General features: G+C 47.3%; 2 protein-coding genes across 5 annotated transcripts; one reads left to right on the plus strand and one right to left on the minus strand.

The window, feature by feature from the left end:
• Positions 1 to 18630: 18630 nt before the first annotated feature.
• Positions 18631 to 77699, minus strand: LOC140402374 (striatin-3-like). Its single transcript, XM_072490113.1, has 18 exons — positions 77417 to 77699; positions 65394 to 65497; positions 64280 to 64353; positions 58090 to 58171; positions 53746 to 53925; positions 47874 to 48033; positions 45995 to 46136; positions 44890 to 44994; positions 43655 to 43776; positions 42494 to 42669; positions 41210 to 41257; positions 40548 to 40669; positions 39501 to 39668; positions 34213 to 34353; positions 32674 to 32772; positions 30997 to 31083; positions 27412 to 27618; positions 18631 to 26392 (listed from the first exon to the last, which is right to left on the minus strand). Exons 1-17 carry the CDS (start codon positions 77660 to 77662, stop codon positions 27449 to 27451), a joined length of 2226 nt encoding a protein of 741 aa, XP_072346214.1. The 5' UTR covers positions 77663 to 77699; the 3' UTR covers positions 18631 to 26392; positions 27412 to 27448.
• fkrp (fukutin related protein) lies at positions 77181 to 112348 on the plus strand. 4 transcript variants are annotated; one of them, XM_072490114.1, is made up of 4 exons: positions 77181 to 77251; positions 89973 to 90106; positions 105584 to 105765; positions 109555 to 112348. In XM_072490114.1, the coding sequence occupies exon 4, from the start codon at positions 109733 to 109735 to the stop codon at positions 111236 to 111238; it is 1506 nt and encodes a 501-aa protein (XP_072346215.1). In that variant the 5' UTR covers positions 77181 to 77251; positions 89973 to 90106; positions 105584 to 105765; positions 109555 to 109732; the 3' UTR covers positions 111239 to 112348. The 4 variants fall into 4 exon arrangements, with proteins under 4 accessions (XP_072346215.1, XP_072346217.1, XP_072346216.1 ...); XM_072490116.1 differs by lacking the exon at positions 105584 to 105765; XM_072490115.1 differs by lacking the exon at positions 89973 to 90106 and having other exon boundaries at positions 77212 to 77251.
• The last annotated feature ends 15678 nt before the right edge of the window (positions 112349 to 128026 follow it).

Below are 128026 nucleotides of genomic sequence, written 5' to 3' on the forward strand. Positions count from 1 at the left end.
ACTGTGAAAGGGCACATCCTCCTCAACAACACAACTGAAAGCACTTAGTGCCTGGGTCTCACATGCAAAGTGATACAAGATGCAAATTCATTTAACTACGAAGAGGAGGAGGGTTGCAGGCAAGGCAGGAAACACAATTCGTGCTTCAGCGCTTCCCCCAGGTAAACGAAATGAGCTGGCGGCTGTTTCAGATTCGATCCCGGGTCTGCGCCGAGGTAGCTGGTCGCAGCTGTGGCAACAGTTTAGGGTGTTGCAATTGCCGTCGACGTTCCGGGGTTAGGAAGGAGGGGGGCAGGCTGGGTGTCGGGGGGGGTTTAGAAACCGGCCAGTGTGCCTGAGCACCATACAGATGCCCCTGCTAGAAAGCGAGCCGCAAGAACATGTGAATGAATGCCGTGGTGGGAGCGGGAGAGGGGCCAGGGGTAACACAAACAGCCATTTTAGAAAAGTCGGCCAACGCTCAGTCTAAGCTCAGATGTGAAGCACGGTGTGTGTAGATGACTGAGACCCTTCGAAAATCAATGCTTTGAAGAGAGGAGAAAACTAGGCAGAGTGATAAAGACAGTACGAGACAGAGAGAGAGAGAGAGAGAGTGAACCAAATGCCCAAGGGAGTTGTACCCTTTTAGTTCTTATTGGGGTGGGGAGGGGGAGTTCAATATTGGGGCGGAGGGGAGGGGGGGTGGGCGGCATGGTAGCACAGTGGTTAGCACTGTTGCTTCGCAGCACCAGGGTCCCAGGTTCGATTCCCGGCTTGGGCCACCGTCTGTGTGGAGTCTGCACGTTCTCCCCGTGTCTGGGTGGGTTTCCTCCGGGTGCTCCGGTTTCCTCCCACAAGTCCCGAAAGACGTGCTTGTTGGGTGAATTGGACATTCTGAATTCTCCCTCAGTGTACCCGAAACAGGCGCCGGAGTGTGGCGACGAGAGGATTTTCACAGCAACTTCATTGCGGTGTTAATGTAAGCTTATTCGGGACACTAATAAAGATTATTATTATATAGCAGCCTTGGAGAGATTTTCTGTACTGGGGAATTCAAAGCGCCCCGGTTTATGGTAGTATGGTTTCTCACAGAAGCTGAAACTTCAATTCTGTTTTTCGATCCACAGATGCTGCCTGACCTGCTGGGTTTTCCAGCATCACCTGTTTTTGTTGAACATTTCCAGCCTCTGGATTGTTTTATTTTTGTTCTGGGAGTGAAGGGAGTTGACGTGAAGGCAGCCAAGATCTAACCAAACGGTGGGATAAGCTCAGGGGGTGGACAGCTGCACCTGTTCCTTTCACTGCGTCACCGCTGTGTACAAACGCTGTTAGAAACTCTCAGTGCGAACCCGCGATCAGGACTTGACTGATACCTCACTCAAAAAACTACCGGCTAACACAGAGTTAAAATCAGGCCCCACGGATCTGTTAACCCTGTTCCTCTCTCCCCAGTTACTCCCAGGCCTGCTGGACCTTTCAAGCATTTTCCGTTTCGGTCCCGCGTGTCTCGGTCGACTTCAAAGACGCAGAACAAAAAAATTTAAAAGTGGGTCATTATAAATCAGTTAAAAAGACATTTCGATGCCTTTCTGTGGCTACAAGGAATTGAGAGACGCCCAGAGAAGAGAGGAATGTTCCATCATTTGGAAAACGCAAGGCATACCAGTGACCCTGCTCAATAGGTCCTGGTGTGTTGGGTGCTCTGGATCCGTGGAACACATACAGACCACCAACACTTAAAATAGTGCAACACTATTTTATTAAGTTAGAAACTGTTGAACATACTTTCACTGTGGGTTAACACGATGTTAGATTAAACTAAAGACCTATGCCTGTCCGAACCAGTCTATGCACTCAGCACATGGTGAGGATCTGTGCTGCAGGCTGTAAGCTCTGTCCTTGTAGGAGGCTGCATCCCAGAGCGGGAACTCTGATGCCCCCTGTCTTTATAGTGAGTGTGCTCTAACTGGTGATTGGCTGCGGTGTTGTGTGTGTTGATTGGTCTTGCTGTGTGTCCATTAGTGTGTGTGTCTGCACCATGATATACTGGTGTATATCATGACAGGTCCAACAGGCTGGGGACCCTACATTCCGCAGGGAAAGTCAGATAAAAGGATTTGAGGCACAGAATAGCCACAATCTAACTGAAATAGGGGCAGTACAGTTGGACTGGATTTGTTTATTATCACGTGTATCGAGATACAGTGAAAAGTATTTTTCTGCGAGCAGCTCAAACAGATCATTAAGTGCATGAAAATAAAATTAAATAAAAGGAAATACATAATAGGGCAACACAAGGTGCACAATGTAACTACATAGACACCGGCATCGGGTGAAGCATACAGGGGTGTAGAATTAATCAAGTCAGTCCATAAGCGGGTCGTTTAGGAGTCTGGTAACAGTGGGGAAGAAGCTGTTTTTGAGTCTGTTCGTGCGTGTTCTCACACTTTTGTATCTCCTGCCCGATGGACGAAGTTGGAAGAGTGAGTAAGCCGGGTGGGAGGGGCCTTTGATGATGCTGCCCGCTTTCCCCAGGGAGCGGGAGGTGTAGATGGAGTCAATGGATGGGAGGCAGGTTCGTGAGATGGACTGGGCTGTGTTCACGAGTCTCTGAAGTTTCTTGCGGTCCTGGGCCGAGCAGTTGCCATACCAGGCTGTGATGCAGCCCGATAGGATGCTTTCTATGGTGCATCTGTAAAAGTTGGTAAGAGTTAATGTGGACATGCCGAATTTCCTTAGTTTCCTGAGGAAGTATAGGCGCTGATGTGCTTTTCTGGTGGTAGCGTCGACATGGGTGGACCAGGTCAGATTTTTGCTGATGTGCACACATAGGAATTTGAAGCTGTCAACCATCTCCACCTCGGCCCTGTTGATGCTGACAGGGGTGTACAGTACTTTGCTTCCTGAAGTCAATGACCAGCTCTTTAGTTTTGCTCTTATGTTTTGCTGACATTGAGTTTTGGATAAACTCCCACTTGCAAGATAACAAGACGACCTGGGAAGGGAGAGGGGTGGCGGTGGCTTGGTGATATTGTCACTGCACTAATAATCCTGAGACCCCGGTCCAACTCCCACCATGGCAGAATTACAAGTTCAATGAAGCATGGGAGCACAGTGGTTAGCACAGTTGCTTCACAGCTCCAGGGTCCCAGGTTCGATTCCCGGTTTGGGTCACTGTCTGGGTGGAGTCTGCACGTTCTCCCTGTGTCTGCGTGTGTTTCCTCCGGGTGCTCCGGTTTCCTCCGACAGTCCGAAGATGTGCAGGTTAGGTGGATTGGCCATGATAAATTGCCCTTACTGTCCAAGAAGGTTGAGTGGGGTTACTGGGTTACGGGGAGAGTGTGTGGGCTTGGGTAGAGTTCTCTTTCCAAGGGCCGGTGCAGACTTGCTGGGCCGAATGGCCTCCTTCTGCACTGTAAATTCTATGATTCTATGACCAACCACTCTCGTAAGAACCCAACCTTTAGGGAAGGAAATCTGCCATCCATGTCTGGTCTGGCCTACATGTGACTCCAGATCTACTTTAATGTCACCCTTAAAATGCCTCTCTGAGGGCAGCACGGTGGCGCAGTGGGTTAGCCCTGCTGCCTCATGGCACCGAGGTCCCAGGTTCGATCCCGGCTCTGGGTCACTGTCCGTGTGGAGTTTGCACATTCTCCCCGTGTCTGCGTGGGTTTCGCCCCCACAACCCAAAAGATGTACAGGGTAGGTGGATTGGCCACGCTAAATTGCCCCTTAATTGGAAAAAAAATGAATTGGGGTACTCTAAATTTAAAATGAAATGCCTCTCTGAAATGGCCCAGTAGGCCACTCAATTCAAGGGCAATTACGGATGGACAGCAAATGACATCCACATCCCAGGAATTAATTTAAAAATTATTGGAATATATAGTTGTGTCTGGAGATTTGAAACTTTACACACGTGTGACTTATTGTCCCACAGTGTAATACCAGGGTTTATTTTTTTAATAAAATGATGTTGAATAAGCTTTCTCACACGAATACCACCCACTCCTCCACTGGAGACAAGACTGTCATCCCAATCTGGCACAGGACCAGTTGCCAGAGATAAATGCCAATGTTCCAACATGAGGCCCCGCCCGATCCTTCACAATGAATTGTAACTAAAACCCGAGATTCATTATCAAATTGAATCAACAGCTTGTGCGTTCCTGCAGTGGTTTTGCTGAGGACGTTCATGAATGTGTGGCAACCATTCCCGAAAGACCAGTCTGGTCGCTTTCAAACGCAAGCTAAGGTCACAACACTGAATATTAAAATCACAAAGCGCACAGCAGGTCTGTCAGGTCCGTTCAGCGTCAGCTGCTGTGTCGATTATTTTTTCTAATAAACATTTTATTGAGGTATTTTTGGTATAACAAGAACAACAAAATAAACAACATACATGAAACCATAAACATAGTGCAAAAGCCATTTACCTCTCGTACAGGTCCCACCCTTATTGACCCCCTACTCCAATCTAAACTACTCCCTCCCCCCCCCCCCCCCCAATGTCTGCTGACGATTAATTTTCCGCGAAGAAGTCGACGAACGGTTGCCACCTCCGGCCGAACCCTAACAGTGACCCTCTCAAGGCGAACTTGATTTTCTCCAAACAGAGAAAGCTAGCCATGTCCGATAGCCAGATCTCCGACTTCGGGGGCTTTGAGTCCCTCCGTGCTAATAGTATCTGTCTCCGGGCTACCAGGGAAGCAAAGGCCAGAACGTCTGCCTCTTTCTCCTCCTGGATTCCCGGGTCTTCCGACACCCCGAAAATCGCCAACTCTGGACTCAGCGCCACCCTCGTTTTTAACACCGTGGACATGACGTCTGCAAACCCCTGCCAGAATCCCCTAAGCTTTGGACATGTCCAGAACATGTGGACATGGTTCACCGGTCCACCCGCACATTGTGCGCACCTGCCTTCCACCCCAAAGAATCTGCTCATCCGGGCCACTGTCATGTGAGCCCAGTGATGGACCTTAAATTGTATCAGGCTGAGCCTGGCACATGTTGCGGACGGGTTGATTCTACTCAACGCGTCCGCCCACAGACCATCCTCTATCTCACCTCTCAGCTCCTCCTCCCACTTGCTCCTCGGTCTGCGTCTCCTCCAACCCCATAAGCTCCTTATAAATGTCCGAGATGCTCCCTTCTCCTACCCACCCTCTGGAAACTACCCTGTCTTGAATCCCCCTTAGCGGTAGGAGTGGGAAGGTTGACACCTGTTTACGTAGGAAGTCCCACACCTGCAGATACCTGAATTTGTTTCCCCTCGCCAACCCAAACTTCTCCTCCAACGCCCACATACTCGGAAAGCTCCCCTCTATAAACATATCCCCCATCCTCTCAATCCCTGCTCTCCGCCATATCCGGAACCCCCCGTCCATACTTCCCGAGGCAAACCGGTGATTATTACAGATTGGGGACCAGGCCGATGCTCCCTCTGCTCCCACATGTCTCCTCCATTGCCCCCAGACTCTCAGGGCCGCCACCACCACGGGGCCGGTGGAATACCGTGCCGGCGGGAACGACAGAGGCGCAGTTACCAATGTCCCCAAGCTGGTGCCCTTACAAGAAGCCGCCTCCATACGCACCCATGCCGACCTCTCCCCCACCTCCCACTTCCTGATCATGGCTATATTAGCTGCCCCGTAATAGTTGCTAAAATTTGGCAGCACCAGCCCGCCCTCTCCCTGACTCCGCTCAAGCATTACCTTCCTTACTCGCGGGGTCTTGCCCGCCCAGACGAAGCCCGTGATCACTCTGTTGACCCGCTTAAAAAACGAACCGCGGAATAAAGATGGGGAGATACTGAAATACAAATAGGAATCTCGGGAATCTTCACCGTTTGCACCCTCCCAGCCAGAGACAACAGAAGTGCGTCCCATCTCCGAAAATCATCCTTCATTTGGTCCACCAGCTGGGCCAGATTCAATTTATGCAGCCGGTCCCATTCCCGTGCCACTTGGATGCCTAAGTACCTAAAGCTTCCCTCTACTAACCTAAACGGCAGCTCTCCCAGTCGCCTCTCCTGTCACCTCGCCTGGACCACAAACATCTCACTCTTTCCCATATTAAGCTTATACCCCGAAAACCGGCCAAATTCCCCTAGAATCCGCATGATTTCTTCCATCCCCTCTATTGGTTCCGAAACGTACAGAAGCAGGTCATCCGCATAGAGCGAAACCCTGTGCCCCCCCCCCCCCCCGGACCAGTCCTCTCCAGCCCCTCAAGGCTCTCAGAGCAATTGCCAACGACTCTAAAGCCAGCGCAAACAGTGGGGAGAGGGGGCATCCCTGTCTCGTACTCCAGTGCAGTCTAAAATAGCTGCTGTGTCGATTTAATAGAGTAGACTGATCCAGGCACCCATGTAGCATCACATTATAAGAAATTCTGTATTTCAGGGTGGCACGGTGGTTAGCACTGCTGCCTCACGGCGACAAGGACCCGGGTTCGATCCCAGCCCCGGGTCACCGTCCATGTGGAGTTTGCACGTTATCCCTGTGTCTGCATGAGTCTCACCCCCATGACCCAAAAAAATGTGCAGGGTAGGTGGATTAGCCGCGCTAAATTGCCCTTTAATTGGAAAATAAAGAACTCTAAAGTTATTTTTTTAAAAAAAATTCTGTATTTCAAATGTCCGAATATAATTGTGGCTGGTCTCACACCCTGGGTTCAGCCAGGAACACTCGATGGAAAGGTATTGTTTCTGACACTTGAAAGGTAAATACAGGTCATAATAATAATAATCTTTATTTATGTCTCAAGTAGGCTTACAACAATGAAATTACTGCGAAAATTCCCTCTTGCGGGTGAGTCCATAAAATTTACAGTGCAGAAGGAGGCCATTCGGCCCATCAAGCCTGCACCTTGGAAAGAACACCCTACTTACGACCACGCCTCCAGCCTAACCCAGTAACCCCCACCTAACCTTTTTGGACACTAAGAGCAATTTAGCACGCCCAATCCACCCTAACATCTTTGGACCGTGGGAGGAAACCAGAGCACCCGGAGGAAACCCACGCAGACACGGGGAGTACGTGCAGACTCCGCACACACAGTGACCCAAGCCGGGAATCGAACCTGGGACCCTGGAGCAGTGAAGCCACTGTGCTAACCACTGTGTTCTCGTGCTGCCCACTGGAGGACTCCGAAGAAGAGTTATACGGCCTCAAAACGCTAACTCTGTTTCTCTCGCCACAGATGCCGTCAGACCCGCTGAGGTTTTCCAGCATTTTCTGTTTTTGTTCCGGAAGGACGCAGTTTTATAATTCGGTATCGCCCCTTTAGGGCGGAGAATTCTTTCTCTCATAAGGGTTGTGTGATTTTGGAACTCTTTCCCTCAGCTGGCGGGGGAGGGTGGGGTGATTGAATAATTTAAAGGCGGAGGCAGGTAAAGATTCTTGTACGGCAAGGGGATCAAAGTTTGTCAGGCGTGGGTGGCAATGTAGAACTCGAAACAAACTAGTTCAGCCACGATCTTGGCAAATGGCGGTGAATGGGCATTGGGCCGAATGTTCTATTTCTGCTGCTCTTTCGCTTATTCATAAATTGTAGAATTTCAACAGGAACGTTGGTATCAAGAGCAGTCAGACATGCCACACCCGATTGAAAGGTTACGTGATAATGACAAATATTGAATGTCCTTAATTGCTACATTCTCTCCGGGTTAAAACCCAACTCTTTAACAAAGCTTTTAGTCATCTTTCCGAACTTCAGACGTGCCTCAGTTGCCAAAATTTAAAGCGTAGTTAAGTACCGTCTTCATTCATTAAAAAAAATCCAATTAGTCTTTTTGTCTTTGCAAACTTAACTTACAATAAATTTGATTAGTGGTTTAGCCTGAATTACAATCTCCCACCATGGTATTTTCAGCTTGGTTCATAAAAATCAAGGGCATGTACAGTATCAATTGTATCCTGTAGTAGTACTGCAGTCTCACGGCGCCGAGGTCCCAGGTTCAATCCTGGCTCTGGGTCACTGTCCGTGTGGAGTTTGCACATTCTCCCCGTGTTTGCGTGGGTTTCGCCCCCACAACCCAAAGATGTGCAGGGTAGGTGGATTGAACACGCTAAATTGCCCCTTAATTGGAAAAAATGAATTGGGTACTCTAAATTTATAAATAAAACATTTTTTAAAAATAAAAAATTGTATCCTGTACTATTTCAAGTGCAGATTTCAATGCCTGTGGCATACTAGTTGTTATTTTACACACAAGATCAAGTTTTGGATCCAAGGAACTACACATATGTGGCTCAGTCTTGCCTCAAAATCAAAAGATTGTGGGTTGAAGTCCCACTCCAGAGATTTGAATACAAAAATCTATGCTGACACTCCCTGATTTCCTATGTTTCATAAAACCGTACGACATAGGAGCAGAATTAGGCCACTCGGCCCATCGGGTCTGCTCCGCCATGACTGATATTTTTCTCATCCCCATTCGCCTGCCTTCTCCCCAGAACCCCTTATTGATCAGGAAGCTATCTATCTCTGTCTTAAAGACACTCAGTGATTTGGCCTCCATAGCTTTCTGCGGCAAAGAGTTCCACAGATTCACCACCCTCTGGCTGAAGAAATTCTTCCCCATCTCTGTTTTAAAGGATCGTCCCTTTAGTCTGAGGCTGTGCCCTCTGCTTCTAATTTTTCCTACAAGTGGAAACATCCTCTCCACGTTCACACTATCCAGGCCTCGCAGTATCCTGTAAGGTTCAATAACATCCCCCCTCATCCTTCTAAACTCCAATGAGTACAGACCCAGAGTCCTCAACCGTTCCTCATATGACAAGCTCTTCACTCCAGGGATCATTCTTGCAAACCTCCTATCCAAGGCCAGCACATCCTTCCTTAGATACGGGGCCCAAAACTGCTCGTAATACTCCAAATGGGGTCTGACCAGAGCCCTACAGCCTCAGAAGTACATCCCTTTCCAACAGTGATTATACTTCAAAATCAACGTACTTAATCAGCTGTAAAAGTGCTTGGGCTGTCATAATATGAATGCAAATATTTTATTGTACAAGGCAGCTGAACCCAATTTAAAAGTCGGTGCAGTCAGAGGTGTTCAAAGACAGCTCAGTTAAAATTGTCCCAATTTCTACTGTGTCAGAGGACACATCTCACCTCCACCTCTCCCGTCTCTGCCAACAGTTACTCAACATGTGCGTATTTAAACAATCCAGGGATTTCTTGAAGCAACCAGGAAGCTTTCACAGAAAGGCATGCTTGAAATGGCAGCGCTGGGCTGTAGGGTGTTGATCTGTGGTTCTGAGTCTCCCATGGAGCCAATCCCTCAAACTGCAGCAGCGTAGTCAGGAAGAGAAAGGAGTGGAGCTCAAAAAAGTCCCCATATAGCTCGCGTCGCTGGTTGCTTCGAGCAGTAAAGTCCTTGGTTAAACGGTGACGTTGCACTGGGTCATGGTAAGCGGTTGGAGGTGCGGGAACTGGCCTCGGCACCCTTGAGCTAAGGCGAGGGGGGGGAAATCAGCCAGGGTCACAACTCTTTCCCCCAAAATTGTTCCCCGATTTGGGAGATGCAACCCTGGAGAATAGGAATTGCGACAGGCACGAGAGCTAACCCAACAGGCTGAAGTCAAAAATTGTGAGGGAATTCCAAAGGTCTGGGGCAAGGCAGCTGAAGACATGGACGCCATTAATGGAATGGTGGAACGCAGGGGTGCCCTGGGCACCATAACAGAACGACTGCAGCGATGTTGGAAGATAATAGAGGTGCAGGGGCGGATGGACTTCTCTCATACCTCGGACGACAGACTTTTTTTTAAAATTTAGTTATTTTTTTTCCCCAATTAAGGGGCAATTTAGCGTGGCCAATCCACCTACTCCTGCCCATCTTTGGGTTGTGGGGGTGAAACCCACGCAGACACGGGGAGAATGTGCAAACTCCACACGGACAGTGACTTGGGAACGGAATTCTAACCGGGGTCATCGGCGGCGTGAGGCAGCAGTGCTAACCCGGGATCGAACCGGGGTCATCGGCAGCAGTGCTAACCACTGCGCTGCCGTGCCGCGCCCGAAATCACGCAAACGCGGCCAACAAATCAGAACACATATAAAAGTTGACAGGTAATCAGAACACATATAAAAGTTGACAGGTATCTTCGAGTGCATCCTGCAAATGCAGAATAAGGAGAGCGGGAAGACTTAAGACGTGAATGGGTTCCAATGATTCTCATGGCCTTTGGAAGCAGCTGTTGAGCGGGTCAGCCTTCTGTGGCCTATGTCGCCTCTCCCTGTGCTGCCTTACAACAGAGTGCTGGCTCCCTTTCAAACACAACGGGCCCCCCCCCCCCCCCCCCTGATCCTAGTTATTGGCCAGCTCCCACACTTAGAGAGCCCCGATAAAATTCCCTTTCACCTCCTACCCCATGGCCACCACCACTCGCTTTGCATCCCAACGTCTCAACTTCTGCCTTTGAACTCAAGAATGGGTTCATATAATCACAGAATTTACAGTGCTGAAGGCCATTCGGCCCATCTGGTCTTCACCGGCCCCTGGAAAGAGCACCCTACCCAAGCCCACACCTCCACCCTATCCCCGTAACCCCACTTAACCTTTTTTGGACACTAAGGGCAATTTGGCATAGCCAATCCACCTAACCTGCACATCTTTGGACTATGGGAGGAAACCGGAGCACCCGGAGGAAACCCACGCAGACACGGGGAGAACGTGCAGACTCCGCACAGACAGTGCCCCTAGCCGGGAATCGAACCTGGGACCCTGGAGCTGTGAAGCAACTGTGCTAACCACTATGCTACCGTGCTGCCCTAATTATTGAAAAACAAATCATGGAGTTGCCCTGACAGGAGCCAATCCAAGGTCAGCAAGCACAAGGATGAGGGGGTAAACGGGACTCGGTGCGAGTTAGGGTATAGGCAGTAGGGTTTCGGGGCAGGCAGGTAGCTCAAATTTACTGAGACAGGCCAAGGGACCATTGGGATAGCCCTGGGTGAGATCGTAGAGCTGGTCAAATGGTCACAACTTGCACAAGGCATTGCAAAGCTACACTGGTGTGAGCCAGCAACTGCAGAAGAAAACCCAGCAATAAAAGGACATTTATCAAGCAGGAGTCTTTGCGACTCTACGATAGAACACTGCACCCTCTTCTGGCCAGAGATGGTACACTCTTCTGGTAAAGTTTAAGTTAGAGGTTGTGTCCAAATTACTGGGAGATGTGGCTGGCAGAGCCCCAGTATTATTTATAAATGTTTTTAAAATTATTTTGTGGGATGTGGGTGTCTCACTGGCTAGGTACAGGTGTGTTGCCCAATCCCTAACTGCCCTTGAGAAGATGGTGGCGAGTCACCTTCTTGATCCTGTTATGGGCGAGGCGTTTTCAGAACCCCAAAATGTATTATGGAGTTCAACCAACCTCCTCCTTTAATGTATTGTAGCGTTTCCGAGCACATGGCTTGTTCTCCAGGTGTGGGATTACAATTATGGACACATGGGTTTTTAAACACAAAACAATGTTTATTCCATGAACTCAACTTAACCTTTTAAATAAACATTGGATCTCTTAAGACCCCTTACTTCAAAGATAACCCCGAAAATAATACAACACTAAATAATCCTTCAGTTATTCCTTTCAATATCCCAGAGACTTAACACCTTTAAACACATCAGGTTAAAGGCTTTACTTTTGAGTTTAAATCACCCAAATGATCCAGAGATAGTCTTTCATGGCAGAGATCACAGCAGATCCAGCTCACTGCAAAGCCAGACACACCCAAGCTCTTTCAAACTGAAACTCAAAACTGCAAATGGCTGATCTAAAGCCCGGCTCCACCCACACTCTGACATCACTGCATTTCTTAAAGGTACATTGCTTAAACATCCATTTCTTAAAGGCACTCTCACACGACAATCCACTGCAGGTACACCCACATCGCTGCCGAGAAGGGAATTCCAGGATTTTGATCCCACGAAGACAGTGAATAAGAGACTCAGTTCCAATTCAGGAGGGAGTGTGGCTTGAAGGGATGTGGACCTTGATACCACATGGAATGGTTATGTTTAGGCTGACTGATCTTGTGTTCTGTGAATTCTAATTAATGTAATTTTATATTCAAGTCATGCCGACGGAATGCCACGCTCCCGACGGAATGTCACGCTCCTGACGGAATGCCATGCTCCTGACAGAGGGATAGAAGAGAGCACAGCCATGTGTTCTGTCGCTTTTGGATCTGGCCTGTGCCAGCCCAACTGTAGCAGGAACAGCCAGCCAAGTTCAGGACCAATGATCGCTACCTGATGGATGAGCAGAGACAGAGCCAATTTCTTCAAACCAGCCAAGTGAAATCCAGATAAAGGCCATATCCATTTGCGCAGTGCTGGTCGCCCTGAAGTCATGTATAGGTTATTGGAGCTGATAGGTGTAGTTTAACTCGTAGCAGATATTGTGTTTGCATGTCGAGGTAACTCTTGTGTATGTAAATAAGCCATCTTTTGAACTAATTAACCGGTTGTGTGGTCATTTGATCGATATAAGGGAAGGCTTGTCGTTCACCAACATTATCATTAATATTAGCAATAGTATTGGCGACGCTGTTGGGATTGAAAACGAGCAACAGCATGTGGATGGGGTGCGAGCAGACTGCCGGTTGGTGGGGATATTCAATCACTCCACATTCCTGCATCTCATCCAACATCCCTTCATATCCTTGGTGAACAAAACACTACCAGTTTGGGGTTTTAAAAAATGTTTTTAATTGGGTTTTTGAATAAAGTATATTTACCATTATGTACACAAAATAGAATATATATACACACATAGAAGAAAAGGGAACACACACAAAAAACAAAATAGAAAAAGTTAGAATAAAATAACTGGCAGGGTATTGTGCTAGCTCAACAGCAGCAGCTCTACAATTGGCAGTATTGTTTTTAGCACATAAGTAGGCATCTGTTTGTGTGTGGGGGGGGGGTGGTACATATACATTTGGGCGCCGGGGCAACAAATGCAGAACAATTACAGAGGGCAATGTGCGAATGGATCCGGTGTTGTCGCTTGCTTCCCCCGGACGGTTTCGCTGCCGTTGTCGTCTCGCGATCACCTCCGCTTCAGCCGTTCGTCCCGTCTTTTCCTTGTTCTCTGCTCCTGTAGATGCAAAGTTTGTTATTGTTTCCCATGCCCTCCTTCCGGCTGTCATTCCCCTGCCTCCCCTCCCACCTTACTGGTTCCACCTCTATTGTTCCCCGTCTCCTCCCTCTTCCACCCCCTCCCCTTCTCCTGTGGTTCGCCTCTTTTCTCTTAGGTTTAGCTGCTATTCCCCCACCCCCCCACCGGTCTATCCCTCCCTCCTCCGCCTCAGCTACTTTCTCCTGCTTCTTGGCTACTCTTCTGCGTGTTCGTTGGCCACAAACAGGTCCCGGAACAATTGGGTGAATGGCTCCCACGTTCTGTGGAAGCCGTCACCTGACCCTCGGATGGCGAATTTGATTTTCTCCATTTGTAGAGATTCTGAGAGGTCAGACAGCCAGTCCGCAGCTTTGGGAGGTGCTGCTGACCGCCAGCCGAACAGGATTCTACGGCGGGCGATCAGGGAGGCAAAGGCAAGGGCGTCCGCCCTCCTCCCCAGGAATATACCTGACTGGTCTGATGCCCGAAAGTGGCGGTCTTCGGGGCATGTCTCCACCCACATGCCCACCATTTTGGACATTGCCTCGAAGAAGGCTGTCCAGTATCCCGCAAGTCTGGGACGGCTTTTAACAATAGAGACCTTTGTGTGCGAGAATGTTTCTTAATTTCACTCATGAAAGATCTGGTTCTAATTTCTATGGTCTGACCCTCGTCCTGGACAGTCCCAAGCAGCAAGTTCCACGTGGCCCAATGGAACAAATAGTAATAAATAGAAGTGAATCTAAACTTTTTTTTTTGCACTGTTTTAACAAATGGTCGACCAAGCAGCAGATGTGTTAAAATGTAAATGTCAATATGCACCTGTAATCCAGTGGAGCAGGGAAATACTATCAGTTTCATTACTTAAGAATAATCTTTATTGTCACAAGCAGGCTTACATTAACAGTGTAATGAAGTTACTGTGAAAATCCCCTAGTCGCCACACTCCGGCGCCTGTTCGGGTACACAGAGGGAGAATTCAGAATGTCCAATTCACCTAACAAGCACGTCTTTCGGGACTTGTGGGAGGAAACCGGAGCGCCCGGAGGAAACCCACGCAGACACGGGAGAATGTGCAGACTCCGCACAGTGACGCAAGCCGGAAACTGAACCTGGGACCCAGGCGCTGTTAAGCCATAGTGCTAACCACTGTGCTACCATGCTGCCCCGTACATGAAAACAGCTGTAAAATGTAAGTGTCCGGGCTCTTTTGTGTGCTTATTAAAATTACTAAAAGTCACATGGGCCACAAACAGGAGAGAGTGCACAATGATGTAATTGGTTATATTATTCACCGGCAACTCAGGCTCAGGTCTCACTGTGGGAAGTTGTGGGACCAAATTGAATGCTTGTGGGCTTACATCAGTATCAACTTCATAGAATTTATTTACAGTGCAGAGGGAGGCCATTCGGCCCATCGAGTCTGCACTGGCCCTTGGAAAGAGCACCCTACTTAAGCCCACGCCTCCACCCTATCCCCATAACCCCACCTAACCTTTTGGAAGCTAGGGGCAATCTATCTATCATGGCCAATCCACGCAACCTGCATATCTTTGGACTGCAGGAGGAAACCGGAGCACCCGGAGGAAACCCACGCAGACACGGGGAGAAAGTGCGAACTCCACACAGACAGTCACGCCAGGCTGGAATTGAACCTGGGACTCTGGAGCTATAAGGCAGCAGTGCTAACCGCTGTGCCACCCTTCATCAAATACAACTGATTTCCTAACGTCCTTTAGGTCAGGAACTGACTCCCCTGTGCAGCCTGATTAACATCTGACACCAATTTCACATTACCTGGTTTATAATCATTTATACACTGCATTTCTTATTAGCGAATTGTAAATCCTAAAATGTAGAAGAACGAGGATTAATTTAAAACGAAGCATAACACTCTTAAAGGGGTCACGCTGGAAGGATGTTTCCCCTGGCTGGCGAGTCTAGAACCGGGAGGATAACAGTCTTAGAATTAAAGGTTGGCTATGCTGAGATGAGAACCCTCTTCAAAGAATTGCAAATCTTTGGAATTCTCCACCCAGAGGGTTGTGGATGTTCAGCCGTTGCGTACATTTACGGCAGGGGTAGATGTGGATATTAAAGATTTTGAATAGTAAGGGAATTAAAGGATGTTGGATAGTGGTGCGGGAATGTGGGGCTGAAATGGATCAGCCATGATCTCACTGATTGGCCAGGCAGGCTCCAAAATCAAACGGCCCACTCCCGCTCCTATTTCTTACCTCAGGAAAAAGTTAGCAGCGCACTGTTATCTCAGGATACCTAGGAACGGGTAATAAATATGGCCCTGTTGGTCTCACATTTTCGAAGAGCAAAAACCAGAAAAATTTGCATTAACGTCAGGTTGCTAATATTAGCTTATAAAGGTGTGGGGGATGCAGGGGGAAAGAGGGCAGTGGTTAGAAAATGAAATAAACAACACGGAGAGAACGTATAGAACGGAATGCTGAGAGGGGTCTGATTCGATCAGCACTCGAAAGAAAATTGAGCGTGTGATTCAAAACATAATTGATAGATCTGCAAGAGGCATCCTAGGTACTTCACTCAAATTACTATTGGTCACGAGAGGTAGGGCGGCACGGTAGCACAGTGGTTAGCATAGTTGCTTCACAGCGGCAGGGTCCCAGGTTAGATTCCCGGCTTCAATATTGTCCGTGCGGAGTCTGCACGTTCTCTCCGTGTCTGCGTGGGTTTCCTCCGGGTGCTCCGGTTTCCTCCCATAAGTCCCGGAAAACGTGCTGTTAGGTGAATTGGACGTTTTGAATTCTCCCTCCGTGTGCCCGAGCAGGCGCCAGAATGGGGTGACTAGGGGATTTTCACAGTAACTTCATTGCAGTGTTAAGGTAAACCTACTTGTGACAATAATAAAGATTAATACAAATTATTAAATGTCTTACAGCTGGCTCAGTACTCAATATGTACACCCACAGCAATTTGGTGGGGAAGAAAAAAAACCTCATTTAGATCAGCAAGTCGAGTCTTGTCTGATATGTCAAAATAAAGACAACCAGGAAACGGTGTTCAGATTATTTACAGCAGTGCAGTTTGCTTTTTTTTTTATACCCATGGCAGCTTTGATCGTGAGCCACTGAAACATGATGCAGTTTGCCTCGTCAATTCTAAATAGTAGCTTGTCCTATGAACACTCTCTGCATAAATGCACAATAAAACTTGCACCTTTAATGTGGTAAAATCCAAGGCATTTCACAGGAGGGTTTTAAAATAAAATTTGATTGGGTCACAGAAGGTACTATAGGGCGGCACGTGGCACTGTGGTTAGCACTGCAGCCTACGGTCCGGAGGACCCGGGTTCGAATCCCGGCCCTGGGTCACTGCCCGTGTGGAGTTTGCACATCCTCCCTGTGTCTGCGTGGGTTTCACCCCCACAACCCAAAGATGTGCGGGTTAGGTGGATTGGCCGCGCTAAATTGCCCCCTTAATTGGAAAATAATATAATTGGGTACTCCAAATTTAAAAATAACTCAGAAGATAGTATAACAGGCAATCAAAACCTTGGGCAGAGGTAGGTTTTAAAAAGCTTCTTAATAGGAGAGGCAGAAAGGTTTTGGGATGGGTTACAGAGCTTAAGAGCATTTATGGCTGAAATCACTGCTGCCAACTGGGGGAGCGATGGAAATCAGGAAGCGCGTGAGGTCAGAATTGGAGAAGGGCAGACTGGGAAGGACTGTAGAGTTGGAGGTGGATTGGGAACGAATCGGTGATGCCACAGCGGAATTTGAAAGCAACAAAGGGCATTTTAAAAGTGTGGCATTGCCAGATGGGGGTGAGGCCTACTTATTTTCCGTGAGGACCATGCAGTGGGTTGAACATACATGGTGCGAGCTAGGAGGCAGGCAACAAGAGTTGTGAATGAGCTCGTGTTTCCGGAGGCTGCAAAGTGGAAAGCATTCAGGCCGGCAGGTAACAAAGGCATGGATGATTGTTTCAGTGGCAGATGAACTTGCAAACTTCTCAACCGATAAATTACTTTGAAGTCGTCACTGACGTAATGTAGGCACCGTGGCAGTCATTCTGCATACCGCGAGGTCCCCCAAATAGCAGCAAGGGCAGCACAAGTGGATAGCACTGTGGCTTCACAGCGCCATGGTCCCAGGTTCGATTCCCCGCTGGGTCACTGTCTGTGCAGAGTCTGCACGTTCTCCCCGTGTCTGCGTGGGTTTCCTCCGGTTTCCTCCCACAGTCCAATGATGTGCAGGTTAGGTGGATTGGCCGTGCTAAATTGCCCTCAGTGGTTAGGAGGGGTTATGGGGATAGGGTGGAAGTGAGGGCTTAAGTGGGTTGGTGCAGACCCGATGGGCCGAATGGCCTCCTTCTGCACTGTATGTTCTATGTCTCGCAATGAGATAAAAGAATCAGTTCATTTTTGTTCTTCTGGTTTAAGAGCGGGGAGGTTATGAGGGAACTGTATAAAACATTGGTTGAGCCACAGAGTATTGTGCGCAGTCCTGGAATCAACATTATAGGAGGGATGTGATAGCACTGGAAAGGGTGCAGAGGAGATCTATCAGCATGTCGCCTGGGCTGGAGAGTTTTAGTTATGAAGAGAGGTTGATGGACAGGGGTTGTTTTCCTTGAAGCAGAGGAGACTGAGTGGGGGCGGGGGAGACATGATTTGAGATGTATAAAATTACGAAGGGCATAGACAGACAGGAAGAAAGAAGCTTTTCCCCTTGGCAGAGGGATCAATGACCTGGGGTTATAGATTTAAGGGGTAAGAAGTTTAGAGGGAATGTGGTCGGAGTCTGGAACTCGCTACCTAAAAGGGTGGTGGAGGCAGAGCCCTCATAACATTTAAGAAGTGTTTAGATGCGCACTTGCAATGTCAAGGCAGACAAGGCTATGGGCCAAGTGCTGAAAAATGGGATTAGAATGTTAGGCGTATGTTTCTGACCAGCGCAGACACGACGGGCCATCCCTGTGCTGTAGACCTCTATGATTCTCGTGAGATCTTTTACAACCATCTGAACAAGTGGATCAGGCAGCTGGGTCCTTGTTTCACATCTCATCTGAAGGACTGCAAAGCAGCCTCCCCCTGACTGCACTATATATCAGGGTCGACGAGGCACTCAAATACAAGTTCCGCCGTGCTGCATTGCACCATTGTTGAAAGAATCCTGTTTCAGGATACCCTGCCAATTCTCTAATCACCCACTATTTCAAATATAGACAAATCTATCTATTATTAAAATCTTGTGTATGCATGTCCTTCCCGTTATGATTTTTGGTCACAGTTTTACGGCAACATTTAACAATGAGCCTAGATAAATATTTAGAACAGGTCACCTGTATGTAAACAGTTACCTGCAATTGTGTAGTTGCAGGGTCAGGCCAATAAATTGCTGTTCAGCACCACTGTTCAACTCGGTCACAATCATGTTTATGAAAGTTACATTGATCGACCAACAAAGGGCAACGGCAAGCCTACTTCGAGTGTTCGGGTCAAGTAGGAATGCAGTTGCGTTACTATGACAGACTCTATAGAAAACAAACACTTTATTTTCAGACATTTGCACGTACAGAACGTCACTGATTAATTAAGACAAAAGTAAAATAAATAGACATGGAAACAAGTGCCATAAAAAAAGAGTTACAGTAGTCTTTGATAAATACACAACTATTTGAGATAGTGAGATGTACAAAATATCACATATTTAAAATTTTACACAATATACAATTTGTTTGCAATAAATTCATAGGAGGGGCTGGGGGGGGGGGGGGGGGGGAAGATTTTAAAGATAAGGGATTGTGAGTTTAACCCCGTCCCACTGAGAACTTGCAAATGAGACCCCAGTCACGCACTTTCCAAAGTCTTGCATTGATTTATTTTTAAGAACTGCATATGTAACCAGACATTTTTCAGAATTAGTTCGCTCATTGTCGGCAGTGATGTAGATAGGGCTCAGGCGCTATTGTATCTTTTGGGAAGAAGCGGGGAGGGAGGCGGAATCATTTGGTGGGAAGGGGTTAAGAAGCCTACTGGCTTCCAAAGTGTGACCCAGGAAACTATTCCTGCAACAACAACAACAAAAAAAAAAAAAAATCATGGAACAACCAACCTGTAACCATTGGAGGAAAGGAGAATTAAACCTTTCTCCCAATTTTAAGTGGGAATCTCTCACTTTTTGTTTGAGAAGCGGGAAGGGTTTTCTAGCTTTACCTACCCAAATAATGATATCCTATCTTGGTCAAAGCAAGACATTATCCTAAGGCCAGGACATCAATTTAGGAAGGAAGGTAACATGTGGAGAAATATGACAGTTGTCCCCTTGTATGATTTCCCATTAGACAGTTAAACATTGGCAAAGAATTGGACTGATCTACTACCTGCCTCTTTCAATGGGAGCCACAATAAAAATTACTCCAAGTTACTTGCATCAACAAGATTTTGGACAGCAGCAAATTAGAAGGCACATATCCGATACCAACCTCTGGACAAAGTTCCACATTCATGCTGACCACCATCTACTTCATAAGGGAACATTGGCCAAAATCACAACACATTCAGGAGGCCAGCAGGGCTCATTAGATGTACCAGGATCCTTAGTACCGACTTATTACCAAGAAATACAGCAGGAAAGCCGTTTTGAGATTTGTTTATGCTGCAAGCAGCTGACTGCAGCCAAGTGCTCCACTATTGACTGCGCACCTGACTGTAAGAAAACAGGACATGCAGTAAACCAACCATGCACTGATGATCCACAAAAATGTGGTCAGTGATCAGCTGGCTGGCTGAAACAGTTGAGTGTTTCACAGGAGGCAATCTAGGGTGGGGGGGCAGACTAGCACGCCTCTTGTGGTCGCCTGCACATTCAGGTCGAAATAGGATATTGAATGTTTTTAAAAAAGGAGGGGAAGGGCAAATGGAGAGGCGGAGGAGAATCGCACTTACAGCAACAACAACAAAAATTGTACGGTAAAAGAGCCTTTCGAAAACAGGGGCACTCCAGAGTGTGCACGTTCAGATTCACACACACTAGTCTTGTGTCTCGGGTCTCCTTTTTCCAAAATGTAACCTTTCTGAACTTGAGAACTCATCACTCGTGAAGGTGCGTCCAGTGGGCAGCACAGTGGGTTAGCCCTGCTGCCCCACGGCGCTGAGGTACCGGGTTCGATCCCGGCTCTGGGTCACTGTCCGTGTGGAGTTTGCACATTCTCCCCGTGCTTGCGTGGGTTTCGCCCCCACAACCCAAAGATGCGCAGGATAGGTGAATTGGCCACGCTAAATTGCCCCTTGATTGGGAAAAAATTAATTGGGTACTCTAAATTAAAAGAAAAAAATCAAGGTGCGTCATGAAGAAAGTTAATGATTTCTGCCTTTATGTTAGTTTGGGGGGGGGTGGGGGGGAAGAGAAATTCGGAGGACTACGAATAGTTACCAATTGATTCCCCTTGTTCCTTTTTCAATGATTTATGATGACCACCCTCTGTTTCATTATCACACCCGGGGTCCACCTGAACTGACACCAAGGAGGAAACGGGTGCAAGACATCAAAGAAGGAAACATAAACAATCAGGAGTAAAAATATTAAATATGAAACCATAAACTTGTATTTAAGTGGCCAATGTTTCATGCCTACTATAAAATCCCAACGCGTTCTTGAACGTCCTGCTTGCAAGCAAAAGAAATTAGTCACCAAAGATTCTGGAGTCAAATGTCTCTGGTTATTGACAAAGTTAACCTAATTCTACAAAACCCAACTGATAGTGCCAAACTCGCACGTGATTTTTTTTTTTGAACATTAAAAGTAACCCTTTTGCAGTGTGACCCTCACAAATACAGATTTGTATGAAGGCCACACTCTCAAGATTGCTCCAGGTAGCATTCTGTTCTCTGCAGACTTGAGCTGGCCTGCCAGCTTCATAGAATTTAGTCATAGAATTTACAGTGCAGAAGGAGGCCATTCGGCCCATCGAGTCTGCACCGGCTCTTGGAAAGAGCACCCTACCCAAGGTCAACACCTCCACCCTACCCCCATAACCCAGTAACTCCACCCAACACTAAGGGCAATTTTGGACACTAAGGGCAATTTTATCATGGCCAATCCACCTAACCTGCACATCTTTGGACTGTGGGAGGAAACTGGAGCACCCGGAGGAAACCCACGCAGACACGAGGAGAATGTGCAGACTCCGCACAGACAGTGACCCAAGCCAGAATCGAACCTGGGACCCTGGAGCTGTGAAGCAATTGTGCTATCCACAATGCTTGCGTGCTATTTATTAAACAATCATGTTTGCACAAACTGCTGGGGAGGGTACGTTCAGGAATCTTGTCGACAGGGATTCAACAGGTAGAAGATTCGCACAGGAACGGGACTCGAGACAGAAGACCTCTGACTGGGAAACGCACCTATACAGCCGGGATGCCCAACGAGGTTTAGACAATGCAGCCTCATTTCTCCCTTGCTGGTTTGGATTTGTGGGTCTGGAGGCTTGGGAAAAGGTTGCTTCCAGCGCCAAACCCGAAATCAGAATATCAAGCTGCCAGTAGCAGCAGCTTCAGACCGGTGGGAAAAAGGATTTAAACTTTCTCTTTGGCCCCCAAGTTTCCAACAGATACACCTACCCATGGAGACAAAAACGTTGGGGCAGTCGCACTGAACAGAATGTAGTTCTGCATTCCATAGAACAGTTATGGTTCCTTTTTACAATATAAAGGAATTGAAAATATATATCATGCCATTCGGCCCATCGAGTCTGCACCAACCCTCCGATACAGCACCCTACCTAGGCCCACTCCCCTGCATATATATCTATATAAAATCATTGTCAAAGCCTTTGCTGGAACTGTATTTGTTATGGAGGTTTTGCTTCCTAAATTGCTACACAGCTCGGTTATATTTGTAGTAAATGTTAGTCCTGGAACGAACAGTGGTCAACGTCACCTCGAGGCATTTTGTTCACATTTATGTAAGAATTTAAACATTTTGCTCAGCTCACAATATAATAAAAATACTTTAATTCTTCACAGCTCTAGAATACTCCCTTGAAGGATATACATATGTGACTGTCGTAAGCCATTCTGTATCTCCAAGTGATCTGCAGGCAAGGAGAGAGGTGCACAAAACAGCAAGAGTAATACCACCAAATTCACCTGGAAACCACACAAATGCTCTCTCCAACACAAGTCGATAGTCTCCGATTTCCCCCATCTCTCTCTCTCAGATGGAGAGATCCTGAGAGGATTGGACTCAAAAGGCATTCCTGATCTGTATGGCTCATCACATCAAGCAAGTGTGTTTTCCCACTGAAGCACACGAGGGTGAAAATATCCTTCAATTTTACAAGCTATTGCTAAGCTAGCAGAAAAAAAACCTTTCAGAAGCAAAATATACCTTGTCCAAGGTTGTCGATTTAGCGGGAAAAGGAGTAAGCACTGGTGAGCTTAATAGCTATCAGTCGCAGTTTTGTCCAATTTCCTTTCCCCTGCCTAGCGCCGAGACCATCGGCAGCATTCCAACTCCCGGCCCAACTGAGAACTGTCCAACACTCTGCTTCCTGGGGATTGGAATGAGGACATGCCTGGTCTGCACAGCACAGCTACTCACGGAGATGTTGATGGAACACAAAGAATTATTTAAAAATAACTGCTGGATGTGAACCTACCAACAATACTGTCGAAAGCAAGGAGCATTTAAAGTATCTATGACAGGATGCCTCTTGGTGCTACTGTCCCCTGTGTATTTACACTCCATACTGTATTCACTTTTAAACATTATTGGCTAGTTTTATTTAGAAAACACTTGACTTTTGTATTGACTAATTAAATGGATTACCATTCTGTAATTTGAATGTATGGTGCAGAATTAAGAGTTTACTGTAACATCGGTCTCCTGGTGAATAATCTGTACGTGATCAAAAATGCATGAAGATGGGATTCCTTTGCCAATGTTTATCCAGTGCAGTTCAAAGAAAAAATATATTAACTTCCCTTTTTCTTCCTCTTCTGAAGGCGACGCGCTCACGTTGAGGTACGAATTCCACTAGCAGCTGTCCAGCACTTCACCCGGGGGCAAGTCTGGATGGTGAGTGTTGGCAGGTTGTTGCACTGTGGGAAAAGCATTAGGATTAACACCAAACCGGACTTGACCCAGGCACCCTTCAGCCCAAGTTCCAACAAGGTCACCCAACAGTGATCAGGAGCAGCATATTGTGCTGGTGTATCCCGTCCTTAGCTCAAGGTCAGAGACCCGCTGTCCTGTCTTAGCTGAGGATAACTAACTCAGCGCAGAACACAGCCGATATGGGAGATCCTTCTAGGTTCACAACAGGGCGGACACAAGGAACGGGCTCCGAGAGAAGGTGGTCAATCAACACCCTTAAAAGGGAGCAGAGATGATTCTCTGTTGGGTAGGAGCAGGTGAGCAATATAGAGCTGGTAACACAGCTTAATTTCCTCCCACCCACCTAATGGAAGTGAACTTAGTGCTCCTTCACTAGGAAATCAGCAGGTGATGGATGGGATTTGTGGGGGGTGGTGCAGGCAGGTGATTCCCAAGGTGAAATAATGATATAATTCCTAGATACGGCAAGCTTGATAGCCCAAGAATTTTTTTCTTACTCTCAAAGTTCTTGTGTGTGGTGCAGCACCATATCACGCAGTGAATTTGCCAACCAGGTTAGCCAGGAAGGCACTTGTCCCTGTTATAATTTTAAATACTTCACTTTAAACCAGCACGTTTAAGCAAAAGAGGCAAACCGATCAATCCAAGGGCACAGCAGAGATATACTGACAGGGATAACGGCTTACTGCATTTCACCTGCATTATGGGAGAATGTCAGAAATAGATTTTCGATTTCTCTGGCGTTGATACTCACGAGACCATCGCAGCATCCCTCCCGCTACGCACATTACTCAATGTATTAGTGAATATCAGGATGGGTACACTGGCACAGGATGAGCTCTCCGGGATGAGCACCCCCTCCACACACCAGATTTCTCCCCAAATACTGTTCCCTTCAATAATTATTGTAGCTCTGGCAATACTTTCACCCTAGAACGAAAAGCAGAAGGGGGAGAATTTCTACAGGATGCTGCTGACCATCCACCATAATTTTGGCTAGACCTCCCAGTGAAGCGTCACTTATAACCTTACTCTAGAGGTTCCGTTGAGCATCACAGGTATGGCAGATTGGGAGAATGCCGCTGAAAATTGCAGGCGATTGGTGTTTTGATAACGCTAGTCTCTAGACAGGTGTGGAATGTTCTGGAATCCCTGCACTTGTGCTCTAATTTTATTTATATATAGCATTTATAGATGGACAGCATTTCAAAGGATGTGATGGGAAAGGAAAGGGCCCTTTGTCTTTCTGAAAAGGTTGGGCCTATGCTCCCAGGATCCAGAGTACCACTGCCTTCACTTGTCCAATCTTCTCCCCCCTTTGCTCGAGGAAGGCTGTGGGACCAGCTCGCCACCGAGCACAACCCCGACCTCGTCCAGTGTCCACATGCACACACCTTCCAAAGAGGGGCCAGTAGACAAGAGAGGCTTAAACCGCGGCTGATATTCCCACACTCTAATCTTGAGGCCAACAGTGACAGCTAACTTAGAACTGATTGAACTTGGGACCTTCTAGCTTCACCTGGCTCAGTTGGAGGCCACGATCGAGCCAATAACAAGGGTCACTTGCAGTCATACAATATGAATTGTACTTTAGCCTCCTACATGATAAAAGGTGTATTTTTCATCCCCAGTGCTAGGATTTACACACTGGGGTGACCAGTCGAGCATTTGAACATGAATATAAGTCGATCCTGCAGTATTAAGCTTAAGGATAGGATAGCCTGCAGTGACCGCCACAGCAAGTCCCAAGACAGATTCCAAAAAAAATCATAAATTGATGAAATCTCCCCTTTTACCTCGTCTTTTCAAGCTACTAAAATAACTCCATATTGCCCTTTCCAAGAAGATGTCCCGTCTCCCTAGATAAGGATCAGATGATCGCTGAAGGAATATTTTGTACAAACAAAGCTCCCAAACTGGCTACCATCTGTTGTGGTAACCAGCATAATTCCGATAAAGGGAAATATGTGACACTCTCATTCCCAGTTCCCAGCAGCGATTACAACCTGGGCCATGTGGACCAGAAAGATCCCAGGTTTGATTCCTCAAAATGCCTAACCAACACAAAGCAGTAATCAACCTGCCAACGAAACCGTGAACTCTACAAAAGTCGGGGCGAGAGAGAGGAGAGTGTGTCATGGTCAAACTGTACGGTGCTGTTGTCAGATCAAGGCAAACGATTAAGTGAGGAGCAATGAGGCTGTTCCCTCATGTCAATGGTCTGAGCATTGAGGTGACACTGGAGAAACGTGGGCTTTTCCATCTCGAAAGGGAGGCAGCAAGATAGATAATCCCCAGAAGATAATAACCTCCAGAAGATAATAACCCCCAGAAGATAATAACCTCCAGAAGATAATAACCCCCAGAAGATAATGAACGGTGCGGAAAATGGTTAATCGGGAAAACCACTTTAAATTAAATTGTCCAGAATGGGAGACAGGGGTGTTTGTGTAATAATCCAATGGGGTAGATTTCATAAGAGTACATTCAACACCGTCGGGCGAAGTGATCCTCAGATTATATGGGGAGAGGTGGTGGCAGGCCACCCCGAACTAAACGTTACTACATTCGTATTCTTTCAAGCCCAAGTTGGGGAACCTTGGTCCGCTTGTGCGTGTGCCCCTTCTCCCCACCCATTGCTGTATTATTGGGGGAGGAAGAGGACTAAAAGAAGGGTTATGAACTCTGATCCCTGTTATATGTGCCTGCTGCTGTATTCTATGTTAATGCTAAACTGGGACAAGATGGATAACTAGCCAGGGCAAGAAAACATAACCACGTCGATAGCAGGCTGTATTAAAAGAAGTAGTCCAATCATTGGACTCGCTCTTGCACTTTTATACGGCTTGACCTGCACCTCTGCTATTTCTCCGACTTATTTCACACAGCTCACGATCGGGTAACTATACAAAATTTACCAAATCATTCCTTTTAAAAGTTTAAAACATATACACAATGTGTAGAAAGTTTGGTGAACGCAAGCCCCTGAAAAGGTTTACACGCAAACCCGGAGCTTCGCTACGAAAGGTGTGGAAGGGAAGCACAACCCAGGGCTGCGAGTCCAGGGTTCTGAACTTCATGGTTGGCTGGCAAAGTCATCTTCATTCACTGATTCAAAGGCAACCATTCTGGGAGGAACGTGGGATCAACCCTTATAGATGAGCAGATACCAGTCTGTGAAACGAAGAGAAAAAGGGAATGAAACGCAAATTAAGGGGAAAGATTAACCAGACAGATATTTTCATTTAAACCTCTAAACGCAAGTGGTATTTTTGCAGGGGCACACATAAGAACACATTTATCTTTGCATTCGACCACCAGGTGGCAGAAGTGAGCTTTTCAAACAACTTTGGTTACAGGTTTTTTAAAAAACCTACAATTTCCCTGCTTCTTGCATCAGCATTTGTAATGCTTGGACATGGCCTCTGGATCTTCCTAGGAGCTTCGCTAGTTAAACCATGTAATTAAATACGATGAACACACATTCCATCTTTCGCTTATCAACAATCTAAAAGCCCTGCACTACTTGCCAAATGAAAAAAGTCACAGAATCATAGAATTTACAGTGCAGGAGGGCATTTGGCAAGAGCGTTTTTTTGGGACACTAAGGGTAATTGAGCATGGACAATCCACCTAACCTGCACACCTTTGGACTGTGGGAGGAAACCGGAGCACCCGGAGGAAACCCACGCAGACACGGGGAGAACGTGCAGACTCCGCACAGACAGTGACCCAAGCCGGGAATCGAACCTGGGACCCTGGAGTTGTGAAGCAACAGTGTTAACCATTGTACTACCGTGCCGCCCAAGGGGAGAGCGTGCAAACTCCACACAGACAGTCACCCGAGGCCAGAATCGAACCCGGGTTCCTGGTGCTGAGAAACAGCAGTGTTAACCACCATGCCACACTTTTACACAAATTCTCTATACCATTGGACCCAAACAATAATCCCTCAAAATGCTTTTTTGATGTGCACAACGTATTTATTTCAATGTGCAGTACATTTAATTTTTTTTGGGGGGGTATTGAAAAGGGACAGTTTGCAAGCGCCCTACACGGTACCTTCATGATTGCTGTGTGTTCATGGCAGTTGGCAGCCTGGAGGGATGATCGCGCCTGACCTCCCTCCTCCACCATAGTAGACAGAACATTAAAAATTGCTTCCATGTTACATTTGCACTGCTGAAGCTCACCTGCTCAGAGGAATGAGAGCGGGAAGGTGATGCTGTGTCATACAAACACCTTAGCGAGGGCATCTGCTCCTGCACTGGCAATGTAGGCTTTGGTCGGGTGAAAGGTGACATCATGGATAGCCTCATCATACTTCTTCCGGTGCGCTGTGATTTCCTGAACGCAGGTCTTGTTGTCCAGGTTCCAGAGTCGGATGGAGCAGTCATGACCTGTTCAATTAGGTACACCCAGGAATTTAAAATTTGCACAATTTGCACAGGAAACCAAAAGAAAGATTGTGCGCTTTTATACAAACGTCATTCCCGCAGGACATCCCAAATTGCTTCATAGCCAATGAGGCGCAGTCACTGTTGCTATGCAGGCAATTACGAAAGTCAATGCTCACACAGCACCATTCTGCAAACAGCAATGGGATAAATGACCAGTTAAGCTACCTCCCGGTGCATAAGAAATGGGAGCAGTAACCCATTCAGTAAAATCGTGGCAGGTTTGCTACCCCTGTTCCACTTCATCTGTGGAATTCCCTGCCCAGTGAAGCAGTTGAGGCTACCTCGTTGAATGTTTTTAAGGCAAAGATAGATAGATTTTTGAACAGTAAAGGAATTAAGGGTTTATGGCGAGCGGGCGGGTAAGCGGAGCTGAGTCCACAAAAACATCAGCCATGATCTTATTGGATGCGGAGCAGGCTCGAGGGGCCAGATGGCCTACTCTGGCTCCTGGTTCTTATGTTCTTTCCCACCCTAACCCTACAAACATTTCTCAATCTCAGTCTTAAATCTATTCAACAACTCAGCATCCAGAACTTTCAGCAACAGAGAATTCCAAAGATTCACAACCCTTTGAATGAAGACATTTCTCGTCTTCTCAATCCCAAATGGCCGATACCTTGAACGGAAACTATAACCCTTCTTTGTAGACTCTCTAGCACTGATTGCCTGACTCTAAAGCACGGGTACAAGTCCACATAGATCAAGCTGATACAGAGTCTTCACTGAATATTACTATGACTCTGTTGCGCCCTTCACAAGACTATTTTAATAAGTTTTCCCACCCTTCAATTCAGATCATGTAACAGAAAACACAGGCAGGAAGCTTGCCCATTAATTGTACAAAACAGGTTGGACATTAAAGCCTGTTATGGGCCAGGGTTTAGAGAACCTCAAATTGTATCATGGAGTTCACCTGACCCACAACTTTTAATAGATTGTGGTTATGGGGTGCACACGGCCCTACCTTACAGGTGTAGTCCAACAGAGTACATTTAAATTAAAACAGTGATTATTTATGAAACCAGTTAACACTTTATAAACCCACAATAAACATCCTAACAACTATCAACACCAATAAATCCCCCAAAGAATACAGTACTCTACAAGTAACTCTTAATCTTTCCTTGCAACATCCATAAGACAAAAAAACTACTTTTTGATTATAGATTATAGAATTTACAGTGCAGAAGGAGGCCATTCGGCCCATCGAGTCTGCACCGGTTCTTGGAAAGAGCACCCTACCCAAGGTCCACACCTCCACCCTATCCCCATAACCCAGTAGCCCCACCCAACCCGGAGGGCAATTTTGGACACTAAGGGCAATTTATCATGGCCAATCCACCTAACCTGCACATCTTTGGACAGAAAGACATCGGGTTTAACTTCTCTACAGAAACAGGTATTATTGTTAAATCACAAAGCATCAGAAGACAGTCTTTAGATTGCAGAGAGAGTGACTAGTACACCTTCTTGCTGTGACTGCAGCTTTCCAGCTCTCAAAACTAAACTAAAACACACCCTGTAGCAAACAGTCCAAAGCAGACAGACACCCCAGCTCCACCCACTCTCTGACATCACTGCAGCCATTTCTTAAAGGTACATCCACTACAGCTATTTTATAAACACCCATTTCTTAAAGGTACTCTCACATGACAAGCCCCTTGTCCCATATTTTCAAAAGAAGTTGGGATGCTTCAGCTTTGCACCTCTCCCAGATTCCTCTTTCACTTCCATTCTATTAATAGAATTGGAGAAGATTCAGCAGCAACAATCAGCAAGGTACCAGTCTGTGCCATAGTAATTTGAAATGCCAATGCACCACGTTTCTTCAATTCTATCCTGGTTTATTTTTCCTGATCCACTCTTCAAGGCTCACTCTTGCCGAGGCACAGCCCAACAATTCTCAGCGGTCATTCTTCATGGCTGGAGTCTGGACAATGAATGCAGGGGATCACAGAGAAGCCAGATCCTATCTTTGTGCTGCAGCCTTGTATTTTCTAACACAGTTGTTCAATAGGGATCAGGAGAAGGAATACTGTCTTCTCCTCTCCATCCCAGAGAGATGGGCCCCACCGCAGTGCTGCAGCTGTGACTAAAGCTAGTCAATTCAATGCGGATTGGGGACAGAGCGTGTGATCTCTCTGGGTTCACCGCTAACCACTGGGGGGAGCTCTGAGCTGCTTCTCCCTTTCAGGACTTCTGGTCCCTATTCAGTGCTTGCTCCCCCTTAGATACATAATAATAATAATCGCTTATTGTCACGAGTAGGCTTCAATGAAGTTACTGTGAAAGGCCCCTAGTCGCCAAATTCCGGCGCCTGTTTGGGGAGGCTGGTACGGGAATTGAACCCATGCTGCGGGCCTTGTTCTGCTTTACAAGCAAATGTTTAGCCCACTGTGCTAAACCAGCCCTAGATACGTAATTAGAAGATATGAGCAGGAGGCCTTTTGGCCCTTCAAGCCCGCCCCGCCATTTATCACGATCATGGCTGATCATCCAACTCAATAGCCTAATCCTGCTTTCTCCCCATAGCCTTTGATCCCATTCGCTCCAAGGGATATATCCAGCCGCCTCGTGAATATATTCAAAGTTGTGCATCAACTACTTCCTGTGGCTATGAATCCCACAGGCTCACCACTCTTCTACCAAGATGGAATGAGATGCAGGGAAGCATTGTCATTCTGCCATCGTGTGCTGCATCACCAGCGGTTTTCTTCCATCGATTTCCAATGTAACCAGGTAGTGAGTGCAGGTAAACAGCCATCACTAATGAAGCAAAAACTAGTGTAGGTCTAGCTGTCTCAGATAGCCAGCCATATATCCTACCAAAAGTGCGACCTGAAGAAATAATAGGATGGTGATGCCCAAGAATAGCGTGTGCATACAAAACAAATTTGGCTATTAATTCTCTGCAGCCTGTCTTTAGGCACCAGATGCCATTTTAGATGTCCCTCTATCTCAAACCAATGTCTCCAATTCAGCACCTTCCTGCTTAATTTGGCAGAGTGAATAACTCAAAGCAGCATCAGTCTCCACTTTTCTTGTACACCAAGTCTCATTGTTGGACCATGCTGTATGTATACTGGATGTTGGCATTTCCTTACATTACAACAGGAACACACTTCAAAAGAAATATAATTTATTGGGATGCCCTGAAAGAAGTCATCATGGAAGATGGTTTATAAATTAAGGTTTTTGTTCCTAAAAGTTTCTTTTTTCCCCCCTAAAGCTGTGGAATATAACACAACTAACAATCGTCAGGCAATAACAGTTATTCATGATTTTTTTTAAAAAGGAGCTCCTTTAAGTGGTACTTACTTCCTGACATTAGGAAAATACCATTTGGATCTACAGCAAGAGAGGTGACTGCGTCCAGGTGAGCAACCATTGAATGTATCATTTTTCCTAAAAGAAATGGATTAAAGAACATCACAGGAAAATATCACAACCATCCAGCTGATTAGTATTCACGTCCTTCATCTTCTGTCCACCCCATCTATTCTCCGTGTCCACTTAGATCATAGAATCCCCACAACGCAGGAGGCCATTCAGCCCATCGAGTCAGCACTGCCCCGGGAAAGCATCCTACCCATGTCCACTCCCTCGTCCTATCCCTGTAACCCCATAACCTAACCTGCACACCCCTGGACACTAAAGGGCAATTGAGCATGTCCAATCCACCTAACACGCACATCTTTTGGACTTTGGGAAGAAACCGGAGCACCCGGAGGAAACCCACGTAGATACGGGGAGAACGTACAAACTCCACACAGACAGTCATCCGAGGCTGGAATTGAACCCGGGCCCATGGCGTTGTGAGGCAGCAGTGCTGACCACTGTGCCACTTTGTTCATTTGATTTGTCTTCTTCCTTTCCCAACTCTCAAAGGCATTGACCTATATATAGTTTGAATGGATGTCTAGTTTCACAGACATCACCTGATACTTCTCCCAATGTTTAAAAATTGGGCCAAAGTAAACTTGCAGCTCATGAAGCGAACCTGGCAAAATGTAAATAATGCAATTCTTGGGTGGTATGGTGGCACAGTGGTTAACACTGCTGCCTCGCAGCTCCAGGGACCCGGGTTCAATCCTGGCCTCAGGTGACTGTGTGGCGTTTGCATGTTCTCGCTGTGACTGTGGGTTTCCTCCAGGTGCTCCAGTTTCCTCCCAAAGGTCTGCAGGTTAGGGGAATGGGCCATGCTAAATTTGTGTCCAAAGATATGCAGGTTAGATGGGGATAGTGCGGGAGAGTGGACTGAGATAGGGTGCTCTTGGTCGGGTCAGTATAGGCTCAATAGGCTAAAAGGCCTCCTTCTGCACTGTAGGGATTTTCTTTTATTTTAAAGAACCCAATTGTCTTTTTTCTAAATACAGGGCAATTTAGCGTGCCCAATCCACCTGCCCTGCACATCCTTGGGTTGTGGGGGTGAAACCCACGCAGACATGGGGAGAATGTGCAAACTCCACACGGACAGTGACCTGGGGCCGGGATAGAACCCGGGTCCTTGGCGCTGTGAGGCCACTGTAGAGATTCTGTGGATTTTCATCAAAATCATGCTAGGGCAAGGGATGGGTATCCACAAAAAGAATAAACTCCTCGATCCAGATACTCAAACTCTTGAGCCATTCAAGAGATAGTTGAATACTGAGAAGGAAGGGGAGCTGTAGGACGGTTGTACTGGAGGATGAGCTAAAAGCTCCGTTTGGTCACTTTACACTGGTGAATATCACACACAATACCCTGCTACATTTGGCCCTTGACTAGACCAGTCAATAGAAATGTCACAGCCTATGTTCAAATATATGGTTTTTAAGCATTGTTCATTCCCCCATGTCCTGCTAAGTCACCCCACTCTGAACGCTTCCCATCTCAATCACCGTATCTGATCATAGGTTGCAAATTGCATTGTTCTGAACAATTTACTAAGCTCTGGCCTTAGTCACCACATCTAAAACCTCCTAAGAAACCAACGGATGAAAGTTTTCCTTTTACCTGTCTTGTTGTCGAAGAACCGAATACACCTGTCGTCATGTGCGGTGATGGTGACGGGCAGCTTGGGGTGGCTGACAACCCGATTGATCTGATTAGCAACTAAAAGAGACAGAAAAGAGACAGAAAAGGAGAGAGGAGGGAAGAGAAGAGAGAAGAGAAAAGAAGAGAAGAGAGAGAGAGAGAGAAATAATTAAATTACTCTAACCAGATTTTCAAAATTACTCCTTCACTAAATTAACTGGGATCAAGCAAAGACAGTGGTAAAATCCAATTCTACGATTCAAAGTTTAATATAGTTTGGGGGAAATGTCCACTTTCTTTCATTACAGCACACCAACAGGCCATTCAGCACGATTGGTCCATGCTGGCCTTTATGTTTCTCACAAGTGTCCTTCCCTTTTTCATCTTAACACCATCAGTGACTCTTTCTGTTCCTTTCTCTCTCAGGCGTCCGTTTTGTTTCTGTTTAAATACTTCCACCACTCCCTGTGGTAGCAAGTTCCACATTCTAAGCATTCTTAGTAATTCTCCTGAGTTTCCTACAGATCTATCTTTATACTAATAGCCTGCGGTTCTTGGGCGGGATCTTCTGCACCCCTCCACCGCGGCATGTTTTGCGGGAGCTGGCATAAAGGCCAGCGGTAGGATCTTCCGTCCCCACCGCTGTCAACTGGGTCTCCCATTGTCCGCACCCTCCACCGCTGGGGAATTTGTGGCGGGGGGTTGCTGCCGGTGGGACCAGGAGATCCTGCTGGCGAGAATGGCTGGAAAATTGCACCCCTCGCCTCCTCCACCAAGTGGAAACATCTTTCCCACATCGAGCATAACAAGACCTTTCATAATCTTGAAGGCCCATCAGGTCACCCTTCCGTCTTCTCATTTCCAGGGAAATTAGCCCCAACCGGATCAACAATCCCTAATAGGTATAACCTCTTAGTTTGGTAAATTGCTAGTAAATCTCTTTTTTCCCCACCTTCGCCATTTTGCTTCTATGTTTGTTTTATACCAAGCTCCTCCGATTACTTCAAAACATCGGGCATTTCCTCTGTAATTAAGTCACAGCAATATGCGACTCCAAAAGACACAGGGCGGGTTCCTCCGTCCCGCCGCACCACCCTTAGCCGGCTGGTCAATGGGGTTTCCCATTGTGGGGCAGCCCCACGCCGTCGGGAAACCCCCGGGGTTGCTGGCAAAACAGAGAATGCCGATGGCGGAGAATTCAGCCCACAATTTCTGGAAATGTTATTTATTTTCAGTGCATGGCTAATTTACAAAGCTTGCATGTCCCTCTGGTGTGGGTGAAGAAATCACATTCAATAGCGAGACAAAGGAGGTCCAAAGAAGGCCACCCTTGCTACATACGGCCTTATCGACTAGCTGTCGTGGCACCATTACATCCCACTCGTAAACATGCCAGCAAAATGGAAGCAGAGTGCTGTAAAGTTCGGAAACGCATGCAAAAACGAGCAAATAACTGCAAGAGATAGGGGTGGTTATGGGCCAACAGCTCCTCTCCGTTCACCCCGTCTGTCGACTTACCAGTGTCAGATGTTTTAGAATCCAGGGTCATTACTGGCTGCAACGTCTGCAGATCGTATATGACCACATCGCCGCCAGTGAAGGAAGCTACCGCATGAGCAGGATCGCTTGCAAAGGCAACAGAGGTAGGAATTCCATTTTCTGGAGAAGAGAATACAATCTGCACTTAGAAACCAACTAAAGTAAACTAACTCCATCAGTGTCTCTCACTATTTCTTTCTCCCTTGGGCATCTTATTTTGCTTACGCTTAAATACTTCAACCACTCCCTGTGGTAGCAAGCTCCACATTCTAAGCATTCTTACAGTAATTCTCCTGAATTTCCTCCAGATCTATTGGTGACTATCTTATACTTATGGCCTGTAGCTCTTTGGCAGGGTTTTCTGCATCCCCGAGGCAAAAAGTTAATAGTTAAGTTATACCTGTTACTGCATTGCACTTCCACCTTGCAGACTTGAAGGCACTACGGCAGATTATTGATATCCATTTTGATAACTAGCAGTATATTGGGCTGAGGTTTACAGAGGTAACTCAGAGGGCACCCCAGCCCTCTCACGTAAAATATAGTGCGATGACAATCTAACGTCATCCCACCAGCCCTCAAACTCAGAAACCCACCCACCTTCACAAAAGTCAATTCACAAGACATTCAGCTTGTTTAAAAAGCCAAAAGACGGCCCAATCCATTTTAAGGGAGGCAGACAGGATAAACTTTGGGGGCGAGTTGAGTTATACCTGGTGTGCAGGGGCCGAAAGAGGGCGCATGAAAAGGCCTCCAAGACAGGGTCCGCGGCTGCACGTGGCAGCAGAGTCTGCAGCTGAAGGGGCCGGTATTTGGTTGTTAGCAGTGTGTGACCAGCTGACAAAACAATTGAGAGAGTAAGAAGGCAGCGTATCCTGTTAAACTGGGGACCGGGAGTGACTTCCAGCTCATGGCTTAAACACCCTTTTCCTGCCAGTCACCCTGCCCTAGACCATCGATACGTCACAAGGTTCCACATACCGTTGTAATTAACCGGCATACGCGCCAGCCGGCCGCTAAGTGGCTGGTGGATGCTTGATTGACGACATGATGTAACCATGAGGAGACGAAGCACTTCCCTTTCTAAATCCTTAATCCCGCTGTTAAGCATAAATTTGGCCTTTATTGTTTAACAGCTAAATAGAAGCTCCCCTGAGTGCATCAGCCAGCCTTATTGTCAGAGTTAGCTAATCTGAGCTAAACCGTAGAATTGCCTCAGTTGGCCCATATATTAAAACAGAAAGGTGGCTGCTCTTGAACACTATCCAGTGACTATCCAGTGAGGGTTTCCGTTTTCTGGACCACTGGGAGCTCTTCCGGGGCAGGTGTGACCTGTATAAGATGGACGGGTTGCATCTAAACCGGAGAGGCATAAATATCCTGGCCGCGAGGTTTGCTAGTGTCACACGGGAGGGTTTAAACTAGTATGGCAGGGGGGTGGGTACGGGAGCAATAGGTCAGAAGGTGAGAGCATTGAGGGAGAACTAGGGAATAGGGACAGTGTGGCTCTGAGGCAGAGCAGACGGGGAAAAGTTGCTGAACACAGCGGGTCTGGTGGCCTGAAGTGCATATGTTTTAATGCAAGGAGCATTACGGGTAAGGCAGATGAACTTAAGAGCTTGGATTACTACTTGGAACTATGATGTTATTGCCATTACAGAGACCTGGTTGAGGGAAGGGCAGGATTGGCAGCTAAACGTTCCAGGATTTAGATGTTTCAGGCGGGATAGAGGGGGATGTAAAAGGGGAGGCGGAGTTGCGCTACTTGTTCGGGAGAATATCACAGCTATACTGCGAGAGGACACCTCAGAGGGCAGTGAGGCTATATGGGTAGAGATCAGGAATAAGAAGGGTGCAGTCACAATGTTGGGGGTATACTACAGGCCTCCCAACAGCCAGCGGGAGATAGAGGAGCAGATAGGTAGACAGATTTTGGAAAAGAGTAAAAACAACAGGGTTGTGGTGATGGGAGACTTCAACTTCCCCAATATTGACTGGGACTCACTTAGTGCCAGGGGCTTAGACGGGGCGGAGTTTGTAAGGAGCATCCAGGAGGGCTTCTTAAAACAATATGTAAACAGTCCAACTAGGGAAGGGGCAGTACTGGACCTGGTATTGGGGAATGAGCCCGGCCAGGTGGTAGATGTTTCAGTAGGGGAGCATTTCGGTAACAGTGACCACAATTCAGTAAGTTTTAAAGTACTGGTGGACAAGGATAAGAGTGGTCCGAGGATGAATGTGCTAAATTGGGGGAAGGCTAATTATGACAATATTAGGCGGGAACTGAAGAACATAGATTGGGGGCGGATGTTTGAGGGCAAATCAACATCTGACATGTGGGAGGCTTTCAAGTGTCAGTTGAAAGGAATACAGGACAGGCATGTTCCTGTGAGGAAGAAAGATAAATACGGCAATTTTCGGGAACCTTGGATGACGAGTGATATTGTAGGCCTCGTCAAAAAGAAAAAGGAGGCATTTGTCAGGGCTAAAAGGCTGGGAACAGACGAAGCCTGTGTGGCATATAAGGAAAGTAGGAAGGAACTTAAGCAAGGAGTCAGGAGGGCTAGAAGGGGTCATGAAAAGTCATTGGCAAATAGGGTTAAGGAAAATCCCAAGGCTTTTTACACGTACATAAAAAGCAAGAGGGTAGCCAGGGAAAGGGTTGGCCCACTGAAGGATAGGCAAGGGAATCTATGTGTGGAGCCAGAGGAAATGGGTGAGGTACTAAATGAATACTTTGCATCAGTATTCACCAAAGAGAAGGAATTGGTAGATGTTGAGTCTGGAGAAGGGGGTGTAGATAGCCTGGGTCACATTGTGATCCAAAAAGACGAGGTGTTGGGTGTCTTAAAAAATATTAAGGTAGATAAGTCCCCAGGGCCTGATGGGATCTACCCCAGAATACTGAAGGAGGCTGGAGAGGAAATTGCTGAGGCCTTGACAGAAATCTTTGGATCCTCGCTGTCTTCAGGGGATGTCCCGGAGGACTGGAGAATAGCCAATGTTGTTCCTCTGTTTAAGAAGGGTAGCAAGGATAATCCCGGGAACTACAGGCCGGTGAGCCTTACTTCAGTGGTAGGGAAATTACTGGAGAGAATTCTTCGAGACAGGATCTACTCCCATTTGGAAGCAAATGGACGTATTAGTGAGAGGCAGCACGGTTTTGTGAAGGGGAGGTCGTGTCTCACTAACTTGATAGAGTTTTTCGAGGAGGTCACTAAGATGATTGATGCAGGTAGGGCAGTAGATGTTGTCTATATGGACTTCAGTAAGGCCTTTGACAAGGTCCCTCATGGTAGACTAGTACAAAAGGTGAAGTCACACGGGATCAGGGGTGAACTGGCAAGGTGGATACAGAACTGGCTAGGCCATAGAAGGCAGAGGGTGGCAATGGAGGGATGCTTTTCTAATTGGAGGGCTGTGACCAGTGGTGTTCCACAGGGATCAGTGCTGGGACCTTTGCTCTTTGTAGTATATATAAATGATTTGGAGGAAAATGTAACTGGTCTGATTAGTAAGTTTGCAGACGACACAAAGGTTGGTGGAATTGCGGATAGCGATGAGGACTGTCTGAGGATACAGCAGGATTTAGATTGTCTGGAGACTTGGGCGGAGAGATGGCAGATGGAGTTTAATCCGGACAAATGTGAGGTAATGCATTTTGGAAGGGCTAATGCAGGTAGGGAATATACAGTGAATGGTAGAACCCTCAAGAGTATTGAAAGTCAAAGAGATCTAGGAGTACAGGTCCACAGGTCATGGAAAGGGGCAACACAGGTGGAGAAGGTAGTCAAGAAGGCATACGGCATGCTTGCCTTCATTGGCCGGGGCATTGAGTATAAGAATTGGCAAGTCATGTTGCAGCTGTATAGAACCTTAGTTAGGCCACACTTGGAGTATAGTGTTCAATTCTGGTCGCCACACTACCAGAAGGATGTGGAGGCTTTAGAGAGGGTGCAGAAGAGATTTACCAGAATGTTGCCTGGTATGGAGGGCATAAGCTATGAGGAGCGATTGAATAAACTCGGTTTGTTCTCTCTGGAACGAAGGAGGTTGAGGGGCGACCTGATAGAGGTATACAAAATTATGAGGGGCATAGACAGAGTGGATAGTCAGAGGCTTTTCCCCAGGGTAGAGGGGTCAATTACTAGGGGGCATAGGTTTAAGGTGAGAGGGGCAAGGTTTAGAGTAGATGTACGAGGCAAGTTTTTTACGCAGAGGGTAGTGGGTGCCTGGAATTCACTACCGGAGGAGGTAGTGGAAGCAGGGACGATAGGGACATTTAAGGGGCATCTTGACAAATATATGAATAGGATGGGAATAGAAGGATACGGACCCAGGAAGTGTAGAAGATTGTAGTTTAGTCGGGCAGTATGGTCGGCACGGGCTTGGAGGGCCGAAGGGCCTGTTCCTGTGCTGTACATTTCTTTGTTCTTTGTTGTTCTTTGACTGGAAAGTACACGTGTGTGCATGTGCCCATATCCGCATTGCCTTCGATATACTGGTGTTAAAAAGCCTGCAATTCTTTGTTTACTGTTCACAGGTGAAACAATTGGCTATTTTTGCTAAAGTCCCAGAAATGGCAGACTCAAAGGGACCAAGGTCCTAGTAGACAGTGTAGGGTAAAGGACTGTGGAGGGTAGAAGCCTGGAAATTACTCTATGGGATGAGGGTGACTTTGGCTAGGAAAGCGCTCGTTATCCTTCCCTAATTGCCTTGAGAAGGTGATGGGCGAGTCACCTTCTTAAACCGTTGCAGTCCACGTGTTGCAGGTACACCCACAGTGCTGCTAGGGAGGGAGTTACAGGATTTTGACCTGGCGACAGTGAAGGAACGGTGTTACAGTTCCAAGTCAACTGCGTAACTTGAGGTGGAGGTGCTCGCATGCATCTGCTGCCCTTGCCCTTCTCGGTGGGAGAGATCACAGTATTGAGAGGTGAAGTTGAAGGAGCCTTGGTGAGTTGCCGCAGCGTACACTGTGCATCAGCAGTGGAAGGAGTGAATGTTCAATGCCCATTTTAAGCACTATCTTGACATTTTATTTCCTCCCTGCTTGCTCTAGACCTGCTAATACATCTTTCACTAATACACCTCTTGACAGTCCTGCCTCTCTCCCTTTCTAGCGGATGGTCCACGACATCCCCAACAGAAGGTGTCTCCTTATTTCGACCTTCCATACCCCCCAGAAAAGGATAGGCTCACAACTCTACTCCCCTTCCTAATCATCCCTGGAGCACCATATGTTTTCCTGCAATGCCTCTACTCACCCTTATCTTTGTTGTATGTACCAACGCAGGCAGGATTTGCAGCCGCATCCCACAACCTAACAGTTCCATCTGCTGAACATGAAATCAGGCGGCTCTTTGGGATACTAAATGCAAGCCCCCAGACCGTATCCGTGTGGCCATTTAGTGTTCTGGACAGAATACTCTCATCTGTAAGAATAATAAATGGTTGATCTCTAATCACGATATAGTTTAGTCAGGACAGCAAATGCAGATTTAGCTGAAATTTTTTAAAAAGCAAAAGGAGGTCTTGCAGCACAAAGCCCTCGCCTCTGAGCCGGAAGCTCCGGGTTCAAGACCCCACTCCAGGACTTGATGGCCAAGGAAGGTGTGTTCATAACATGGCCAAACAGGTTGACTATCAATTTGCAAACTGTTCCAAAGCACACCAATGGCAGGCAGCGAGAGCGGGAGAGATTCCTCGTCAGCCCTGCGATGGAAAGAAATCGGGAGACTCTACCATCACTATCCATAGTTCTAGCCTACAACGTGCACATGAAAGTGTTTGATGCCACAGCAACTTGAGACTCCTTGGGGGGGCCAGGTGGTTCAGGTAGCTGCAACAACCAGTGTGGATCAAATTGGTGGCAACAGCACGCAACGAGATTCCCATTCCAGCCCTGGTGGATTTAAGAACTGTCTCCTTACCCTAAGCAAGGTGGAGATTGTGACACCGTGGGTCAGACCCGCGTCTGGGCAGAGAATTCAGGAAGGAAGGAAAAAGTGAAAGGAGTCAAATACGTTAAATGTTCAGGGAAACCAAAATCCATGGAAGCACAATCAAGACTGTGCAAGAACTTAGCCCCCAAGAACAAAAGTTAGCACACTTAAGAGAGAAGGATAAAAAGGGAAAACAGACAGAAGAAACTAACTAAATAAATAACTGAAATCAAATGAATGTTGATATTCATAAATTATTCAAACATCACTCCATTACTGATGAAATTAATTGCTATCTGCCAACCATTGTACAGGAAACCAGGAGATCTTATCTATATACTATTGTAATAAACCCTACTTAGCACATACCGTAAGTGTCGTACGGGTCAGTGTTCAAACTTGGAATATTCCAACAGCAAATTGTGCCATCAAGCCCTCCACTGAAGCATTGATCCCCGTTAGAACTAACCGCTAACGATAACACTGGGTCTCTGTAACACCAGGAGACGTAGAGATTTAAAAAAAGAGCCATGTACAGTAAAAATGATTCGACAATCAAGTATTAACAGATCTCTATAACATTAGCAATTCAGCAAAGTTCAGTAATCGTCCTCTGTCCTCAAAGTGCTGACCCATGCTGGAGTACAGCCACATGGGCACAAGCAACTCTCTAATACAGGGACTCTACTACAACATCTCGGAGCACAGTGGCCAACCTTTGCACCATTTCAGCTGTCCTGGAGAGATCAACAGCGCAGAATCTGGATCAAATCTGGGTGCTACGCGGCACGGTAGCACAGTGGTTAGCACTGTTGCTTCACAGCACCAGGGTCCCAGGTTCGATTCCCGGCTCGGTCACTGTCTGTACGGAGTCAAAACACTGCTCCTCGTGATGTGAAGCCAGTAGTTTCCACTAAAAATATCCAATATTGCGAATTTATCTAAGTAACAGCATCTACATTGGAGAATTTAGAATTAATAGCTTATTTTCACCTCCTCTAATATTGATGGGGTAACTTTCGTATACTCACACATGTCCCCTGAACGTATAAATTGGTTCCACATCCAATGCAGTACTCCTAGAATGAAATAAAATTAAACACTTGTAATGGATACTTTTCCCTCCAGTAACATCCCACCTTGATTTATTTTCTGAAACAAAGTTTTTTGTCCATTTAACATTTCTAGCCACTTTCTCTGCAATGTGAATGTTTCATTTTCCAGTCTCCAACAGCTAAAGTTTATAAGACGGTGGTGGGGGGGGGCGCACCAGGGAGAACCACTTTCTGCCTGAAACCCAGAAGGTTTGCAGGCCGGTTACAATGAGTTGTTTCAGATCCATGCGTCAGTTACTAGTGATTCTAGTACCAGCCTCGCATAGTACAATAGTAGCTTCAAAGACTGATCGTAAAATAAGAACAAACATAATGGAACTACCTCTCAGCTCGTTTAGTATCTCGACGGTAGTTAATTAGTGTTAGTAGTTTATTAATTCTAGTTATCTTTATCACGCAGTTGTTTCATAATAAATTATTTAAACTAGATGTTCTGTAGTTCATCATTCACTTCGGCCAGTCTACAGAACATGACAGGCTGTAATTCTCTGGCTGTTGGGATTCTCTTTTCCTGCTGGCAGCGCACCCCCGCCCACAGGTTTCCCAGCGGCGATGGGTGGCTTTAATGGGAAATCCCATTGACAAGCGGCGGGAAGAGAGAATCCCGCCGCCGAGATACACACGGCTGGGGGACGGGAGAATCCAGCACATGCTCTCCCACCAGTATTTAACTGCCCCTTGAACGGTTCTGGAATTTGATTGGTGAGGAATGCTTGTACTGGGAAATGGAGAACTTTCCAACTGGTCCACGCAGCACCAGCGATGTGCAAATTCAAATTAGATGCAGAGGAAAAATTAATTCTGCTCTGCCCCAATAATAACTTGCACCCTCAAAAAAAGATTATCCACTACAATAAGAATGATTTCATACCAGCTACCATCTCTGAGCGAGATCATCATTTTAATGCAATTAAGGGGCATTTTGTGTAGTGGACCAAGGCTTGGTGCTGAAACTGGCCACACTCGTTTCAAACAGGGCCACTGCAGTGAGCATGGCTTTCGTCCCATCTGGGTGGATTTGGAACTTGGCCCCAAAGATGCAAGGCCAGTGTGTAATCCACTGAAAAGGCCATCCCAACAGGATTGTATACAGATCAGCACTATCATGAAACAGTTCATCCACATGATTCAGCCTGCTTTCAGTTTCAACAAATTTTACTTCTGAACAAAATCTTTCGTTACACACATAGGAAACTTTACTTTTTGGCAGGAACTGTTTTCTGCAGGTTCCACAGCTTCAGAGTGCGATCTTCTGAAGCAGTCATGAGCACAGGCTCCACCGGGTGAAAAGCCAATGCACGGATCCCATCAAAATGACTCCGTAAGGTATACTTGGCATTCCAAGTCTTCCTGAAGACATCCTTACCATCAGACATCTGCAACAAGGAAGGCATATTTCTGATGAAGGATCATCTATCCACAGATGCTACCTGACCCGCCGAGTAATCCAGCATTTTCGATTTTCATTTAAGACAAATTGCGAGACAGATATGTATCCAAATCCCTCTCATCAATAGTTGCAGCATTTCCAGCTGCTGAACAACTCTCAGTGGGCTAAGCGGAGCATTGTTTTTCTTTAATGTCCCCCCCCCCCCCCCCCCAATTAAGATGCAATGTAGCATGGCCAATCCACCTACGCTGCACATCTTTGGGTAGCGGAGGTGAGACCCACGCAGTCACAGGGAGAATGTGCAAACTCCACACGGGGTAAGCAGAGCATCGTAAAGCAGGTAACATTTAGCTTCCACTGCAAAACAGCATTAGATTCCCGAGGTTGCAAATGTTTTAGAAAATATGTTATAACCCGATCGGAGACCACGGGGTCTGCAACCTCAGAGTTCCTGTGGCCTCACCAGAGTATGATCTCTCGAGATGAGGGGGCGGAGCCACCCCTTAAGTCAGGGATATAGATTCCACGGTCCAAGAGCCAGCGCCTTCAGAAGAGGGAAGATAAATATATCTCTTTAAAAGTAGTACAGAAGTGCTTTACCTCTGGTTTAATGCAGTTAATGCTTCAAAGATCAAGAGTCGTACAAGATGCAAACTTAACCATGCAATTCTTTTTCATGAAATGGAAATTCAGGCTCACAGGTTTTGCTAAATTAGGTTAAGAATTTTAGTTTCTGGGCGCAGCGGTTAGCACTGCTGGCTCACGACACTGATGACCTGGCCCCAGGCCACTGTCCATGTGGAGTTTGCACATTCCCCCCGTGTCTGCGTGGGTCTCACCCCCACAACCCAAAGAGATGTGCAGGGTAGGTGGATTGGCCACGCTAAATTGCCCCTTAATTGGAAAACAATAATTGGGAGCACTGAATTTATATATTTTTAAAATTATTTTAGTTTCTGGAAAGTACTCACATCGTTGTCGTTAGTGACAGTCAGGTCTGCCAGCTCACCCAGGCTCATTTCTCCATCTCCAGCGTTTTCCGCCCCCAGAATGAACGGCTTATTAGCATGCGGGGGAAATGCAAGGGGGACGGCTGCAACGGAAACATAGGAGTAGCAGGACATTAAAAAGAGATCAGCTATCAGCATGCCACAAACGGGTTACCTAGGACACAAGTTATTGCTACTCTTCCCACACCATAACATGCTGTCTGGGGCGCACAATTCCTCAGAGGTGAATGAGTAACGGAGGCCGATTGATGGGAGGTAGTTTGAAACAGCACCACAGCAACACTACAGTGTTGGTACCAAATATGTAAATTCAGTGGTGTGACAATTCAGCAGCCCCTTTGAGCACTTCTGCTCTACAGGTGAGGGTGGTAGGGTTGCTCCCTGGGTTCGCCGGAGGATGCCTGCGGAGCAGTAACGGAAACATGTCCAATTTTATCCTAAGTAACCAGCCGCACATTTTCAGACGTTAATTAGCAATCTAGCTAACTCAGCGGAGCAAACCTATTTGTTCAGGCTGGACCAGCATTTGTTGCCCATCACTAATTGCCCTTGAACTGGCTAGGGCATTTCAGAATCACCCACATTGCTGTACCAGATAAGGATGGCAGACTTCATTCCCTAACGAACATTAGGGGGGATTTTGTTTTACAAATGATGGTCATCATTAGACCTGTAATTCCAGAATTTTATTTAATTCAAATTTCACCATCTGCTGAGGTGGGATTCGGACCAGGGTCTCCAGAGCATGGCCCTGGGTCACTGGATTATGAGCACAGTGACGATGTCACTTTGCCACCGCCTCCCCATAGTGAATTAGGAACTCGCTGCCTGGATGCTTCACAACTGCATGTGTGTACCGTAGATCTTTACTGCTCTTTAAATGCATATTGATTAAGCTACAATAACAGATACTTCAGTAAGAGTGTCAGCCTGCATCAACTCCCTGGAGGATCCTTCCCACGACAGCAGAGGCAGAGAAAATTATGAATGATTTCACCTAACAAAAAAAAGCCTTCAACCACCACGTTCACGATATTAAAATAAAACTGCACAGGAAACAGGAGAGTGATCACAAGTTTTCATCTCAGGATTTGGCTAACAGTTATGAACTGCTGTGACAACATCTTATCCGATGTACTTCGGTTACTTGTGGGGATTCTGCATGAGTTTTTTAGCAGACGAGGAGAAGCTGGTACCTTCGCTTGACTTGGGTTGACCGATCATCCCGGAAGGAATGGAAGGCAAGCCGTCGATGTCTGTAAAATTAGTCAACACATCTTGAAGCTTAGAGCGGTGGTTTCCTATGAATGCAATCATGAATAAAACATTGTACAATCAGGAGGAACTGTCAGACACATTATTGTAGACAGCTAGACAATCTCCACGAACACAGCAAGTCAAATTTGGCCTTTTGGTCACGGTGGCGGAGATCAGATAATGCAGCACAGACATTTGGGTCTGAACCGTAAACCTTCTGGCTTGTGTGGTTTAGTTCCACATCAATGAGTGAATTCACTGACCGCGTTACTTTTTAAAAAAAATTCATTCTTGGGATGTGGGTGTCGCTGGCTAGACCATCCCTAATAGTCCTTGAGAAGCTGGTGGTGAGCTGCCTTTTAGAACTGCTGCAGTCCATGTGATGTAGGTCCACATACAGTGCAGTTAGGGAGGGAGTTCCAGGCTTAAGACCCAACAACAGTGAAGCAACGGCAATATACTTCTAAGTCAGGATGGTAAGTGACATCCAGATGATGTCCCCATGCGTCTGCTACCCTTGTCCTTCTAGGTGGTCGTGGCCGTGGGTTTGGGAGGTGCTGTCTAAGGAGGCTTGGGGAGTTCCTAGTGTTGATGGGGCCTCTTTAGCATTTAACTATGTTGAGGCAAAGGGAAATCCCAGAGTAAAGTGTCTCTTTTATTTTGTTCACCATCATTGCTTTCCATTTCCCTTTCACTCTTCCTCCCCCTTTCACTTGCTCAAAGCTTGTTATGTTTCTATGTTCCACCATTCGGGGGAGCCTCCGCCGTTGGCGACCCCATTGACAGCGGTGAGGCTAGAAAATCCCGCTGCTGGACAATAGCAGGCTGTCTCCATCACTGCAAAACACGCCATGCGGGGAGGGGGGAGAAGAGAAATCCCACCTGCTAACTGTCTCTCTCGCTCCACAGATGCTGCCAGACCTGCTGAGTATATCTAACATTATCCGTTTTTGTGTCAGATTTCCAGCATCCACAGTATTGTGCTTTTGTTTTAGTTCTCGTGTTGTGAATTTCAATGCACTCCATTATTCGCCTTATTGTTACCTAGTTCTTTGCCATCCCCCATGCTTCTGGAATCTTCAGGCCTTTCCTCTTCCTCTCCGGTCTCCAGGAAGTGAAATTCACTCAAAGCATCCACCGTCTCGCAGTCCATGGCAGGATCAGCAGCTGTCATCTCTGTGCCTATCTGTAGGAACACACATTTCATAAATTAGGTCAGTATGGAATTCAAACACATTGAACTGGTCAAGGCCACCCACCATTTGCCAAAACGATCACCGGGGGTCAGTGTGCCAAACATATCAGATTTTTAAAAATATATAAATTTAAGAGTACCCAATTCACTTTTGCCAATTAAGGGACAATTTAGCGTGACCAGTCCACCTAGCTTGCACATTTTTGTGTTGTGTTGGGGGGGGGGGGGGGGGGGGGGGGGGGGGGGGCCGGGATCGAACCTGGGACCTCGGATCTTGGGCGTCATTCTCCGACCCCCCCACCGGGTCGGAGAATGGCCGTTGGCCGCCGTGAATCCCGCCCCCGCCGAAGTCTCCGGTACCGGAGATTGGGCGGGGCGGGAATCGGGCCGCGCCAGTTGGCGGGACACCCCGCTCAATTCTCCGGCCCGGATGGGCCGAAGTCCCGCCCAGAAATTGCCTGTCCCGCCGGCATAAACCAAAGCTGGTATTTACCGGCGGGACCAGGCGGCATGGGCGGGCTCCGGGTCCTGGGGGGCGTGGGGCAATCTGACCCCGGGGGGTGCCCCCACGGTGGCCTGGCCCACGATCGGGGCCCACCGATCCGCGGGCGGGCCTGTGCCGTGGGGGCACTCTTTCCCTTCCGCCACGGCCTCCACCATGGCGGAGGCGGAAGAGACTCTCCCCACTGCGCATGCATGGGAAACTGTCGGCTGCCGCTGACGCTCCCGCGCATGCGCCGCGCCAGCTGGCGGGGCACCAAACGCCATTTCCACCAGCTGGCCGGGCAACAAACGCCATTTCCGCCAGCTGGCGGGGCGGAAATCCCTCCGGCGCCGGCCTAGCCCCTCAATGTTGGGGCTCCGCCCCCAAAGATGCGGAGCATTCCGCACCTTTGGGCCGGCACGATGCCCGTCTGATTGGCGCCGTTTTTGGTGCCAGTCGGCGGACATCGCGTCGTTGGGGGAGAATTTCGCCACAGATTTTTAAAAGACTGTGGCTTGTGATGCCAGCCACCAAAATCAAAGTTTTAGTTGCCAGTTAGGAAAGAGATAGTAGCAACAGGTCACCGGACTAGAAAATACTTTGCAGTCCATCCATCCAGTTCCAAAAGTAAATACAGCATCACTTGTACCCTCATATCTATCCAACTCATCCGTGACATTTCTGCTACTATCCACCTGCACGGTCACCCCATACCTTCTTATTTTTTTAATTTCTTTTTCAATATTGCTCATTGCATATCACACTACCATTTTTCAGTCAAAATAGGTCTTGGCTTCTGATTTTCCTCTCCAGGGTTGAAAAGAATTGACTCTCAGCCTCTGCTCTAGTGAGCTAATATTAAACATGGCCAGCGTTTGGAAGCCAGTGAGCAAGAGTTCAGTACAGGAAGGCTGGGCGAAGGAGGACGTTGAATAAAACCCTGGAACATTTAAAGAAAAATAAGTGCCGCTACTTTTAAACCTGCTTGCAGCTTGAAAGGAAAAATCTAACACACGGACACCTGTCAGGACAACTTCTTCATGTAGTAGTCTGAAAAATCAAATAGCGTGGTGACAATTTTCACACACCTCACATCCGGAACATCTTTGCTTTGCAGAGGAGGCTCGCAGGATCTGACTTGAGGATTTAATTCAAAAACTGAGCATATGTGGAACCCCCGTCATTTCTATAGATAGGCAGTCACGAGAACTCGAGGTTAGAAAGGTAAAAGCGTCACCGGTTACCCTTTGTTTCTTGCTGAGTCTCTGTGCGACAGAGAGTTCCGAGGGAACACTGTCCAATTCATCGTCATCCTCGTCGCTATCATCGTCCACATTCTGAAGGAAAGGCATCTTCTCCAGGACTGATTTTCGTAGTCCATCTCGAGCCTCACTGCCTGCATTTCTGTAAGGGAAGAACAAACAAAACAAGGCCGACAAAATGAGCATTTCGAAAGGGAATCATGTCTTATCTTTCACTTTCCAGCCCAGAGATAGAGGCTAATTGGGGGATAAGAATACATAAGGAAGTGAAGGAGTACGCCATGTAGCCCCTTGAGACAGCTCCGCCATTCAATAAGGTCATGGCTGACCGGATTGTGGCCTTAACTCCACGCCTGCCCAACTGCGACTCCCTTATCAATCAAATATCAAACTCAGCCGTGAATATATGCAAACAACGTGACCTCCACTGCTCACAATGGAGAACAAGTCCAAAGACTAATGACTCTTGAGGAGAAATTCTTCCTCGTTTCAGTGGTAAATGGGAGACCGCTTATTTTTATACTGCCTCACGCGCCGAGGACCCGGGTTCGATCACGGCCCCGGGTCACTGTCCGTGTGGAGTTTGCAGATTCCCCTGTGTCTGCGTGGGTCTTACCCCCCAAACCCAAAGATGTGCAGGGTAGGTGAATTGGCCACGCTAAATTGCCCCTCAATTTGAATTTTTTTTAAAAAAAGGATTATAGTTAAGGCACCTAAAATGTGATCCCCCAACACCTGCGGATGGAAACCGTCAGGTCCTGGGGTTCACTCTTTAGTTCCATTAACTTCCTCATCGATGTTTTACTTACGTTAATTTTATTTAGTCCCTGTCCCCGATCCACTATTAATATCCTCGGGACTTCTGGCAAGCTATCCTCCTTTTATAATGTAAAATGGATGCGAGGTTTTGGGGATGGGAAGAGAGAGGGGTGAAGATGAAGGATTTGGTTTTGGAGGGGTGGTTCGCAAGCGTGGATGAGTTGAGGGGGGAGTTTGGGCTTTTGCATGAGGAGGGTTTTCGGTATATGCAGGTGCAGGACTTGGCTGGAAAAGATTGGAGAAGGTGCTGTTGGTGGGTGGGGTCGTCTCGCCGATTTATGGGAGGATTCTGGAGGAGGATAGGCGCCTATGGAAGGGCAAGTGGGGAGAGAAGTTGGGGATGGCGCTGGAGGAGGAACGAGGCTGGGGTTGATATAGTTGAAGGTGGTGCACAGGCCGCATTTGGCAAAGTGTTTGAGGGGGTAGAGGAAACTTGCGAACGGTGTGGAAGGGGCTCAGCTAATCATGTGCACATGTTCTGGTCCTGCCCGAAGTTGGGAGAAATTTTGGCGGTCATTTTTCAGCACCATGCCAGCGATCCTGCACGTGTATTTGGAGCCAGGTCCCCTGGGGGCCATATCGACCTACTGGAGTTGCGAATGTTTTAGCCTTCGCCTTGTTGATCACTCGCAGGCAGGTTCTGTTGGGGTGGAGGTCAGCTTCTCCACCCTGTGCCTCGGTGTGGCTAGGGGATCTAATGGAGTTCTTACATTTTGAAAAGTTGAAATTTGCCCTATGGGGGCCAAATAAGGGTTCCACAAGAGATGGGGTTTGTTTCTTTTGCATTTCGGAGAGCTAATTACTGTCAACTGTTAGGCAGGGGAGGTTGGGTGCAGGGTTTATTGTATTTGGGGGGGTGTAAGTTTTTTTGTTTTGTTTTGCAAAATGTTAAAATGCTAAAAGTTTGATTAAAAATACTTTTCAAATACTGAAACAAATTATTCAACATGTCTGCCATTTCCCCATAATCATTGACAATGGGCAGGATCTACTGGTGGCAATGTGCCCGAAAGGCAGCGTGGCACAATGCAACTGGTAGATGCCAGGAGATCACACTTCTGGGATCTACCCAACATGCCACGCCTCACGAGATCGCGTTAGACTTTGTGATGTGAATCCAGCCCAGTGTAGGTGGGATCACTTTCTGGCAAATCTGCATATTAGAGTGAGGCAGCTAGTCTCACTCTAATATACGTTCCCGAGATCTACCCAAGGCTTGGAATCTAACTCCCTCGTCTTGGGAGACCTCGGACGAGCGCTGTTCAGTACAGGTCTCCACAGACAGGGAGCAGACAGAACGGCACTCGTGCTGGTCTCCCAAAGGATTGGAGTTTCCCAAATGCATGCGCTCTGGGCAGGGTGGTACCATGGCAATGCTGATGCCAGCCTGGCACTTTGGTACTGCCAGCCAGGCAGTGCCAGCCTGGCACTGTCGTGTCAGGGATTTGAGAGTAAATGGACGGCATTTAAAAATGCAACTTCTCAGTGCAGAAAATAGGGCTAAGTGCGGCCTCGTCGGGGAGTTCCTCGCTGAGGCTCCCGATCTACCCGGACGGGCGTTAGATTGCAGGGTATTTCTGAGCGCTCCGAGCGTTGGGAAACACTCGGATAATCTCACGCTACGGGACTCTGTCCCTATTCGGATAGATCGCGCCCAATGTCCCCACTTTCAGTCTTTAGCGGGCCAACATTGCTCCTGACCACCCGCTTTCCCTTTTATGTAAATATAAAAACTTCTTCCTATTGATTTGATGTCCTTTACAAGCTTCCTTTCATAATCCCTTTTAGTAGCTCTTGTAAGCTGCTTTATGAGCGTTTGCTGTTTTTAAAAAATCTTTCCTGTTTGGTAGGATCTGCGCTGTTCTTTTGCATTTTTATCAGTCCTTTCTTTCAGCTTTTTGCTGCCCCTTATCTCTTCAGTTGTCGGTGGCTGTTTGTTCTGTGAAATGGAGCTTTTTTTCCTTAGGGGTATAAACGGGTGCGATATTGTGTTAAATGTTTCTTTAAACATCTCCCCCTGTTCTTCAGTTGTTTTACCCTGTAGCAGATTTTCTCAGTTTACAGTGGACAGTCTCTGCCTCATCTCATTAAAGTCGGCCTTACCTAAATCTAAATTTTTTGTAGCTCATCTGTGTTTTTCACTTTTAAACTTTACATTGAACTCAAACATGTTATGATCACTATTTAATAAATGTTCATGCAGTGAGGTTACTAATTAAATCCGGCTCATTACTCGTTACCAAATCCAATATTGTTTGTCCCCTTGTTGCATCCAGGACATATTGCTGCAGGAAATTACCCCTGACAGGCTCCAGAAATGCCCAACTTTTCTGACAGGTGCTTGACTGCCTCTCCCAATCTATGTTAGAATTAAAATCGCCCAATAATACGACTTTACCTTTGTGACACACTTGCCTAATTTCTGCATTGATGCAATCTATCACTTCCGAGCTGCTACCAGGGGGTCTATACACATTTATTGGTTTTAGATCCTTTACTGATTTCTCAGTTCCACTCACAAGCGTCCCCACTGGATGCTTTCCCCTCATTATATCCTCTCCGACCAATGAACTGATTCTGTTTCAAATCAATAAGGCTACTTTTTCTTTCTCTCTGCACCCGCCCAGCGCCATTTTCCCTATCTGCCCTTTGAGCCTTGGGTGGCAGGTTAGCACTGTTGCTTCACAGCACCAGGGACCCAGGTTCGAATCCCGGCTTGGGTCACTATGCGGAGTCTGCACGTTCTCCCCGTGTCTGCGTGGGTTTCCTCCGGGTGCTCCGGTTTCCTCCCACAAATCCCTAAAAGGCGTGCTGTTAGGTAATTTGGACTTTCTGAATTCTCCCTCCATGTACCCGAACAGGTGCCTGAATGTGGCGACTAGGGGACTTTCACAGTAACTTTGTTGCAGTGTTAATGTAAGCCTACTTATAAAGATTATTAACATGGTAAATTAAATTCCCAGTCCTGATCATCCCACAGCCATGTCTCAGTAATGACTGCTCTATCATAATACCTCATTTGAATTTGTGCCTGTAGCTCATTTAATTTATTCCTTAATTCCAATTCTTACACACCATTCATTTGTAGGTAGAACTCTTATGTGGGACAGGCACTCTAATCTGTCCCTCAGCACTGATGCTTTGTCCCAGATCGGTTCAGGTGGAGCCTGACCCAACGGTACACCTCCTATCTATCTCAATACTAATGCCAGTGCCCCCGAAATGAAAAACCCCTCTTTCCCGCACCACTCCTTTAGCCACGTGTTCGCTTTCCTGATTTTCTTATCTCTATGCCAATTTGCATGTAGCTCAGGTAATAATCCAGAGATTGTAACCCTTGAGGTCCTGTTCTTTAACTTTGTTCCTAACTCCGGATAAGCCCAAACAGGACCTCTTGCCTATGTTGTTGGTCCCAGCATGGACCACAACTGGATCCTCCCCCTCCCGCTCCAAAATTCTTTCAAGTTGGTTCGAGATGTCATTCACCCTGGCACCAGGTGGGCAACACACCATACATGACTCTCGATTCTGTTTACAAAGGATGCTGTCTATACCCCTGATCATCCCACAGGGGTAGATAATAGAATCCCCTAACACTTTCTTTTTGCTCACCCACCCCCTCCATTTGAATGGCCTCCTGCACCATGGTGCGGTAGCCAGTTTTCCCATCCTCCCCATCGATGGGACTCAAACCTGCAGCTTTCCACTGCGCTTGCTGCAGTATCATGGCTTCACCATTCCAAAACAGGTCTACACTTGAACTAGGTTTATTTGGCGTCCAAGCTTAAAATAACTTGATATTAAATTGAATCGAAAGGGAAATTTAATGTAGGGCATCACTCTCGGTTCCAGATCATCTCTGAAGCTCAGCAGCCATCTGATTTACAAACACTGCGGTACAAACAGCTCCAGGGGCTGATTTTTTTCTCCCCCAATTGGTTTCCAATTTTCAGCCCAGCTCATCTGCAGTTCCATCTTCTGGTATCTCATTTAAAAGGCCATTTTTTATACAAGCGAGTGTGTTTGCAGGCAGTTTGATCCTGACCTGACCAGCTGCTCATGCGCGCGCTTTCATCAGCGGTCGCCATAAAATAACCAGGAGTACGAATCGTGGCGGGCTTTCCTCCTCCCAGGCCCACGAGTTCCGAGATGAATTCCAGCATCCCCTCCTGCTTGCTTGGCTGATTCTCAGCACAACCAGGACCTTCAGATTTGTGCAGCACGCCAGACTGTGCTTTTGCCACTCGGCCAACGGAAGAGATTTTATGCCTGGTCTTATAGATTTGTTTTTTCTCTTGCAGACAGCCGTGTTCAAAATATCAGCGGCTGTTAAAAAAAGAAACAATCTGCTTTTGGCACCGTAGCTACCACCTTACAGAACAGACGTGTTAACCATCTGTTTCAAACCACAAGATTCCTTCCCTCTGTACCACATTTCTCCCACTAAATCACAGCGAGACCTTCCCCTATCTCCCAACATGACTACTGGTATCAAACCGAACCTTCCCCAAAAAGGCTGCTAAATGTTCGTCATGGCCCAGTTATTAATTATAACAGCATCAAAACTAGAGGGTTAATCAACCAATGGGAAATTGGTGCCAAAGGTTAATAGATGAAGAACCACTAGCCTTAAAAGGCCCAAGTCCCAGTAGTACTGTTCCTCAAACCTAATTCACAATCAATTTGGGTATTTTTCTTCCATTTTTTAATCACCTCTCCCCGTTTGCTCTTTCCAACACCTTCCTGTGCAAAACACATTCCATGAAGCCTGTTTGCTCTCAAATTCCTGATGCCAGGAGATGCACAAAAGAAGTCTGAGGCGATTGCCAAAAAAGTTTGCTTTCTCCTCTATGCAGCTTCACTAACTATCATGATCAAAGGTGGAAATTGCAACAGTAAGCTAGTGTCCTGTCACAGGCGTATCCAACTTTTTGTCTTTGTGAGGCGAAACCTAGAGATGTTCACAGTACAGAAGGTCTGTAGCTAGGAACTGCAGTATTTGTACGAAGGTTAAGTCTATGATTCGGGTACTTGCCTCTTAATCTGTTCTTCTATCTGTTTTACTAACGGGGAGTCTCCTCCATTTAGGATCTGTCCCAAGCTGTTGGACTCTGCTGCTCCATTGTGCTCTGGGCTTGAATGACCCAACATGGATCGGACCCGCTTTGTCCGCACGTCCAAGATAGTGTCTGTATAACCCACCTCCTGCAAATATCTAAAAGCATAGCACACAAGCAGAATTAGATACACATACTTACAGAAAACATTGCAGCAACTTCATGCAGGGCTTCACGTATCTTAATCCACCTTTTAGAGTAATAAAATTCTTGCACTTCTGTAATATCGTTAAGACAGTTAAAAACATTGCAAGGTACTTCATGGATGAAAAATAGAAACCAGGTATTCTGAGTTAGGAGAAGTTGGCTAAAATGTATGGTTGAAGAGTCAAATTGTGTGACTTCTGAAAGTGAAGGATTTGGGAAAGTTTTGATGGAGATCTCAAAGGGAGGGTTTAGGGTTGGGAGCTCCTCAGGAGGATTGATATAGTTACTTCTGCACGGCCAGAATCAGGCCAAGTGGAATGGGTTGAATGATTGAAGTTATCAATGTTTTGGCAACGATTGCCAGAATTAGGAGTTAACATTTGGCGCATTGGGTAAAAGTCACAACTGTATCTTGTATCTAAAACAGTCACTAAAACACCTTCACTCTGTAGCTCATAATGGACAATGCATCAAACTTCACCAGAAAAATAATCTCCCAAATCCAAAGTGAATTTTGTGTTGGGAATGAAAGTTTCGACCAGAATATGCACATACCTGATTCATATTTTTGTAGTTAACATCATTAACTCCAGTTAATATCTGTCTGTGACAATCTAGGATTTGATGTGATGCATTTCATTGCTCTTGAAAACTACCGCCCATCTGTACCCTTCCTTTCCTCTCCAAAGTAATTGAACATGTCGCCTTTGATGGTGTGGGGGTACCAGCACTGCTGCCCCACGGCGCCCGACGACCCGGGCTCGCCCCCGGCCCGGATCACTGTCTGCGTGGAGTTTGCACGCTCTCCCCATGACTTCATGGGTCTCACCCCCACAACCCAAAAGATGTGCAGGGTAGGTGGATTGGTCACACTAAATTGCTCCTTCATTGGAAGAAAAAAAATTGGGTACTCTAAATTTTAAAAAACATTGAGATGCCAGCTGAAATATTGCTCTTGATCATTGGTTATGTTGGGATCTCTGGTGCCAACCTGGCCAAAATAAAATACTTATTGCAAAAAAACAAAAGAGAATGGCGTCCGCTGCCGCATTTTAAATGAAAATAAATTAGGCTTTGTGAAGTTTTCCAGAAAGAGGAGACAGCAGAGAGCAGGTAACGTCCCTGCTCGCACTTGACGTTAAGCACCCTCCAGGTATGTGCTTTTGCCGGCAATCACTGAGCAGTGTTGCTTCTATTTTCTAGCTGCTGGCAAGCAAGGCAAGTAAACAGTGAAGATGAATAGTTTTCTTAAAATTAAGATGGACGGAAATTCAAATAGGCAGTTTGGACAGGGTCTCACAACAGAATCAGCTGGAGAGAGCTGTTCAGGAGAGTCCAGGGTAGGGACAGAGCAGTGCTAGTGCTTGCTCTGCACACATCTCCAGGGCCTGTGGTTAACAGCCTACAAAGAAGAAACTTAAGTTGGGAACAAAGCTGTATAAAGATGATTTCTTGAGGTATGGTTTGTCAATTGTGCCAATGTAAAGCTCATGGGCAGGATTCTCCGTTGCCCAACGCTGAAAACGTAATCGGTGATCGGGCAGAGAATTGATTCCGACACCGGAATCGGGGCCGGTGGGGTCACAGATGGCGAGTTGGGTTGTACTGCGCAACCGGTGCAGGTTGTCAGCCGTGCGCATGCGCGGCCCGTGTCCTGGCCGTTTTCGGCATGGGAGGCGGGAATGTTGCTAGCCCCTCACTGGTACCGGAATCAAAATTAAAAGACTCCAAATTGAAAGACTACACTGCTGTGGCTGACCTGTAATGCCACATTAAAACAGGCCATGAATCCCATGAGGCTGTCAGCATTCTAGTGTAGCATCTCCCAGGAATATGCAGTGCTGAGTAAAACGAGCATTTTGTTGCTATTGTCCTTCATGACAACCTACATGTGCAAGGTTGGATTTTTTGTTTTCGTAGAGATGAAGACGGCACAAAGGAACTGGCTGAGGTCTGCACCCGATATGCGCATTGTCCTCTCCTCCTTTGCACCTGATTTAAGTGAGAATGTAGCGAGATTGTGAGGACCAAACAGGCTCCCCTGCCACATTAAAGGTAAACAAACATGGCGTTTCTCGTGAGGGTCAGCCGGTGCGGGTTGTGATGGTTGGCCTATTGGTTAAAGTGGGTCACGGGGAAAACTTTTGAAGAGCACTATGCTATGAGACCATTGTATCTTAAAATGTACTTTGTAATCCGTGTTAATCTTAAAATCGGTGTGTATTTGTTAAACTAATGGTGGAGTATTGTATCATAATCCAGTTTTACAATGTTTACTAAATGTTTTTTCGTTGTTAAAACTAACTGGTGGGCACGTGACTCTATTCCTCTACGTTTTAGGGAAAAAACAAAAGCAGATTATTGCAGGCAACTTTTAATATTGTTTCCTTCAAGTTGTGCAATTCGGTACATTGTAAATAGGCTCCATTGCAGATGCATTTAAAAATATATATATTTAGAGTACCCAATTATTTTTTCCCCCCAATTAAGGGGCAATTAAGCGTGGTGAATCCACCTACCCCACTCATCTTTTGGGGTTGTGGGGGTGAGACTCACGCGAACACGGGGAGAATATACAAACTCCACACGGACAGTGACCCGGGTCCTGGAACGAACCCGGGTCCTCAGCCCCGTGAGGCAGCAGTGCTAACCAGTGTGCCACCTTGCTGCCCTTCCATTGCAGATACGTGAATGATATCCATCATGTAGGAATTAGTAGAGAGACTCTGCCGCAAATATTCAATACCAGGAGTTTGCAAGCCTTTTTGTCTATGTGGGTCACTTAACTGCATAGCACGGAGTCTTGCAGGCTCATTCATTTTAAATTCAGGGGCGTCATTCTCCGACCCCCCGCCGGGTCGGAGAATGGCCGTTGGCCGCCGTGAATCCCGCCCCCGCCCCCGCCGAAGTCTCCGCTCCCGGAGATTGGGCGGGGGCGGGAATCCAGCCGCGCCGGTTGGCGGGACCCCCCGCTGGATTCTCCGGCCCGGATGGGCCGAAGTCCCGCCCAGGAATTGCCTGTCCCGCCGACGTAAATCAAACCTGGTATTTACCGGCGGGACCAGGCAGCGTGGGCGGGCTCCGGGGTCCTGGGGGGGGGGGGCGCGGGGCGATCTGACCCCGGGGGGTGCCCCCACGGTGGCCTGGCCCGCGATCGGGGCCCACCGATCCGCGGGCGGGCCTGTGCCGTGGGGGCACTCTTTCCCTTCCGTCTCCGCTACGGCCTCCACCATGGCGGAGGCGGAAGAGACTCTCCCCACTGCGCATGCGCGGGAAACGTTCGGCGGCCGCTGACGCTCCCGCGCATGCGCGGGGAAACTGACAGCGGCCGCTGACGCTCCCGCGCATGCGCCGCATTTCCGCGCCAGCTGGCGGGGCAACAAACGCCATTTCCGCCAGCTGGCGGGGCGGAAATCCCTCCGGCGTCGGCCTAGCCCCTCAATGTTGGGGCTAGGCCGCCAAAGATGCGGAGACTTCCGCACCTTTTTGCCGGCGCGATGCCCGTCTGATTTGCGCCGGCTTTGGCGCCAGTCGGCGGGCATCCCGCCGTTGGGGGAGAATTTCGCCCCAGGTTCCCATTATTTGGCATATATCTCAAACAGATCATGTTGGTCCAGTTTAGGATATATCCACCATTGAGGCAACAACTCTAAGAACAACCATTTCCAAACCTCCAGGCCATGAAATTCATTCAGAATTAACCAGCCAAAGGGGGCGGCACGGTGGCGCAGTGGTTCGCACTGCTACCTCAGCGCTGAGGATCCAGTGTCGATCCCGGCCCTGGGTCACTATCCGTGTGGAGTTTGCACATTCTCCCCGTGTTTGCGTGTGTCTCACCCCCACAACCCAAAGATGCGCAGGGTAAGTGGATTGGTCACGCTACGTTGCCCCTTAATTGGAAAAAAGAATTGGGTACTCTAAATTTATATTTAAAATAAAGAACTAACCAGCCAACAAGGGCCAAGAAAAGAGAGTCAGGTTTTGTGGGCTGGATTGGCAGAGTGGGCAGCACACTTTCAGCCCCACACTGGATATCTTTTGTGTTGAGTTACCCATCAATGGGATTTTCTATCTCCTTACATAGGGAACTGAAGGCAATAGCGATGTGTACTTACTGTCTCAGCAGCTGCCGCCCTTCTTTCCAGGATAATGGACTATTCTGTTCTATGGTTGATGTATCAGGGCCATTATTTATAACTGAAAAGGCAAAATAGAGTTGATTTATAGCTGTACTATCATACACCTCAAAATAGTCTTAGATTACGAATTATGAAATATCAGATTAAATTCTTGTTTAAACCTGTTCAATACATTCTTGGCAAATTAGATTGCTAAACGTATCATTCTATTTTTTTTAATTATATGAATCATATTGCATTTTCCATAACTTAAATAGCTTTAGGACAGAAAGGGGAGTTGAGCACACTGAATGCAGTGGAAGTATGCAAGAGAAAGGACATATAAAATGGTGAAGAGTTGCACATTTTTCCTTTTCAGGTTCCACAGTATCCCAGCACAAGACTGAAAGCAGCAGTATCTCAGGTAGCACTGTTGGGAAATGCCCTATCCTGTGTGGAACTGACCATGCACAGTGGTTAGTATTGTTGTTTCACAGCGGCAGGGTCCCAGGTTCAATTCCTGCTTGGGTCACTGTCTGTGCGGAGTCTGTACATTCTCCCCGTGTCTGCGTGGGTTTCCTCCGGGTGCTCCGGTTTCCTCCCACAAGTCCCGAAAGACGTGCTTGTTAGATGAATTGGGCATTCTGAATTCTACCTCAGTGTACCCGAACAGGCGCCGGAGTGTGGCGACTAGGGGATTTTCACAGTAACTTCATTGCAGTGTTTTTAAAATATAAATTTAGAGTACCCAATTCATTTTTTTCCCAATTAATGGGCAATTTAGCGTGTTCAATCCACCTACTCTGCACATCTTTGGGTTGTGGGGGCGAAACCCACGCAAACACGGGAGAATGTGCAAACTCCACACGGACAGTGACCCAGAGCCGGGATCGAACCTGGGACCTCGGCGCCATGAGACAGAAGGGCTAACCCACTGCGCCACCGTGCTGCCCCCTTCAGTGCCGTGTTAATGTAAGCCGACTTGGAATAATAATAAAGATTATTATGCAAAACCAGGAAGGTTTGGTCGGTGTTGGATTGGTTGATCTAAGCCAGAATAACTATATGCCTGCTGTTTCTGCCATCCTGGGCTAGGGAGCAAGAGGAGATGTCTTCCCATCCTCTGTCTCTTCCAGAGGGCTTGGTTGAGGGGGAAGATCAGGATCATCAGTGAGGGTTTACATAGTGAAATAGCCTCCCACCATTAAAGTAATTCAAGGATGGCCACTTGAACACAGTCCTGGCGGCCAGCTGAGGTTTGTGGAACCATGCTCCAGCCACATCTAAGTGTAAATCAGGGAAGGAAGTCTAAGGAAATCCAGAAATTTAGAAAGAGCCAAAGCAATCTACATTAACAGGCTCGACAACAATCAACATGCAAAAGGACGTTGGAGATTGCTTAATTAAAATGACAGGTTGGCCACTAAGCATGGGGGAAGGGAAGAAACATGAAGAGGCTAAAATAAGGAAGTGAAAATATAATGTAAAGAGTGGGTTTTTGAAGGAAGAAAGGAGTTGCAAAGAGAGAGAAATAGGGCAGGAAGCTTTAGATATTTGTTCAGTAAGTATGTTTGCAAGTCCTGGACATGTTTAAACCTACAAGGAACCAGGAGTGCAGCAACATAAGCTGATGATATTTAATGGAAATAAAAGGATCATGTTACTTCATCATACTAAGACTCCAACCAGTCTTAGTCTAGGTGTTAATAGACATTTTAAAGGAATTACCCAAAGGATCTAAGTGATACTTATTCTGTGACAACAACTATAATGTGTCTTACATTACAAAAGCAGCTATTTTTATTTGTTCTCAAGATGTGAATATAACTAGCCATTTATTGTCCACCCCTAGTTTTCTTCTTGGAGGTCCACCTTTGTGAAATGCTGTAGATATCCTAAAGATGCTCCCACACTGGCATTAAGTAGGGAATTCCAGAATACTGACACAGTGAATACAAAACAATGCTGATACAAATTCCACGTCAGGATGTTTGGGAACTTTGAGGTGATGGTGATTTCACTGCCATTTTTGTCCTTCTCAGTGATAGAAGTCAAGGTGAAGGAGGTTGAAATAACCATAATCAGTTGATGGGGCTGTGCTTCTCAAGTGTTGTGATCACAGGTGACTGGCAAGTAATGTATAATTTCTGTCTTGGAAGTGAGTGGTGACAAGGCTTTGAAAGATCGAGAGACGGACAGTAACCAGCCTCTGCTCTGTTGATATGGCAGCTCCTGTTGAACATCTGGCCAATAGTGAACCCTGAGATAATGATGGTGGGGTCTTCTCAGTGGTGGTGCTGTGAAAGGTTAAACGGCCAGTGACTGGGACTTCTGTTGTTCAAGGTGGTCACTACCTGACACTGATGCTCTATAAATGTGAGGACATCCATTTTGGTAAGAGCAACAGCAAAATGGACTATTATTTAAACGGTAAAAATTGCAGCATGTTGCTGTGCAGAGGGTCCTTGTGCATGAATCACAAAAAGTTGGTTTGCAAGTGCAGCAGGTAATTAAGGCGGCAAATGGAATGTTGTCCTTCATTGCTAGAGGGATGGAGTTTAAAGGCAGGGAGGCTATGTTGCAGCTGTATGGGTGCTGATGAGGCCACACTTGGAGTATTGTACATTTTTGGTCTCAGAACATAGTGCAAAAGGAGCCCATCGAATCTGCACCGACCCACTTAAGCCCTCACTTCCACCCTATCCCCGTAACCCAATAACCCCCCCTAACCTTTTTGGGACACTAAGGGTAATTTAGCATGGCCAATCCACCTAACCTGCATGTCTTTGGACTGTGGTGGAAACCGGGGCACCCGGAGGAAACCCACGCAGATACGGGGAGAACGTGCAGACTCCGCACAGTGACCCAGCGGGGAATTGAACCTGGGACCCTGGCGCTGTGAAGCCACAGTGCTAGCCACTTGTGCTAAGGATGTATTGGCACTGGAGGGTGTGTAGAGGAGATTCACTAGGTTGATTCCGGAGTTGAGAGGATTGGCTTATATGGAGAGACTAAGTAGACTGGGAATATACTCATTGGAATTTCGACAAATATGGGGGGAATTTTATACAAACATACAAAATTATGAAGGGAATAGATAGGATAGAAGCAAGGAGGTTGTTTCCACTGTGAAACTAGAACTAGGCTGCATAGCCTCAAAATAAGGGGGAGCAGATTTAGGACTGAGTTGAGGAGGAACTTCTTCACCCAAAGGGTTGTAGACCGGTGGAATTCCCTGCCCAGTGAAGCAGTTGAGGCTACATCGTTGGGTGATTTTAAGACAAAGATAGATTTTTGAACAGTAAAGGAACAAGCGGTTATGGTGAGTGGGCAGGTAAGTGGAGACGAGTCCACAAAAAGATCAGCCATGATCTTATTGAATGGTGGAGCAGGCCCTAGGGGCCAGATGGCCTACTCCTGCTCCTAGTTCTTATGATTATTGGCACCCACTCCTGGTCAAGCCGTCGGATGGCATGCGCAGGTTTATTATCAGAGGAGTTGTGACCAGGGTTGATACTACGAACACATTAGAAGCTCACTTTTGCAGGCAGCACGGTGACGCAGTGGTTAGCATTGTTGCCCCACGGCGCCGAGGTCCCAGGTTCGATCCCGGCTCTGGGTCACTGTCCGTGTGGAGTTTACACATTCTCCCCGTGTTTGCGTGGGTTTCGCCCCCCACAACCCAAAGATGTGCAAGGTAGGTGGATTGGCCACGCTAAATTGCCTCTTAATTGGAAAAAATAATTGGGCACACTAAATTTATATTTTAAAAAAGCAGCTCACTTTTGTTCGAGCTCCTTGGTGCCATATTCAACTAAATGCTGCCCTGTTGTAGAGGGTAGCTATCTTCTGCCCATGTCGGAGTTAAGGCTCTGGAGCAGAGTGATTCTGATAGAATCCAAACTATGTTAGTGGTGAACAGTTGTCACTTGAATCATGACTAGGAGGCCAATACAGAGGCACAGATATAACCATGGGATGGGGTTATATCTTTGCTATTTTTTGTGGAAATCACATAATTGCAATTTTCCATTATTATACCTATACTGGACCCCCTGTTAAGTTTTATTGAAGTGTTAAATAGCAATTGGATATATCGGTTTGAAAATCTCCAGTACCTTCAGCGGGCAAGCCTAGAACTATGCAAGGAGCAGTTTCAGATTCCAATGTGTTTACTTTATGGTCTGGAAATCCAAGTAGTTACTCCACCCAATTCCTACTTCACACAAAATTGTGTTTGCATTTCACATCAATCACGCCTACGAGAGAATATACAGGTCCAGACTTATCACTATCCTTTCAGCTACTGTGTTAAATGTAACAACACTCTTACTATAATGTGCCACATAGTGCAGATGGGTCTCACATGCAATTCCCAGTCTGATTAAGATGTGGAGAAGCCGGCGTTGGACTGGGGTGAGTACAGCAAGAAGTCTTACATTCACATGAGGAAGGAGCTGCGCCCCGAAAGCTAATGATTCGAAACAAACCTGTTGGACTTTAATCTGGTGTTGTAAGACTTCTTACTGTGCCCAGTCTGATTAAGGTTAACTGATCCCCATCCAGCGAGGTAAATGGAGTTGCTACAATGGGCGCTGGTTAAGGAAGCCTGGTAGAAAAGAGATCAGCCAGCCAAACTGGAAAGTAATGTGAGTGCACAATATGTGGCGATGGGTTTGCAGGCAGCTAAGGTACCCTCCATATCCAAATAATCTACCAACAATTACAGTTACTGCCAGAGAGTGCAAAGATTTAGAGAAAAATGATAAGTGGGAACAAGATTCCTGCTTTTAGTGTACATATAACTCTATGGCATGTGCTTAAACGTGGTACAAATTTAGATCTGCTATCTATTCCTTCCCTATTACAACCCATGATCACTCAGATTTTACTGTGAAACTTTGACATGGTATGTGCATAAAGAGACGGGTATGAAATCTTAGTATAATGACCACCTGAATGGATAAAAGTAACAAACCTATGGACATCCTTCTAGACTTGCCTAACGAGGGCACTTTAAGCTGCATAATACTACAATAAAACAGTATAAATCATGGGTCTGTTGCAAGTGGCCATGGAATCTATTTGGGCTTAAGAATTAAGAGCATTATAGAGATTATTGATTTCTGTATGGTGGTATTCCTATAAGCTATTAGCAACACAATACTAAATAAGCTTAGCAGTGTACAAATGTGATTAGAATTTGAGCAATGATTTATCATGGGTTGACAATTCATAGCGAATAGTGATCAATGTAAATAATAGACCTGGATAAAGTGTTAAATCTAAGCTCATTTAAAGAAACCACTGGATATGGCAATAAAGAGTTGGTCGGGTTTCTCTGGATGGCCAAACTGAGATGAGCCAAATGGTCTTCCTCACCTTCAGCAGCTTGTAAATCCAATCAATTTCTGCATTTACAACATTCGACCCAATTTTACAGAAAATGTAACGGGAGTGAGCACTCTCTCAAAGGGAGTAAAGCTCCCGGTTTCTCTCAAGTGGCCCCTGTTCCCTCAGGGGCCACTCTGAATAATCATTCAAGGGGTGGACTTTAAAAGGGCCTGGGCGGCATGATGGCGCAATGGTTAGCACTGCTGCCTCACAGCCGAGGACCTTTTAAGGGAAAAAAAGATTTAATGTAGGCATTGGTTTCACTATTTAAAAAAAAAGAGCCCTCAAGGCAAGTGCAGCACCAGACTTGAATGTCTGTGGACATTTTTTCTGTTCAAGGTTCTACATAAACGGTCAATGTTGGAACTGAACTGAGCTGGCAGATGTGGTAGGAAAAGATTGATGTGGAGAGTGCGGGAGGGGGGCGCAAAGTTCCATAGGCTGCTTTCCCCTTTTGTGTTCCATAGACTGCTTTCCCCTTTTGTTGGGGGAGAGCAGATTGGTGGTGATCACCACACCTCAGGCGAGGGGCAAAGTTGAGAAGGCGGGACCTTCGTGAATGACCCAAGTCGGTATGAGAACTGAACCCGCGTTGCTGGCCTTGCTCTGCATCGCGAACTAGCTGTCTAGCCAAGTGATCTAAACCGACCCCCAGATGATAAATACTGATATGGGAAAACACCATGTCCAAAACCGCAGACCACTTAACCTACCCATACCGTACACCTGCCACAGTGACTTTTAATTGAAGGTAAGAATCAGTCTCAGGCAACTGTAGAATTTTTCAACATACCCGAATCAGGCGCATCTGTCTTTGAGTCACCTTGAACTGGTTCCGTTCCATACTTCAATTTGTGGTATTTTGTCCTAGAAAAACAGTGAAATGAAGATGTACTAATGTAAAATTAACAAGTGATAGTGATATGAATAGAGCACCTGACTTGGGAAAAAGGAAATGCAAAATACATATAATTGAATTTTGCAGATGTTCATCTTCCTGACATAGCCAGGGGATTGATTTCCACAAATCCCAATGCTTCCAGCAATTAAGCCCATGCTAAATGTAAATGGCATTTTAAAATTTCCTTCCTTTTTCAATAAGTTGCTTTTAGCACATCTCGAGCAAGTTGGTTTTACAAGATTAAAGAGGGACTTTCACCAGCATCAGCAGCCCTTAAGTACCTCTTACTCTTTACATGAGTGACAGCAGGCTTATTACTATGGGAAGCAACACAGCAGAGACCAATCTTATGGCCACTCAACATCACCCCATGCTTTCCTGTAGGGGAAGGGGGTTACGATTAATCAGAAGCAGGAACTCTGGATGACTTTTTTTTAATGTAAACTAAGAAACCTAGGTTTAATACAGGAAAGAAAACAGTTACGAGCACAAGGAGTTTACCATTGCTTGATTAAAACAAGGTCCCTTCCCTCTTCCCCATAGCATATCCACATACATATTCATTGTATGCAAATTCTACCTTACCGAAGAGGACTCATTAGGACTGAGCTTTTGAAATTTCATTTCATAGCCACATTGTATTTTTTTGAAATTCTCGGTACCCCAACGTAGCTTTTAAAAAAATTTTTAAGTGCCCAATTATTTCCGACCCCCCAATTAAGGGGCAATTTAGCATGGCCAATAGACCTAACTTGCACATCTTTGGGTTGTGGGGGTGAGACCCACACAGACATGGGGAGAATGCACAATCTCCACACGGACAGTGACCCGGGGCCGGGATTGAACCCGGGTCCTCGGCGCCGTGAGGCAGCAGTGCTAACCACTGTGCCACCCTTTAACTTAGCTTTTGATGCAAACTTTAATGCAAGACAAATTACGATTTCCCATCTCAGGCAGCCGCACAGTATTGCTGGGGTAGATCCAGAGTTTGGTTTGCAAGGCTTACCTTTCTTGCTTTAAGGCGTATTCCAGCATCTTAATTCTCCGGACCAGATCCTTCTTGAGGTTCTCCTGACCTTTCCTCTCTCCTTGCAGAAAGGCCACACGTGCCTTTAAATAATAAAAAAGCAGATCCTAATCATTAAATCAGTTCAAGGGCTTGCTGCATTTCAATTTCTGCTGTGGAGCAGGTAGACGTTTTGCACCATTTTGAAGAAGAGCAGGGAAGTTATCCCCAGTGTCCTGGCCAACATTTATCACTCTACGTGCAGAAAATTATTCTTTGGTCACTATCACATTGCTGTGTGTGGGGGAGATTGCTGTGAACAATTTGGCTCCCTCATATCCTCCATTACAACAGTGACTTCAAATGTACTTCACTGAATTCAAAGTGAAGAGCTTTGGGATGTCCTGAAGTTGTGAAAGTTGCATCATAAATAAATGCAAGTGTTTTACTTAATCCAGACCAACTGATTCTCTGTGTGGTATGTTGCCAATCCTGGTTGGAGGACACGCTAAAGGAAAAGCAGGGCATAGGGGAGAAGACAAAATGGAAAGGTCAGTGATAGGGTGGAGGTTAGGAGAGGAATACAATTCTGTTTTGTTGACATCAAAGGTAGCGATAGAGCAAGGGCGGCACGGTGGTGCAGTGGTTAGATCTGCTGCCTCACCACGCTGAGGATCCGGGTTTGATCCCGGACCACTGTCCATGTGGAGTTTGCACATTCTCCCCGTGTTTGCCTGGGTCTCACCCCCACAACCCAAAGATGTGCAGGCTAGGTGGCTTGGCCATGCTAAATTGCCCTTAATTGGAAAAAGAATAATTGGGTACTTTAAATGTTTTTAAAAAGGTAGCTACATATCCCAAATGGAAAGTAGAGGGAGAAAATGTGCGATGGTAGATCTGCATAAAGCCCACCAGCGGCTGGTGAGAGGGTCACAGCTCTGAACATGTTTCCCACCTCTTCCTGCAGTAAAAAGAGCGCTTTTCACGATCTCCAAACATTCCAAAGCAATTCATAGACTATGGGCGCGGTTCTCTGCTCCCGCGCCGGTTGGGAGAATCGCCTGCGTCGCCAAATTTTCCCGCGACACCTTCATGGAAGCGGCCAGACCAGCACAATCGCGTTTTGCGCGCCGCGGTCCAGTGAATCGCCCGAGACAGCCAAAATGGCGATTCACCAGCCTGGATGGGCCGAGCGGCCTGCCCAAAACGGCGGGTTCCCCCCAGCGCCGTCCACACCTGGTCGCTACCGGCGGGAACAGCGCGGGAGCACTGGGGGGGCGGCCTGAGGGGGGATCCTGCACCGGGGGGGCCCTCAAATGGGGTCTGGCCCGCGATCGGTGCCCACCGATCGCCGGGCCAGCCTCTCTGAAGGAGGTCCTCCTTTCTTCCGCAGCCCCGCAAGATCCGTCAGACATCTTCTTGTGGGGCGGACTCGGAGAGGACGGTAACCACGCATGCGCGGGTTGGCGTCGGCCAACCGGCGCATGCGCGGGTGACGCCAGTTATGCGGCGCCGGCCGCGTCATGTAGGCGGCGCAAGGCCTGGCGCGCGTAAATGACGCGGCGCCGCTCCTAGCCCATTATCGGGCCCTGAATCGGTCGGGATAGGGGCCGTTTCGTGCCGTCATGACCCTCGACGGCGTTCACGACGGCGCAAACACTCTGCCTCCATTTCGGAGAATCCCGCCCTATGAGTCAGTGTAGTTCCTGTTGTTGCCAAGTTGTGCACAGCAAGCTTACACACACAGCAATAAGACCATGGCTAAATAATCTGTTTTAGTGATGTCGGTTGATGGATAAATATCAGCCAGGACATGCAGGAGAACTCCTCTGCTCTTCATAGAAATAGTACTAAAGGATTTTATGTCAACCTGAAAGGGAAGACATTGCCTCGTTTTAATCTCTCAGCTGAACGATCCCTCGGACATTGCAATATCCCCTCAGGACCACACAGGAGTGCTGATTCACGAAACAGTGACGCAAGGCACTGCTGACAACCAGGAAACTTCTGGCAGCAAGGAGCACAACCTTTGAACAACGGTCTGGCACCAGGGCCATGCAATGCAAAAGGTGGCATCACCAAACTGAGGCCTATGTTGTTCCAGAACATTTTTGTAAAATGTTATCTTTGAAGAAACTTAACACGTCACAAAGTACTTGGCATCCGAATTACCCCAGGAGTAAAAAAAATAATTTTTTGGAGCTATGTCGGTAAACACGGTGGCCATTCTGCGCCAGCACCATAAAAGCAAGGAGGTGAACGATTAGTTGATTTTTTGGTTATGAGATGGTGTTGGCCAGGGAACCGGCAGAACTCCCTGCTCTTCTTCATATATTACTACCTGAATAGGCAGCTTCAACAGTTCACCTGAAGGGGGCAGCACGGTGGCACAGTGGGTTAGCCCTGATGCCTCACGGCGCCGAGGTCCCAGGTTCAACCCCGGCCCTGGGTCACTGTCCGTATGGAGCTTGCACATTCTCCCCGCGTTTGCATGGGTTTCAGCCCCACAACCCAAAAGATGTGCAGGTTAGGTGGATTGGCCACGTTAAATTGCCCCTCAATTGGAAAAAAAAATGAATTGGGTACTCTAAATTTATTTTTAAAAACAAAAAAAAAAAGTTCACCTGAAGGATGAGCTTGTTAAATCATACAGCATACCTAAGGGATTATGATTACTACAGAAATTGTGAACTCGAGTCTTGGGAGTAGGGGTCCAATAATAATGAGACACGAAAGTGCACTTCTTGAGGGACGCAAAAATAACCGGAACCGAACATTAACAGGATTGTTCAAAACTATAGCTAAATAACAGTCCAGCAGCAATTTAATAACAAATGAAGATTATATTATCCCTTTATTCTCACCCCTTCAATAACATTTTACTTGGTGTTATTTTTATTGATGGCTGCCTCCTGTTATTTAGACCCTCAGATGTTGCCCTGGGCAACTCCTGCTGTTCGTCACTGACTGCCTCTTAGACGAGGCATGGATCAATCTCCAAAATTGTCATTAGAATTTCAGTGAAGTGCAACAAGGGATATGCTGAATTATTTCCACTTGAGCTGTGAAAAGTACTGGCAATATAATTAAATGCAAAGATCTTGACCTCCCAAACTTGGCGGCTGCGCAGAACAAGCATTCTGAGTTTCATAACACTGGAGTCAAGTGCTGAGATATTGCGCAGAGTAGGTTTTCACAATATTAACGTACATTAGCGCAAGAGCATCTTTGTCTAAAATGCATTAATAATGCATTAAATGAACCAATGATAACACGGTGCAACAGTAGTTAAAAATATATTATTCAAATAACGTGCACTCTATCTAATCTAAAGCAGTACAGGGTTGGCTAGAATGGTGCCATTCCACTGGTGCAATTTATAGCGACCAATTTCCCACAAAACGAAATCATTGCTCAGTTTAGTTATTTTCTCTCTCGTCTCCTGAAAACATTAACACTTTCTAGGATATGATTTAATATAGCAGCAGATCTCCAATACCTTTTTATTGTTCTACAATTCACATGGAAATCTAAGCTTTGGCTTAATGGTTGCACACACACCCAAGTGAGTTCCAACCCCAATCTAACGATTTAAGCACATCATTTAGGCCAGCACCCCATTACAATACGCTCAGAAGTACCATTTCTCTTAGTTATTTTGTTAAATTGAGGTCTCTCAGGTGGCTGTTAAAGATCCTATGGCAATTGAGAAGAACAGCAGGGGAGTTTTTCCTGGTATCTTGACCAATATTTATTCCCCAACTACTTCTCCAATCAGAAACAGATTATCTCAACATTTACCTCACTGCTGTTTGTAGGACCTTACTGCACTTCTTTGAATGAAGTGCTGTAGGACATCCTGAAGTAGTGAAAGGGGACATTTAAATACAATTTTGTTAAACAGTTTATGCAAAAGGTTACTTGATTGTACAGAGCCCCATGAGGGAGTCCAAAAAACTCTTAGTGCGTGTTCAAAGGGGCTGGTTTAGCACACTGGGTTAAATCGCTGGCTTTTAAAGCAGACCAAGGCAGGCCAGCAGCACGGTTCGATTCCCGTACTAGCCTCCCCAAAAGGCGCCGGAATGTGGCGACTAAGGGCTTTTCACAGTAACTTCATTGATGACAATAAGCGATTTTAATTTTTTTTCAAACTCTCAGAATTGGTCAGAAATCAGGGCATTTTCTGACCCGGGTTTTCAGGCATTGAAGTCAACTTGCAACCCCACGACCAATCCAGAGCTAAAATCAGCCATCCCAGCACACACTTGAGAATCAGACGTGCAACCTTCTCGGATATCTGGCGTAGCTGTATGCTGTCTTTATCAACTGAGCCAGTGGGACAGCTTCTAAAAGGGTTTATTTTACACTTATTTTCTCTTGGTTCAAAGCTGGCATTAAAGAAGCATGTTACCTATATAGCAAAGCGGTACCTCCATAGCAAATCCCCCCCTCCAGTAACTGTTACTCTAATATAATGGTGCCATTAACAACCATCTGTCATGTAAAGGTGTAAATCTCTGTTGCATATGTCAGGTCCCTTCTCATTTACAAGAATGGACCACTGGCATCCATTATCGTTGGCTACAATCCACAATGTCTGGGATCATTAGTTTAAACCAGTCCGACCTTTGAACAGGAACAATGGCAGACTGTGGGAGTAAAATGTGCAAATGACCAACAAGGCTATTTATTTCAGAGTGATGTTATTTCATATGGTGCTTCTTGAGTGTCCAACAAAGCTGAAGCTTGTATATACATCAGAGGTCAATAAACGCTTTCGATGATGTTACTTGGCTGCTTCTTCAGCCAAGGAATAGGAAGATCTGAACAAGGGGAAAAATATATAAAGTATGATTTAAAAAATAAGCTAACTCCCCTGGTAGCTTATTGGATAAATGAACTGCCTTCATTCCAGCATTGGTAGCAGCTGTCAGATCCTTCATCCTGTTCTTTGGAACTCCGATTCAACTCCCTAGCTGCTTGCTAAAACCTCCTCGCTCCCTTTTCCCAAAAGCGGGTCACTTTCATTATCCCCATTTGTCCTTTCTTCCTCCGGCTCTTCCTCCACTGTAAATTACTGGGGCTGGTTTAGCACAGGGCTAAATCGCTGGCTTTGAAAGCAGACCAAGGCAGGCCAGCAGCACGGTTCAATTCCCATACCAGCCTCCCCGAACAGGCGCCGGAATGTGGCGACTAGGGGCTTTTCACAGTAACTTCATTTGAAGCCTACCTGTGACAATAAACGATTTTCATTTCATTTGATTTCACTTTTGTGACATGTGGCTTCAGATAAGGGCTGCTGTGGAAATGCAGATAATGATGGAAATGAAATGCAAGTTCCAGAATAAAAATTAAAACAAAAGATGCTAGAAGTTCTCCGATGCCTGGGAGTCAACATGGATGGTGCAGTTTATCAGGCACTGGCTGTTTCCCCCCCTCTCGGACCCATGTTTTGGATCCAACCCAGATTGATGAGGTGAAGTGGATGCAAGATCGCTGTACACAAGGCATTTTAATCCAGTTCCTCGTAAAGATGGATCCACAGCGAAAAATATCCTCTTGTGGCAAATTTAACTAGGCCACACAATGGTTAGTGTTGGAAATTTGCATGCAACAGCTCTGCTTCCCAGCAGTGAGTACCTCAACAGTTAAATGAAGGTGTGGTTGAGGAGGGTTACAGAGAGATTTTCTAGTGTTTTATTATTGCCTGTTACTAATATCCCTCACCTTAATGAGAGAGAATAAAACACACGTAAGGAGTAAATGTAAAAGCACACATAGCAATAAATAATTCTGCATGTACAAGTGCACAGCTCCTTTGCAGAACTCAATATTTTTTTTTTTAAATCAGAAAAACACTGTTCAGGTTGCCCATCAGATACTGGAGACCATACATCTCAAGATTGCGTTAAACATAAAATGAGAAAATCATGTTGAGATTTCTCTTTCTTACTGAAGTGAGGGAGGCTCTTTTTAATCAGCTCTTCACACCTCACACACATTTTTTCCTGAGCACCGTGGCAGGAAAACAAATGAGGAATCAAAGCAAAGCCAATGACTAGCTATGGGGCCACAATGCCGATAGCTGGGTTTGTTTTGCTACATTAGTAGGTGGTCTGCTTGGCTGAATGCAATGATGGCACTAACCACAACACACACGGATTTGTATGAGACTGAGTCAATCATGTGTCCCAAAAGTGTTCAGTTGCACCTTTGAGGAGGGAACAGTGGAGGCAAAGATGTCATCCAGGGATTCCACTGCTAATCTCTGTTTGGTGCTTCCAATTGAAAATGTGAATTTAGGGCATGGACAGGCTTGGGATCAATTTCCCCATGGTCAATGCAGACAGCCATTTGAGTGACTCAGGAAGTTGAGGGGAGAAGAAGCAGAGTTGTGAGTGCATGGAATTCCCATAGAACCCTTACAGAGCAGGAGGCCGCCATTCGGCCCATCGAGTCTGCACCGACACTCCAAAAGAGCACTGCACCCAGGCCCGCTCCCCCATCGCATTGATCATGGACAATCCACCTAACCTGCATATCTTTGAACCTTGGGAGGAAACCAGAGCACTCGGAGGAAAACCATGCAGACAGGGGGAGACCATGAAAACTCCACACAATCACCCATGGTCAAAATTGAACCTGGGTCCCTGGCACCGTGAGGCAGCAGTGCTAACCACTTTGCTACCCTGCCGTTCCATTTCGTTAAAACAGTCAACACTCAACTGCAAGGGCAAATAGAAAATTAAATGATCAAGTATGTTTAATACAGGCATCGTTCACATTTGATCACCACACCCATTCTATCTTTTCCCACCAATCGCCCTCTCCACATTCGTCTTTTCTCTTTATGAAGAAGTCAATTCTCCATGCGTAAGCCTAGACAGGGTGTTGACAAGAGTATCCATTGATGAGATGGCTCATATGTGTCTAAACATGCCTTCACCCAACATACTCACAGAGGTGAAGGAGAAGGAATAGTCATCAGAAACAGGAAATCTCGTCAATCTTCTCCTCTGTGACCCAGAAGTACCCAATTGCAGCTACCTTGGCTGAGATCATCTGACTGTGCAGGCCGAAGCCTGAATCTGGCTGCTTCTTGGTTTGCATGTCTGAACACTGGAAGGCAACTCACACACCTTCCCCCACAAGTATCCTTTATTAGTCAATGAAAACCTCTACTTGGCGGAGAAAACACAATTGACATCATGTTTCTTTCTCTGGTTGCCTCGAGTGTTCGGCCTGTTTAGTTTACCTTTCAGTTTGACCAAGGTCATGCCGAATTAAAATTTGAATCTTTGATCACCCACTTCATTAACTTCACCAACTAGTGGTATGCAGGGAATTCCACTGCATTCAGTTTAATTAATTCCACGAGACAGACGGATACAGGAGACAAAGGAGGGAGGGTGTTGTGGAAAGAATATTTAATATCTTTCTCTCTGTCCTTGAGTCGGTTATCATCACAGCTGGAATAGACCATGTCCCTGCAAAGGCCATTTTGAACCTTCCTAACCAGCCCTTGCTCCACCCAAAGTTGAACCATACAAAGCAGGATGTCGGCCAGGTTCAAACCATAGTTGTGCCCAGTTAAGCACCATAGGCTTCAACATCGAAGTGACATTCCTTAACATCGTCACCACACAGTTACAATGAAAAAACAATTACTCCACTGCAGTAACTTTACAGATTGAACTGAATTTAAAAGAAAAGAAAATATATACACCTGAAACCTGCTTGGATAATTCTGTTGATTCTCATCGCACTTAACTGAGCCAAATAAACTAAAAGACTGACCTGTGCCAAGCTAATTGCAGCAGAGAAACTAAAAATGACTTGCTCCCTCTTCCCCAGTCCTACTTTACAACAGTGACTGCAGTATTTTGTTGGCTTCAAGTGCTTTGGGATATCCTGAAGTTATGAAAAGACGTATATAAAGATAAGTCCTTCTTTGCATGATCGACCAGCAAACACTGTCTGAACTCTCAGATAAAGAAAGGCCACTGCTCACTTTAATGAGGGGTGACCATTGTCCATGCAATCATTTCCCAGCAGGTCATATTGTTTTTTTTAAATAATAATAAGGGCAGCATGGTAGCCTTGTGGATAGCACAATTGCTTCACAGCTCCAGGGTCCCAGGTTCGATTCCGGCTTGGGTCACTGTCTGTGCGGAGTCTGCACATCCTCCCAGTGTGTGCGTGGGTTTCCTCCAGGTGCTCCAGTTTCCTCCCACAGTCCAAAGATGTGCAGGTTAGGTGGATTGGCCATGATAAATTGCCCTTAGTGTCCAAAATTGCCCTTAGTGTTGGGTGGGGCTACTGGGTTATGGGGATCGGGTGGAGGTGTTGACCTTGGGTAGGGTGCTCTTTCCAAGAGCCGGTGCAGACTCGATGGGCTGAATGGCCTCCTTCTGCACTGTAAATTCTATGATTAAAAAATTCTATGATAATCTTTATTAGTGTCACAAGTAGGCTTACATTAACACTGCAATGAAGTTACTGCGAAGAGCCCCTAGTCGACACATTCCAGCGCCTGTTCGGGTACACAGAGAGAGAATTCAGAATGTCCAATTCACCTAACAAGCACGGCCTTGGTGATTTGTGGGAGGAAACCGGAGCACCCGGAGGAAACCCACGCAGACACGGGTAGAACGTGCGGACTCCGCACAGACAGTGACCCAAGCCGGAAATCGAACCTGGGATCCTGGCGGTGAAGCCATAGTGCTAACCACTATGCTACCATGCTGCCCATGTTCTTCCATGTGAAGGGGAGAAAATAATTGGCAATGTTTGGAATTTTTAATTAAAAAGCAACTCGAGTGAAATGAATGAACCCGAGTGACACATGATCCCAGAATCTGGACTCCTTGAGCTCGTAGCTGAAAGCCAGGCTGTCATATACCTAAGCTAGGTCTCTCCTTCGAAGGTCAAACTGGTAGCTTTTCACATCAATATTCAAATATCAAGGAAGTAGTCAACAAACCTTCACCATCAACACTCCTTGAATCCACTGATCAGAAACTGAACTACACCAGTCAGATAATGATTTGACCACCACAGGATGAATGGAGGCTTGGTATTCTATGGCAAGTTGCTCGCATCCTGACTTCCAAAAGCATCTCTACCAACTACAAGTCAAGACTGAGATGGGATACTCTCCATTTGTTTGGATGTGTGCAGCTCTAATAATACTGAAGAAACAGGACAGCACACAGACTTGATTAGCATCTCATCCAATAGCTTAAATACCCACTCCGACTACCATTGGTGTAGATTGTAGTGTGTACTGTCCACATGATGTTCTACTAAAGCAACTTGGCAAAGGTTCTCGGCAGTACCTCCCAAACCAGGGACCTCCACCACTTACAAGGACACATGTGGCAAATACATAAAACACTATCGCCTCCAAATCACACACTATTGTGACTTGAGCGTATAATCATCATTCCTTCAATGTCACCAGGTCAAAGTCCAGGAACTCCCTATCCAACAGCATTGTTGCAACACATTTACCATACCGATGCAACAGTTCGGGAACCATCATTTATTTATATAAATTTAGAGTACCCAATTATTTTTTTCCAATTAAGGGGCAATTTAGCCCCTTAATGTGCAAACTCCACACGGACAGTGACCCAGAGCCGTGATCGAACCGGGGCCTCAGCGCCGTGAGGCAGCAGCACTAACTATTGTGCCACCGTGCTGCCTCGGCAACCATCATGACCATCTTCAGGAAAACCAGGAATAGGAAATAAATGCCAGCCTGTCAACAATGTCAATATGCCAACATCGGGATAGATGCAGACCCTGAGCGCCAAGTCCAATTTTTGCAGGAGTTCCAAAAAAAAACAGAGGCTCGGAACATTTGCACCTCTTTCCACGATCCATTCTCAAGATGACGTGGATCTTTATTTGGGATGATTATGGAGTTCCAACAACCACAAGCAACTATTTTGAGATGTAGCACACTGGAGCATTAATGTGGATGGGGATTACGGAGAAATGAAGAGCGGAAATAATCAGAAACAAGACAACCTGGGATAATACCAAATGCTTTCAACTCAATTGTTAGACAGCAATGTAGACAAAGGCTTGACCAGTAGGTCACTGACCTACCATTCCCTCTTCTCCGCCCTTGGAGTACCATAGATAATCCAAACACGTAACCAATTCTCATTTCCTCAGTCAATACATGACCATTTAGTAAACATGCTGTTCTTACTTCAAGCTTGCCATTCAGAAACATTCACTCACTTCTATATGCCTTACTGTATTGGGTACTTTTCCCACATTGACCTCAATTCGAAACAATACTTTCAAGTACATGGTTTTTAGTACTAAATTGAACTGATCTAAAATTCCTAACATACTTATTTGATTTCTATGAAAGTGACTGAAATTGTTCTTTTTTAATTGTAATAGATTGTCCCAAATTTAGGAGTTTGTGTCCCTGTTCAGAACTAGCTCTGGGGCTCTCTAGGAACAAGCATCCCTGTACAGACTAGAGGACGATTAAAGAATGGCTGCAGATCATATTTCAACAACTACAATGCAGCGGGGAACAAAGGACAACCTCAAGTATAAATACCAAGTCAGATTTCGCGGTGGGGAGTCTTCTGTCAAGAAAAATACTCCTGTCGTAACTCGACTAGTCTTATATTTACACATGTTCGGGTCTGACCTTTCATCTACATGTTCGAGGACGCTTTTTTAAAACCAGGTAACAGTAAATTAAAAGGTGCATGACCCTGAGACAACACGAAAGTGGCTTGAAGCTGAACGTAATTTAGCAAATGCAAAATGCCAAGTGAATTTAGCAGCTGACATCTATATTTTTCTCCTGTTTTCTTTTGTTGCACGGCGAGTGCTGGAACCCAATCCACCTTTCCCAGTGAGCTCAGTGAAATAAATGGAGCTCGAGGGATCCTGACAGCTCTCCCCAAATTATACAGATCAATGCAAGGGCCAAATCCTAATGACAGTGCTGCAACTCAGAAACTAAAATCATCGCCATCAGCCTGTTCCATCCAAGTAGGACCCAAACACCTGGGGGGGGGGGGGGGGGGGGGCAGCGATGGAAGACTACCAGCAAGTTTATAGAATCATAGAATTTACAGAGAAGGAGGCCATTCGGCCCAACAACTCTGCACTGGCCCTTGGAAGTAGAATCCCACTGAAGCTGTAAATCACTGCACCTCCTACTAAACCGGGGTAAAAAGATGCACAGGTTCAGGGCGGCACGGCGGCAAACTGGTTAGCACTGCCACCTCAAGGCGCCGAGGACCCAGTTTCGAACCTGGCCCCGGGGGGGGGGGTCACTGTCCACGTGGAGTTGCCACGTTCTCCCCGTGGCTGCGCGTGGGTCTCCCACCACACAACCCTAAAAAAGATGCACAGGGCTAGGTGGATTGGCCACGCTAAATGCCCCCTTAATTGGGGGGGGGGGGGGGGCAGAAAGAATTGGGTATTCTATATTTAGAAGAAAAAAAGGGCACAGGTTCTCAGGAGGAAGCATCGGACATTTGGGGAAAGGCAATTTTTTTGACTTGATCCCGGCTCTGGGTCACCATCCGTGTGGTGGGGTTTGCACATTCTCCCCGTGTGGGTTTCGCTCCCGCAAACCCCCAAAAAGATGCGCAGGGTAGGTGGATTGCCCCTCAATTGGAAAAAAAATGAATTGGGTACTCTAAATTTTTATTTTTATTTTTAAAAAGGTGCTAAAATTCAAATATTCCCGAGCAGGATGATTGTTTTGGTTTTTTTGGGGGGGGGCTCAAGACATGACCACAGACAACCGCCGCCATCTTTAAATCCAAGATGGCGGCCGGCGCTCCGCCGACCCTCCGCGACAATGGAAGGTAAAATCTATTTTTTTTTAAAAGGACCTTGTTTTCTGTCACGGACGAAATTTTCGCGCGGGCTTTTCCACAGATTTCGACGCTAACGAGCGACGGGTGGCTGCGGAGAAAACGGAATGGGGTTCTCTTTTTTTTTTAACCCCTCACACACACACACACACTCACTTGCAGCTCGGCTTTTTCCGCTTCCCAGCGCGCCTTTTCCATCTCGAAGCGCGTCCACTCGTGCTGGATGAAGTGCAAAATGCCGGGCACCGTGTAAGAGTCGGGCTCGCGCGGGTTTTCCGGGGCGGTTTTCTCCAGGCTGGCCGCCAACGGCGGCGGCGGGGTCGCCGCCGGGCAGGGCATGGGGCTGGGGGGACAGGCCGCGCCGCCGGGCGCCGAGGCCATGGCGGCTGGCTGCCCTTCCATCTCGCTGGGCTCGGCTCCGCGCCGCGCGCGCGGCCGCCGCCGCCGCCGCCTCGTCCTGCTGCCAGATAGTGAGCCCGCCGTCCGCCAGATAGGGGCGGCGCATGCGCCCCGGCCCCCAACCGGCGACCGGCAGACTTCCTGCCAAATAGTGCCCGCCACAACATCCTCCCAGCACAACCCCAGTCAGTCAAGAGTCATTCATTGAGAAGAAAGGGTGTGTGTCTGTATGTCTCTTTTTTTAATCATTAAAACTATCTAATTCATTCCCCCCCCCCCCCCCCCCAATTGAGGGGCAGTTTAGCGTACCCTGCTCACCTGTGGGTTGCAAGGGTGATGGGGAGCACGGTGGTTAGCACTGTTGCTTCACAGCGCCAGGGGTCCCGGGTTCGATTCCCCTCTTGGGTCACTGCCTGTGCGGAGTCTGCACGTTCTCCCCGTGTCTGCGTGGGTTTCCTCCCACTAGTCCCGAAAGACGTGCTTGTTGGGTGAATTGGACATTCTGAATTCTCCCTCTGTGTACCCGAACAGGCGCCGGAGTGTGGCGACTAGGGACTTTTCACAGTAACTTCATTGCAGTGTTGGTGCAAGCCTACTTGTGACAATAAAGATTATTATGTGCGGGCAGCACGGTGTCGCAGCGGGTTAGCCCTGCTGCCTCACGGCGCTGAGATCCCGGGTTCGATCCCGGGCCTGGGTCACTGTCCGTGTTGAGTTTGCACATTCTCCCCGTGTTTGTGTGTGTTTCGCCCCCACAACCCAAAAGATGTGCAGGGTAGGCGGATTGGCCACGCTAAATTGCCCCTTATTTGGAAAAAATGAATTAGGTACTCTAAATGTTTTTTAAAATTATTATTATGTGCAAACTTCCGCACCGACATTGACCCAGGGCTGGGATCGAACCCGAGTCCTCGGTGCCTTGAGGCGGCAGTGCTAACCACTGTTTGTGTGTGTGTGCCTTCGACTGAGTGTGTGTGTGCCTTCGACTGATTGCAGGCACCATCTGTACAGACGCGTGACGCTGCCATCTCCTAGTTAATTAACTATTTAAGGGGGAAAGAAACACTGTGGTGTCTTTAGCCTCCGCTGTGGCTCAGTGGGTGGCATTCTCGAGTCTGAAGGTTGTGGGTTCAATCCTGGTTTTGGGCCACTGTCCGTGCGGAGTTTGCACGTTCTCCCTGTGTCCGTGTGGTTCTCTCCCCGCCAACCCAAATGATGTGCAGGGTAGGTGGATTGGTCACTCTTAATTGGTACTCTAAATTTATATTTTTAAAAAACGTAGGTTCGAGATGCGCTCCAAAGATTGAGCGCCAAAAATAGAAAGACTTGGGCTTGCATTTATTTGGTGCTTTTCGCGACTGCCTCAAGCATTTTATAGCCGGCGAAGTACTTTCTGAAGGGCAGTCTCTGTTGCAATGTTGTAATGTAGGAAATGAGGCAGCTAATTTGTGCCCAGCAAGCTGCCACAGCCACCAATGCAAATTTTCTGTTACACTTATGGCTGGGGAAGCAGTTACAGCTCGAAGTCGAGGTTTTAAAAAACATTTAGAGTACCTAATTCATTTTTTTCCAATTAAGGGGCAATTTAGCGTGGCCAATCCGATAATCAGTGTTTGCCATAAAGTAGGGTTGCCAACTCTTCCCACTTGCCTGGGAATCACGCAGGATTGGGAATTGATTTCCTGGGCACTGCTATGAGCAGCCTGGGAGCAAGGTAGACTTTGTGCCCGTGCATTTTTTTTGCTCTCCTCCGGGAAAGATGTCTGGTTCTGAGCACAAAGCCAACAGGAACATTAATAAACTACAAGGGACACGACCTTTCTGCAATAAATACAATACCACTGTCAGCAAGTGTCATGTGATCAGGCACTTTGCAATCAGACATCACAGGATCAGACCTCCCAGTACAGTTGCATAACAACCTTGACCCACAAACAGTCAAAAGTCTCCCACGACTTGTGTTTACCATATTGACAACAGATTGATACAGATTAGCTTAAATAATACAAGTGGCCACTTAACGTCTTCATCACGCGTGTATATATATATTTCAGGAATTGGTTAGCTCAGTTGGCTGGGCGGCTGGTTCGTGATGTGCAGCAAGGCTGGCAGGGCGGGTTAGATTCCCGTACCGGCTGAGGTTATTCACGAAGGCCCCCGCCTTCTCAACCTCCCCCCCTCCCCCCGCCTCGCCTGAGGTATGGTGACCCTCGGGTTACATTGCCACCAAAGGGGAGAGCAGCCTAGGATGGTGGCGACATTTCAGCACAGAATATAGGCCAAGATTTCAATCAAGTCTGCATCACTGCAGCCAGCGAATGGCGCACCAACTCCTGTTTGACGGTGGCTGGGAGACCAGAGATTCGCACCCAATGTCCGTAAATGTTCAACTATAATATAACTTGCAGTTCAATTATAGATAAGAAAATAGAAAACACAAGGGTTGATTTTTGTTGACGTTTGTAATCTTACAATCGTGCCCAGATGTGACCATCGCCAACAAGGCTAGCATTTATTACTTATCCCTTGTTGCCCTTGAGAAGGTGATAAACTCCCTTCTTGAATACAATTTATGGCATTTTAGCCCGGAGGGCTAAAAGACTCCCGTTTATATGGGGGTGGCACGGTGCCGGGGACCCGGGTTCAATTCTAGCCTCAGGTGACTGTGTGGAGTTTGCACGTTCTCCCCGTGTCTGCGTGGATTTCCTCCGGGTGCTCCTCTCTCAGTCCAAAGAGGTGCAGGCTAGGTGGATTGCCCGTGCTGAGTTGCCCCTTAGTGTTCAGGGATGTGCAGGTTAGATGGGGTTGCGGGGATAGGTTGGAGTTAGTGGGCCTAGGTAGGGTGCTCTTTCGGAGGGTCGGTGCAGACCCAACGGGCCGAATGGCCTCCTGCACCGTAGTGATACTATGGATATAGCGTCCTTCTCAAACACAGACATCTCTAAGGTGCAACATAGCCAAAGATATGGAAACAGCAGCCAGGCTGAGCATGCAAGCTCCCACAAACAGTAATGGGATAATGACCAGATCATCTGTTTCAGTGAAATCAAATCAGAAAATGCTGGAAAATCTCAGCAGGTCTGGAGAGAGAGAGAGAGACCGAGTTAATGTGTCTTTGGGACCCATTTTGGACATGTTGGGTTTGAAATGTTAACTCTGTTTCTTTCTCCACAGATGCTGCCAGACCTGCTGAGTTTTTCCAGCGATTTCTCTTTTTATTTCAGATCTCCATCATCTGCAGTATTTTGATTTTATATCTGTTTCGGTGATGTTGGTGTTGAAATAGTGCCTTGGGATTTTGTTTTTAACATCCACCCGAGGGAAGTCGGGGCCTGGGTTTAACGTCTCACCTGAGAGTTGGTTCCTCCAAGTGTAGCCTCCATAGTTCACTGGAGTGTCAGCTTCGATTTTTGCGCTCAAGTCCTGGAGTTAACTTTCTTGCTGTGGGTCTGGTGCCTCATATCGACCTTTCCCAAAAGCCCATAATGAACTAGTTGGGTTTTACTGGCAACTTGCTAGGTTTGTGGTCACCATTATTGATATTAACTATTTTATTCCAGATTTTGTATTCAATTAACTGAATTTAAATTCCCCACTGAACATAGAACATTACAGCGCAGTACAGGCCCTTCGGCCCTCGATGTTGCGCCGACCTGTGAAACCACTTTAAAGCCCATCTACACTATTCCCTTATCGTCCATATGTCTATCCAATGACCCTTTGAATGCCCTTAGTGTTGTCGAGTCCACTACTGTTGCAGGCAGGGCATTCCACGCCCTTACTACTCTCTGAGTAAAGAACCTACCTCTGACATCTGTCCAAATCTATCTCCCCTCAATTTAAAGCTCTGTCCCCTCGTACTAGACATCACCATCCGAGGAAAAAGGCTCTCACTGTCCACCCTATCCAATCCTCTGATCATCTTTTATGCCTCAATTAAGTCACCTCTTAACCTTCTTCTCTTTAACGAAAACAGCCTCCAGTCCCTCAGCCTTCCCTCATAAGATCTTCCCTCCATACCAGGGAACATTCTGGTAAGTCTCCTCTGCACCCTTTCCAATGCTTCCACATCCTTCCTATAATGCTGATGCACAATCAATTACTCTCGAGACAAGGTGAGTGACAACTAATCAGCTTTAATCAGCTAGAACTGTACGCAGCAGCTTCGATACAGAAAGTGAAGGCTGCTGGGACGGCATTGGTTCTTATACCCCACCTCTCAGGGCGGAGCTATGTATGTTAGCCATGGTAGACTCCTAGGTCTAGCCAATGGGCATCCACCTTTCAGGTACTGCAATACCTGGTATTACCACAAATGCGGCGACCAGAATTGCACGCAATACTCCAAATGCGGCCGCACCAGAGTTTTGTACAGCTGCAACATGACCTCATGGCTCCAAAACTCAATCCCTGCTCAATCACTGCTATGGTGGAATTTGAACTCCGGCTGCCTGAATTGTTAGTCCTGGCTTCTGGAACACTAGTCCAGCAGCATAAACACTATGCTGCCATTCCCCTGTAAATATTGACTGAGACACCTATTTTGTCAAATTGTGCTGAGGCCTGCTTTTAACGTCTCATACGAAAGCTAGAACGTCCAATTCTGCAGCTCTCCCCCTCAGGGCTACATTCAATTGAACCCACAACCTTCTGCCCCGAGGCAAAAGTGCTATTCACTGAACCACACCCTTTATTAGATGTAATGGGAACAATTTCACATCCAAAATCATGATCATTAGGAACTGGTTGATGAAAAAGAAAAAAGAGTCTCCTGTCGCAACCCATTGCAAAGTGGACGTGTCAAAGTTGTTCTCTTATATAATTTGCTTGGACAGGAGTGAACTTGGCCAAGGATGAATTAACTCCAAATTGCATTGTTGGTATGTTTGTCCATCACAAAAGCACAGCCAAGATCAGGAATTCACCATAAAAGGAAATTAGTCATTTGGCGTACCAAAGATTGCGAAACGACTCCTGAATATAGTTGCCAACCCTTGGAGGTTTTACAACATGAGCCTGTCTCCATCGATACACCCCCATGCTCCCGGCATTGGTGACCAAGATAGCCATTCTCACAGGACCCTGCCCTTCCATGGCCAATTAGAGAGTGACAATGCTCTTCCTGACGTAATAGGATGATTACAAGGAATATACAGCACAAAAACAGGCCATTCATATGAATTAGGAACAGGGGTAGACCTCTCGGCCCCTCAAGCCTGCTCCCCCATTCAATCAGAACATGGCTGATTTGAATGCAACCTCGATTCCACATTTCCACCTACCAGCTATAACCTTTCACCGCCTAGTTTATCTAGAATGTCTTAAAAATATTCAAAGACTCTGCTTCCACTGTCTTTTGAGGAAGAGAGTTCCAAAGACTCATGATCCTCTGAGAGAAAAATATTCTCCTCGTCTCTGTCTTAACCCCTCATTTATAAATAGTGACCCCGAGTTCTAGATTCTCCCACAAAGAGGAAATATCCTCCCCACATCCACCCTTTGGATCTTAAAGGTTTCAATCAAGTCGTCTCCTACTTTTTTAAAATCCAGCAGATACAAGCCTAACCTGTCCAACCTTTCATAGAACATACAGTGCAGAAGGAGGCCATTCGGCCCATCGAGTCTGCACCGACCCACTTAAGCCCTCACTTCCACCCTATCCCCCTAACCTAAAAATCCCTCCTAACATTTTTGGACACTAAGGGCAATCTGGCGTGGCCAATCCGCCTAACGTGCACGTCTTTGGACTGTGGGAGGAAACCGGAGCACCCGGAGGAAACCCACGCAGACACGGGGAGAACATGCAGACTCTGCATAGACAGTGACCCAGCGGGGAATCGAACCTGGAACCCTGGCGCTGTGAAGCCATAGCGCTAACCACTATGCTACCGTGCTGCCCTTTCCTCATAAGACAGCCCTCACATTCCAGGTATTAGCCTGGCAAACCATCTCTGAACTGCTCACAACACGTTTAAATCTTTCCTTCAATAAGGAGGCGAATACTGTACACAGTGTTCCAGATGTGGTCTCACCAGCACCCTGTACAACTGAAGCATAACCTCTCCAATTTTATATTCACCTCCCCCACCCCCGCAATAAACAATAACATTCTATTAGCTTTCCTAATTACTTTCTGTACCTGCATACAAACTTGCGATTCAAGCACTAGGACACCCAGATTCCTCTGCACCTCAGAGTTTTGCAATCTCGCCATTTAGATAATATGCTTTTTTATTCTTTTTAGCGACCGTACCTTTGGACCCGTCATCCAAGTCATTGACATAAATTGTAGGAAGTTGAGACCCCAGCACTGATTACTGTGGCACACCACTCAATCCATCTTGCCAACCATAAAACGATCCATTCATGCCTACTATCTGTTTCCTTGTAGCCATCCAATCTTCTATTCATGCCATATGTTACCCCCTGCACCATTAGTTTCTATTTTCTACAATGATGTTTGATGTGCCACCTTATCAAATGCCTTCTGGAAACCTAAGTACAGTACATCCACCGGTTCCCCTTTATCTACTGCGCATATTATTTCTTCAAGCAATAAATTGGTTACACATGATTTCCCTCTCACAAAACCAAGTTGACTCTGCCGGATTATGTTGAATTTATCTAAGTGCCTTACTGCAACACCTTTAATAATACCTTGTACCATTTTCCCTGTGACAGATGTTAAACTAACTGCCCTGCATTTCCTATTTTCTGTCTCCCTCCCTTTTTGAATCAAGGAGTTGCATTCGCTATTTTCTAATCTAATGGAACCTTCCCCGAATCTAGAGAATTTTGGAAAATTAAAACCAATGCCTCAACTAACTCACCAGCCACGTCTTGTAAGACCATACGATGAAGCCCATCAGGGCCCGGGGATTTGTCAGGCCGCAGCTCCCAACAATTTGCTATTTCTGGGATATTTCTGGTATCCTCTATAGTGAAGACTGATGAAAAATACTTGTTCAATTCATCTGCCATCTCCTTATTTTCTATTATTAATGCCCCAGACTCACTTCCTTTAGGGCCAAACCTCACTCTGTTGACATTATTCTTTTAAAAATATCTATAAAAACTCTTACTTTCAGTTTTCATCTTTCCTGCTAGCTTTCCCTCCTACTCTAATTTTCCCCTCCTTATTAATGTTGTAGTCATTCTCCTCTGTTTTTTATATTCCATCCAATCTTCTGACCTGCCACTCATTCTTGGGCAATTATATTTTTGTCTTTCAATTTTAATCCTACCTTTTTTTATTGAACCATGGAGAATGGGTCCTCCCATTGGAATCTTTCTTTCTCGTTGGAATGTATTTATAGGGCCCAACTAGATGTTCTTCCCCACGCAAGTCTTCTCCCATTCTATCTGCCTAATCTCAGCTAACATATCTTTATATTCTCACTTCTTGTTGACAAATGTGAGGTTATCCAATTTGGTATGAATAACGGTAAAAGGGATTATTATTTAAATGATAAAATATTAAAACATGCTGCTGTGCAGAGAGACCTGGGTGTGCTAGTGCATGAGTCGCAAAAAGTTGGTTTACAGGTGCAACAGGTGATTAAGAAGGCAAATGGAATTTTGTCCTTCATTGCTAGAGGGATGGAGTTTAAGACTAGGGAGGTTATGCTGCAATTGTATAAGGTGTTAGTGAGGCCACACCTGGAGTATTGTGTTCAGTTTTGGTCTCCTTACTTGAGAAAGGACGTACTGGCACTGGAGGCTGTGCAGAGGAGATTCACTAGGTTAATCCCAGAGCTGAAGGGGTTGGATTACGAGGAGAGGTTGAGTAGACTGGGACTGTACTCGTTGGAATTTAGAAGGATGAGGGAGGATCTTATAGAAACATATAAAATTATGAAGGGAATAGACAGGATAGATGCGGGCAGGTTGTTTCCACTGGCGGGTGAAAGCAGAACTAGAGGGCATAGCCTCAAAATAAGGGGAAGTAGATTTAGGACTGAGTTTAGGAGGAACTTCTTCACCCAAAGGGTTGTGAATCTATGGAATTCCCTGCCCAGTGAAGCAGTAGAGGCTCCTTCATTAAATGTTTTTAAGATAAAGATAGATAGTTTTTTGAAGAGTAAAGGGATTAAGGGTTATGGTGTTCGGGCCGGAAAGTGGAGCTGAGTCCACAAAAGATCAGCCATGATTTCATTGAATGGCGGAGCAGGCTCGAGGGGCCAGGTGGCCTACTCCTGCTCCTAGCCCTTATGTTCTCTCATGTACTCTTCTAATTTCTCATTGAAAGTACCTAAAAGCTACTTGCCTCAATCTCCTAAGATACCGTGTTTCATATTGAAAGCACTCTTGAGTGAAGCAATTTCTCTTTATTTTCCATAATATTTATTAGTAACTATCTTAGATTTATATGGCCACCCCTCCTGGGTTTTGGGTTCTCCCACAATTAGTAAAGAAAAGGTCCCAACCTGGTACCACCCTTAACAGTCAAATAGGTTTTTCCCAACTCCAATACTTTTATAAATGTGTGAATAAACCCAGGAGTGTTCAACAAAATGATTTAAAAAACATAATGCTATTTGTTGCCAATAATGTGATGAGGCTCTATTTATGATATGATGTTGTGTCCCAACAGCGTCGCCAATACTGTGGGTGTTTCTATTTCTCTTACTGAACCACAAGGCTTTCCCGTATAGCGGTCAAATGACCACATAACCAGTTAGTCGGTTCAAGTTCAAAGATGGTTTATATACACACAAGGGTTACTTCGACATGCAAGCACAATATACTACAAGTTAAACTACACCTATCAGCTACAATAGCCTATACTTAACTTCAGGGCGACCGGCACTGTGCAGAATGATAAGGCCTTTATCTTAATCTTACGTGGCTGGTTTGAAGAAGTGGCTCTGTCTCTGCTGGGCTCATCCGTCAGGTAGCGATCCTGAACTTGGCTGTCTGGTCATTATGCTGCAGTTGGGCTGGCACAGGCCGGGTCCAAAAGAGGCTGAACACATGGCTGTGTCTCTTTTTATCCCTCTAGGATTTCACGCTCTTTGGGGCGGTCCTTAATCTTGGATCCAATAATTCGACAGGCTTCGATCACTGCCTTCGATTTTGGCCAATAAAGGGGCGGGTGCCTTGGTAGCTGGGCGGGTCCTTAGCGGTCATTGACCTTGGCGGTTGGGCTTGCTGAGTAAAGGGAGTGGCGCAGATCAGTCTGTGGCTGTATCGGTTTCTTGATTGGAGTCCTATTGTTCTGGGGAAATGGGCCATTAAAATGAAAACGAGTGGGGGTTTCGATCAGGTCTAACTATCTGGGTTGCAAAATCACACAAGCTCTGTATCTGTCTGAGTCCTGGGTTGGCCCCAATTCCCATGGTCCTTTGCAGGTGGCCATCTCAGATGGCTACATATTTTCTCCAGTGTTTTCTCGCAACAGAGTCCTGAAGTTTAATCTTCGATTTCTGGTGGCTCCGGGCCAATCCTGAAGGAAACTCTGCCCCAGCGTGGAACACTCCAGCTTGCTTCTGCAGACTGAGATCATGCTGGCATGTAGGTGTATGAGAGGCCGCACCAGCAGCAACCCAGTCTATCCATTAGCAGCCAGCTATAGTGAACAAGGTATTAATAAAACTATAAATATAAGTTATATTTACATTTAATTGACTACAAATTTGTGAAATTCAAATTGTATATATAGTTTCCGTAAATGACACCAGGTTCCTTGTCCTGGATGCAGTGTAGCCCAGACAATAATAAAATGATATAATTTAATTAATAAATAACCTTTATTGTCACAAGTAGGCTTACATTAACACTGCAATGAAGCTACTGTGAAAAGCCCCTAGTCGCCACATTCCGGCGCCTGTTCAGGTACACCGAGGGAGAATTCTCAGCTGGTACGGGAATTGAACCCGTGCTGCTGGCCTGGTCTGCATCACGAACCAGCTGTCTAGCCCACTGAGCTAATTCCTAGAGGCTTTCAGGTTGCCATGAGAACCTCTGCTTTCAGCTTTTGGGGAGAGGGTTCTACAGCTGGACCTGAAGTGTCTTTATCAGCCACTCGTGTTGTGGTCTCTCCACTTGAGTGACTGGGGCAGGACTCAGCTGCCATGTACAGGCTTGTTAAAACGCAAAGGGCAGGATGGCACGGTGGCGCAGTGATTAGCCTGGGTCACTGTCCGTGTGGAGTTTGCACGTTCTCCCCGATGTGCATTGGCCACCCTAAATTGCCCCTTAGTTGGGGGAAAAAAATTAAATGCAAAGAGCAAGAGGAGACCCTAGCATATGTATTGGGACCTACAGACAATTTGTAGATTAGAGTCATGGGGAGAATGCTGACCACCCAAGCTCAGCTAAGAGTCGAAGTGGAAAAGTGGCCTTTTCTGGGTCTCAGAGTGAATACCCAGAGAGCTGGGCCGCAGCTAAGTGGACGTATCTCATTTGTGCAAGGCGGCCTGAGGGGGGGGGGGGGGGGGGTGGTCTACTTCTTCGGGACTTGGCACCAGGCAGTGTCAGGAGCTGGACCCGTCCCTGTGTGTGCAGGGATGAACTAGTGCTCTACTGGTGGGTCTCTCTGAGCTCTGCCAACCTTTTTTCTCTCACTCACTTCGCAACTCAGTAAATCAGATGCTAAATTATAGAAGCATTTCTCCATGTTCCTCATTTTTGAAAATAAGCAGAAGTTTGAAAATTTGCTGCTGTGTTTCTCGCATTACAACACTTCAGGAGTATGTAAAACGCTTTAGCACTTCCTGAGGTCATGAATGTATGATATAAAACTACAAATGACTCGCAATTTTTATTGCATCTTTCATGATCTCCAGACATCCCAAAGAGCTTCACAGCTAATGAAGTACTTTGGTACTTTGCTGTTGTATTGTAGGAATTACAACAGCCAATATGCACACGGCAAGATCATACAAAGAGCAAGGTGACAAGGCCCAGATCATCAGTTTTCTTGCTTGTGGTAACTGGAAACCACAAAGTAGGTAGTCGGAATACATTGTTTAAAAAGGAACTTCTTTATATTAAAAAAACAACGTTTAACAATAACAGTAATAATATTGAAAACAGGAGCAGTAGAAAAACAAGTTTTGGGGCGGTGCAGTGGTTAGCACTGCTGCCTCACGGCGCCGAGGTCCCGGGTTCGATCCCAGCCCTGGGTGACTGTCCGTGTGGAGTTTGCACATTCTCCCCGTGTCTGCGTGGGTTTCACCCCACAACCCAAAGATGTCCAGGGTAGGCGAATTGGCCACACTAAATTGCCCCTTAATTGGGGAAAAAAAGAATTGGGTACGCTAAATTTATTTTTAAAAATAAATAAAAAGAAGGAACTTCTTCATGTGAAAAGACAACATTTAACAATTATAGAAATAACGGTGAAAACGGGAGCAGTAGTAAAGCAGGACTTGGGGCGGCATGGCGGCGCAGTGATTAGCACTGCTGCCTCACGGCGCCCAGGACCCGGATTCGATTCCGGCCCCGGGTCACTGTCTGGGGGCGTTTTCACATTCTCCCGGTGTCTCCGTGGGTCTCACCCCCACAACCCAAAGATGTGCAGGATAGGTGGATCGGCCACACCAAATTGCCTCTTAATTGGAAAAAAAATTGAATTGGGTACTTTAAGTTTAAAAAAAAGTAAAACAGGTCTTGCTCACAGGTCACCAGACTGAAAAAGACCGCCCAACGCTCATACATGCTCAGAACCTTCAACAGACACCAGCACAACAATTGCATAGGAGAAAGGCTTATAAGAACACTCTGGAACAGTGATGTTATTGAGAAAAAAAAATAATGGCTGGCACCAGGAACTTGTCCGCTGCTCTTCTTCAAAATAGGGTCAAGGGGTCTTTTACGTCTACCTGAGAGAGCAGCCGGAGCCTTGGTTTAATGTCACTTCTAACAGTGCAGCTCCCCCTCAATACTGTGCTGGGACTGACAGCCTAGATTTATGTGCTCCAGTCTCTGAAGTGGGATTTGTACCTGCAATCTTCTGATTTCAGTGGCACAAACGTTACCACAGCTGAGCCACAGCTGACACATTAACGTTGAAATGCAAGTTCTTATTTTTATGATGCCAAAGTATCTCAGTTGTTTTATCTGCCCCTTCAGCTTTCTTACCCTGCCATCAAAAAAATAAATGCCAATGTCTCATCTTTTCCTCACTCCATCCGGGGTAACTTAATAATAGACTGGGGAAGGAATTAGGGCTGGTTTTAATGTTTCTCTGTTGTCCACTTCAAGGACTGCTGACAGTTTAGAGGACTCCCCTACATCTACCTCAGCAGTTTTCTCATTCCGCTGTAATGTAACCTGTTTCCATTTAATAATTCATTTGGTTTACTTTCAGTCAATCCAGTATTTACGACCATTTGGACTTGACCTTTAATAGATAGAAGTCACCAACAAGGCTTCAATTCTGGGACTGATAGTGTGAGGGATGCATCGAGACTAAAGGCGGAAGAAATCATTTCTTAATTTCAGGTAAACCTCTGCCTTCGTTGTTCAATGGTAAGAAAAAAATAAGGTAGATTCACAGCTTTGACCGTTCATCTGCTGGACCAGAAAATTAACAATCCACGGTAGCACAGTGGTTAGCACTGTTGCTCCACAGCTCCAGGGTCCCAGATTCGATTCCCGGCTTGGGTCACTGTCAGTGTGGCGTCTGCACGTTCTCCCCGTGTCTGCGTGGGTTTCCTCCGGGAGCTCTGGTTTCCTCCCACAAGCCCCGAAAGGCGTGCTTGTCAGGTAATTTGGATATTCTGAATTCTCCCTCAGTGTACCCGAACAGGTTCCGGAGTGTGGGGGTGAAACCCACGCGAACAGGTTCCGGAGTGTGGCGACTAGGGGATTTTCACAGTAGCTTCATTGCAGTGTTAATGTAAGCCTACTTGTGACGCTAATAAAGATTCTTATTATTATAGTGTCCCTGAACTAGGGTGGAGAGAATCAGCCTGGTCATCGTGCCTGAACTCATTCTAGACAGTGTATGTTTTTGGACATCAGGTATACTGTATCATGAGTGCCCCTTCCATGGCCAACAAGTCCTAAAGTGGGACTTGAACCCAAAGCTTCTGGCTCAGAGTTAGGGGAACTACCTGTCATAATATACATCTATGTATACAATGGAGTGCAGACAGGCAGTGATTGACACACAGGATGACCAGTAAGCACACAGAACAGAACAGCCAATCACCAGACAGGACACAACCACTATAAAGCCAGAGGGCACCAGTTTTCCCGCTCTCTCGGGACCCAGCCTCTGAGACAGTCAGAGCCCGTGAGCTAGCCAGTGCCTACACCATGTGGTAGCTAAGTTAGTCTGGTCAGGCTAGTGTCAGGTCTCCAGTCAAGTCAGCATAGTGTCAACCAACAGTTGAACATGTATAATAGTTTGGATGTTGAATAAAATCGTGTTACATTTTATCAAGTGTTGGAGGATTGTCTCTCGCTACACTGCATCAAGTGCAGTTCACCTCGACCCAGCCTACCCAACACATCACTACCTACTAAGCCACAAGACCTCTTTGTAGAATGGAAGAGACTTTAAGACCATAAGATAAAGGAACGGAGGTAAACCATTCAGCTCATCAAATCTGCTATGACATTCAATGAGGTCATGACTGATCTAGAGAGAATCATAGACTTCACAGAGCAGGAGGAGGCCATTCGGCCCGTCGAGTCTGCACCGGCCTTTGGAAAGGGCACCCTACTTAAGCCCACGCCTCCACCCAATCCCCGTAACCCAGTAACCCCACCTACCCTGCACATCTTGAGACTGTGGGAGGAAACCGGAGCACCCGGAGGAAATCCACGCAGACACGGGGAGAACGCGCAGACTCCACACAGACAGTGACCCAAGCCAGGAATCGAACCTGGGACCCTGGAGCTGTGAAGCAACAGTGCTAACCATTGTGCTACGGTGCCGTAACATTTTACCAATGACAGATGTTAAGCTAACTGTCCTATAGTTACTTGTTTTTTGTTGCCCTCCCTTTTTGAATAGGGTGTTACATTGGCAGTTTTACAATCCTCTGGGATTTTTCCAGAATTTAAGGATTCTGTGTTAGTATCTATCTAACATTACAACATTGTTATGGGCCGGGGTTTAGAGAACCCCAAAGTGTATCATGGAGTTCACCTGACCCACAACTTTTAATAGATGGTGGTATGGGGAGCACACGGCCCACTCTACAGGTGTGGTACAGCAGAAATGGAAAAGTATTTTTTAAAGCAAAACAATGTTTATTCTATGAACTCAAGTTAACCTTTTTAAAACATACAGTGAACATCTTAGCAACCATTAATTCAAATACAACCCCCAAAGAATACAACACTAAGTAATCCTTAATAACTTCCCAAACAACATCCAGAAGACAAAAGAAACACCTTTTAACAGAAGCATATCAGGTTTACATTCACTACTGAGAACATTTATAATTCTGAATTCGCCAAATGATCCAAGAGATAGTCTTTTCATGGCAGAGAGATCAACAGTACACCTGCTTTGTCTGGCTTCAGCTCCAACACTGAAAACGAAACTAAAACACACCCTGCAGCAAACAGCCTAAAACTAAAGTAAAATTCTGACAGACAGCCCAGCTCCACCCACACTCTGACATCACTGATAAACACCCATTTCTTAAAGGTACATTTCATAAACACCCATTTCTTAAAGGTACTCTCACATGACAACATCCACTATCACTGCACTTCCTTTAATATCCTGGGTTGCAACCCATCAGGTCCAGGTGACTTATCAGACTTTAGCCCCATTTGTTTCCCTAATACTTTTTTTCTCGTGATTGTAGGCTTGTGAAATATTGCTTAACTATCCTAAAGCCTCAGCTTTAGGTACTGGCAACAACAGGACTATACTTGTTGCATCAGGCAATGTCCTTCATAGTTGAATGCCTTGCTATTACTGCTTGGATTCACACATAAAAAGCTGGGACTTGGGGAGGGTTCCAGAGAGCACCTGCTGCAGAGTGGAGACCGGAGGGAGAAAACTGCCACAATAAAGGTCTGGGCCACGCTGGCTTTTGCACAAGTCTGTACTAACTTGCTGTTCCTCTTGACTGAAGAGTCACTGAGAGCAAGCTAAGAACTGATTGTCTTTTCACACTGTTAGTGTCACGATCCCCGGGGCTGGTGCACAATCAGTTCCAGCCCCGCTTGGCCCCGACTCGCAACACAGGTGAAATTAGATTTTATATTAACACCAGTGGCTTTGGGTTGAGTTAAATTGACCTCAGTCACCAGGTTTTTAAAACTTAAACACGAGCAACCTTTTATTATTAACAGTAGTTAGAATTAAATAGGCCAAGGGCGGCACAGTGGTTAGCATTGCAGCCTCACGGCATATAGAATTTACAGTGCAGAAGGAGGCCATTCAGCCCATCAAGTCTGCACCGGCTCTTGGAAAGAGCACCCTACCCAAGCCCACACCTCCACCCTATCCCCATAACCCAGTAACCCCACCCAACACTAAGGGCAATTTTGGACACTAAGGGCAATTTAGCGTGGCCAATCCACCTAACCTGCACATCTTTGGACTGTGGGAGGAAGCCGGAGCACCCGGAGGAAACCCACGCACACACGGGGAGGACGTGCAGACTCCGCACAGACAGTGACCCAAGCCGGGAATCGAACCTGGGACCCTGGAGCTGTGAAGCAATTGTGCTAACCACTATGCTACCGTGCTGCCCAGGACCCGGGTTTTAATCCCGGCCCCGGATCACTGTCCGTGTGGAGTTTGCACATTCTCCCCGTGTCTGCGTGGGTCTCACCCCCAAAACCCAAAGATGTGCAGCGTAGGTGGATTGGCCACGTTAAATTGCCTCTTAAGTGAAAAAAATAATTGGGTACTCTAAATTTATTCAAAAAAATAATAATAATTAAATAGGCCAAAATACAACTGGCTATCCACTCTCTACACACACAGACAAACAACACCGAGGGAAAAGGGTGGTTGAATGATTAAGAAAATATAATAAAGTAAAAGGGGTAAGGAATTTAGATTCAGATGGGTGTCTCCCAGTTAGTTTCTTTCTCGAGGTTGGGCCTTCAGTTGGGTTCTTTCCTTTCCTTCAGTTTGTAACGATCTTCACTGCAGGCTCACAGAGACAGCAGGCAACCGGCAGCAGAGAGAGGGAGAAAACACAGCTCCTCTTCCTTCCAGGGTCTAGGGGCTTCTGGCAAGTTCTCTCCCAAAAAACAAAGCACCTGGCAGGAACCAATTGCTGACTGTTGTCAGGCAGAACACTGGGCGGGATTCTCCGTTGGCCGACGGCAAAATTGCGAAACGCAATTGGTCGGAGAATCGGTTTTGACACCGAAATCGCGGCAGGTGCCGATTTGACGCAAAATCACAATTCCTCATCACCTCGACAGCGGTGGCAATGCGGTCTGGAACGCACGTACAGTAGACACCATTTGCATATCTTTAGTGGGCCCAACCTGGTATTCTCCAGGGCCTCCACGATTCTCCGCCTCCGATGGGCTGAGTTCCCGACAACGCGGTTCACTAGTGCTTTTGAAAATCGGTGTGACGGTGGCCGAGGGAGAGAGAGCGGGTACGGAAAGGTTCCAACATCGCCATAGTTTGCTGACAGTTGTGCCGCTGGCCGGGATGCTTCTGCCAGGGCCGAGGGGGGTGGTCAGGAGTCGACTGTGGGGTCAGGGTGGACGGGCATGGAATACCATTGCCGCAGCCGGCAAGACAGCCATGCAGCTGCGCACACCACTAACAGCCCACTTTGAACTTAGTGCCACGGGTCGTACAGGTGTCCCCCTGGTCCCGGCCGACCCATCAGCTGTATGGGAGCGCTCCAGCACAACCCATGTCATCCTGTTGGCTGGGATGAGTGTGTGTGGGGAGTGTAATGTGTATATGCAGTGGCAGCTTGTCAGCCTTCAGAGTGTCAATGATGGACTTGGCGAATCCGGCCCCGTTTTTCATTGGAATCGATTGTGTTCCACGTGGCACCGGTGCTCGCCCCTCAATAGTAGCGGAATCGGTCCAGCAGTAGCACCAGTTTTTCTGTTGTGAAAGTCCACAAATTCTCCATCGGAGTCAACATTTAAGTGTCAGACACGGAGAATCCTGCCACTGTCCCTGGCCAACCCACCAGTCGCTAGTTAGCCAATCAAGCTGGCTTGCTCCAAAACCGGTTCCCAAGATTTACTCGGTGTCGACCAGCCTGGCTTCTCTTTTCCAAAATACAAAACCTGGGAACACACTGTCCTAGCAAGCACTCTTAGAACATACAGTGCAGAAGCAGGCCATTCGAGACTGCACCGGCCCACTTAAGCCCTCACTTCCACCCTATCCCCGTAACCCAATAACCCCATCTAACCTTTTTTAGTCACTAAGGGCAATTTATCATGGCCTATACACTTTGGAAAGGGCACCCTACTTAAGCCCACGCCTCCACCCTATCCCCGTAACCCAGTAACACCACCTACCCTGCACGTCTTTGGACTGTGGGAGAAAACCGGAGCACTCGGAGGAAACCCACGGGGAGAAGGTGCAGACTCCGCACAGACAGTGACCCAGCGGGGAATCGAACCTGGGACGCTGGCGCAGTGAAGCCACAGTGCTGCCCACTGTGCTACCGTGCTGCCCATTATGCCCTCTTCTGTTTAAAGACACATTCCGATTATGGATCCACAGATCAAAACTAATAAAATAACATTTTTAAATTGGGAACAAAGGAAATAAACAGGAAGGACTTTTATGTTAGTTAATCATGGAACTGGAAGGACAACATACAAACCAACATGGTTAAAACAAACCTGGATAGCAGAAAGAGAATGTTCCCTTCCCACCTGCTCATCATACTTTTTTTTAAAGATAAATTTAGAGTAGCCAATTATTTTCTTTTCCAATTAAGGGGCAATTTAGCATGGCCAATCCACCTACCCTGCACATCTTTGGGTTGTGGGAGGGCTGCATGGTGGCCCTGTGTTAGCCCTGCTGCCTTACGGCGCCGAGGTCCCGGGTTCGATCCCGGCTCTGGGTCACTGTCCGTGTGGAGTTTGCACATTCTCCCTGTGTCTGCGTGGGTTTCACCCCCACAACCCAAAGATGTGCAGGTTAGGTGGATTGGCCACGCTAAATTGCCCCTTAATTGGAAACAAAATAATTGGGTACTCTAAAATTATTGTCCATCTATTTACCCTGCACCATCAAAAGACCATCTTTCAGATGAGCTGTTAATAATAATAATCTTTATTGTCACAAGTAGGCTTACATTAACACTGCAATGAAGTTACTGTGAAAATCACCTATTACCCACACTCCGGCGCCTGTTCGGGTACACAGAGGAAGAATTCAGAATGTCCACTTCACCTAACAAGCACGTCTTTTTTCGGGACTTGTGGGAGGAAACCGGAGCACCCGGAGGAAACCCACGCAGACACGGGGAGAACGTGCAGACTCCGCACAGACAGTGGCCCAAGCCGGGAATCGAACCCGTGACCCTGTGTCATGAAGCAACAGTGTTAACCACTGTGCCAACCACTGTGCCAGCGTGCTGCCCCACATTGATGCTGATCTCAGCTGGCCGTAAAAGAGCCTGTGGCGCAATTCAAAGCGGGGGGGGGGAGGTCTCCCTGTGAACTGGCCAATGTTTAAACCTTCAACCAACATCACTCTTAAAACAAGGAACAGATTATTTCTGTGCTGTGCGCAAATTGCTGCCAAATTTTCCTGCATTACAACAGGATTTTGGAAGGTCCCGAGATCTTAAAGATCGTGTACAACTGCAAGCACTTGCTTTCTTTATTCTTATGGCAGCCAGAAAGGTAGAGACTGTGTCTGATTCTGATATCAAATTAGCTGCCAGGAAATTCCGCTACTCATTCAACTCATTGAAGTCTTGGAAACAGTCAGAGTCAACACCCTATGACTTTGAACTGACTGACTGGAACATATTCTTAGAAGGATAAAGTCCTTTCAGCGACAAAACCTTGCATGCAAAGCACTTGTGTGCTTTTATATATTTTAACACCCAGCTGGTCAGGATAGATGCTTCCACCCCCAGATCATTTTTCCACACTTGAATTTTAATTGGGAAAGAAAGTGTGGGAGGTGTCAATGCTCTCTGCCAGCCTGACCCCTGACCCGACTGGCTGATCGTACAGGCATTCTGCTCTGCTGACCAATGTCTTATTTATTTAGAGCCTGACTCTAAATCCAAGCATAATGGTGACTGTTTTAGCTACAAGTGCAACTGAGAACGTCCTTTACTTAGGCGGTTGGAGCAAAAAGGGGCAAAGTTACACCAGAAACACACTCCCGATTGGGGTGAAAGTGGAGAAACTGATGGGGGTGGGGGGGGGGTCATGAGCAGGTTGGCGTCGCCATCAATGCAAATAAAAAGTGAAAAGACTTGCGCTGATATAGCACATGTTATGACCTCAGGACGCCCCAAAGCACTTTCATAGAATTTACAGTGCAGAAGGAGGCCATTCAGCCCATTGAGTCTGCATTGGCCCTTGGAAAGAGCACCCCACTTAAGCCCACACCTCCACTCTCTCCCTGTAACCCAGTAACCCTACCTAACCTTTTTGGACACTAAGGGCAATTTAGCACTTTCTAGTCACTGAGATACGTATCAGGTGTAGTTACCTGTAAGGTAACAAACATGGCACACAGTTTGTACATAGCGCGATATAACAAACAGCAATCAAAGAAATGACCAGATTACTTGATTCTTTTTTCAGATGTTGGTTAATAATAATAATAATAATAATAATAATATAATAATCGCTTATTGTCACAAGTAGGCTTCAATGAAGTTACTGTGAAAAGCCCCTAGTCGCCACATTCCGGCGCCTGTTCGGGAAGGCCGGTACGGGAATTGAACCCGCGCTGCTGGCATTGCTCTGCATTACAAGCCAACTGTTTAGCCCATTGTGCTAAACCAGCCCCATAAATAAATAGATTAATATTGGTCAGGACACAAGAGCAGATCAGAGGCTGAGAATTGTGCAGAGAGTAGTTCACCACCTGACTTGCCAAAGCCTTTCCATCGCCTACAAGGCACAAGTCTTTAGGGTGGCACGGTGGCACAGTGGTTAGCACTGCTGCCTCACAGCGCCAGGGACCCGGGTTCAATTCCAGCCTTGGTGGCTGTCTGTGTGGAGCTTGCACCTTCTCCCTGTGTCAGCGTGGATTTACCCCAGGTGCTCCAGTTTCCTCCCACAGCCCAAAGATGTGCAGATTAGGTGGATTGGGCTTGCTAAATTGGCCCTCAGAACAAAGAAAATTACAGCACAGGAACAGGCCCTTCGGCCCTCTCAGCCTGCGCCGATCCAGATCCTTTATCTAAACCTGTCTTCTATTTTCCAAGGATCTACTTCCCTCTGTTCCCCGCCCGTTCATATATCTGTCTAGATGCATCTTAAATGATGCTATCGTGCCTGCCTCTACCACCTCCGCTGGCAAGGCGTTCCAGGCACCCACTACCCTCTGCGTAAAAAACTTTCCACGCACATCTCCCTTAAACATTCCCCCTCTCACCTTGAAATCGTGACCCCTTGTAATTGACACCCCCACTCTTGGAAAAAGCTTGTTGCTATCCACCCTGTCCTTACCTCTCATAATTTTGTAGACCTCAATCAGGTCCCCCTCAACCTCCGGCTTTCCAACGAAAACAATCCTAATCTACTCAACCTTTCTTCATAGTTAGCACCCTTCATACCAGGCAACATCCTGGTGAACCTCCTCTGCACCCTCTTTAAAGCATCCACATCCTTCTGGTAATGTGGTGACCAGAACTGCACGCAGTATTCCAAATGTGGCCTAACCAAAGTCCTAAACAACTGTAACATGACCTGCCGACTCTTGTACTCAATTCCCCTTCCGATGAAGGCAAGCATGCTGTATGCCTTCTTGACCACTCTATCGACCTGCGTTGCCACCTTCAGGGTACACTGGACCTGAACTCCCAGATCTCTCTGTACATCAATTTTCCCCAGGACTCTTCCATTGACAGTATAGTCCGCTCTTGAATTAGATCCTCCAAAATGCATCACCTCGCATTTGCCTGGATTGAACTCCATCTGCCATTTCTCTGCCCAACTCTCCAATCTATTTATATTTTGCTGTATTCTCTGACAGTCCTCCTCGCTATCTGCAACTCCACCAATCTTAGTATCATCTGCAAACTTGCTAATCAGACCACCTATACCTTCGTCCAGATCATTTATGTATATCACAAGTGTCCAAAGATGTGCAGGTTAGGTGGGGTTTCGGGGATAGGCTGGGGGAGTGGGCCTAGGAAGGGTGCTGTTTCGGAGAGTCAGTGGTACTCGATGGTCCGAATGGCCTCTTTCTGCGCTGTAGGGATTCTATGGATACTTAGAATCCCTACAGTGCAGACGGAGGCCATTCGGCCAATCGAGTCTGTATCGACCCTCTGAAAGAGCACCCTACCTAGGGTCAGGGCCCAACCGTACCCTAGTAACCCAATCCAACCTTTTGGATACTAAGGGACAAGTTGGCATGGCCAATCCACCTAACCTGCACATCTCTGGACTGTGGGAGGAAACCGGAGCACCTGGAGGAAACCCTGGCAGACACGGGGAGAACGTGCAAATTTCACACAGACAGTCATCCGAGGCCGGAATTGAACCTGGCGCTGTGAGGCAGCAGCGCTAACCACTGTGCCACCGTGCCGACCTTCTATGGAAGTCAGGACTGTGATGGAATACTGTCCACTTGCCTGGATGAATGCAGCTCCATTAACACTCAAGCTCAACACCATTCCAGGATTAAACATTGACTCCCTCCACCACCGACACACAGTGACAACAGTGTGTACCAAGGCTCCTTCAACAGCACCTTCCACATCCATGACCTCTACCATCGAGAAGAACACGGGAAGACTTCCGGGTGCGGCTATGCAGAGATAGGTCGCATATTCGGTAGCTCCCGCTTGGAACGGACTTTTGGGCTCTTTTACAGGGCCCCCACGGCATTTGTTTGCCATTTCCCGGTGTGGGAAGAAGTCTGCAGCATTCCCCTGACAGTGTCCCCCAGGAATGTTATGTCTTTTGGCTACCAGACCCGGCAGAAGCTGTAAAAGATTTGGCTGCAACAGGATAAACATGGCCTCTTCCAGCATGCAGGCGGGGGAAGGGCAAGCTTAAAGCTGCAATCTGACTTGACTCTATCAAAGGTGAATTCTAGCAGCAGAGGGAACAACTGTGAAAAGATCTACCAAGGCCATTGAAGAAGCAGGGACGAGGCTTCCGGTGGCGGCCATGGAGGAGTAGGTCGCGCATTCGGCAGCTCCCGTCTGGAACGGACTCCCAGACCTTTTTCAGGAGTTTCCATAGACTTTTTGGGGCAGACTGGTGAAGCGAACACTGCCAAAAGGATTCCCTCTCGACTTCCGGTTGCGGCTATGCGGAGCTAAGCCGCACGATTCGGCAGCTCACGCTACCACGGACTTTCGGGCTCGTTAGAGGAGCCTCAACGGAACTTTTTAAATTTTTTTTTTATTTGACGCAGCCCATGGGGAAGGGAAGAGAGAGGTCCCCCTCCAACTTCTATGAAACGGACCAGAAGTGTAACGGCCAAAGGAGCGGCACTGGAGCAACGGGAGAAGCGAGGGGAAGAAAACAAAATGGCGGCGGCCAGGGACAAAGGGGAGCTGCAGGAGTTCATCAAGCGCTGCTTCGAGGAGCAGCGCGAGGAGATGCGCAAGGAGATGTTGGCGGCTATGCTTTCGGCAATTGAAGGACTCGGGATCACCCAGAAGGCCCACGAAACTAAGATCCAGGAGGTACAGAAAACAGTCAGTCAGAATGAGGATGAGCTTGTGGGCCTGGCGGTGAGAGTGGAGCAGAACGAGGCGCTACACAAGAGGTGGGCGGGAAGACTCGAAGACCTGGAGAACATGTCGAGGAGAAAGAATCTGCGAATCCTGGGTCTCCCTGAGGGAGTGGAGGGGGCTGATGCCGGGGCATACGCGAGCACGATGCTCGAGGCGATGATGGGCACGAAGGCCCCTTCGAGGCCGCTGGAGTTGGACGGGGCACATCGGGTGCTGGCGAAGAAGCCCCAGGCAAATGAGCCGCCAAGGACGATGGTGGTGAGGTTCCACCGGTTCACGGACAGAGAGTGGGTCCTGAGATGGGCCAAGAAGGAGCGGAGCAGTAAGTGGGACAATGCAGAGATCTGAATATACCCGGACTGGAGCACGGAGGTTGCAAAGCGGAGAGCGGGTTTCAACCGGGCCAAAGCGGCGTTGTACCGGAAAGAAGTGAAATTCGGAATGCTGCAGCCAGCGCGACTGTGGGTCACATACAAGGGCCAACACTATTACTTTGAAACGCCTGAAGAGGCGTGGACCTTTGTACAAGCCGAAAAGTTGGACTCTAACTGAGGGTTTGTGAGGGTGGGGGGGATGTTTTGGGGTTTGATGTGTGATGGTTGTTGTATATAGGGGGTCAATCACGCGCAGGGAATGTTATATGGGCTGGGGGAGAGAGACAAGGAGCTGCGCTAGAGGGGGCGGAGCGGGCTTTGGAAAGGCGGGAAGGGGAACGAAGGAATGCATATGGATTGGGAGACTCCCACGCGGGGGGGTCAATGGGACGGCGGGGGAAGCCGGGGTCAGCAGGCGTCAGCCGACTTACGGGAGTGACATGGGGGAGCAAAAAAGCTAGACAGGGGTCTAGCGGGGGGGGAGAGGAGGGGGGAAAGGGGGGGGGGAAAGGGTTGCTGCTGCACTGGCCGAAAGGGAATGGGACACAGAAGAGGTGGTCGGGACGGGGGTCCCCCCTCTGGGGGACTGGAGGGTGAGGGAGGCGTGGACACGGGACTGGCCCAGAAAAGGAGATGGCTAGTCGGCGGGGCATGGGGGGGGGGGGGGGGGGGTGAGAGCCCCTCCAATCCGGCTGATAACGTGGAATGTGAGGGGCCTGAATGGGCCGGTGAAGAGGGCTTGAGTGTTCGCGCACTTAAAGGGACTGAAGGCGGACGTGGCCATGCTCCAAGAGACACACCTGAAGGTGGCGGACCAGGTCAGGCTAAGAAATGGATGGGTAGGACAGGTATTCCACTCGGGACTGGACGCGAAGAATAGAGGGGTGGCAATATTGGTGGGAAAGCAGGTGTCATTTGAGGCCAAGACTATTGTAGCGGACAATAGAGGGCGATATGTAATGGTGAGCGGTAGGCTGCAAGGGACGTGGGTGGTGTTGGTAAACGTATCAGCCCCGAACTGGGATGATGCAGGATTCATGAAGCGCATGTTGGGGCGCATTCCGGACCTGGAGATAGGAGGCCTGATAATGGGAGGGGACTTCAATACAGTGTTGGATCCAGCACTGGACCGCTCCAAATCAAGGACTGGAAAGAGGCCGGCGGCGGCCAAGGTACTTAGGGGGTTTATGGATCAGATGGGGGGAGTGGACCCATGGCGGTTTGCAAGGCCGCAGGCCAGGGAATTTTCTTTCTTCTCCCATGTACACAAAGCCTACTCCCGGATAGATTTATTTGTTCTGGGTAGGGCGCTCATCCCGAGGGTGGAGGGGACGGAGTATTCGGCTATAGCTGTTTCAGACCATGCCCCGCACTGGGTGGAACTGGAGCTGGGAGAGGAGAGGGACCAACGCCCGTTGTGGCGGCTGGATGTGGGACTGCTGGCGGACGAGGTGGTGTGTGGGAAGGTGAGGGGGTGTATCGAAAGGTACTTGGAGGCCACCGACAACGGGGAGGTGGGGGTGGTATGGGAGGCGTTGAAGGCGGTGATCAGGGGAGAGCTAATTTCCATTAGGGCTCATAGGGAGAAGACAGAGGGTATGGAAAGGGAGAGGTTAGTGGGGGAGATTTTGAGAGTGGACAGGAGATACGCAGAGGCCCCGGAGGAAAGATTACTTGGGGAAAGACGACGGCTCCAGGCGGAGTTTGACCTGTTGACCACAGGGAAGGCGGAGGCACAGTGGAGGAAAGCGCAGGGGGCGACCTACGAGTATGGGGAAAAGGCTAGTCGGATGCTGGCACACCAGCTCCGTAAGAGGATGGCAGCGAGGGAAATAGGGGGAGTCAAAGATGGAAGGGGAGCCACGGTTCGGAGTGCGACGAAAATAAACGAGGTATTCAAGGCCTTTTATGAAGAGCTGTACAGATCCCAGGCCCCAGCGGGGGAAGAGAGGATGAGACGATTCCTAGATCAGCTGAGATTCCCGAGGGTGGAGGAGCAAGAGGTGGCTGGTTTGGGGTCACTAATTGGGTTGGAGGAGTTGAGCAAGGGTTTGGGGAGCATGCAGGCGGGGAAGGCCCTGGGACCGGACGGATTCCCGGTGGAGTCCTACAGGAAGTACGCAGACCTGTTGGCCCCGCTACTGGTGAGGACCTTTAATGAGGCAAGAGAGGAGGGGACCCTGCCCCCGACAATGTCGGAAGCGACAATTTCTTTGATCCTAAAGCGGGACAAGGACCCACTGCAATGTGGATCGTACAGGCCGATCTCGCTCCTCAATGTGGATGCAAAGTTGCTGGCAAAAGTGCTGGCCACGAGGATCGAGGACTGTGTCCCGGGGGTAATCCACGAGGACCAGACGGGATTTGTAAAGGGCAGGCAACTAAACACCAATGTGCGGCGGCTCTTAAACGTGATAATGATGCCATCGGAGGAGGGAGAGGCGGAGATAGTGGCAGCTATGGACGCGGAGAAGGCCTTTGACCGAGTAGAGTGGGAGTACCTCTGGGAGGTGCTGCGTAGGTTTGGGTTCGGGGTAGGGTTTATCAATTGGGTTAAGCTCCTTTACAGAGCCCCGATGGCGAGTGTAGTGACGAACCGGCGGAGGTCGGAGTACTTTCGACTGTACCGAGGGACGAGGCAGGAGTGCCCCCTGTCCCCCCTGTTGTTCGCATTGACGATCGAACCATTGGCCATGTCATTGAGGGAGTCTAATAAATGGAGGGGGGTGGTCCGAGGGGGAGAAGAGCATCGGGTGTCGCTATATGCGGATGACCTGTTGCTGTACGTGGCGGGTCCAATGGAGGGGATGGTGGAGGTCATCAGACTCTAAGGGAGTTTGGGGAGTTTTCGGGCTATAAGCTCAATGTAGGGAAGAGTGAGCTCTTTGTATTACAGGCGGGGGACCAAGAAAGAGGGATAGGGGACCTACCGCTGAGGAGGGCGGAAGGGAGCTTTCGGTATCTGGGGATCCAGATAGCTAGGAGTTGGGGGACCCTACATAAACTGAATCTGACGAGGTTGGTGGAGTAAATGGAGGAGGATTTCAAAAGATGGGACATGTTACCGCTCTGGCTGGCGGGTAGAGTGCAGTCGGTCAAAATGGATGGTCCTTCCGAGGTTTCTGTTTGTGTTTCAGTGCCTTCCCATCGTGATCACTAAGGCCTTTTTTAAGAGAGTAGGCAGGAGTATTATGGGGTTTGTGTGGGCGAAGAAGACCCCGAGAGTAAGGAGAGAGTTCCTGGAACGCAGTAGGGACCGAGGAGGGTTGGCGCTGCCAAACCTGGGGAGCTACTACTGGGCAGCAAATGTGGCGATGATCCGCAAGTGGGTTATGGAGGGAGAGGGGGCGGCATGGAAGAGGATGGAGATGGCGTCCTGTAAAGGAACGAGCCTGGGGGCGTTGGTGACGGCACCGCTGCTGCTCTCGCCGACAAAGTATACCACGAGCCCAGTGGTGGCGACAACGCTAAGGATCTGGGGCCAGTGGAGACGGCACCGGGGTGCAATGGGAGCATCAGTGTGGTCCCCGATCAGGGGTAACCACCTGTTTGTCCCAGGGAAGATGGACGGGGGGTTCCAGAGATGGCATCGGGCAGGGATTGGAAAAATGGGGGAACTGTTCATCGACGGGACGTTTGCGAGCCTAGGGGCGCTGGAGGAGAAGTTCGAGTTACCCCCGGGAAATGCCTTTCGATATATGCAGGTGAGGGCTTTTGTGAGGCGACAGGTGAGGGAATTCCCGTTGCTCCCGGCACAAGAAGTTCAAGATAGGGTGATCTCGGGTGTATGGGTCGGGGAGGGCAAGGTGTCGGAAATACACCAGGAGTTGAAAGAAGAGGGGGAAGCGCTGGTAGAAGAGTTGAAGGGTAAATGGGAGGAGGAGCTGGGGGAGGAGATCGAGGAAGGTCTGTGGGCTGATGCCCTGGGTAGGGTTAATTCCTCCTCCTCGTGTGCCAGGCTCAGCCTGATACAATTTAAGGTGGTCCACAGAGTGCACTTGACGGGGGCGAGGTTGAGTAGGTTCTTTGGGGTAGAGGACAGATGTGGAAGGTGCTCAGGGAGCCCGGCGAACCATGTCCATATGTTTTGGTCATGCCCGGCACTGGAGGGGTTCTGGAGAGGAGTGGCGGGAGCAATATCTCAGGTGGTGAAAGTCCGGGTCAAGCCAAGCTGGGGGCTAGCAATATTTGGAGTAGTGGACGAACCGGGAGTGCAGGAGGCGAAAGAGGCCGGCATTCTGGCCTTTGCGTCCCTAGTAGCCCGGCGAAGGATCTTGCTCATGTGGAAGGAGGCGAAGCCCCCCGGCCTGGAGGCCTGGATAAATGATATGGCTGGGTTCATAAAGTTGGAGAGGATTAAGTTCGCCTTGAGAGGGTCTGCGCAGGGGTCCTACAGGCGGTGGCAACCGTTCCTAGACTATCTCGCGGAGCGTTAGAGGAAAGTCGGTCAGCAGCAGCAGCAACCTTGGGGGGCTGGGGGTGGAGGGGACGTCCTGGGAGGGGGGGGGAGGGGGGACTGCCTGGGAGGGTGGATGAGCAAGAGATAACATGAAGGGTTGGGGAAACTGGCATGTACGGGTGAGGGCCAGTGTACAAAGCTGTGTAAATATATCATTTTGCCATGTACATATCTTGCTCGGCGCAATTTCTCTTTTTTTGTTGTTACGGGGGGGGGTTATTGTTTGTAAGGGAGAAACATTGTGTTAAAAAACTTTAATAAATATATTTTTTTTTAAAAGAGAAGAACAAGGGCAGCAGATGCATGGGAACACTGCCAACTGCAAGTTCCCCTCCAGGCCGCACACCACCTTGACCCGGAATTACCTCACTGTCCCTTGACCATTGCTGGGTCAAAATTCTGGAACTCCCCAACACTGTGGGTGTACCTACACCGCATGGATGCAGTGGCACAAAACAGCAGGTCAGTACCGCCCTCTGGAGGGCAATTAGGGATCGGCAACAAATGCTGCCCGAGCCAGCCATGCTCACATCTTGGGAAAGAATTTAAAAAGATGCCGGGGTAGGCCTTCCCCCTGCTGCCCTTCAAAAGTGTGGTGGTATCTTTAACGTCCCCCTGAGATACCGGACTGGGGTATCAAATTAACATCTTGTCCGAGAGATGATACATCCAACAATGCAGCTGGCACGCCATTAGTAGCGGCTCTGGAGTATCAACCTGGATTTTGAATCAGTCTTGAACCAATGACCTTTTGACTCAGAGAGGGCGTGTGCTCTCAAAGAATCACAAAGAAGCCGACAGTCTTCAGTAACTGGAGTTTTGCTTGGGCACAACACCACATATTGATACAAACGTGACTATCTCAAATGGCTGTGCTGAAAATGGTATTTATCCAGCAATTAAATTATGGCCATTCCCCCAGAGTGCTAATCCAGGTCAGTGCCACTTGTGTCGGGCACTTTTATGCTGGGCTCAGATATTTATCTAAGCTATAAGTTTCTTTTTTTTGAATATATTTAGGGTACCCATTTTTTGTTTCCCAATTAAGGGGCCATTTAGCGTGGCCAATCCACCTATCCACATCTTTTTTAGGTTGTGGGGGTGGGATCCATGCAGACACGGGGAGAATGGTGAGGCGACGGCGTAGTGGTATTGTCGCTGGACTGGTAATCCAGAGACCCAGGGTGATGATCTGGGGACCAGGGTTCAAATCCCACCACGGCAGGTGATGGAATTGAAACTCAATAAAATATCTGGAATTAAAAATCAAACGGTGACCATGAAACCATTGCCGATTGTCGCAAAAGCCCACCTGGTTCACTAATGAGGGAAATCTGCCGTCCTTACCCGGTCTGGCCTACATGTGACTCCAGACCCACAGCAATGTGGTTGACTCTTAACTGCCCCCTCAAGGGCAATTAAGGATGTGCAGTAAATGCTGGCACATCGCCCACGACCCAAGAACAATTTTTTAAAAAATGTGCAAACTCCACGCGGACAGTGACCCAGGGCCGGGTTTGAACCCGGGTCCTGAGCGCCGTGAGGCAACAGTGCTGCCCTTTAGCTACAAGCTTCAATCCTCCAGCAATGCTACATTTCAGTCGCTCCTTCCCCACCCAGCCATCTGTGCAAATAAAATAAATACAATTGATAACGCACAGTGGTTGGGAATACCCAAGTGAAGGCCCTAGTCCCATGGCATTGAGCCACAGCAAGGTTGAAAAGAGGAAAATAGGAGCTTGAGGCCAACCAGAAGGTGAGGATTGCCAAGCTTACAACTTAAAAGTTTATTAAATTGTAAAAGGAAGGGGGCGACTGAGGAGAGCAAGGGCAACACAGAGGTCCTGGGAAAGAAAGAGAGTAAGCAGACACTTTGATGAGTCTGGACTTCAACACAATGTGAAAGCGGTGTAGGAAGAGGAAAACAAAATGAGTAAGGCCAGAAAGATTACATACCGCTTGAAAATGTCTTGGGCGAAAAGGAAGTCAAAAGTCATGGGGATAAGTGGAGTTCATCTAGAAATAGAGCTTGGGTACTGTCCCTCTCTCTTTCATATCTTCCATGCCCTTGCAAACTACCACCCCCCTTGCAAACTACCACTCCATCTCCAACCTTACCTTCCTCTCTAAAGTCCTTTGACCTTCCAAGTCCATGCCCACGTTTCCTGGAACTTCATATTTGAATCCCTCCAATCAAGCATCCATCCTGCCACAGGACTGAAATCGCTCCTATCAAAGCCGTAAGTGACATCCTGTGTGTGTGTGCTTGACAAAGGAGAACCTTCCTTCCCGTAACAGCCTCCCTGAAAAGGCGCCGGAATGTGGCGACCAGGGGCTTTTCACAGTAACTTAATTGAAGCCTACTTGTGACAATAAACGATTTTCATTTTCATTTCTCACCCTTCTCAATGCGCCTGCAGTCTTTGACACGGTTGAGGGTGACACGGTGGCAGAGTGGTTAGCTCTGCTGCCTCACAGCGGCAGGGCCCCGAGTTCGATTCCGACCTCGGGTGACTGTGCGGAGTCTGCACGTTCTCCCCGTGCCTGCGTGTGTTTCCTCCGGGTTCTCCGGTTTCCTCCCACAGTCCAAAGATGTGCAGGTTAGATGGATTGACCATGATCAATGCGCGGGGTTACGGGGATAGGGCGGGGGGAGTGGGCCGAGGTCGAGTCCTGTTTTGGAGGATCAGTGCAGACTTGATGAGCCGAATGGCTTCCTTTTGAACTGTAGGGATTCAATGATCTATGACTACACCACCCTCCAACGCCTCTCCACAATCATCCAGTTGAGTGGGGCTGCAGTTGCCTGATTCCATTCTCACCTATTCAGCCGTAGCCAGAGAATCACCTGCAATGGCTTCTCTTGCTCCCGCACTGGTTCCAATTAAGGGGCAATTTAGCGTGGCCAATCCACCTACCCTGCGCACCTTTGGGTTGTGGGGGTGAAACCCACGCAAACACGGGAGAATGTGCAAACCCCACACGGACAGTGACCCGGGGCCGGGATCAAACCGGTGTCCTCGGTGCCGTGAGGCAGCAGTGCTAACCACTGTGCTACCGTGCCACCCCTAGTATCCTGGAATCTAACCATGACCCCCCCCCCCCCCCACCCCGCCTATTTTTCAGTTACATAATACCCTTCTGAAAACACAGCATGGTTTCCACATGTATGTTAATGTCATCCCGCTGCACTTCACCACAAACCCATTCAACCCCTTTCACTGTTTCAATTGCTTATCTGATACTGGATGAGAATAAATTTCCTCCAACTAAATATTGGGAAGACCAAAGACATTGTCTTCAGTCTCCGCCGCAAACTCCATTCTCCAGCCATAGTGACAACCTGTCTGAGAGCAGACTGTTTGTAACCTTGGTGTAGGTTTGGCCGCAGGATGAACCTCCAACCACATATCCGCACCGTCGCAAAGACCATTGCTTTCCATCCTTACAACATCATCTGACCCTGCCCGTTCCTCAGTCCACCCACTGCTGAAACGCTCATCCACGTATTTGTGATCTGTATTCTTGACTGTTCCAGTGCACTTCTAGCTGGCCTCCCAAGTTCTACCCACTGTAGATTTGAGGTCACCCACAACTCTGCTACCTGTTTCCTAACTCACAGACTGTCCCGTTCACCCATCACCTCTGTGCCTGCCGGTTAAGCAAAGCCTCAATTTTAAAATCACCAACCTTGTTTTCAAATCCCCCTATGGCGTTCGCATCTCTGTAATCTCCTCCAAATCTGCAACCCTACAAGGTGCCTGCGCACTTTAATTCAGGCCTTTGGAACATCCCCGGTTTTAATTGACCCACTCACTATAAGTGGCCGTGCCTTCAGCTGCCTGGGCCTTAAGTTCTGGAATTCCCTCCCTAAACCTCTACCGCTCTTTCCTCCTTTAAGATGCTCCTTCAAACAACTCTTGACCAAGCTTTTGGTCACCTGCCTTAATATCTCCTGATGAGGCTCGGTGTCGGGCTTTGTTTATATAAGGCCCTTTGGGACATTTTGCTACATTAAAGGCACTATATAAATGCAGAGTGTTATTGTTCAGTCACGATATTATTGAACGGTGCAGCAGGTTCGAGGTGCCGTATATAGTCCACCCCTTTTCATACTTCTTACGTTCTCCACAAGGGCACAGTGGCTTGTGCCTTCTGGAATACCCGACTGGGGAGATGCCATTCTGTGGATTTCATCAGCTGATGAGTATTTTGTGCTTTGTGCTTCTTAACGTTTCTTTTTGTTTTTAGATCCATTGAAGACCATGCATTTTCTGGGGAATTCATTGCAATTATTACTTGTCCAACAATCAGGATCCTGACTCGAGTGTTAATTGTTGCGATGTCAAAAGGCAACAAGAGACTAACCAAGAAAAGCTGCTTTTTGTACTAGTTAATTGCCGACACTACTGAACTTGTGAAGAGCACAATGCGGGTTAGTTTTTGCCAGATGCTGCTGACCGGGGCGATAATGATGAATCTAGTCGTACTCTATTACGTGTCCAGAACTCAACAACAAATGCTAAAGCACAGAGACCCGGGGAAGGCGGCCACCAGGAGGTCGGCCATTTCAAGGGCCCCCGGGGTCACCGTGCTGATACGGGAGTTCGAAGACTTTGAGAATTGGGTGGCGGGCGCGGTGAAGTCCTTCCTGAGGGAGAGGCCCGAGCAGCCCATTGTGGTGGTGGCTGACAGACTGCCATATCCGCCATTGGGCCTGCCTGCCCAACCCAACGTCCAGGTGGTAACGCTGAAGGCATCTCCGGATCAGCCGCCCCACGTCTCCCGACCCGAGTTCTACATCCACACCGAATACACCCTCCTGGTGCCCGACGGGGTGCCCTTAGACTCCACCCAGCAGCTGGACCGCCTGCTCCGGGAATTTGAGGCCCACAAGGGAAAGGTACATATGGTGGCGGCTCCCGTCCAAACGGCGGAAGCGTTGCGCTGCCTCCAGCTGCGGGTCAGCCTGAAGGAGTGGAGTGCCGTCTACAGCCTCTCCTCAGCCCGGCTTTGCGATGCCGTGGACGGAGACGCCGTGGTCCTGGTGCGGACCGAAGATTTGTTCAACCTCTCCCAGCCCATGGGAAGGCCGCTCCTGACCTCCCTCTTTGTCCAGTCCTCGCTGCGTGGCTGGAAGGTGAGGGTGGCGGAGAGCGTGGCCTTCTCCTCCTACCACCGCTCGTTGTTCATGTCGGCGCATAACCGCTGGAAGGCCGACATCACCGCCAAAGCCAGGCTGGCCCAGCTCTTCAGAGACTTTGGTCTGAGGCGCGTGGTGCTGGCCAATGGGAAGGAGCAGTGGTACGGCTGCAGCAAGGACACTCCTCGTTGTTTTGGCACAGTGCACGATGACACACCTGAGTACCTGTATGAGGACAGGTGGACCCCGCCCTGCTGTCTCAAAGCGTTACGCCAGACCACCAAGTATGTCATAGGCATCCTGAAGTCCTCAGGCGTCCGCTACTGGCTGGAGGGCGGGACGCTCCTGGGAGCAGTCCGCCATCAGGACATCATCCCCTGGGACTACGACGTGGATCTGGGCATCTACCTGGAGGACGTGGAGAACTGCGAGTTTCTGAGGAGCCTGGACTCGGGCTCGGTGGTGGACGAGAACGGCTACGTGTGGGAAAAGGCCGTGGAAGGCGACTTCTACCGCGTGCAGTACAGCCAAAGCAACCACCTGCACGTTGACCTGTGGCCATTCTACGCCAGAGAAGGAATCATGACCAAAAACACCTGGATGGATCACAGGCAGGACGTGGAGTTCCCGGAGCACTTCCTCAAGCCGCTGGTCCCCATGCAGTTTGCTGGGATGACTGCTCTGGCGCCCAACAATCACAGGCGTTTCCTGGAATTGAAATTTGGAGAGGGAGTGATCGAAAACCCCGAGTACCCAAACCCAGCCAAGAAGAAATTACAGAAGGTGGACTAAAAATGAAGGATAGAAGGCATCTTCCAATGAGTTATAGGGTTAGTCATTCAAGCAGCCTCAGATGTTTTTGACAATATTGCCTCAAAGTGATATGGCGGATACTCTCTGTGCAGAGTCTGCATGTCCTCCCCGTGTGTGCGTGGGTTTCCTCCGGGTGCTCCGGTTTCCTCCCACAGTCCAAAGATGTGCGGGTTAGGTGTATTGGCCGTGATAAATTGCCCTTAGTGTCCAAAATTGCCCTTAGTGTTGGGTGGGGTTGCTGGGTTGTGGGGATAGGGTGTAGGTGTTGACCTTGGGTAGGGTGCTCTTTCCAAGAGCCGGTGCAGACTCGATGGGCCGAATGGCCTCCTTCTGCACTGTAAATTCTATGATAATCAATGATATTTCTTATTCCACATTGGTTCCCCCCCCCGATTCTTTTCCTGAAGGTACTGGATCTTCCTGGGGGATAGTTCTATGGATACGGGACCATTATCTGGCCCTTCCTCGATTCAGGGGTCCAGTGATTGCTCGCAAATTACTGGAAGACAGAATGCTCATAGTCCAGCCCGATCCTAACGTTGCCTGATATCCACACACAGGCCATTTTCAACCGTAGGTGCTATATCTTTGTAGCAGCTGGAACCCTGGCTGATCTTAACCGCACACAAGTCCAGATGAACAAAGAGAGATCAAACGCAAGGCCTCCTGTACCTCTGCCTCAATGCTGTACTGAGCCGTCCGTATATCCATAAAGCCAATGGTTATGGTGGGAGCTTCATTCCTGTAAATATACAAAATTGAACAGTGGCTTGGCTGAACAAATACGGGATGTAAAGAGGCAAATTTGCACGGAGGGCGTCACAATTTGAGGAGGGGGGGGTTGGAAATCTCAACACTCCCAGGTAACAGAATTACGAATCCAGTTGACCTGAGGTTATGATGTGCATGCAAAAATTTGAACTGTTAAAACAGAGCATTAGAAATTGCTTTGTGACTGTTCCAGACCTGAGCTAAACATGGCCCAAACCATGGGTAAATCACTGACGTACTTCCTGAAAAATGTGTCATTAATGCCATGTCAAAATTTCAATGAACTATGCCACTGGCCATTAAATAGAATTCACAATCCAGGTGTCAGGTATTCCCTTGATTTATGCACTCATCCAAGGTTTTTTTCAGCTCGGTATCTCCAGCTCTTCGATTGAGATCTTGGACACAACTTCCAGTTCACCCAGTACTCTGCAACCCGCATCCTATCCGTTCTGTTACCTTCATTAACTCTCCATCCCCTGGTGTATGAATGTCAAACTGGCAGGCCTTATACAGATACCGCTAAGACCTCACACTATTCAACCGTAGCAGTTTCCTTGGGCTCGGTGATGTGACTCTTCTCTCCGAATTTGAAGGTCATCCGTCACTAGCCATATACCAGATACTCAAAAAGATAACATCTTCTGAGGAAGAGTCATACGGACTCAAAACGTTACCTCTGTTTCTTTCGGGCAGCACGGTGGCGCAGTGGGTTAGCCCTGCTGCCTCACGGCGCCGAGGTCCCAGGTTCGATCCCGGCTCTGGGTCACTCTCCGTGTGGAGTTTGCACATTCTCCCCGTGTTTGCGTGGGCTTCGCACCAACAACCCAAAGATGTGCAGGGTAGGTGGATTGGCCACGCTAAATTGCCCCTTAATTGGAAAAAATGAATTGGGTAAGCTAAATTTATTTAAAAAGAACTCTGTTTCTTTCTCCACAGATGCTGCCAGACCTGCTGTGTATTTTCCGCATTTTCTGTTTTTATGCGATGCTTAGATGTATACTGAGAGGGGGGGGGTGCTGCATTGTCGGGGGTGCTGCATTGTTGGGTGTGCTGTCTTTCAGGTGATTAGACCCCAGCCCCGAATTCCCCCCCTCGAGTGAATGCAAGATATCCCGTGGCATTCTTCAAGAGATGTAAGATGTTTCTTCAACTGTTCTAACCTATTAGCAGAATACCTCAGCATTATCTCTTTGCCCTATGTAGGAGCTTGCTAAGCTGAAATTGGATTGGCCATTTTCTGTACTACAATCATGGCTGGAGTCTTCACATTCTCTCCATGTCTGTGTCTCCCCCCCCCCCCACACACACACACACACAAAACCCAGAAAGATGTGCTGGTTAGGCGGATTGGCCATGCTAAATTGCCCCTTAATTGGGAAAAATAATAATTGGGTGATCTAAATTAAGAAAAAAGAAATGAGAATCCTTAGATACTGAGTCCAAGACCTTCAGCCATTCTGGCTGTGGTCGGTTAACTCAGCACAGAATGTGGAGTCAGAGCTGGGGGCCCTTCCACCCGGGGCAGTGCAGATGTTTAACAGAGCCCCTTTGTCTGGGAGAACATGAACCACAGTCTTCTTCTTGCCGAGACAGCAGCACATGCTAGACATCTAATATAAAATGTTCCGACCGAGACAGATTGACAAAGAGCTAAGCAGTTAGCAGCAACCTTGCCGATTGGCAGCTTTTTGTCCTGATCCAAGCTGGGAAGCGTCCTGGCAAACTCTCCTTGCAAACTCCCCCGTGTTTGTCCGCTGTCTCCCATTGCCCAACATTGTGGTCCAACAATGTAACCAGCCCACACTTACAAGAAAAAAATTAGAACTATCTCAACCATTTCCCAGAGAAGTGAAGTGGTGGAAGTTAATTCTTTACTGTCACCAGCAGGAATATTCCACAATTAGTTTCTCTCTCTCTCTCTCTCTCTCTCCCTCACCACAATCTTTCCTCCTCACTCAGCCCAGCTCATGGCCACAGGCGCCAACCGCCTATCATTACCTCATCCAGGTTTCTGTTTTTAAAGCCCTTCTAGATAAAAAAGACTTGCATTTACATACCGCCTTTTGTGGCCTTAGGCGACCCCATTGAGCTTTACAGCCAATAAAGTACTTTTGAAGTGTAGTCACTGTTGTCAGGGAGACCTCGGGCATTGGCGCAACCTATTTGTTTCCCGAGAGCATTGACACAGTGGTCAGCACTGCTGCCTCACAAACGGCAGGGACCCGGGTTCGATTCCGGCCTTGGGTAACAGTTTGTGCGGTTTTGCACCTTCTCCCCGTGTCTTCGTGGGTTTCCTCCGGGTGTTCCGGTTTCCTCCCACAGTCCAAAGATGTGCAGGTTAGGTGGACTGGCCTTGCTAAATTGCCCCTTAGCTTCCAGGGATGAGCAGGTTAGGTTACAGGCATAGGGTGGAGTAGGTAAGTGGGGGAGTGAACCGGGGTAGGTGCTCTCTTGGGGGGGTCAGTGTAGACTCAACGGGCCAAATGGCCTCCTTTTACACTAGGGATTCCGTGATTCTATGATTTTGCTCCTCAACCATTGTCACGGATACTTTCCGACGTGGAGAGTAATAGGGAGTGGTGGAAACACCTTCTTGACTTTTCCTTCTCCCCAATACAGCATTGAGGCCATCTGTGATGTCCCAATCACCTCCCCATCAGGCTTAGCACTGGTTGGGCCTAGAAACTTAATGGATTTCCAGCGCTTCACCATTAGCAGTAGTATCTTAACCACATTGGCCCTCCAAAGTTCTGGATTCCCTCCTCCACCTCTCCTCCTTTTGATCAAGCTTTTAATACTGCAATGAAGTTACTGTGAAAGGTCCCTAGTCGGCACAACCGCGCCTGTTCGGGTGCACAGAGGGAGAATTCAGAATGTCCAATTCACCCAACAAGCACGTCTTTCGGGACTTGTGGGAGGAAACCGGAGCACCCGGAGGAAACCCACGCAGACACGGGGAGAACGTGCAGACTCCGCACAGACAGTGACCCAAGCCGGGAATTGAACCTGGGACCCTGGAGCTGTGGGCGGCAGTGCTAACCAGTGTGCAACCGGGCTGCCCAATTGGCCACCTCGCCTAATATCTTCACATGTGCCTTGTAAAAATTTGTTTGATTACACTTCTGTGAAGCGGAGTTGGACACTTTACTCTGTTAAAGACACTGTAAAAATGTATATTGTTGTCCAATTTAGCTGTTCCCCTCAACTTCCATCAACCTACGTTGCTCCTACCAAGTAGCAAGCATTGTGCTCCTCCACACGAAGGGGGTTCAAAGTTGCCCCTGACGGTGTTTAAAGCAATTGATAGATGTTACAACAATAGACAGCACGCTCCCGCTAACTGGTTAGTGTCAGCCACACTCCTCTGGGTAGCACCCCTGCCTCAGAATTAGAATGTTGTGGGTTCGAACACCCACTCCAGAATCTTGAGCACACCATCTAAGCTGATGCTGCCAGTGCAGGACTGAGAGAGTGCCGCACTGTCAAAGGTGCTCTCGTTCAGGTGAAACCTTAAAGCCAGACCCTGTCTGCTTTCTCAGTTGTACGTAGAATATCCTAGGGCAATATTTGAAGAGCAGGGTTGTCATCCCCAGTGCCCTGGCCAATATTCATCCCTCAGCCAACATTGCTGGAACATTACCTAATCATTATCAGTTTGCTGTTTTGGGGAGCCTGTGCTTTTGTTGCATTTTCCAAAGTGCTTAATTGGCTGCAAGTCATATAGGGATGTCCTGAACTTGTGAGAGGCCCTGTATGAATGCAAATCTTCCTTTCCGTTGCACCAGCGGCAGCATAATAACAATAATCGCTTATTGTCACAAGTAGGCTTCAATGAAGTTACTGTGAAAAGCCCCTAGGCGCCACATTCCGCCGCCTGTTCGGGGAGGCTGGTACGGGAATTGAACCCGCACTGCTGGCCTTGTTCTGCATTACAAGCCAGTTTAAACCACTGTGCTAAACCAGCCCCTGCATTTACCAGCATTTACCTATTGAGCTGAGCTATTGGAACAGCTCACAAACCTGTTGGACCGGACAGGACGAACAGACTGGCTCCAAGCCCGGAACTTGCTTCCATTTCAATTGGACGCTGGAGCAAGTCCCACAGCTCAAGAATCAGATTTTCTTGTAGCAACCAGTTTATGACCTAAACACCCACCCTGACCATTAAGAGCGGTGCTGTGACAGTGGTGACCAGGTTAGTTATATTTAACCAGTGGGTAAACCTAATACATCGGGATAGTGCAGTAGATGAACTTTTTGCAAATGCCACAAGGAGGCTTATTGGGAAGATTAAATATATGCAATTCCCCATTTTTCTCCTGTAGCATAAATTATTGTAATCCTCTGAAATTTGGCATTCTTGCATTTGTCCTGATGAGTGCAAGATGAAAAGCTTCAACAACATGATTCTCTTTTCAGCAGTATAGAATATAAAGGCAAAGAGATCAGGCTAGAATTATAGAATTTACAGTGGGCCATTCGGCCTATCGTGTCTGCACCAGCCCTTGGAAAGAGCACCCCAGCCAAGCCTCCACACCTCAACCCTATCCCAGTAACTCAACCTAACCCTTTTTTTGGACACTAAGGGCAATTTAGCATGGCCATTCCACCTAGCTTGCACATCTTTGAACGTTATGAATCTCTGGTTAGGCCTCAGCTAGAAAGTTGTGGACAATCTGAGCACCATGGGAGGGATTCCTTGGCCCGTATTGCTGGCGGGATCTTCCGTTCCTGCTGAAGGCAGCCCTTCGCGTCAGGTTCCCCAGTGACACAGCAAGCGAGCCAGGCAAAACGCCCTTGACATTAACGCCTCCACCGCTGGATAATATGTCACGAGGTGAGGGGTAGTGTTTGCCGAAAATCCCACCTCACATTTCAGGAAAAATGCAAAATGGATTGGAAGATCTACACGTTAGGAAAGGATTAATATTACCTAGTATTTCAGTTAGGAATAGGGTTTTAAAAAATAAATTTGGAGTATCCAATGCTTTTTTTCCACTTAAGGGGCAATTTAGCGTGGCCAAACCACCTACCCTGCACATCTTTTCGGGTTGTGGGGGTGAGACCCACGCAGATTCGGGGAATATGTGCAAACTCCACAGTGACCCAGGGCCGGGATCGAACCCGGGTCTTCAGCGCCGAGGGGCAGCAGTGCTAGCCAGGATTAGGGTTTTAGTTGTTAATTAGATTGCCCTTATTGTTTAATAGATGGCACCAGTATATAAAGGGAATACGGGTGGCACAGTTTTGTTGTGAAGAAGTGATTGCTAAGCACAATAAACTTGGAATCGAAGAAGTCAAGACTTGCTTCCTAATTCTTATTATAGAGTTAGCATCAGAGCGTAACAGTACAGAGAAGGTCAGGGCATTGTAGTGATATGCATCACTGTATATACACAAGGGGTTAATGTAAATACACTACAACTAAGTAACCACTAGAGGGAGCACCAGAGATGTATATAATAGACAAACAGGAAGTCAAGGGGTATTCTTCACAGGAACGGCAGCTAGTGAGCAGGACACAGGCAGACAGCGCTGATGTAACATCTAGTATAAGCGCTGGAGAGAGAACAAACTTACTAAATAAAGCATCTACTTCAACTGTAAGACTACGAACTTCATTCAGACACAAGGAATAATACAGGCATTGCCACGGATGATGGCATTCGATTATGAGGAGAGGTCGAAATATTTTCTTGGAACAGAGATGGTTCAGAGGTGACCTAATATAGATTTTCCAGATGTTGTGAGGTTTTGCTTGAGTCAGCAGGGAAAAAGTATCTCTGAGTTAATAACTAGAAGTCATAGATTCAAAATCATCGGAGAAAGATCTACAGGGCGATGAGAATTCTTTTCACTCAGAGTTGTCAGGACTTGGGATTTTTTAAATTATTTCCTGGGATGTGTGTCGCTGGCGGGGCCAGCATTTGTTGCCCATCCCTAATTGCCCCTTGAACTGAGTGGGTTGTAGCCATTTCAGAGAGGGGCAGTTATGAGTCAAGCTGTGGATCTGGAGTCACGTGGGCCAGACCGGGTAAGGACGGCAGATGTCTTTCCCTAAAGGACATTAATGAAGCAGATGGGGTTTTTCACTATTCCAGATCTTCCAAATTAATTGAGTTGAAATTCTACCAGCTGCCATGGTAGGATTTGAACTCTTATCCCCAGCCTCGGTCTCTGGTTTACTGGTCCAGTTACATTACCGCTACACCACTGTCGCCCCATTCTTTTATTTTATTTTAGAGTACCCAATTCATTTTTTCCAATTAAGGGGCAATTTAGCGTGGCCAATCCACCTACCCTGCACATCTTTGTGTTGTGAGGGTGAGATCCACGCCGACAAGGGGAGAATGTGCAAACTCCACACGGACAGTGACCCAGAGCCAGGATTGAACCTGGGACCTCGGCACCGTGAGACTGCAGTGCTAACCATTGCGCCACTGTGCTGCCCCCTGTTTCCCCATTCTACCTGAGAGGTTGGTGAAAGCAGATTCCGTAAATAATTAAAAATTAATTTTTTTGCTGAGTCTGCACGTTCTCCCCGTGTCTGCGTGGGTTTCTTCCGGGTGCTCCGGTTTCCTCCCACAAGTCCCAAAAGACCTGCTTGTTGGGTGAATTGGACATTAAGAATTCTCCCTCAGTGTACCCGAACAGGTGCCGGAATGTGACGACTAGGGGATTTTCACAGTAACTTCATCGCAGTGTTAATGTAAGCCTACTTGCGACAATAAAGATTATTATTAATTGCTGCCTTCTGTGCTGTAAATTTCTTTGATTCTTTAAACATATTGCTTTATGTAGGAATAGCACATGGAAATTTTGGAGTGTGTTAAGCCTTCACACACAAGGTTTACCCGGTGAATTCCTTCACTGTATATTATTTCTTTGGCCCGATCACCCAGTGTGTGTTGTATAGTATTTGCTCACTATTTTGCTGCTATGAGCCATGCATTTAGGATAGTCACCACCACCCCATCCACAAACATTCACACCCTACATAACTATCAAATTCACCTAACCTGCTCATCTTTGTGTTGTGGGGCCGAAACCCACGCAAACACGGGGAGAATGTGCAAACTCCACATGGTGAGTGACCCAGAGCCGGAACATGGGACCTCAGCATCGTGAGGCAGCAGTGCTAACCCACTGCGCCACCGTGCTGCCCTGGGAATACATATTTTTCGGTACAAGTACCACTATTTTTTAATGACTGAGTGGAATGTAATTGGTACGAGTCAGTGGGGGTGGTGACGGGGCCTTAGGCTCTTGTCCATCAAGTAAGGCCTCCTGGCAGCACGGTGGCGCAGTGGTTAGCACTGCTGCCTGACGGTGCAAAGGTCCCAGGTTCGATCCCGGCTCTGGGTCACTGTCCGTGTGGAGTTTGCACATTCTCCCCGTGTTTGCGTGGGCCTCACCCCCACAACCCAAAGATGTGCAGGGTAGGTGGATTGGCCACACTAAATTGCCCCTTAATTGGAAAAAATGAATTGGGTACTCTAAATGTATATTTTTAAAAAGCAGATAAGGCCTCAGGCCAAAGGGGCCCTGAGGTCCATGTAGCACCGTCAATATGACGCGAGGCAGGTTGAGGTAATGTCAATTGAAGGCTTTATTAAGCAGAACTTTATCCCCAGCAGCGTGGTTACAGAATGCAGCTGCTGAGGGAAATGGAGGGAAAAACTGGGTTCTTATACCGGCATTTCTGGGTGGAGTCCAGTAGGTGGCAGATCCTATCAGGACCTGGCATCCCTCCACCAATAGCCTGTCGACACGTGGTGTACCGTATTACCCCTAATACATACCACCACAGTCCAACATTGCTCGCAGTTTTATCGGATGGGATTGGCACTTCCAACAGATGGAATGCTTAAAAGTATTATTTTACGCAAGAGGGAGGAGTTTTTTTTTCACAGTAAATTGATTTTGGGAGAATAAATAAAGTGGGGGGGGGCATGTGGGGAATGCAAGATAGACTCCTGATGACGTTGAGAAAAGTCTATGGACACCCAACCAGAAAAGACATCATGGTCAAGTCACAGCAAGATCAAGGAAGGATTCATTGTAAAGCCCACACAAAGTTTAATAGAGAGATTTCACAAGGATAGAAGTTAATAGTCAGCTAATGCAACATCACAGTTAATCTGTTAACTGAACAGAGAAGTTTCCACCAACGCAATCACCAAGAGGTGCAGAATTCCAGGAATTGATTTGAAACTGATTTGCATCCACAATAAAAAAAAATAGTGAATGAAGGGTTATAATTTAACCACGGTTAATGTCCGTCAACCATTACCACATTGGACCTTGCCAATGCTCTTGTTTAGATGTCACATTACACTACATTAATCATGGACTAATCAAATAGTTTACTGCCCTGACGCATGAGAATACCACCACCTACAGCCTCCCCTTCAAGGCAAGCACCATTCTGTCTTGGGACTATATTACCATTCCTTCACTGACACTGGGCCATTGGGAAAATGTTTTTAAAAAAGTAATTTAGAGTACCCAATTATTTTTTTTCCAATTAAGGGGCAATTTAGCGTGGCCAACCCACCTACCCTGCACATCTTTGGGTTGTGGGGGTGAGACCCACGCAGTCACAGGGAGAATGTGCAAACTCCACACGGACAGTGACCCAGGGCCGGGATCGAACCCGGGTCCTCAGTGCCGTAGACAGCAGTGCTAGCCACTGTGCTGCCCATTAAGAGTACATTATAAAGGATGTAATAGCAGAGCTTTTTAAATTGTACAACCAAGCAAGTCAGCATAGCTTCATGAAGGGGAAACCATGCCAGGTAAATTTATCAGAATTGGTGATGATGAGCAAGATAGATAAAAGGGAACCAGTAGATGTATTATACTTGGATTTCCAAAAAGCATTCGATCAGGTATCACACAAAAGACTAATTAATAAGATAACAGTTCATAGCCCAAGCTGTTGGTGGGGGGTTTTGTATATTAGCATGGATAGAGGATTGGCTAACTAATAGAAGCAGAGTTGGGATAAGAGGGGCATTTTCAGGATGGCAACCTGCAACTAGTGAGTGCCCCAAGGCCACAATTATTTCCTATTCATATTAATGACTTGGACGAGGGAATTGAATGTACTATGGCCAAGTTTGCGGATGACACAAAAATAGGTGGGAAGGCAAAAGGTGAGGATGACAAAGAGTCTACGGACGAATATAGACAGCTTAAGTGGGTAAAAACTTGCAAGATGGAACATAATGTCGGAAAATGTGAAGTGGGCGGCACGATAGCACAGTGGTTAGCATTGTTGCTTCACAGCGCCAAGGTCCCGGGTTCGATTCCCGTCTCGGGTCACTGTCTGCACGGACTCTGCACGTTCTCCCCGTGTCTGCGTGGGTTTCCTCCGGGCGCTCCGGTTTCCTCCCATATGTCCCGAAAGACGTGTTTGTTAGGTGAATTGGACATTCTGAATTCTCCCTCAGTGTACCCGAACAGGCGCCGGAGTGTGGCGACTAGGGGATTTTATAATAATAATAATCTTTATTGTCACAAGTAGGCTTACATTAACACTGCAATGAAGTTACTGTGAAAATTCCCTAGTCGCCACACTCCGGTGCCTGTTCGGGTACACAGAGGGAGAATTCAGAATGTCCAATTCACCTAAGCTGCACATTTTTGGACTGTAGGGAGGATAACTTCAGGGATTTGGATTTGGATTTGTTTATTGTCACGTGTACCGAGGTACAGTGAAAAGTATTTTCCTGCGAGCAGCTCAAACAGATCATTTAGTACATGAAAAAAGAAAAGAAAATACATAATAGGGCAACACAAGGTACACAATGTAACTACATAAACACCGACATCAGCTGAAGCATACAGGGTGTAGTGTTAATCAGGTCAGAGCATAAGAGAGTAGTTTCGGAGTCTGGTATCAGTGGGGAAGAAGCTGTTTTTGAGTCTGTTTGTTCATGTTTTCAGACTTTTGTATCTCCTGCCCGATGGAAGAAGTTGGAAGAGTGAGTTAGACGGGTGGGATAGGTCTTTCCCCAGGCAGCGGGAGGTGTAGATGGAGTCAGTGGATGGGAGGAAGGTTTGTGTGATGGACTGGGCAGCGTTCACGACTCTCTGAAGTTTCTTGCGGTCCTGGGCCGAGCAGTTGCCATACCAGGCTGTGATGCAGCCCGATAAGATGCTTTCTATGGTGCATCTGTAAAAGTTGGTAAGGTTAATGTGGACATGCCGAATTTCCTTAGTTTCCTGAGGAAGTATAGACGCTGTTGTGCTTTCTTGGTGGTAGCGTCGACGTGGGTGGACCAGGACAGATTTTTGGAGATGTGCACCCCTAGGAATTTGAAACTGCTAACCATCTCCACCTCGGCCCCATTGATGCTGACAGGGGTGTGTACAGTACTTTGCTTCCTGAAGTCAATGACCAGCTCTTTAGTTTTGCTGGCATTGAGGGAGAGATTGTTGTTGCTACACCACTCCACTAGGTTCTCTATCTCCCGCCTGTATTCTGACTCATCGTTATTCGAGATCCGGCCCACTATGGTCGTATCGTCAGCAAACTTGTGGATGTAATGCCATTGCAGTGTGAATGTAAGCCTATTTGTGACACTAATAAAGATTATTATTATTATTGTGTCTTTTTTTTTTAATTTAAGGTACCCAATTATTTTTTTCCAATTAAGGGACAATTTAGCGTGGCCAATCCACCTACCCTGCACATCTTTGGGTTGTGGGGGTGAGACCCACACAGACACGGGGAGAATGTGCAATCTCCACACGGACAGTGACCCGGGGCCGGGATCAAACCTGTTCCTCGGCGCCATGCGGCAGCAAAAGATTATTATTAGTGATGAACATTGGCAGGAAGAATAAAGGGGCTGAATATTATTTAAATGGAGAAAGACTGCAGAAAGCTGCAGTACTGCGAGATTTAGTGGTCCTCGAGCATAATAGGGAAAGCAAATAAAATGTTGGTCCCTGATTAGTAAGTTTGCAGACGACACAAAGGTTGGTGGAATTGCGGATAACGATGAGGACTGTTAGAGGATACAGTAGGATTTAGATCGTTTGGAGACTTGGGTAGAGAGATGGCAGATGGAATTTAATCCGGACAAATGTGAGGTAATGCATTTTGGAAGGTCTAATACAGGTAGGGAATATACAGTGAATGGTAGAACCCTCAACAGTATTGACAGTCAGCGAGATCTAGGTGTACAGGTCCACAGGTCACTGAAAGGGGCAACATAGGTGGAGAAGGTAGTCAAGAAGGCAAACGGCATGCTTGCCTTCCTTGGCCGGGGCATTGAGTATAAACATTGGCAAGTCATGTTGCAGCTGTATAGAACCTTAGGCCACACTTGGAGTATAGTGTTCAATTCTGGCTGCCACACTACCAGAAAGATGTGGAGGCTTTAGAGAGGGTGCAGAAGAGATTTACGAGGATGTTGCCTGGTATGGAGGGCATTAGCTATGAGGGGCGGTTGAATAAACTCAGTTTGTTCTCTCTGGAACGACGGAGGTTGAGGGGCGACCTGATAGAGGTCTACAAAACTATGAGGGGCATAGACAGAGTGGATAGTCAGAGGCGTTTTCCCAGGGTAGAGGGGTCAATTACTAGGGGGCATAGGTTTAAGTGCGAGGGGCAAGGTTTAGAGGAGATGCACGAGGCAAGTTTTTTACACAGAGGGTAGTGGGTGCCTGGAACTCGCTGCCGGAGGAGGTGGTGGAAGCAGGGACGATAGTGACATTTAAGGGCATCTTGACAAATACATGAATAGGATGGGAATAGAGGGATACGGACCCCGGAAGTGTGGAAGATTTTAGTTCAGTCGGGCAGGATGGTCGGCTCAGGCTTGGAGGGCCGAAGGGCCTGTTCCTGTGCTGTACTTTTCTTTGTTCTTTGTTCTTTGTATTTCAATGAGGATGGAATATAAAAATAGGGGAGTCCTGCTAAAACTACACAAGGCACTAATTAGACCATTCAAATAAAAGCAAAATATTGCAGAAGCTGGAAATCTGAAATAAAAACAGAAAATGCAGGATAAACTCAGCAGGTCTGGCAAGATCTGTGGAGAGAAATTGTTTACATTTCAAGTCTCAATTACCCTTGGCAGCACGGTGGCACAGTGGTTAGCATTGCTACCTCATGGCGCCAAGGTCCCAGGTTCAATCCCGGCTCTGGGTCACTGTGGAGTTTGCACATTCTCCCCGTGTCTGCGTGGGTTTCGCCCTCACAACCCAAAGATGTGCGGGGTAGGTGGATTGAACACGCTAAATTGCCCCTTCATTGGAAAAAAATGAATTGAGTACTCTAAATTTTTTTTTAATGTTTAAACAAATGTGTTAATGGGAGCTAATGAGCAGCCAGGGACAGGTGGCCATGTGGGGGTGGGGTGGGGTTGTGTTGGGGCAAGCCAGGGAGCTGAATAACAGCTAACAACAAAAGAGAGGCGGGGAGGGGTATAAAGTAAGAGGGAGGGGGAAGTTTACTGTCTAAAGTTGTTGAACACAAAGTTGAATCCAGAAGGCTGAATCGTGCCTGATCGGGAGATGAGGCGTTGTTATTCCAGTTTGCGTTGGGCATCGTTGGAACGTTACAACAGGCCGAGGACGGGCAGGTGGGCCTGAGAGCAAGATGCTGAGTTGAAATGGTGAGCGACTGGAAGGTCGGGGTCATGCTTGAGGGTGGAGAGACGGTGTTCCACAAAGCGGTCACCCCAGCCTGCGTTTAGTTGCCAAAATGTGGAGGAGATCACATTGGGAACAGCGAATACAGTAGACCAAATTGAAGGAGGTGCAAGTGAAATGCTGCATCACCTAAAAGGTGTGTTTGAGGACGGAGGAGGCAATGGGGCAGGTATTGCGATTGAATGGGAAGGTACTTTGGGAAGGGGGTGATGTTTCAGGGCAATGGAGGAGTGGACCAGTGTGGGCCCGAATGGCCTACTTCTGATCCCACCATGTCTTATGGTCTTATGGGTCATAAGTTTGGAACTCCCTTTCTAACAATGCTCTGGGTTTACCTACTCCACACAATTCAAGTGCATAATTCTCTCAAGGTGGCTGGACAAGTGGGAACAGTTGTTAAGAAGGCTTATAGCATCCTTGAGTTTATCAATAGAGGCATAGAGTTTAAAAGCAAGGAAGTGATGCTACATCTGTACAAATCATTGGTCAGACTACATTTGGAGTATTGTGTACAGTTCTGGGTACCTTACTTAAGGAAGGCTGTTAAAGACCTGGAGAGAATGCAGAGGAGATTTACAAGAATAATTCCAGGAATGAGGAATTTTAGATGTCAGCAAATATTCAAAAATTGGGCTTGTTCTCCTTGGAGCAAAGAAGATTAAGAGAGGTGTTCAAAACTTTGAACAGTTTTGACAGGGTAAAGAAAGATATTCTGTTTCCACTGGTAGGTGTGTCAGTGACTGGGGGTCACAATTTCAAGATGGTCAGCAAGAGAGCGAGGAGTGAGATGAGGAGAAACGTCTTCACTCAAAGAGTTGTTGGGGTTTGGAATGTGCTGCCTGGGAGAGTGGTGGAGGTGGATTCCATAGGAGGTTTAAAAAGAGAGCTGGATATATATTTGAAAGTGATGAATTTAGAGGGCTACGGAGATAGGATTGAGGGACGGGACTAGCTGGGTAGCTCTTTTGTGAGCCGGTGCAGAAATGATGGGCCGAATGGCCTCTATCTGTGCTGTAAATAACAAACAAATATGTCCTGGAGCAGTTCGCAAAGATGGCTCAACACCACCTTCTCAAGGTTAATTGGGGATGGGCATCAAATGCTGGCGTTGCCAGTGCTGTTTACATCCCATGAAGTGTGGACAGGATAAGGTAGTGAAACAACCTGATGATGTATATATTGTCATGTGAGAGTACCTTTAAGACATGGATGTTTAAGCAATGTACCTGTAAGGAAACAGTGATGTCAGAGAGTGGGTGGAGCTGAGGTCAGGTCAGCCATTTTGCAGTTTTGTTTTGCAGTTTGAAAAGCAGCTTGCCTGTGTTTGCAGTGAGCTGGATCTCTGCCATAAAAGACCATCTCTGGATCATTTGGGTGATTTAAACGTATAATAGTGAAGCCTTTAACCTGATGTGATTTTGTTTAAAGATGTTAAGTCTCTTGGAAGTTTGAAGGAACATTTTAAGGAATTATTTACTGTTGCAATATTTTCTGAGTTATCTTTGAAGTAAGGGGTGTTAAGAAATCCAATGTTTATTAAGATGTTAAGTTGAGTTCATGGAATAAACAGTGTTTTGTGTTTAAAAACCCACGTGTCCATAATTGTAATCCCACACCTAGGGAACAAGCCGTGTGCTAGGAAAAGCAACAGATCCATTAAAGGGAGAGGTTGGTTGAACTCCATGATACATTTTTGGGTTCTGAAAACGCCTCGCCCATAACAATATAGTGTCACCATCTTGTCAAGGTACCTATGGGTCCCCTACCCCAGTAAGTCAGCACCCTCAGGTGAAGAAGGGCAGAAATATTTGGGGGCAGAGAAATTGAAACCCAGCAGCCAATGTCAGCTCTCAGAAGGTGCACCGAGATAAATGACGACATAATCTATGTTAGGTATTGGTTGAGGGATAAATATAAACCAGGATTCACCGGCACCCACACCCCTATTTTGCTTCAAAATACTGCCATGCAATCTTTCATGCCCACCTTAGGGGAATCTAGGCACCTTTGACAGTGCAGCGCTCTCCCCAGTACCAGCACTGGGAATGTCAGCCTGGATAATGTGCTCAAGTCTCTGGAGTAGGATTTGAACCCAGATCTGCTGCCTCACTGACTAGAGTCCTACCCAGTGAACTACAACAAAGGAATGCTCTTAACAAGTTACCCTCTATCCAAAACACCCACATACTTGACAAACTAGGTTCTATTAAATCGTAGCTTTTATTAATTTTTTACTCATAGTGCATGGCCATTTAGGTTCACAGAATTAATCTGTGTTTAATGTTATTTTCTCATAGCAGAAATTTAACAAAGCAAATTATAAAGTAATCAGCATTCAATCTGCTTAACTCATTGTGAACTCGGGGCAGCACGGTGGCGCCGTGGTTAGCACTGATGCCTCACGGCGCCGAGGTCCCAGGTTCGATCCCGGCCCCGGGTCACTGTCCGTGCGGAGTTTGCACATTCTCCCCGTGTCTGCGTGGGCCTCGCACCCACAATCCAAAAAGATGTGCAGGGTAGGTGGATTGGCCGCGCTAAATTGTTCCTTAAGTGGGACAAAAACCCACTGAACAGAGAAATATTTTACATGTTCGCCTGCAACTCAAATTAACACTTGATGTTCAAAACCTATCTAATTGGCTGTAATGTGCTGAAAGAAAACCAGTGGCTATGAAAAGCGCTTTATATTCTGAAATGTTATATTATCTCTGTTGCCATAATATATTAAAATTTTTACATGTGTCTAATCCCCTCCTCCCAACCTGCTACATTTGTGGCTGAGGAATTTTGCAATCCGACCTTATGTTAGTCTGTAATTATTATCCTCCTCCTACCAGTTGAATTTCCACCCCTGGCGGTAACTACAGCTGAAACAAAGTTCCATCAGCAGTTTTCATTCGAAGAGTAGATATTGGAATTTAGAATGGGACTGTATGGATTAGAGCAAAGATACGACTTTAAAATGGACTCCGAATTTATATCTGTGCACCCTGGTCCCAATACCCCACTCCCTCTAACCTCCGTTCATCTGCATTTGAACATAGAACATACAGTGCAGAAGGAGGCCATTCGGCCCATCGAGTCTGCACCGACCCACTTAAGCCCTCTCTTCCACCCTATCCCCGTAACCCAATAACCCCTCCTAACCTTTTTGGTCACTAAAGGCAATTTAACATGGCCAATCCACCTAACCTGCACGTCTTTGGACTGTGGGAGGAAACCGGAGCGCCCGGAGGAAACCCACGCAGACACGGGGAGAACGGGCAGACTCCGCACAGACAGTGACCCAGCGGGGAATCGAACCTGGGACCGTTGCGCTGTGAA

Source organism: Scyliorhinus torazame, chromosome 25, assembly GCF_047496885.1.
Source record: "Scyliorhinus torazame isolate Kashiwa2021f chromosome 25, sScyTor2.1, whole genome shotgun sequence".
Taxonomy (NCBI): Eukaryota; Metazoa; Chordata; class Chondrichthyes; order Carcharhiniformes; family Scyliorhinidae; genus Scyliorhinus; species Scyliorhinus torazame.

Bases quoted from the DNA above. Each gene is read 5' to 3' on its own strand.
- LOC140402374 (XM_072490113.1), bottom strand. From the start codon at position 77,662: ATGGAAGGGCAGCCAGCCGCCATGGCCTCGGCGCCCGGCGGCGCGGCC. The intron at 40,670-41,209 runs GTGAGTATACGA...CTGGTGTTACAG, and splicing joins TATACGTTCAGGGGACATGT to AGACCCAGTGTTATCGTTAG. The intron at 39,669-40,547 runs GTATGTGCTAAG...TTATTCTTACAG, and splicing joins TGACCCGTACGACACTTACG to ATGAGAGTATTCTGTCCAGA.
- fkrp (XM_072490114.1), top strand. From the start codon at position 109,733: ATGCGGGTTAGTTTTTGCCAGATGCTGCTGACCGGGGCGATAATGATG.